Here is a 144,179-nt window from a genome sequence, read left to right on the forward strand (position 1 = left end):
AGGTTCAGAAAACAGGCTTTAAGTGCGCTTTTAAAGTGCACCTAAAGCCTATTTTCTGTATAATAACTTGTATAGCACTTCAATCTAATATATAAAAATCTCATGTCACGGTGTTTGTGTTCGAACTCCTCCGAAACGGCTCGACCGATTTTCATGAAAATTTTTTATGTGTATTTGGTAGGTATGAGAATAGGTCATAAAGTATATTTCACAACGCTGGGTAATTAGGGTGTTCCTATCCACGTTCACCATACGATGAGGAGATCAACGCTTGCTTGAAATCATCGCCACTGTGGCGTAATGTTGAAAAAGTCCAGCTAAAAATAAACATGCGCGTCCAAATGCTACAAGATCCATCTGCTGACATATTCTCGAACCATTTGTTAGATATCGGTGATGGAAAAGTTGCTGTCTATAAAAATACTGGATGCATAAAATTGCCCACTCATTTCTGCATTATCATTGATTTGCAAAATGATCGCATATTTCCCGATGTAGGCATATAATACATAAATCATGCGTGGCTGGCAGAAAGAGCCATTTTGGCAGCAAAAAATGTGAACGTCGACGATTTAAACTTCAAGATACAGCAGTCGTTGCCAGGCGACTTGGTATCATACAAATGGATCGATACAGTTTGCAATGCTAACCAAGCTGTAAATTATCCAACAGAGTGTTTCAACTCACTGGATTTGCCAGGCATGTCACCACACCTTCTACGACTGAAAGCTGGATCTCCGGTTGTTTTACTTCGGAATTTGAACCCACCATGGCTGTGCAATGACACGCGATTGATCATTAAAAAATTGATGAAAAACGTTATCGAAGCCACCGTTTTGAATGGTAAATTCCGAGCCGAAAATGTTTGGCTGTCACGAATTCCAGTGATTCTCACAGACGTGCCAATCGAATTCAAACGCGTTCAATTTCCTATTAGATTTGCATTCGCAGTGACAATCAATAAGTCGCAAGGCCAAACGATGTCTGTTTGCGGCTTAGATTTGGGCACACCATGTTTTTCACACGTGGCACGTTCTCACGTGGGCAAACTATCGAGCTTATTTGTGTTGGCTAAAGACGGACTGAGAAAAAATATCGTACACTCAATTGCTCTTCGAAATGAATATTGATTTTTTTTTTATTTCATTTTTATACTTTAGGACAAAAGATATACTTTTTCACTTTACGTTTAACTTTTAAGAGATCAAAAATTGTATATGTTTGTTACGTTAATGAAATACATTGTATTGAGAAAATGAATGGTTGGTGTTTTTTTTGTTTTTTATCGGCGATCATCGTCTACAGTGCTCCATTCCTCTTTCTGTCATAGATCCCATCCCTACACACTTACAATACATTCGTTAATAACCAAAATATTCAATAGAAATAATTTATAAGGCAGAACAACGTTTGCAAGATCAGCTAATAATATATATATATATATGAAAAGATATTTTTTATAAAAAGACAAATGATATCTTCATTTCAGAAATCATTTTCATTGATGATTCTGATTGTTCATACTATCTACAAATGCTTTGTGAGTTAAATATCTACCAAGAATGGAATCGTTGATAAATTTTTGCAGAAATCTGGATAGCGGAAGATGAATATAGGGCGAGAAATCGCAAATAGAAACTTATGTGGTTTTCCCAAAGTTATCTGTTTCCTGAAGGGGGAAAAAAATCTTTTATTGAGTTTGCATGAAATTATGCAAGGAACGTGTAATGAAATATTTTTGTAGCTATTCATATGCATAGAGCTGATATATAAAGTTATATATTAAGTAAGCTGATATATAGTAGTTATTCATATGCATAGAGCTGATATATAGTAGTTATTCATATGCATAGAGCTGATATATCAGTATCTCTGCTCTATGTTCATATATATATGAAAAATTAAATAGTGATAGGAAGAAACAATGACAAGGGTTAATGAAAAGTGACGGAGAAGGAGGACAAAAAAAAAAAAAAAAAAAAAAAAACAGTAATATTGATAATTATTTTTTTACCATGTTTGACTTTGTATGCTTTAATTTAAATTAGTATCTGGTTGTATTTTTATACAGCATATAATTCTTTAACGTGAATCAAAACATGTCTGAATGACTACATGACGACGACTGTACTATGTTCAAATCAAGTTATTATACCAATATAATTTATCTCCATTATATTTCTTTCTCTCTTTCTTCTTCTGTTTTTCTTTTTTTCCCCCTTACTTTTCTTTACCTTTTTTTTTTTTTTTTTTGTGATTCATTTTCTCAGAATGCAACCGAATTCTGTAACCTTCTGACTTTTAATTTATTTTCTTTAAAACAAAATTATATTGAACCAACTTAAATTCTTTCGCTGGTTTCAAATTATAAGTTGATGTGGACCACAAAAATCAAAAACTTGGATTTTCATAAAATTTAAGTTCATTTGAAAAAAAATAGAATAAAAAAGAACAAGTACAATGGTTAAATTAATATTTAGTCCCACAACTTGGTATCAAGTATTTTTCCTATCCTTCCTGATGAAGAGAAGGGGAAGGAAAATAGTGGTTTGACTTTAATAATTAATATTATTAGGACTTTCAAAAATTCAGCTATGAATTTTTTATTAGATTATTACTGGTTTACTTTGGTGCCCAGCTAATTGACGTTGGTTATATTTAATTTCATTTAAACACTTTAAATAAATCTTAATGTTCATGATTCCATCAAAATGTAAGACAAAAAAAGCCATGTTGTTTCAATGGTCTTACATATGTTCTTCTCATTGTGTCCATGAATCTTACCTGAAGAGACTAGTAGCAAGAATCGTAGCCTATTAAAACTTAATTTTGCAGATGCGTGATCCGAAAAGAAACGTTTGGAATTAACTTCGATTTATTTCACACGGTAGCATTCACAGGAAGATGTGATAAGAGAATGCATCAGTTTACATCGTGACACAAACGCAAAAGACAGAAAAATTTGTTCCCTCAGTGACTTTTACAAAGAAATTCTGAAAGAGATTTCTTTGCCACGCTTGTCGACTTAGGCAAACAAATCTTCGAAAACTTTGTAAAATATGTGTAGGTGCTAGAAATTTTTATCCCTTTGCTCGGAGCTCGAGAAAAGGCAATAACCATCAGTTTCCTAGAGTGCGTGTTAGAAATAATGAAATAAAAATGTGGGAATTGGATCAGTAAATGAGAGAGCATTTTAGAATTTATAACATCTGCCTAACTGTCGGAATATAAGGTGAATAGAATAATTACAAAGCATAGACAGTTAGATAGATAAAATTTGATTCATACATTTAGTAGCTAAATTGTAGATATATAGCAAATGTGGAATCAAATTTGGCAAAGAATTCTAATCTATCAGTTTTGGTCTATCAGTAATTTATTTGCATGTTACTGTGATAAAACAAAAATATAATGACAAATAAATGAAATTTTATATACGCTCTTGTTATTAAAATTGTAGTTTTTCTTTACTATACTGCGAAGTACAAAACGCTCATGTGTAGGACAGTGAAAATAATAATCCGAGCACTCATATTGTTGAAGACCTTGTACAAGATTTCCAATTTTATGCGGAGAGGGTGAGAGAGTAATTCTGTTAAAGAATATCTGACTACTCCCGCTGTTTTTCTTTTGTGATAACTTTCTCAGTTTAGCCTGTATTAAATAAAAGAATTTGTTTAGTTATTGTAAAGATTGATTAAAGATACGGAAGGGAGATTCTTTTTTAAAAGTTTTGCAAATACTGTTCTTCATTTGAAAATAGCAGATAAATAAATTCCATAATAGAAAGCTTAACATTTTTTCATTAGATAAAATTCTGTGCCAGCAAGAAAATTCTGGTTCATGTTACTCAAATACTTCATTCACTTTCTTCGAGAAGACTGATAAAGAAAAAAAATTCGTTGCTATTTAAATGATACGGATGTGCTATTGTTTAAAGATGACAGCTAGACGTGAGTCACGTAGATAGCTTATCTTTCAAAACATTGAAATGAAAAATAATAATAATAAATCTAAAAGAGAGAAGGTTTTTGAGTGTTTTTCATCTAACTGAGATCTGACAGGTTTTAAACAGCGATCGGGATTTCATCCTTCAAATTTTGACTGTCGATTTCTGCCAATCAATAAGGGAGATTTATTTCTTAAGTTTTTGAGCAGCAGGTTTTATTTTTTTAATACAATGTTCAAGAATAATTTTACTATCTTACTTTTCAATTATTTCTTTAGAATTCTTGAAAAGTCGCTATTTCGCGCATTTATTTTGTTCCAATTCATGAATTATTCAAAGTATTTAATTGAAAATTTTCAGGTGATCCAACATTAAAAATAATAATAGAAAGGAAAAACAGCTAGTAATACTAAAATCGATTAGTTTAGTTTTTTAATTTTAGTTTTAGTTATATTAACTTCCCTTTTTAATATAACATGAGGGCTATTTTGGGATGCTCGCAATTTTGAACAGCGGTCAAATGACGAGGGCGACACCTGAGCTGACACCCTCCCTCTCCAAATTTCCACACCACTCCAACGGGAGAAATTGATTGGAGTTAATGTGTAAGTTAAATTCATATAAAACACAATAATCTTTTTAAAAAATTCTATAAACTTTTAGAAGAAGCGGGGGGGGGGGGGGATAAATCTGTTCTATCATGGGAAAGATGGATAATTATTTATCGACAAATTAGTACGAAACTTTTGCAAATTCAACTAGCTCAAACTCCATATTTGCTCAGTTATTGAAATTCACTCACATGTATACACATTTTTTTCCCTTCCTATCACCTGATTCTTTTTTTTTATTGTTCATTGATTTTATATTATTCCTTATTTTACCTATCCTTATTCAATATTATTCCTTATAGAGAATTTTGAAAAAGAAAATTCACCATGCCGCTCTCAATTTATAGAAAGTAGCCAATTTATAAATATCGTCTACACTAAATTGTAAAATGAAAAATCTGCCTGATTTCTTTGTATTTAGGATTTCTTCAAATTGAATAAAATTTTAAAATGATTAACATAACAGACATAAAATTGCTGTTATATTTTTTTACTGGAAAAAACACAGGTCGATTGGACAATTTGGCATTCGTCGATTATTAGCCAATCATTATTACATTTTTGGTTGCTGATCAGAAACAAATTATGGAAGGGACTGCTGCGTGTAAGCTTAAGTGTTGCTTGAATATCAGTAAATTATTGAAATGAAATGATATTATCATCGAATTTCACAGTTGTTGACTGAAATAATCGATAGTATCGGATTATATCGAAGTGGGAGATTTCACACTGTCACACTGTTCTTATGACGGGAGGGGGGGGGGGGATAAATGGAGCATCTGGATTCAACATGGTTCTGTAACTCACAATATCGCACTAATATTGATATATTTTTCTAGAGCTCCAATTCTACCTTTAATTTGTGATGCAGCCGACAGTTTTAAAATTATTGACAATTTTTTTTCTTGTACAATAATCAGTATTTCTTACAAATAATAATGCTTATTTGTGCATATATATATATATATATATACTAGCCGCCTTTGGCGACCAGCCGGTTCGTCAGTATTACCGCTCGCTACAATTTTCAATTAAATATTTTAAGTAACTGATCGCTTAATAGATTCTCAAACAAAACCTTTTTAATCTTCAAATTTTGATAGTCATACCAAGTGGAAATGATGAAATTGCAATTAATATAAAGATATTTTTTAATAAAACCAAGCGTTTTATTTTATTTATCATCTTTATTGTTATTTATTTATTATTATTATTATTGAATATGAGTATTGCAAACAGAATCACTCGGTATTTAAGTCTTATGTGAACTATAAAATATTTTTTATAATTTATGTAATATCTCAAACAATAATTCAACAAAAAATTCTCAGATTCAGCATAAAATTTAGTTTTTAGTTTTGCTTTCAAAAGGATTGAAATGAAATCAATAATAATATTTTGTTTCAGCCTATAAATATATTTCAAAAATTATGAAGTCTAAATTTAATGCAGTAAGGTATCATATTCTGCGAAATATTCTGGACATACCAATTTTAAATAAATGAATGAATGTTTCTATTTTCCACGATCAACTAAGACTAATTTATGAAGTTTTGAATGTTAAAAATTTAGAAAAACTCAACATTTTCATAATCTTAGGCCAAATAATCTTGAGATATCTGCGCGCTGATTGGCGTATTTTCTTTGAAGCGATCGATGGAAAATCTAAAATTATCCTTTTTTTATTGAATAGTGATATTCAAATTTTCATAAATCAGTCAGTTTAAGTGATTGATTTAGTTGATTGGAAATTAACTCTTTTTATTTAAAATATTAGTGTTTCCAGAACATTTTGTTATTCGTGATTTCCACAGCAGAAGCTTTATGTAAAATCAAAAATTCGTTATTTATTAGAGCATTTATTGAATCAAGTTACATAAAATATAATCAATTTCCATTTAGACCATTTTAGCAGATCTGTGTCTTACTAAAGGTTTACAAATTAGCTGTGTGGCCCTGATTTGAATGGATATCTTGTTCGTATTAAATAAAACTTGCCTTAAAATAAAACTGATTTATTGGATTAATAATATAGAGAGTGTAAAAGATCATAAAATAATTTTTCTTGAATTTATTTTTTAGAAAAAATAATATTTCATATTTGTTTCATTTCCTACAGACACGTGCCGAAAATTATATTTTTGCAGATTTCATTTCCAAAAAGATTTAATTTATTTTTTATTGGAGCTTTAATCAATATGATGGCAACACTTTGAAAAAAGCTAATTTTTTCCCATGAATGCGAAACGTGCTCGTGCAGCTTAAATTTTATTTTTATTTTGTACAAAAAAAATTGTTGAAAAATATCGTTAAAATATTTATTTAAAAATTCATTAAAAATAGGAATTTAATTTTAAGGTTAAAACATTGGTATCATTTAAAAGATAAGTTTTTGATCTTTAACTTCATGTAAAAATCTTTTTTGTGCGGTAATATTTTCGGAAGTTATAGCAGAAACACGCCGAAATTTCGCTTAATTTTTAAATAAATAAAATTCTAATTAAAAATTCGAAAAAATAACTCCCAGGTGCACATTCCCGGCCTCCAAGGTATACACGTGCCAAATTTCGTAGCTGTAGGTTGAATGGTCTGGCCTGTAGAGAGCCAACACACACACACACACACACACACACATTGAGCTTTATTATAAGTATAGATATAGATATAGATATGAGTCCTTATATAGCATAAAAAAATATCTGCCCATATGCATATACAAAGAAAAAAAGAAAGAAAAGAAGGAAAGGGGAAAAAAATACTACTTAAAATTAAATTTGAAGTTAACTTTTTGAGCTAATTATTATACTTGAATTCATTTTCCGATAACGCTTGTGAAAACATCAGTAATTAATGCATTTCGAGAGTTAACCGCCACAAAATTATACTTTTTTTCTTTTTCCACATTTAATTTTTAGCCTTTTCCTCCCCCCCCCCCATTTTTTTTTTTTAAAGCGATTATTATGACACTATTTGAAATGGTGGAATAGCAATTCAATCTAGTAATTCTGATAGAAAAGTACTTAAAGACTATTTCGACGCCTCTTATTTCTTTATTTTCCCCCGAAAATAGCTTTTATTTTCAGAGTTTTTGAAAAAAATTTTGCAGATATAGATTTGACATTTTTAATTGGTTATTTACTTCTATGTAGCACATGATTACTTCTATGTAGCACAAGAAAATAATAATTTTCGGAATGCGCACATTTCTGAAATTTGCTCTGATTTTATTAAACTATCACAACATTTGACAACTCATTTCATAGATTTTTTTAAATACCTCCAATTTTTTTCTATTTAAATATTTGCTCTCAGATTAATAACTTTTTTATTTAAGTGCGAAAATTTGGTTCTCAAATTTTTTGCCTTATACAACAACATATCGGTGTGAAAATTTTCAGTCTTGTTTTAAATAGCAAATTGAATAACTTAAACCAAAATAATTGCTGTTATAAAATTTTTCCAGGAAAAAAATACAATTAATTTGGATAAAGGGTTAAAATTGTACTTTAAAAAATTCAAAATTCAGGGCTGCATCTTAATCCGAGAAGTTTAGTCATTTTACTTAACACCTTATATTAATCATAAATAAAATTTGGCTAATCAGGACAAAATTGGTTGAGAATTCGAATATCTTTAAATTTCCTATTAACATATTTAAAGTATCATGTATAATCTGAATTTATTTTACTTGATTTGAAATCAAAATTAAAAATTGTTTGTGTTTTTGAATTTGTATTAATTTAAGTAATTTCTATTCTCATTGATGGCAAGCGAAAAAATTTTAAAACCTTTATTTCACTAGAGAGCTTTGCTGTAGTGTAATGAAATAATCAATGTAAAAACTCCCCCTTTTCAACGAATTTTGAACTCACTGCATGTTATTTGAACAACTTATTTTCAAATTTTATTATACATTTGTGGTATTCAAAATGCTATATAGTATTTTTTTTTTATTAATATGGTATTTTAATTTAATATAAATATTTTTATATTGCAAATATTTTTCATTATTATGTTTTTATTAAAAATAATTATTGCTCCTTTATTACTAAGTGGTATAATTAATGACAGCTGCTTTGTTAGCAATTTCGGTTATATTTGTTTTTAATGAGACTTCTTGTGCGTTGCTAAATGTTCACAATTTGATCAAGAAAATAATTTTATGAATCAATTTGTACAAATATTAAAGCTACGGTAGTTTATAATTGCACAATTTAATTTATTAACGCCTGTTCTTTTCATTCGAGAATATGAAATATCTTTATAAAATGAGTCCTTATGAAGTAATAGCGCTTAAAAATGAAATTGTCTGGTTCATCTGTTTTTTTAACTTTTGCGAACTGTAACTTCACTTTCTTATTTCTCGTGTAAACTATAGAATTAGTAAACAGATACCGTTTTCTTGAGTTTTGAACAACAGAGGAAATCACAATCACAGGAATATAATCAACAATTGAATATTTGATAAAATAATGAAAACGATTTAAATTTCACGACAAAATGTAATTCATTTTTGAAAATTAGATAGATATATATATTAAAGAATTTGACAAAATCTAGGAAAAGTTTTGCACAATTAAATTGTGCAAAACAAATGATGAATCAAATATGAACAATATATGAAACAAAGGGAACTAATTTTTGAGCTAATATTTTCGAAAGTTATAGCGTGGAATGCCAACATTTCGAGTTATTTTTAATTAATTAAGTAAAATTTCAAAAAAAAAATTACTCCGAATTGCAAATTTCTACTCTCTAAAACATATCTGTGCCAAATTTGATAGTTCTAGATCTTTTAAAATGCCAACACACAAACAGACACATGCATTTGCATTTTTCTTTATTATTAATAGAGATATAGATTTATTTAAAGCATTAAATCTCTTCTAATAATAAAGATGAATATATGTGCTTTAGTACTCAATTGATTTAGAGCTACTAACATTGTCATACATATATACCTATGAAGGAAATGTGCACCTCAGTGCAATTTTTTGTAATTTTAATCAATTAAAAAGTAAGCTGTAATCTGAGTTTCTTCAGCAATAGCTTCCAAAATTATAAATGCACGAAAATGGTTTAAATCGTGTGATTTTTTTCCATCGTTAAAAATTACGGAAAAAGAATTCTGTTTAATACGATGCATAGTTTATAAAACAAATAGAAAATGAATCGCTCTATTGTGAAAGTCAGATGAATCGGACAGTTGCTTGTTTTAATAGAGCTGTAACACCATGGGACTGGTTTCCATTAAGAAAGTTCATGCAAGAAGTGAACCGAACTTATGTAGGATTACTAAAATAACATAGTTTTAATATCTGACAGTTTGACGAAATTATGGACTTGAAAATACACCCAAGCTATTTAATTGAAATCAAGTAAGTCTAATATTTTTGGCGAACCGGGAGATCGCCAAAGGTAGCTAGATTTAGAAATAAATTGTCGTCACCGTCTTCAATTTTTCAGTTCAGATTTTTCCTTGCAGTAATCAGTTTTAAACCTAAACTTTCTTAATTTGAGTCTTTATTGTGGTCTCATCATCTTCAAATTAGACTAATTCTTATTATAAGATATATATGATTCGGCCTAGACAGTCGGACAATTTTGTTGTAGAAAGTTGGACAGATCCCCCTTTGTAAAATATCCGCAATTCCAAGAACGCCCCATCAGTTACTTCTCTTACCCGCTGATTCCATCCAAAGAACCCCAAATGTGACAAAAGAGGTTAGAATTTTCCAATTCCACTCCGTGCCTTTCTCCCGCACAGACCGCCTCAAGGTAGAACATAATAAACAATCCTCGTGGGGGGGGAGAAAACGGGGGAGGGGACAAAGAAAACACGGCAGGACACATCGAGAAATTTATCTCAACGTCACCCGAAGGGGGAGGAGCCTAAACCAAGAGCGGGAGTCCCGTTTCATTCAGACTGGCCACACGCTAACAGAACGTACACCCGACACACACACTTGTTGATCTTTCCGCCAGCGGAGAGGAGAAAACTTGACTGTTCGAATCGTCTCCTTTCCTTTTTTTTTTTCTCTGCATGCATGTCGTAATACTAGTTCAGTGTAAATCTTTGGACTTCGAGGTGGAATATTCCTAAACTGTTGTGGGAAGTGGTTCAAATTATGGAAAGATCTTCCTTTTGTTTCCAGGATAACGTGTTCGAAGACGACCAAATAGTCCCCGACTGTTCACCAACTTTGAGGTATAATTCTTGTCCATCGTCTCAGGGGAACTGGACTACTAGCTGGAAAGTGAGTAATATTTAAATTTTGTTTTCTATTTGTCTTTTCATTTCCTTTTGTCTTTTAATTCATTCGTCTATAATTAATTGTTGCGATGCAGAACAAATAACATGCTTCAAAAATAAATTATCAGCAGTATATTTTATCAGACTGCCTTTAAGTTTGAAAACTTTTTTCCCCCCTTTTATCACATCATTTTTAAAGGTAATGATTTTTCCGGATTTATAATAAAAGGGATAATATTTTTCAAAAATAATCATTTGAAGATTATATATTTCTGAAGAACATTTCAGATATTGTTTTATATAATTTTTCTTTTTTGCTAACCAAATCGTTTCATAATAATGACCTTTCTTCAATAAGTTAAAGCCTAAAACCATATTCATTAAGAGAAAATTTTAATAACTAGAAACTGAAGCATGGGAGAGTTGAGTTATCAAGTGCCTGAATTATGTTTTACCTTTAAAAAAAATAATATAAACAAAACGAATATCCTTATTTTTTTCACAATGAACTCCGTATTGAAATTACTGTATTATTCCCAGCCTAAGAATTTGTCATACAAATTCTGTTAATGTAAACTGAGCATTTTGAGAAAAAAAAAGTTAAAATTTCAGTCCTCGTTTCTTTTATACTTGTTATTGACTTGCAGTTTTGCTCGTTTTGAGGTTAAAAACCTATTCAATTGCAATCCAAGTGTATTTTTAACAGTATTTAACACTTGTCTTAAGTAATTGATATATACTTATTGATTATACTTACAGTACTTCCATATATTTGTATGGATTTGTCTTATTAAGATACAAATTCATGTAAATATTCTATTTTTAATGGGTCATTATAACATGAGTATATTGTGGTTTATTAGATTCATAACATTATCAGCTATTACTTTCTTCTCTGATATATATATCATTTTCTATCAAAATGCAGCTGCACTGTGCTGTTTTATGTTTGCACCAAATTTTATGTAAATCTTAATTTATTTATGATATTTTTTATGTTAATACGTCCGAAAGAAACCTTACATATCTTCTCGAAGTGTAAATTAATATCATGGGCTATTTTCAATGCAGTATTTTGCTTCGATCAGTAAAAGTTTGTTAGATTAGAATTTTGAACTTTATGTAACAAATTAGTATCACTCTGCACCGCAAATACTATATCTATTGATAATTTTTTTGCCTTAGTTTTATTTTAGTATAATAGATAAACATTGAATATACAACCATGTATATATGGAATATGATGCAAGAAATTAATTTTATAGTCTTCAACGATCCGAGGATTTCAGAGTGATTTTATTTCGATAAAGATTGATGGCAGAGCTTAAATATCACTTGTATAGAAGTGAAACCAAATTTCTTGAGCAAAGACCGATGATTATATTTTTGCTGTTTTTAAAAAACAGAACTTTCGGCAAACATAAAACTTAAGCGAAAGATATGCACAGTCGTTCTTAAATGGAGGATATATATTCCGAAGTTGCATCACTTATCTTGATTTATAAAGATGATCACTGTAGATAGGTAGTGTTCATGAAGTAATGCGTTACTTTTGATTTCATGTATTTCAAAACTGTTAAATAAAAGTATTTTGCTTTCTTTCATTAATAAAATACTTTCAAACTGGATAGTGCATTTCTTATATGTCCGTATTATACAAATAATAAAGATTCACATTTTGATTACACAAACAGATTTCATGTGCTGTTGGTTTTACAGGGCGAAAAGTGGGGGAAAAAAAGACTTTCACAATAGATTATATTCTTTCATTCAATATGTTTCATTCATTTATTTTCAATGAATAAAGTAAGGACCAAGATCGTTCAAAAATGTCTTCAAATTTTTATCTTGGACACCTATTTTACGTTTGGAACGTTTTTATACGAATTATAAACGTTAAATACTATCAGATTTTTAATCACATTTGTATACTCGACCTTTGATTTAAAGCAAATACGTTTTATCCATTTATATTACGTTTTTATCACATGGCAATGTTTTCAATCATGCTGTTCCAAAAAAATTATAGATATTTAGCGTTGAAAAGTCATGTTCTTTTTGTTTTATAATTATATTCAATTTATTATATATTGCTTTAAAATTTATGACGTATTCATGATGGATTAATTTCACACATCACATGATTTGCAGCAATCATTTTGATTCGATTATGTAATTATTCAATTTTTCATTTGATTTGCAAAACACACGATTGATTATAACAACGTTAACAATATGGAACATATACTTTTAGTTTGGATCAGTCATAGATTTTGGACTAAACTTTAAATTAATAAACGAGGAAACATTTTCTTCAAGCCAAAATCGTGGATATTAAAATCAGAATTTCAAATTTCTATGTAACCAGTGAAGTACATCAAAACATACAAAACGCAACTCTTTCGTTCTTGAGGCTTTCTTGCTTTCTCTCGTAAAATATCATTCAAGTTCAAGAGCGTTAAACTTAAAAGAAAGTGAAATATTAATTATTTCCCAGTAGTTATTGGTATGTTATATGGCTGTGGAATTTCAGTTTCAGAATCAAGTTATCTTTACCTCCTTGAAAATCTTTAACATGATATGGGTTAATATTTCTCCTCGAGTCAAGCTTCATGTGGAATTGTGTAAGTTTAGTTATAAACTTCCCGTTCGAAAGCTACTTGATAGCCATTTTGAGATGAAATTTTTTATTCTGAATGCCGATAAGACTTTGGGAGCGATAGTCAAATCAATGTGCAAATCTGAGGCAAAAGTTTGGAGTCTGGGAGTCATATTGATTATCTTTTCGTTCTTTTCGCCAGCAAGCCTCGTCTTAATTAACCCATGGTAAGGCTTTCATCAAATTGCTTATCCACTATATTCTTTAAGAGTCTTTAAATTTTAAAACTAAAAGAAATATCTGGACTTCGTTCTTTTTAGTTTATTTTCTGTATACATATAACTACGGACTTTCATTTTTTCGAATATATACGGGTTTTCGTGTTGTGTTCGAATATATATGTGTGTGCTTACTTTAAGCATGAATCTCTAAAATAGTAGTAATCAGCAACCCTATATTTCCCTGAAAACACTAAATGTTATTGTGTTGCTTTAATCACCTAGGTGAGTTTAGAACCCCCCTTCCTTTTTTTTCAGCTTAGATAATTCAATCCCCTGTTCTTATGAATAGAATTAAGGAGAGTAATTTTATCTTAAGACTCCAACAATTTGTTAATTCATATAACTTTTGAATGGTTTAATCAAAGATTACTATTTTGAATGTTAGCAAATTATTCAATGATTCATTTTCATACTGAGAATTACCAATCCCTAATTACAGTAATAGAATAATTGAAATAAATAAATGTATATATAATTGAATAACACAATCAAAAAAGACATTTTGCAACAGAATTGTATGGAAGCAATTAGCAAAAGTATTAACTTCATTTCCGTATGAATCTTTTTAAATTTATATCCTTTTAGAAACCACTTTTCATAACTTTTTTTTTTAATTCTTTCATATTACATGGTTAAAATATTAATCTTTACACTCTCAATGAACAACTTCTTCCCACAATACTTAGACAAATAACATCACATACTGAAAGGGAGCGTCTAACAATGAAAAAAATAAATAAAACATTCTTAACCAACTAAAAATAGTATTACTCTATCAACAAGAAAGCAAAAAATATTTTGTTCTTAATATGGAAATATAAATATACAATATTCAGATTACTTTATAATGAGGGCTTTTATGCATTTGTCATGGAGATTAAGTAAATATTTTTTAAAAAAATACAACAATTAAAAGCATTGAGTCAGCCGGCCTTTAAGAAAATGAGAGCATGAAACATAGTAAATTTATCATCAGGTCTCGCAATCTTACAGATAGCGCTCATTACATCTATAATCTTCGATAAATAATATTAATAAAAATTTAAAAATATGTATGAAGTAGACATGATACAAATGATAATATTATGAAGCAGTTATACTTGCATCAAATTATCGCTTCTCAAGCTAATAATTTAATATTTAATCAATGAATTACATACAACCAATGATTTATGAATTATAATAAAGTATACGTAATCGGAAAGCACCAAGTGTCCATTGGATTCACGAGATGTAACAGAACAGGACGGAGATCTAAGTAAAACAGAACTAATAAAACTGTATATATATATATATATATATCTGATTATATAGCAGAAAAAACAGCAACTAAGCGATTAAAAAAATCTAGCATATTTCCAAATTAGCATTATTGCAACTTAAACAGAATAATTTAAAATTTTAAAAATCTCGAGAATCATTTTAAGCTAAAAAAAAATTAGAGTTAACGATAGTAAGGTTATTTCCAAATTTGTTGCAAGACTGCCTGTCCTAGCAATCTTTTCTACTGATCCCATTTTTTTTTTTTTTTTTTTTTTTCAAAAGCTGTATTCTTGTGTTAAACCACAACAATTCAAAAAAATAATTTTCGAGAAACATTATTTCCCTTTAAAAGAAATCTCTCCAGTTATTTTGGATTCAATTTGCCTTTAATAAGATAATTAAATGACTGTGTTATAAATCTGGAAAAAAAAAATACCCCCCATATTTGAAAACTAATCATAGTCATTGCTATTGTATTGATAGCTGATAATACTAAATTTTTTGAAATTTTTACGATCATTGGTAACTTGTGACATCAAGAAGCTAAACGCTTCAGATATCTTGGAAAGATTTCTGAATAATTCGGACAAAATTCTAGTTACATTAATGCATATAAAGGCAAATTAACAATGTCCTGCCCGTTTAATTCTATTTTATTTGATTAAAAGGTTTTCTACGGCGCAAATTTCATAATATTTTTGCGCCTCATCTGCTTTATATAAAAATGGTCATATATCAAATTAAGAAATAATCATGGATTGAAAATGCATTCTCGAAATAATCAGATTCCCCAAACGACCAGAGATACAACATGAATTTAGCATTTAAAGTTGAAATTCAAAAACAAGAAAAAGGAGAGAAAGAAAAGAAAAACTAGTTATTTTTGCATAATAATAAAACATTACAGTAGTTCTTGCCTAAACTGCATCTAAATCCACTCACTCAATTGATTAAATAACCTCCGTGTCCATTAGCTCACAATTCCCAACTGAAAATTCAACACCAGAATCTTTACTTGTGACAGCTTGACTTATATCCCTCTCTGTTGCAAAATAAACTGTCAACTTCTACTGTATTGTTTCCTGCTTAATCCACGGCAATGCTTTTAACCCCACGTTCGTGATTCGAATTTCTGTACGTTTTGATCGTAAAAGCAACAACTGTGGAAGCCCGTCGCAAGCGCGTGGGTGTGGTTTGGCGCCATTCTTCTGCGTAGTTCTTCGATGAACAAGCGAGATACGGACTTCGTCTTCGCGATTTTATTACTCCCCTCTGCTCTCTGTGTATGCTTATGTTGGGAAGGGGGTGGGCGCAACAACCACCTTGTACTGGTTTAGTTAGCTGCATCTGCTACCCCCTTCTTCCTTCCATCGGTCATTTGATCTAGCGACTGCTACCAAAAGTGCCTTTTTATCAGTCACTTTTTCTGTGGTGAGTCTTTTCTTATCCTTAGTGGAAATTGAGAAGGAAATAAAACAAATTACGCAGGCAAATCGAAATAGTCGGTTAGAAAAGACTCGTGGATATAGATTTTTTTTTCTTTTCTGATGTTCACAATGTACAGAATGTCGTTCGATTAACAATGCGCTATGTTACTATTTATAGAACTAACATTTAAAAAAAAAGATTTTTCTTTGAAAATAAGAGTTGTAAGAAGGGTAGATGTCTGAATAAGCAGAGGCTGACAGGGTCACTGGCTGGATAGATGGAGGCGAAGATGATTATCAGTTCAGAATATTATTAACCACATACTAAACAAATTTGTATCAATGTGAATTCTATGAAAATATTACGATAGCAATGCATATTTACATTTAATTATCAAAACTATTATTAAATAAATTAATCAAGCATTTTTACTGAATATTATGTTATTTAAGACGCCTTTTTTATGATTGACTGAAACCAAAATTTGACCTGGAACTACAGTTACAAAATTGCATACCGAATTGAATTGATTAAAGTCATTGCGTTTATGATATATTGTATTTACATGCATTCAAAGGTACAGACTGACGGACGGTCAACCCTGTGACAAATATGGCTCAACATTTGATCAGACATTAAATATGTGTACCAAATTTTATCTATCTAGCTTTTACGATTTGTAGTCATCTTATTCACTTGCATTCGGACAACCGGGCAAACATATTTCCTGTGAATGGATTTCGTTCAAAATTGGACAGAAATCTCTAAACTTGGCCTTAAGTACATGCAATTCAGGCGGCCATATGAAACATGGAAATTCGACAAAATCACGAGTTAGAATTTTCTTACGATTATAGTACTTTATATTTCGTTTACAAAAAAAAAAAAAAAAAAAAAAAATACAGATTTTTTTTTTGTTCGTCATTAGTGCAAATCCCAATAGCAATATAACTGTGTTAAATTTACAGTACTGGTTGTAATGCAGAATATTGTGAAATTTAATCCAAATTGAAATGAAGAAAGAAAAGGTAAAAATGCACGCCTAAATTGAACAAATTCAAAGAGACATTACAGGAAATTCCTCATTTTGATAATGAAATCAATACACGTGATCTTATGTAGTCAAAAGTAACTGAAAGTATCATCTACTTACACGTTGTCTTATGCAGCGATGGAATGTTTTGTCATTTTTCCTCCAGCAAATTGCGATGTCAATTCTTAATTAGTGGCCTCGTTTATAAGATTTACAACTTTGGACACACAAAACTGTAAATATTATTTCATAACTTAAAATGTGAAGTTGTATTTTCATATTCTCTGTCTTGATCATGCTAAATGTTTTAGTTTCTATTTGGATGGAATATTTCCCCGGAGCTAATTTACCATCCTAACATAGACTTACAGGGATGTATTAATCGCAATTACTATTCAGTTCTTTTACCATAAATATTAACTCAATAAACTGAGAAAAGAAATATGTTACCATAAATATCCGATGCAAAATTTTTGCAAGGAAAGGTAATAAATATTTTTTTAAAAAATATATTTTTCATCGAATGGAAGAATGAAAAGCAATTTCGGCATTGATTTCAATAAGTGGTAAAAGGTGTTAAACCATTCGCAACATCGATCTGCTTTTTGAACACCTGTAGATTCTCTCCAATACTCAGGATTATACTTTTCGCCCCTTATTCAATAGAGTTCTTCACGCTTAGACTACTAAAGAGAAAGATTAGAACTTATCCCCTCTCCTTACCTATGGGGAATTTTAGTCAAATATAAAAATAGTGCGTAAAAGAACTTTTTAATGCGTGAAGTTAGGAATTAAGAAATTTCAATTTCTTTTATATGTATGTGTGATCTAAAATCATTACGTTTTGGTAACTGAATAGGGTGAGTCAGTTATGAATTCTAAATTATTAAGTGCCATTAAATTGCCTTTCCTGTCATGGATTTGTATCATACAGCCCTTTTTAACAAATGACTACCTACTTGATTTTGTGGGTGAAAGAAAAAAGAATAAATGACCATTCTTCATACAAATCTAATTTTTTTCAAATCTTGAATTTTATTGAAACTTCATTTCTGCATCTCACACTGGTTCATTTCTTGTCTTCTTTCTTTGATTCTATTGTTTTTTTGCTTTCTTTTATACCAAGTTACAAAGAGAAAGTATTGTAATCGTCAGAAAATTCGAGCTCGAGTTTTTAATGAATCTCCACATTTTAAATGCCCCTGAATCCATAAAATTCATTTTTGGACTTACACATACCTATCGCTATCTTTGTATACACAGTTAATTCAAAGATACTTTGAGTTACATGGATGAAATTTGGTATATAGAATTTATATCACTTTTGTAGATTTTAGATGATATTTATTTATAGGAAGTCTTGTATGTCCGTCTGCCCGTGTATAAGTGAACGCAATAACTATAAAATGTAAAGAGCTAAATAAATAAAATTTGATACAGTCTTAGCATCTAAAAGATAGATATTTATGAAATTTTAAACCTAATCTTGTCAAAGGGTGGATCGCCCCTCGGTCAACACTTTCGCATACATATAGACACAAAAACACTTGACTTAAGTGAGATGTGTGTGTGTTCTTGTGACTACAATTGTAGTTCTATGTCAGAATTTGATTTATATCAATTGTAATAAAAGCGCCTAAAATATATTTTCGAACTTCGAGTACTTACGTAATATCCGCATACTTGTGATGAATCGCCAACAGTCACTATAAATTCAGTAAAAATTCTAGTTTCAAGCCAAAATGAATACATCTCCATTATTGTTTGCCAATACCATGCAAGGCATTCACTGTTTTCCTGAAACCCACAATTTTAAGTTAGGAAAAGGGGCTAATACCTTAATAAAAGAATGTGCGACAAAGTTTAGGAGAGGTCATTGCTACCAATTTTTTTTTTTCGTTGTTTATTGACCCTCAGTACGAATAAATAATGAAATAAGATTTATATTGAAAAAGGTTTCTGAAATAATATAATGTATAAGCTGCTACTGGTACTCCTTATAGGCTTTGAATAAAAGAAATATTTATGAAAGATAGTAAAATAAGTTGATCTGAGAACATTTTGAAGTTTGAAAGGTTTTTCGTCAAAATTTGTTCTTGTCCTTTTTATATAACTATATTTGTGTTAATAATCAAAAATTTTTAATGAAATTTAAACACAGGATGTTGGATTAGTTTTAATGGAGTCGATTCATACTCGCTTGATACATATCAAATACGTTGCGTCAATTTAATTCTAAAATTCTTCAGGAAAAACAAGATATGAGCATCACTGAGCAGCAAAATATAATCCTGTGCATGCACTCGGAATGGTAATTAGATGCATAATTGTTCACTTAATACATGGACCACGCCGGGATAGCTTAGTTGGTAGAGCGGTGGATTCGCATCCCTTGAGTTGTGAGTTCGAACCCCGCCGACCGAAGACTCACCGTGTGCGTGGTGGCTGGGGCACGTATAAAACTGTCGTGGTCACAAAGTCCTCCATGTCGAGAGTAATACCACTGGGGGTACTGGTTCAGAGGTGATCGTTCTCTGATTCAGGTCTAAATTCGATCTATGGATGAGTGAATGAAATGCATGAATGAAGTTGTGAAAACGGGATGTGATGAGTAGCTAAGACGTACTCTTGGCCCTAGATAGCGCTAATGAAAAACAGGAGACACTCTGTCGGCGTAAAATAGCTGACTTCGTCAGAGGGCTTGTCTATGACATTAGAAACAACAACAATACATGGACCTGTTTATCACACTGAAAAATAAATGTGCATCTTTTTAACATTCTGTGGGTATTTTTAACAATTAAAATTTTAAAAAATAAATGAATAACATGTCAAAATGAAGCACCGTCTTTATGGTGACTGAGAGAAGACATTCGAGTGCAAAGGGTTAAAATTAAATTAAATTTCAGATAAGATGCACAGCCATGTTTGTCATGTGACTGTGGGATCGCCTGAATTTACTTCATTTTTAAAATTAATTAATTTAAACTTTGAATTATAAAAATTATTCCATTATGCACTATATCCTTATTTTATTACGATCGAATATGTGTAAGGGAGGTGTATCTGTTTTAGAGCCAGTCTTAATGGATGCCATATAGATAAGATTTTAATGCCACTTTTTTATAGCCAAATAATGAGGGGGTGGATATAAAAATATTATGCCCCTGCTATAATTTGAGTTTGCAAGGCCATTACTAACAACAAGGGCGAAAAAAAATGAAATTATACCTCCTTCCTTCGCCACTGCGAAACGGTTCTCCCCTAAAATGAATTGGAAGATCTCATCAGACAAACAAAAAACATGGAGCAACGCCTCTTGCAGAAGAGGGCTCGTTTATTGTGGAAGATGCAAAGCCTCGGTCTAATCTTGGTGACAGAGGATCGGTTTTCAGATGGGTGGGACCTCTGGCTTCTGTTCCCGTGTGACAGAAGGCATACTTGGGGTGGAACAAAGTGCCGATTTATAAACTCTGAATCGCCATCTAATTAATCGCGTTGTGTGGCTGCATCTGCCGCCAGCCCCAAGACGGTGTCGGCTTGCATTCGGACAAATGAACCTCTTTCGTTACCATTTGGTATGAGGAAGATGAATTTCCAACAGCGTGCCAGGAATAGTCCAGCATTGAGGGGACCCATTGACCATTTTGTTTTTTGTATTGGGAGTTACGTCTGAGTCAGTGTTATCTTAGATGGTTGTCATTTGTTGATTTTTTTCCTCTTTAGTTTGCAGTCAAATGACTCATAGAAATGAAAACAATCATGTACAACTACTCTTTCTAAATTGTGGAAAGTTTTTGTCAAATTGAATATTTTACTTTTTTTCATGAGATGAATATTTTAATAATAAATTAAAAAAGATCTTAAATTTTTAGTATTTGATACGAAAGAACATAGAATTCTTTGATTTCTTTTCTAGTGAATTTGACTTTCTTTAGATAGATATTGTTTAAATCTCTCTCTATTTTTTATTTTTTTTTTTGTAACTGATTTATTATAAATTTTCATCGAGATACAAATGATCTTCTTCAAGCTTTCTCAAACTGTAATGCATGCATCACTTATTGGGTGTTATATCATATTTGGCGATTACAATTTTTACGTAAAAAGATTTAAATAAATTTTAACCTTTTATTTTAATCTTTATTATACAGCTTTTAACTATTTCATGATGGAAAATTTCATGAATGAGTTTAAAAAATATGATTTGTGTAGTTTTTGATATAAAGAAAGTGATGAATATATTCCAGATCAAGTATGCAATTCCTTTCAGTACATCAGATATTAAAAATATTGGATTTTCATCAATACTATTTATTGAAAACATAAAACTAAATAATAAATAATAAATCTTTACTATCATCTATTATCATTTATTTATTACAATATGTAATATATTTATATTTTATTATAATGGAGATCTTTATTTACTAATATAACTGAATAATACAAATTTCAAATACATTACTTGATTATAAACACTCCATTAAGATGTTTTCCTTTTCAATCTACGAATGTTTTTGAGTTCTTTATTTATCTGGTCCAACATTCTGAAAATTTGTGAATTCTTGATCTCAAATCCTAATCAACAGGGTAGCCACAAAGTCTTTTTTTGACGACTAAAAATAATAATAATAATAATAATAACGAACCATTGATGCAAAATTTTTACTCTGGAAAAATTGTATGCTTAATTTTTTTTAATACAACAGACAGTACACCTAATACAGAAATAATGAAATTATATTCAATTTTTATCAAAATGGCATAAACGTAAGATGAGTTTCAATGTTTTATTTGGTTCCATGAATTGAAATCAGCCATTACAATTCAATACCAGTTTTGGGTTACATAAAGATACAAAATGATGTTTACAACGACAATTGAAGATACTGATACACTTAAAGTTAGGATCGCAGATGCTGTGTCTAGTGTGGCAGCCGCAATGTATTGGATAATAATTGGCGAGAAATGAAATACCGCTTTGGTATTCCTCTAGTTACCAGGGTGCTGACATTAAAATTGACTTTTTTTTTTTTTTTTTTTTTTGCAATAATTTTTTCAATTTTAGAAAGGCTTTGTGACCACCCAGTATTTTCGTACATTTAAAAACAGAAACACTAAATTTCACTTTACGGAGCAGTCAAGAGGGAACTTTTAAAAATAAATTTAATGCTTAGTAAAAACCACGATAGAGAAAACTTCCGCAATAAGATTAAAATATTTTTATAAAAAAATGCATAATTCATCAAAATCTTTTTAATTTTAATGATCGACATACTATTGCCATAATGAGTTCAGAAATTACTTATTTATTTTAAATAAATATTATGTGTTCTTTTCATTCTTTAAAACAGTCGATTCTGAATAAATTCTTCTAAAATATCTAAGCAGGTCTCAAAAATATGAACGAATGGAGCTCGAGTTATCGAATCAGTGATATTTTTATAAGATTCCTAAGAAGAATAAAGTTACAAAATTTCTATTCTTCTCATAAATCACATTATGTCCATAGCAATAATATCTTGAGCGGAATCTGACTTATAATTATTTTTACTAAAGCATAAGTAATAATAAAATATACGTGTTAGCATTCACTTGCCCTTTCTTGTTCGATTTTATTTTAAATCCTTCAAAAGCGCTTTCATTGAAAGAGGGGCATATATCTCAGTAAAGGTTTTTCTATTGGAAATAGATTTTCCAAGAAGTTTAGTTTTTCTGGCTCCCGAAATAGGCATCTGAACCGGACCTTTTGCTTAAAAAAGGAAGTTCTTCGCCTTAATTACAGATATAAAACGGAGGAAAACATAAGCAGAAATATAATTACTAACACTAGCATGCTATTGCATGGAAATCAGCAGTTCCATTCAAAGGTTCAAAATTTCTGTAACCAATTATTTAGCGATTCCTAGATTTTATGACTTCCTCTTCCTTCTGAAATGTTGTGAAGAATATTTGCATTCCGACATGCGAATCCAGTGACCAGACAAGTACCATGTCATCGAGAAAATTCATTTTACCTCCCTTTATTTCGGCGTTTTTTCATTTCAGATTAGTTTCTGGGAAGAGATTTTTACCGTTCGTGACCAATGTAGTTAAGAACCTTTATTGAGATTTTTTAAAAAGGTTTATTGATTCTCGATGTAATTGACTAATTATTTATTTTTCTGTATTTGGGTAAGTTTTGGACTGCGTGCTGCATCATATTAATATAATGTAATAGAGAAGGGGGGGAAGCTTTCATCACGTAGTGGATGCTTTTGTGTTTGTGTGTGTTTATGCAGTGTTTTTGATTTCACATTTAACTTACGTGATTAAATGTTTCTTCATAAAAGAGGATATTTTATTGAAATACTTTGCATGAAAAATAAATTAAACAGTAAATGAAATGGACTGTAGATTCAACGCGAATTTTATATTTCCAGTGCAGTTTCATAATACTTATATTCATAGTTGTTTACATCAATATATGAAAATCAACACTATCGATTATCTAGGCATTTTAGTGAATTCCGAAAACTGACCGATAATGAACGCTTAAACATTTCGCACATTTCCCAGGCATTCTGTAGAATGCCAAATATGCAAGTGACAAAAGATGAAATCCATCTGCGATGCAAGAAAAGCAGCCACATTTGAAAAACATGAATGATATTACTTTCGATGGTGGATAAAACTAGCATAATGATATGTTTAACAAGGAGGTTTCAATTTCTGCTATGTGTTATGAATGTATAAAAAAAAATATCAGTGATGATTTTATACCCTTTGTATCTATGCTAGTAAAAATGAATATTTTGATATATTTGTTTCATTACTGAATAATAGTTTTATCGTTTAATTTATTTCATACTTTGCCTAAATAGCATTTATTATGCTGTATAATGCTATACATTGTCTAAAGAAAGTGCATGATATTTCTCATCATTCATGCTTTGTCTAAAAATATTCGGTATTCTATAGAATGCCGACACTTGTCTGTTAAAATATATATATATATATATATATATGCCAAATTTCTTTATCATGTTCTCTGCTATGATCTATTCCTGTGATTGAGTCCGTTAATCTTTGCTAACTGTAACTTTAATAGAAAAGGAGCCATCTAGTAGGTATGAACTGAGTCATACCTATAGGTATGAATTGAGTCAAGCGAATCGTGCTGTATCCAACGTGTTATAATATGTGTGTGTGTCCTTCTAAAACATATATTTGCAAAATAAAAAGAAAAGGAATGGAGTATTTTTAGAAAGATAACTTCAGTAACACGGAAGGAAAATCTTCAAAATTAGCATTTCGAAGATAGATGTACTGAAAATCATAAACCTGATGCTATCACAATACAGAATCTACTAATCTATCTTTTTCGTATAAATTTTTATTGTAAAATGTATAAAAAATATTCGAGAAATAATTGATGAATGAATGAAGCAGGAACAAGACATTTTCGCATGATTCTGTTCCAAAGTTGATGACTTAGGAAGAGAAGTTGGTAGAAAAAAAGTTTTGTAAAAAAATATTTTCGCCTCTTTTCGCAAGAAATCTTTGGAAATAGTACCAACGATGAATAATGCGCATTCAGCTCCAAATATTTTCTTATTAAACGGGAAGAAAGAATTAAGAAAATTCAGATTATTGAAATTGCAATTCGATTATGAAATACAAAAGCGAAATTCAACTTGCTCGAACTGAATGAAAACCTCAGGACATATATTCATACGAAGTTAATTAGATTCTAGTGTAATTATATTTTTGGTATCATTTCCATATCTTTCAAGTCGTTTCCAAGGATTCCAAGATTAAGTTGGTCCGATTCATTTGGCTCCAGAATCGGATAAAAATGAATTGCTACTTTTGAAGTATGTGTTCATGAGACTACTGAAAAAAATCTTCGCAAAATTTCTCTTTTTCTTTAAAAATGTTTGAGCCATTCAATATTTCCAGTTAATATATTTTTTGTCTCATTTTTTAAATCTCAAAACCGAATTGGAACCATTATAGCTCGGATATTTAATGTATTGGTAATATTTTAAATAAAAAAATAATATAATATTATTCATATCATATTTATTTTAATTTTATGCCCGAAACGCTATTGTATCTTGGAGTTCCCGCTATTTAGGGGGGAAAATATGTGTAGGATTTTTCATAATTCATGTTAGAAAGTTACAAGATAATAAAGCTCATGTAGGCGAAAGCAAATCACCACACAATATATACTCAGAACTCTGTCTATGAAGTAACAGAACACGCTTTACTTCAAACTATTCAATATTATCTTGTGAACTCGATAATGAGAGGGATTTTTATTCCATTTGAACCGCCGATTAATACAGAAAGGATGAAAATCTTGACCGACTTCGTAGATAAGCAATCTAGTTAAAAAAAATTTGGAAAAGCAGAAATTTTTGTTTTGCCATGCGTTCCTTATTGTTGAAGATAGAAAAGACAATTCAAGTGGAAATAATTATTGCCTCATCATAATGAATACCTTATTCGTCTGAAAGTTTCTGAAACTTACCTAGAAGTTAGGTATTCAAAAGCGATTTTCAGGTACTAATTTCGCAAGATTTTTTTTATCTTAAGCTGGAGAAATTTCTCCAGAAAGTTCTCATAAGTTTCATATTTTTTCTGTCTGTCTTATTTTCTCTGATCTAAAACTTTTATTAAATGACTGTTGTAATTAGCAGAGGGGCGAGAGGTGAATTTCCACATTTCTTCTATCACAGGAAACCTCTGTTTCTAACTTCTACGCAATTTCAGTATTGTGAAACTTTGAAATGAAAAGGTTCTTCGCTATAATGAGGCAATAATTGGTCCAAAATTGTTTTTCTGCCTCCATTAGTAAAGCAGCGAAAAATGAAAAACTCCACCTTCTTTGAGTTGGATGGCACAGCTAGAATTTCCATTTTTCTTACGATAGGTTCAAACTGAATAAGAATTTTATTAGCGAACTCAAAATCTAATATTGCACAGACTGCTGGAAAAGTAAACCCGTGTCTGTTCCTAGCATTCATTATATTTTTGTGTTTGTATAATTATGCTTTACCATCTTTTAGCGTAACTACCACAAATTTTTAAACACACTGTATTTATTAGCTTTACAAATATTAGGACATATTTTATATCAAGATTTAACCATATTTCTTATCAATAATTTAGGACCCAAGCTGCTGTTTGTATTTCTATGCATAACTTAAGTTATTTTTTGGAATGAATTCGACAAATGATCTGAATGCTGTTTTATTCTTTGAATAAAATTATGCATTGAAGCAACATCAGAATTATACATAGATTCGACATAGAAATTTGAAACATGGTAAGATAAAGAGGATGATTATTCAGCTGAAAACCATCTTTCTTATTCATACCTCCATAATTGTCTGCCATCTATTGACTGAAGACGTTATATGTGACGTGAACCACTCTGTATGCGACGATTCTTTTGTGAAATCTAGTTTTGAATATGGAACCTTCTTGTTTGAAAACCGAGATTTTACTATCAGAACATAACCACCCTCTAAAATATTTAATCCTCCAATTTTACTCGGACGTGGAATGTACGAACATTTTACGGTATCCGAAGCTTGAATTTCAGTGCATTTCTAAGTTTCGTGGACAAACTCTGACCAAGTTTTGTGTTTTCACTGTCTCAAGCTTTTTCAGTTTTAACATGGGGGCAGTTTTTAACTGAGAAGATTATAACGTGTACGAGAAATCTTGACAGATTGCAAAATTAGGCAAAACAAAAACTATAAGGTATAGAAATAAAAACATCTTTAAATATTTACTTATATTAGAATGACTGAAATGAATAAATCTCAATTTGGGATCCTTAGAACGTAATAGTATTTCCAAGCGATATTCAATTTCATTCTATGCATTCATAAGTACTTGAGAAACTATAGATTGAATAACAGTTGTTATATTCGATGCTCCTTAAATTCTGAAAATAAACAAATCAGATACATAAAATCTTTCCATAACTCACATTAAAAAAAAAAAAAATCAAAGTAATTTCATTTTGAAAATTTCATGATATGCCTGTTAAGTGAAATTTTCACTTTAAATCTTCATCAAGACATCCATGGCACCATCTATCAGATTCTGCGCAATAAAAGTATTGTGAAATAAATCTTAATGAGCCAAGTTAGTAATATATAGCATCGAAGAAATGCTATTATTCATAACTATCCCTTTTATATAATTTTGTTATGAGTTTAAGAATTCTAATACCCTGCATACTTAGACCAGAACTACTCATTTCCTCTATTTCCGCTTCATCTCGCATGTTGGCTAAAACACATGCACGTTACACGTCTTTTAATACATCGATGACCTTACAAAACAAATCCGATAATAGCTCAGAAATGCATCCCTTATTACAAGTCGCAATTTCAACAATAAAGTGAAGAGATAAAAAAAAAAGACCCACTTTAAAAATGAAAACGAAGATCGCGGAAGGATTAAAATTGCGCAAGGTATCCGCAACATTTCAGCGTGTTCATGGCATGATTCAGGTGCCAGTGTGGTTTGACCTTGAAGGAAGTCGGCAACTTCCAAGTCGGAGAAGATCTAGAAAGATAACAGAAAGCGTAATATGAGTATATTGCATCACAAAAAAATGGTGTTTTTCGAACTCATCGTGCTTTAGGGCACCTGATGGATTGTGTCTTTGCTACGTGTGGAATATCACGAGGAAAAGTTTGATGGAATATTTGTTTTTGGAAATAGATTGAGGTGCATTTTTATTATTAGGAGAGTGATAAGGGAACTACTTTTTCCTTTTAAAAATAGACTTTCGAAACAGTTATGCGTGTTATCTGATTTCTGTTTTTAGATGTTTTATATAGAATTGACCGAATATCAGTTTTTTGATATTATTTTGTTTATTTTCGATTTCGCTTTCTGGAAACGGCCAGATTATTGTATAGACAAAATAGACAATTGCCCAGGACCCCCACAGATTTATGGAACCGCCGAGATACTTTTTGATGCAGCTTGAATTTATATAAGGCCGTAAAAACCTAATATTTGAATTAAAATTAAGAATTGTTTGATTCATCAAAAATTATTCTAGTAACATTTTTAATTAATTGCTATTTTCACGTCTTATATTATGAGCAACTTAAATAAAAAAAAATAACTGAATACATTTTTTAAAGAAAGAATTTAGTATACATATATAGAAAAAAAAGGCTGATTCTATTATAAATATATTGCTTGCTTAAGAAAAGTTTTATCTTTTTTTACCATTTTGTTTAAAATTAGAAAAGGTTGAAAGTTGTAAATTAAAAATGTATTTTTTTTGTGTGTGAAATAAAAAAAAAAATTCATTTATCCATTTTTTTATGCTTGATATATTGAAACCAAATTTTTAGAAAGTGATCTGAAGTTAAGCCTTTTGCTATTTCAGTTTATCAAAGTATGCTGAATAAACTATTAATATAAAAATTAAATTAAAATCGATAGAAAAGTATTTGGTTTCAAATATTTGGAAGGGTAAAGCCTCCCCCCTCCCCGAAATTTGGGATGTCTGATACCCCTTGGAAAATATTGCGAAAATGTATAAGTACCCTTTTTTTCGATTTTTTTTTTTTAAATACAAATTATTGTGACAATGAATACTTACTTGTTTGCTTAAAAGAATCATTTACTTCTTCTCACACATCCTTTTCTTTTTAACGCAAAAAAGAAAGAAAAAGAAGAAGAAGAAGAAAAAATTAATATCTGGTGGAAAAAAAATTTTTAAAATATTTGATGGCTTATCAAATTTATTACATGTTCATTTCGTAAAAGGAGTTTACCGACTGGTTTCTATTTAAATTAGAATAGAATATAAAGGAGGAAATTATTAAGAATATCTTTAAAAGTTATGTTCTCTTAATATTTTAATCCAGTTTTTATACAAATGAATGCTGTAAAAAATTTCGGAAGTAGTTTTTTTCTTTCCCCAAAATAATTTCTGCTGCTTTTAAAACAATCAAATTAAAAGAAAAAAAACTAAAATTAAAATTTAAGAAAAAATTTTTTTTTTATTCCCTTTATCAAATATTTAAAAAAATGTACCATAATGCAAACATTATTATATTACCGGCTTATTTTTAATCTGAAAAATTGAACTGAATTTCTGAGAGCAACGTTTAAAACTTTCTTCTGCTCTGATGTATTTATTTGCATTTAATTTAATACATTGAAATTTTTAATACATTTGAATTATATTCAAGTATTTAACTAAGATATCCTTCTATTGATTTCAATTTCTGTATAGTTTTGAAAGAAATTAATCCTTTGGGTTTATTCGTAATTTAAATAACAGATTACTGAATGACACCTTTATAATTATCAGTTTAGTTATATTAACGTCCCGTTTTTAAAGTAACACTTGGGCTATTTTGGGACGAACCTCATCATTTTGAACCATGGTCAGATGATGAGCTTGAGCTAGCAACCCCCTCTAAAAGCTTCCCTGTCGCACCAGTAGGAGGGCGTCTGTCCCCGTCGGATGTAGCGTGCACGAGGCCCGCTTACACGACGGTTCGGTGGAATCGGTCTCGAACCTGCAACCCTCCGGTTCCGAGGCGGACGACTTACCACTAGGCCACCGCGGCCCCCATGTAGTTATTAGTTCGACATTTATTAGCTCTTGATATGAAACATGGTTTGTGTAAAATATCATTTAGTGTAAAATTTATACATTCATTTCAATTTCCATATCTATTAACGGAACCTACTAACTATACATTTTTAAATATTTACATGAAAACTGGGAAAAGCTGCAGAAGCAGCAGGGCTTATAAATTTCTGATTTCGCAAAGTATTTTTCCAGCATGTACGAAATGAATCTAATATGTAGTGTAATGATATACTATAATATATTTCATATTCTGTCTGTGAGAGACATAGAAGTCTATCATAAATATATTTATATAGTCACTAAGACTTTACAAAGCAGTCATTTCATGATGTGTAATTAAAATTAAACGCGCCATTTTCCTTTTGGAATCCTGTTGGAGTATATGAAACCATAGAGCAGAGCAAGACTATATAATTTTAGATGTTAATGACATGCACCGTAACGATTGCCATATATTTAGGACGTCATTTGAACTGATTACATTTTAAAACCATTAAGTCAGTAACGTTATGACTTAATGGTTATAACGTAATGGTTAAGGGTTATAACGTCAGAGACGTCATATTTCCTCAATTTATCTGTGGCAGAAATTTCTAATCAGAATATAATATTTTGGTTACTGTTTCTTTAAGTCGTCTCATGAATCAACAGTTTAAAATCTTATTTCCGCCTCCATCATGCAAACGTGACACATTAATTGCCATGCCCCTTTACTTGAATTAAAATAGACCTATCATCATTAGTTGCTTTTGAAGCGCTAACGGTAAAAAGATGGAAAACGAAAAGAAGACAGCATAATAAAGACGAAGAGAAGAAGAAAAAGAAGGGTAAGAGAAATAAAAAAATAAAAAAAATGAAGTAAAAGGGAGATAAGGGAAATGTGTGTGCCGGTTTCAAAACAACTTTGAAACCATTCCACTCCAGATTCGTAATGAGACAAGAAGAATACGCTCCAACAAAGACATCCTCTTTGTACTGAAGAAAAAAGAAGTCCGGTTGAAAAATGTATGAATGAATAATTTTCGGTGACCGTAGCCACTCCACGTGGAAAAGTTGTGCCAAGATAAAATTGTCATTGAGAGCGTCGGTTTTCCGAGAAGCAATTACAACCTAAAGTGGTGTTCATTGTCGGCTCATAAGACAGAGGACCGTGATTGTCCGGATATCCACCCTCAGGCAGCGGCGTGGGAGATTTCCTCGGGGCTGAGATTGCAGAGGAAATGGACGATAGAACTTTAATATAGGACGATGATTATTGTAATCGATGGGAATTAAAGGTCTTGGAGTGGCAGCAGGAAAAAATTATATTCAGGTTTTATTATGAAATATATCCTTGTTTATAGCATTATGTATATGTGTGTGTGTAAAACATGGATTGAAGCAGCAATTGTTGAGTTTTTTTAACACTACTTATTTTTTGCAATTTCAAATTTAATGGACAGAGTTCCATGAAAGAAGAGTAGCGAATAGAGTTGGTAAGCAGAAAGAATGAAAGAAAATGTCTGAAAGAATTTCGATTCTATATAGTTTTAGGAGGCCAGATGTTTTGATTCCATGGGAAAATGAAAGCCAACATAATTCCTAAATTAGATAGATTTAGAGCAATTAGAAGATTATTTTAAGATTGCAGTTAATTTGAAAGTATATATATATATATATATATATATATATATATATATATATATATATATATATACTATAATGCATGTATGTATGTTTGTGAAGATATATCTTCATTTAATTTATATTTTAATTGATTTCCTATTTTTTTAATCTTAAATTAGACCTTGTTATTTTATTCTCGAATTTGCTTTTATTTTCTTATCCATATCCCACCTTTTATTTAATTATTTCTGACACACGCTCTAAAAAGTTGATGACCATTTCAATTCTCACCCTGCCAGCAAAAGGATAAAAATAACTAACGCCCATTGTTTTTTTGTAAATATATCTAATATTCTCTTTCTCAAATAGACACGTGTCAAAAAAAGTCCCGAAAGAAATTTTTAGTAAAAGCACTAAGGGAAAAAATGTCTCACACTTTTCTCTTGTGTCGCGTTGTAAGCAGATGGTTTTCATTTGGATCTCTCGTGTACAAACCATGCCTTCCTGTGGAAAAATAAATTGAAGTTAATTCCAAATTTGTTTTCATTACGCACACACATGAGTTACTCAAAAAGAAGGAACAGATTTAAAATATTTATTTCTAATGAACGATTATTCAAAGTTTCATCCTATCCATTGAGCGTCAGTTTCGTTATTCGTTAAAAATATAATCTGAAAATCCCTTTCTTACCATATGTGACGAAATTGTTCCTGGTTATAGAACTGAGTGCTTCAAATTTCGAAATCTTGAAGCTTTATCTGTACTGTCTTTTATCTATGTTTGCTTCCTTACAAAATGCGAATCAAAAATACAGAACGCTCATAAAATCTTTTCTTGCTTACAAAAAATTATTACAAAAGAAAAATAAAGTGCTGTACAGTTTTTACTATGGAATAGTCGAGTTCTTATTTTATTTATTTATTTAGTTCCATAGATAGCACAACTAATGCAGACATAGAGATTTTGCTTTCGATTTTTATTATAATAATGGCAGCACAAAGAAGAAGCTCAGTATGTTATTTGGTTCTGCGATTTCAAATCGGCTAATTATCCAGTGTCAATTTTAGGGTTACATAAACTTCAAACACCAATTAAAGAAATTACTCTCAAAATGAGGATTATAGATGCTGTGTTTAGTGTGACAATCGAGATATTGGACACCACGTGATAAGAATTGAAATACCACTTTGACATTCTGTCAAGGGCTCCCACATTTAAATTTACTGATATAAATGATTTTATTAAGAAATGTATAAACGTCTTTATAAAACATAAAAACAACTATATGCCAAATTCTAATTTTTTTTTTTTTTTTTTTTTTTTTTTGTAATTAGAGAAGACTTTGACTACTTTGTCTCTCAATATATAATATAAAGTGTGAGATAGCAAGCTAAAGAAACCACTATGAACCAACCAAACCAATATAATTGAAAATAACCTCTATAAACCCAAACGCAAACACTTTCAAATGCAACAGATACGTCCAAGTATCGCGAAATATGTCTTAATCGAAATTATTTAAAATTCTAGAATTCTTTGAAAAAGGGCCAAAATCCAATAGCAATAGGAGTGGTAGAAATGCGTTCCAAACCATTATAGAAGATTGGGTCATCATACTTACCGAAATCAATGCACCCACATAATACTCTAAAATTTGCTGTTACCCATATCAGTTTTTGTTTTTATCATTATACTTATAAGAATTACTTATTAACATTATACTAAAAAGGTGTCTTGAACAGTTTTTATTAGATCTTTTTACTAAAAATTAATCGAATTTTTCTTGGCAAATTATTCCATAATAATAATTTTTATCTTATTTTTTAAAAATCAATTTTTCAGTGATACCAGTTTTATTTCCATATGATTTTCTCTCATTTCAATAATTTTTCAAAATATTTAGGCGTTTTATATTTCAATACTTTTTATTTTTCTAATTACTAAATTGCACTCATGCATGCATTATAGATGCTGTACAATTAAGAGTAAAATTGAAAAATTAAAAGGAAATCAGAAGAAGTGTGAAATATTATCATTCTGCTATATTTTGGATTAAATGTTCGAATCTTATCTCCTTGAAAAAAAGTTAAAGGAGATAAGAAAAAATAATCCTTTTTCTTGTCTTCTTTAAAATAAAGGACTCAAAATAGTCCTTTAAGAAAGTTAATAAATATTATTATTTCTCATGAGTTGAATTCCAACTCTGACATAGAACTCAAAATTAAGGTAAGGGAATTAAAAAAAAGATATTTGATTTCTGAATTAATATCCAAAGTAAAAAAAAAAAACATTTTTTTTTTTTTTTTTTTTTTTTGTATTACTTCTCTTCTCTGTCTCTGATGTTGCTTGAACTTTTCACGTCATTAATAACCTCCTTCCCAGACTGTACATATAAATTCATGTAGGTTGTAAATTTGTCTCATTTTTTATCGTCAGTCAGTTGTGCTGGTTTGACACTATTGTGTAATTTAATGTTATTCATTTCATTTTCTTTTATTTATTATATCGTGACAAAGAATTTCAGACGGCGCATTAATTTTTCTGCCCTTTTTTTCTCTTTTCAAATGTACTGTTCAATTCCTGTCCTTGATTTGATTTAAGTTATCCAACATGTAACCATTGTATTTTTTATACATTTTTTTTTTGTCCTTCAATGTATTTTCTTCACATAAATTATCTATTTATTGCTTTTTTATCTATTTTATTTCCTCGTTTATAATTTTCTTCAAAAGCTGCAAAAAAAAAAAAAAAAAATGCATTCTTAGATCATGTATATCAAAACCTGACTTAAAATATTTATTACATTAGAATAATTATAATAAAAATAAAAAAGTTCCGTGTTAAAAATTTGTTTGTATTTAAGAAAGAAATTTTCATAATAATGATGCAAGTATTTTAAATCATTAAATTATGACGTCATTAAAAAAAATAACTACTTATTTCTTTTGAATGAAGGCATTTTGTTAAGCCGTAATAAATTATATAGGAAGTTTTGAATATTTAGAATTTTAATTTTCCCGAGTAAAGAATTTAGTTCTTATGCTCACAATAATTTCGCTTCAAAATCATTCTACAAAATAAATAAAGGCATTTCTTTTCATTTTTGTGCTATAAATGTGAATATTTTTAGTTTAAAAAAAATTATTTAACAATAAGTACATTTTTCTAACATTGACATTTTCGCTTTGGTGTTTATGCTTAAAAAATGCGTAAAATTGATACTAGTTGAACTTACTTGTTCAGTGCAAACTTTTTTTTTCTAAACTTCTACAACATTTTATGAATATTAATACGGTGACTCCTTTTTAAAGCCATATAACTATCCTTTTAAAATGCACTTATAAAAATCAGTTTTGTAAGAATTTTATAATTGTAGATTTTTTCTTATCAACGATTGCTTATGTTGTCAATCAATATTCACCTGAAACACAATTAAACACTCACACTTATTTCATTTTGATTTTCATTATGCCTTTTGTAGAAATTAAAATTCGTATTAAATAGCATGTACAGTTATGTTTTTTAGTCACGTGACTGCGTCTTCTGATGTATTGACTGCATTTCACTTCTTTCCAGAGTGAGATACAATCGAACTTCATTTCCACAAAACGTCACCCCGATTTAATCGCATAAAATAAAAAAGAAGTTTTATATGCATTGAAATGTTTATGAATAAGAAAGAAGAAAGATGTAAAATAAAAATTAATAACAGCTACATTCTTTTTATGAACATCTCGCGGTTACACAGACCTCTACAACCTTGGCTACTTGAATTCATTAAGTTAACCCAATACTGCAACACACTTTTGATTGCATTCCTAAACTAATTTTTGTCTTTAAGTGTTATTTCCTGCTAGAGTAATTATGTAGATCGCATTTCAGAGATGAAATGCATATTCTGCCTCCCCTCCCCCACGTTCCCTCACACTGAGGTAGTCTCCTTCGAGTTATAAAAGTTTAAAAAATATTTCGCCGAAATTCTTTGTTAAATGAGAATATCCTTGCAGCTGGAATTAATTGCCTCGTGCATTCTGCCGCAGAATGACGATTTCTAAACTGATTGGTCATCAAATTTCCTCCCCTTCCTCCCCTCCTTCCCTGTTTTCGTTGCCTCTTTTCAAGTTATTCGAGTTCTTTTTTTTTTATTTGAGAGCAAGGAACTAATTTTAAATTCTAGATGGCACTCTCTTGTTGTTTGTGCTTAAAAGACAACTTAATAATTTTTATTAAGATTTGTAAAAGATTTTGAGCTCTGATGGAGTTTACCTAAAAAAACAATGAATAATTATTCATGGATTATGTATATTCGATATATAATGTATAGAAGTAAAAAGCAGTAAGCCGAAGTGCTTCATTTTGAATTCCAAACGACCTTTTTCATTTTCTTTTTGTAAAAGAAATTGTATATTCTTTTAACATTCGGTGGCAATGGAAGACTCGGTTATTGTCTCCTTTCAACAGTCATCCAGAATGGTTCGTTTTCTTTTGATCTGATTACCTCCCCCCCTTCTGCTAGTTTTTTTTAGATGATATTCTGATGGAATCTTGTGATCATATGACTTGCTTAGTTGTATATTCATAATCATGTGAATACACAATTAAGCATGCCATACAAGAAATGCACACTATCTTAAAGTTGTTTTGCGACGTTGAAATAAATTCTTTTGTTATTATTTATTTTCCTTTCTAATTCGAATCTATGTAATAAAGGAAATTGGTGTGTAAAATTTATATATAGGTTCCAGTGCCATAAGAAACCAAACTAAATCAAAATGCGTTAGAATATTTTAGATATCTTGATGCCTTGAATTTTTCACGGTTAATCATTATAGAATCGTTTAGAATAATTTTCAAACGGTACTTTTATTAATAATGATAATTCTAATTAGCAAGATAATAAACTTGCGCAAAATCATTGCATTTTTTTTTATTTATTTTCTTACTTAAAGTAATCGAGGTTACTGCGTATTGAAATTTTTTTTTAACTACTGGAAAAGACGAATGTTCTTTAGAGTGGAGTTAAAGAAAGAAGAGAAAAAAAAAAAAAAAAAAAATTCGATCAAATCAAAATGTGATGGAATATTTTAGGTATCTTGATGCATCGAATTTTTCGCGGTCAATCATTATAGAATCATTTAAAATTTTTTCAAGTGGTACTTTTATTAATAGTAATAATTCTGATTAACAAGATGATAAACTAAAATAAAATTATTACATTTTTTTAAACTACTGGAAAGTTTTTTATAGGGGTCTTGAAGGGGGAAAAAATTCTCCGATTAAATCAAATCGGAGATAAAGCGATGAAATCTGACAATTGAAATTTTAAGCAGCTATAAAATAATTCAAATTCCTCATCTGAAACAAAATTAAAATCTTAATTGTGAACATAGTATTATAAATGTTTTTAAACACTCGCATAACAGATTGTATTTCTAGAAATTGGATTGTTAAATACAAAGATTTAGAATTTTTTTTTTAATTATTTTGTTATCGTGATAGTATTTCGATATCGTTTTCATTTGGAGCATTCTTTATAAAAAAAAAAGTGCAACATATATATGGCCATTCCTAAACAACTGTTGCTTTTATTAGGACAAAAATTTCATGTAAATCATACCGAAAATATGTCCTTGATGCTCAGATTTTCTTCAAATCTGTCTCCGTTTCCAAGATTAATAGAAGGACTGCATTTTTTTTTCCTTTCTATTATTGTAATGACGTTGCCATTCGGCTGGACAGGAAGCTTTAAATCATAACGCACTGTAAATCAGAGACCAACTACGTAAATGGGCGTACAAAACACATTAACTCATCAGCGTTCAAGTGGAATACAGATAGAATGCCAAATCGGGTTCAATTTATTCTGTAGATTATGATCTTTTATAGTTCTGGTATTTGCTATATTTATGTAGTTTTCACTTTAACTCTGCCATATCAAATAGTTAATCTTTTGGCAAGGAATAAATTAAAAGTAGTTGTGTAAATTTAAAATTTTGTTTGCATTTTTAAAACTGGCTTAAACGTAATTTTCAGTCGTAGTTTTGGATGAACTTGTTTCAGAACTAGATGCTAAGGAGCACTATGATAATTATATTTTTTCGTTAATCTTGAATTTTGAATAGTAAGCCTATGGAAATTATTTCTAAATATAATAATACTTAAAGGGGAAAAAATTGAGTAAGTGTTTAAGAAAAATATTTCTTTACTTTGATTGATTTCTTTTGAAATTTGATACAGTTCGATTAAGTAGAGCATACACTCCTTGTGCAGTGTTTAATTTTAAATTATAAGCACCAGTTTTGGTTTAGTTTACCTTAATTGTGGGGTGTGTACTAGATATAATTTGCAGAAATTTTCAGTCAACATTTTATTCAAAATTGTTACAGTAGCTGAAGAATTTTTTTCTCTTCAGTAGGATGTTCAAATAATTCATGATTGGCATCAAAATTCATGCATTATTAAATATTTAAATTAAACTCGAATTATTTTTGGTTGCAACATCTTATATTAAATCAAAACTTTTCAGAAACTTTACATTTTGATTAGAAAATGATTCTTCTTTTAGATTTATATCAAAAAAATGAAATTAAATTTCATGGAATATTCCTAATTAAATTTTAAGTAAAAATTAATTTGATTTTTCGCAATTTTATATTTCAGACTGCAATTATGCTTATTTTTTTTTTATCAATCTACATATGAAAGAGAAAATCATTTTTTTAAATACTTTACTTATACTTGAAATTTCTTTTTAAAAGATTCTTTGTCAAAATTAATATATAAAGAAAGAAAAAGCAAAGTCTTATTATTCGTCTAAAAGAATATTTATTTTTCGTTATCACAACAAACATGCCCCCCCCCCCCCTAAAAAGCATTGTACGAATAAAATAATCAAATATTGCAAATTAAGAACCAAAAAAAAATTTTTTTTAGAATAAATGATATTCAAATTTATAAACGGAAATATTTTTGAAAAGGTTTCTCGAATTATTATTTCGTAAACTATTTTTTTCTTATTCGAAATTTAATAATAACAATTTTACTTATCGCTTGCCAAAACATAATTTTGTATTTTAAATAATATGTGAAATATTGATAAGTTCTTGGCTTCCAAAGGAAGCGTAACTGTAACTGAGGATGAGATTTTAAAATCCAGATACAATTCTTCTACTTAGTTGGGGAGAAGAGAAAAATCTAGAGCTATAAAAATTTATTGATTTGGCCTTTCCCACACTTTTTTAATATATCCCTCTGCAGTGATCGTAATAGATTTCTGTCCCCCATCTCCTTTCAAGGGACTGTTCTTCCCTTACCTCCAGGAAGTAACCCGCATTAAAACGGTTAGAATCGGTTCCGGATTAGAACTCCGCTGGTGTGATTCCGAATCGGAACCACGGCCGTTTGGATTCGAAAGTGGACCGAGAATCATAAAATTCGCGGACGAATCGTAAAATATCGAACATGCTCAATAAACTTCCTCTTGTGCAAAGAACACATTTTTTTACCATTCGTTTGAGAACAGTTAGATTTGACGAAGACACTTTCTCAAACTCATGCAAGAACTTTTAAGTTTCCGAATGTATTAAAACATTTCATTGCCGGATCTGCCTGACCTTTAATTCTGTCGAGGGTGAGAAATCGAAATTGACGAAAGAAAAAGTGAATGCCATGTTTTAGGGATATTTTCTCATTGCCTCATTCCCTCTCACATATTCGTTGCAAGAAATTTAGTTTGCATTCTCAAAACCTGTTCTTTTTAAATAGAAAAGGAAACCATAAAATTTTATTCTGATCAGAATATTCAAATTTGGGGGGGGGTATCGTTTGCTGATAACAAAATTTTCTTTCGATCTATTTCTATTGGAATGGAATTTTTGTTATTTAAAATTATCGAATCAAAATGACTAAAAGCTGCATTGTGTAATATATACTAATATACATCCCATATATATATATATATATATATATATATATATATATATATATATATATATATATATATATATATATATATATATATATATATATATATATATATATATATAGCAATCGTTTTTACACGCTTTCTGATAATCGCATTATAAAAAATTTATCGTTTATATTTTGAAAAATCTATTTTGATCTAATTAAAAAAATTAGTTATAACTAGATTTAAAAGCATCTTATTTGAGCAGAGATTAATATTTTCTTATTTTAAACTGTTAAAGTTTTTTAAAAGCATTTTCTAAGACGATGATTTGTGTGTGTGTGTGTGTAATATATAATGGTATTATCTTATTTTGTTAACATTAAACACGTGCTTTCATTTCACTTAATATTTGTGGGAAAAATGAATCAATTAATTAAAGTCATTTCGCGAGGAATTATTTAATTAAAAAGTTAGTTAAAGATTATCAAAGTTTTCATCTTAGGCAAGTTAATGATTTGTTTTAAACGACGAGATTCTTTGGTAGACTATTTTTATTATCTCTCTTAGTGAAAAGAGAGAGAGAGAGAGAGAAAAAAAAACCCTTAAAAAAGTATTAATTTGAAATTCACATTCACGACATTTCATTTGAGGGCTTCTCAACCAATGGAATTCAGTAGCAATCTAAAAGCTAAAATATATAAAAATCGTAAAAAAAAACAAAAAAAAAACATGTTTTCTAGTTTTTCTAGTAATAGTTTATTCCTAGCATTCAGTTTTAAAATACTTAGAGGACTACCAGGTATTTTTGATATTGCTTCAATATCGTTTATCAATATTAATAATTATTATTCATCGTTTTCAATATTTAATTTTTCCAATTTCGATATTGCTTCAAATATCGTTTTTCAATATCAATTCAAGCGTCAAATGATGCTTGACTTGATACTGTAAAGCGATATTTGAACTTTTATTTTCCCCTTTATATTGTTTACGGCATTTATTCTTTATAATAATCTAAAACGCGACAATCTCGATATAAATGAGCTGTTTTTTATTTTAGAATCAGTTTCTAATTTTTATGACGGGAAAACGTTTGACGATGTGTATTTACATGTACATGCAATGATATTTGATGCGAGATTTTGGCAACAAATGAATTGACTCCATTTTTTAAAGTCTTCTTAACAAAAGAATGATTTCAAGAACTTTTAAAATCTAAGATAAACGGTAATTAAAATTCTAATTGTCTAAAAGTAATCTTTTATTTTTTTAAAAGAACATTAAATATAAATACATTCTAGTTCATGCATATTTTGCTTACAAAGTAAATTAATTGAACCACTTATATTCCTTTCAGAAAAAAAAAAAAAAAAAAAAAAAGATAAGCTGATGCAAAGATCTAAAAAAAGGAAGAGAGAGACTTTTATAGAATTCTTTTTGAAAACCGTGATAAATAAAGATAAAATAAAGCATCATGAAAGTCAATTTATCAAATAAATGGGTTACAGAAAATCTCAAACTTCGTCGTGAAAAAGTTAATTTCACTCTTTGTATGTATCACAGTGTGATTCTGTATAAGCGTCGGAGACATTATTTTCGTCATATGCATTTCGAGATCTTTAACCTCAAACGTTTAGAGAGGATATGCGTTTACTTGATGATCCATCTCGATGGACCTCCCGCTAAAGAACTCCCATCTTTTTGAGTTGAATAGGGCTTCATGGAGAGTTTAAATGATGATGGGAAGATTTAAAGCTCAATATAGCGATAAAATGATATCCATTTGCTACATAATATCAAAAATATGCATTAATTTTGTTGTTGACACTGATTTTTTAAATTTTTTTTTTGGAAAGAGTAGCAGATAAATTTTATTTTGAAATTTTTATGTAATAAAAATTGAGGTTAGGTACATTGCTACTATCTCCCCTTCTTCGATAAGAATTTTTTAAGCGATGGTTTTTTGTAAATTTTTTAAGCGATGGTTTTTTGTAAATTTTTTAAGCGATGGTTTTTTTGTAAGTTTTTTTAAGCGATGGTTTTTTATTATAATTTTTTTTAATCGTGGGTTTTTAGACAAGATATTTTGAGACAGCTTCCAATTTTATTCATTATAGATCTGTGCAAATAAATACTTTCAGAAACTAAAATTTATTTTTTAAAAATTAATTTAATGAATTACTCTAAAAAAATTTATACGATTAATAGTACAATGTTGTATTTCTTCACTATTTCAAGAAACAAATAAATACGTCTTTGCCGATTATCTGATATTGCATTTTATTATAAGTTTTTTATAAAACCAGCTCAAAATTTTTTGACTTATTAATAGATCGTCCATAACATACAACCAGTTACTATTTTTATGATCTATAATTTGCATATTTTTTTTTTCCCGTTCTACATTTGTATTTAATTTTTATACAACATAACATATCCCAGAAGCATAAACATATTTTTATTGTTTTGCGCGTGATATCTGCAAATGTATTGACGACCATATAGTTGTCAGTAGTTCCTGTAACTATTTTTGTGTTAAGTTTTTTTATACTACAAATTTTGCTAGCAAAGAAAAAATTTAATAAATTATTTAATTAATTAAAATTATAACTTTTTTTAGTAATAAGACATGAAATTATTTCCATTCTATACTATACCTATTGTATTATTTAGTTTTCGACAGAACTGAAGCTAATTGAAATAGATCAGTTACCAATGTGAGTTTTGGATAGTAGTTATTTTAGTGTGAAATTATCATATTACACACAAATATTTAATTATTTAATTTTGATCATTGGAAATTTTCTCTCATGTTGATATTAATCAACCAATACAACAATCCCGTTTGTTTAAGCTGAAAATTCTGAATATAATGTAATGTATATAATACAATGTTTCTTTTTCCATGCTATTACTACTATTTTTTTTTAAATTTTGTTTATTGAAATGGCAAATTAGACAAATAATTTTTTTAAAATATTTTTTCATCGAACTCATTTCCTAACACATTTTCGTGTATGATACAAAATGTTTGAATATTTTTGAAAAAACAAAACAATAATAAATATTAACGAAAATGTTATTTTGGCATATTATGGTAAAATAATAATTATAACCTTATTACATTTTTGGTGTGAATTTAATTGCAAAAATTTTTAGCTAATTAATTTCATTTAAAAACTCAAGTCCGACGTTAATTTTTAAAAATTGTTACTTTCTTTGTTATTTATTTAACGTCATTCAAACTATCAAAACAATATCCAAATTTTACAGATAATGGAAATTTTTAAATGTTAATGGTTAAAAGGATTTTTTTTTTTTTTTTTAAATTTGTATAGTATAGAAATTTAGTTGACAGCCTATATCATTCAATCGCGAGTTACATCTCCAGAGATCGTTGCCTCCAAAAAAATGTATGAAAAAAAAAAGAGAGAAAGAAACGACGTAAAAAACGCATACGCAAGGGGGGGGGGCTGCCAATATGGTCACCTTCCTATCAGAAGGGAGTAGGAGGGAGGCAGACCCCTGCTCTATTTACGATGAGAAGAAAAAACTTTACCTGCTTCAGTAGCTTCATATAAACAAATAGGTTCCGTTCCCAGGGACACTCCCCCCCCCTCCCTAGGCGGCGCGATGCGATTTTTTATTTCTCTTGACTGTCCCCCGGTATTTTATCGCCGATTTTGAAGGAGAGGGGGGGGGGGTAAGAACGGTAAATGTGAATAGGACGAGCAGAAGGGAGGTCAAAATTAGCAGAACGGTTTTTATTCTTGCAAATAAAAAAAGTTTTTTTTTTTTAAAGGAAAAGGGGGAAAAAATTGGTCGCATGTCATTCTTCTCCCTAATGTATTCGTTGTTAGGTTTTAATGCTACATTTATGTACGGAGGCAAGTTTGTTTTGTTTTCACATTGGCTGAAAAATATTTTATCTTGATGTAACAGTAATAATAAATAGATAAGTAAACAATTCTTTCAAAATCATTTGCTTTGTTCTAAACTAGCTGCCTTTGGCGACCAGTCGATATTAAGGGTCGATAAAAGTTTCAGTTAAATATTTTATGGAACTTAGTGTTAAATCTTCCCCCGTAAATTTTCTTAACCTTCAAATTTTAGTAGACATAAAATTCAGATTATCTTAAAAGCCCTACACCATCTGTACATTTTAGTAGCACTTCCATTATTTTCTGTCAACTTCTTCTGTCAAAGTTGTAGACAAAAATATTATACACTCTGCTATTTGTAGTCTTTCAACAGTACAACCTAATTTCTAACTTATAATAATGTAAAGTTTAGCGTCTTTCTTCATGCTAATAATATTTTAAATATAAATTTAAATATTTTTAAAGATTCTTCTCAGATTAATTAAATATATCACTTGTTTTTCTGAAATCTGTTTGTGATGATTTGTGAATAATGATTTATAGAGGACTGAAGTTGAATCATACTATTTGGCATATTTCATTTTTTTTTTTCTTTCGGGTTGATATCGATATTAATTCGGATTATAAAACAAAAATATCTACCATTTTAATTGTGTTTTTATCAATAACTTTGATGTTCTTCCAGAATTCTTATGCTTTTATATTATCGTTCGTGATACGTTTTAATATTTTTTCAAAATTCTTACATATCTTGTAATGTTCTTATTTATTCTTACTGTAAAATAGGTTAAAATAATTTATAAAAATGGATTGAATATAGAAAAAAGTATGCTGCAAGATGATATAAAAATCATTTTTGTATTTTAATATTTTCTGAAATTTTCATGGAAAAATGCCAAAATTGTGCTTAATTTTTAATTAAAATTTTTTAAAACAATGCTTCGAGGTACGCATTTCTACCGTTCAAACTATCAATGTGCCAATTTTGGTAGCTCTAGGTCAAGTGATCTAGCCAGTATAGCGCACATTTCATCGTTATTATAAGTAAACATAAAGATGTTGCGTTTATAAATTCTTTAAATTAAGTAACAAAAATTCTGAAACGTGGATTTTTTTTTTTTTGATGTGGACAGTTGAAATCTTTTACTTATGTTTGGAGGAAAACTATATTTGTTATTAGATAATTAATGTTAAATTAAAACTGACCTTTATAGTTGTCAGTTTTTTCCTAATTATATTTTATTAGTTACCCAATTCTATAAATTAATGTTTTCAATACTTTTTGCTATATAAATCCATTTTAAGAAATATTTTTTCCAAAATTTCTGTGCAAAAAAAATATTGTATTCAAATATAAGTTTTTACACAATGTCACATTTGAGAATTGAAACAGCCATTCTACAATATAAAGTTGAATCATTGCCCAGTAAGAATATGCTATAATTATGAATAAAAAAATTTTCCTAAAATAAGAGCGAATTATTATACCAGGGAAGGATGACTGTAAAGTGAGATTCCTCAATTCCAAATTAAAATAGTTTTCATTAAATAATTTTAGATTATTTTGATATAATATATATATGTTTATAATATATATATTAATGTTTTTTTCTCCTGTAAATTGCACAATTCAAAATTCTTTGATTACAAGATGCAGTAACTGATGCAATAATTACATAATATTGTGCATTGTGGCTCAGTGCTGAAATTGGCTAATTTAATGTAATTTTGACTTCTGTATAATATTGAAAAAGGCTTCCTTTTAATTTATTTCATAACTGTATAACTGCATAAAATTGTAAATGCTACGTTGTTTTGTTCTTGGGATTCTATTTTTTTACTATAAAGACATCTTGTCACTATAATTTTATGAAAATGATCGAGATATAGCCTATAAGCATTTACATTTACCAATATAAAGTGTGACATCATAAATAGACTTCGCATAACTTATAATAAAAACTGACTGCAAAATTTTCTCTGCATCCATTAAAGGGATAGGACTGAAAATTATCTGTAAAACCCTATATGCATATAATATGATATAATATAATCATGAGTTTCTGCTAAATATTTTGTTATTTATTTTTTTCTGTTATCACACATATTTTCTTAATAGGAAAGTCTGAAAATTCGACGGATATTAAGAAAATAAATTTCATTTTTATGCGAAACTAATATATCATACAAGAACGAAGAAAATAAAAAGCACTTCCAATTTGTATTTTGATATCCGTCTATTAATTGACTTTTTTTTTTTTCAAAGCGAGTCTTGCACAACGCGCAGATGGACATAATGTGAGACGCGACAGTCAGCTAGTAAAAAGAGACACGCTTACGCATAATAGAAGAGGAGGATAAAAAAAAATTTTTTTTTCCCTCCGCTTTTTATTTATCTTCTGTCCGTGCACTTCCTGTCGATTTGTCGAAAAAAAAATCTCCCTTATCCCTGATAGTTCACTCCCCTCCCCTCTTTTGGGACATCCCCCTCCCCTCCTCAGTGGGTGAAAGTTCTTTGCTCTCCGACGATATCAACAGGTCCTCATAGAATAAGATGCTGTTCAGTAGTGAATTGGAGTAGAAAATATCTGTGTCCGTTTCTCTCCTGAATTGACGCGAAGTTTCTCATAACGGTGTTGTGTGCTTCACTTTCCTGTTGATGCCTCGCATGTTTGTGACGCGAGGTCAAAGGCACTGCAACCGCGGAAGTTTGGTAAACGCTGGTGTCGCAATCAAAACAAGTGTTGTTGCGAAGTATGGTGAGAAAACAGAATAAAATGTTTCGAAAAACAAATATCGTACAAAAAAAATGATGAACATAACTTGACGTGGTATGTTCTATTGTAAAAAATAGTGGCAGATTTCTGACTAAGCAGCCCCGAGGATCGCTAGGTTGAAAAGATAAATTTTACGCGACAGCAATTGTAAGATTCAAAGTGTCCCGAAAAATGAATAAACTGTGTCTTATATGGATAAATGCATTATCAGTTTTATTTTCGCGATCTTGCTACTTTCATACGAGATTCCGTTATGGTATTTTGGCATCTGAATGCAGATGTATACAGATAAATTTTATTGACTTGTATTGATTGACGACGTTTAACAACAATTTCTTACCTATATTATATATAACTCATACACGGCAGTTACGAATTTGTTTGAATTGCACTTGAATTGTAATATATCGAACACGGAAATTTCTGAGAAGTAATTCATACCGAAATCTGAGTATACAGAAATGCATGTTTTCCCTCACTTTCTTATTAAAAAAAATTAGGCATACTAAAATTTTTAGGTTTAAAAAGTTCTAAAAATTAAACCTTCAGAGAAATTTATTTTTAAAAAACGTACAAATATCCGTTTGCAAATCCGTTTAAAATGCAAAAAAGAAGAAACAACATTTATTTATGTTTCTACAATAATAAAACTAAATTTTTATTTGATTTTGGACAAAAAAATCAAAAACTGTATTCATATAAAATAAAAACCGCCTTTCAATTTAAGAAATTGGTAGGACAGAAGCTAAAAATAATGTAAGTAAACTTACATTTATTGCTTTTTCATAAACAAATTTTCATTTTCGTAGAATTTCTATTGCATTAAGAACAATTTAGAAACATTTTTTCGTATTTACTTTATATTCCTTCTTATGAACAAAATTAATATTGGCTTTTTGATTTTATATAGATGTTGGTATTTCTTATATGAAAACATCTGTTTCATAAATAGAAACTTTATTCAATTTAGGAATTGTGTTTTTGATTGACCCCCCCCCCCTTTTTTTTTAAATACATACACCAGTTTATGATATTCTTATGCCCGCCAGTTATTGTTCTAGTGCAATGCTCTCTCTCTCCATTAGGTTTCTAGTTTCAATGTTATAGTACAAGACTCTGCATTTAATTCCCTATTCATATAAACATGAATCATGGGGATGCCAGTACATAGTTGAATGTACCAGTTGCTACAAATACATAGGTGAATGTTCTTAGATATTATCCATAAAATGCCCCCCCCCAAAAAATTTCATTTAACTTTAACGTATTATCAAAATTCTTCTTCGAAAGTGTTTGGAAAGTAGATACAATTTTTTAATGCTTTGAACGCTGCATAACCAAAAAGAAGTATTTCACGTTACTTCTAATTTTTTTCACAATATTGTTACATGGCTGGATTTTTTCTTCAAATGAACCTAGAATTTGAAAAGTATCTATATAAGCAGTGACATATCTTTTTGCAATTCTTAATTTTCAAGGGTACAGAAACTTATATTTAATCATATAATAAAAAATAAACATAAACTTTTCCGCGTACCTTCCATTAAATATCCTATTCCTATCCCCACCACCCTCTCTCTGGGTTAAGCCGCGAATGCCTTCATATCGTTAGTGAACAATAGTTACGAAATATAGATCTTTGGCGTGATGCTCACAGTTTTTGACGGAATCGGTCGTGCGAATGTGTCGTTTGGACGCCCCTTCACTTACCGATTAAAATAGATATTTAACACATAACTACATTCGTTGTCACAAGATCACATTCTGAATTTCATTAACTCATTCTATTTATAAATTATTGCGTTTGCATGCATACGAAAGGAAGTTCGATAGACGGTCACTCCTTTGACAGATTTGCTCAAAATCTGTATTTTAGATACTAAGCCTTCGTAATAAATTTTATCTACCTAACTCTTTATGTTTGTAGTTATCCTGTTCGCTTGTATTCGAATAGCCAGACTATCTACGAATGAATTTTGTCCTGCATAATGGGTTTTGTTTTAGCAATCTGAAAATTTAGTGTTAAGTCCATGTACCAAATTTCATCCGTCTAGCTCGAAGCGGTTTTAAGTTATTGTTTTTCATTGATAGAGATGAACAATATAGATTTTGTCTTCAATAGAGAAACAGCAATAATTTTGTCGTTCGAATTGTGGAATGTTCGAAACGTGAAGATTCATTAAAATCTCGAGTTCGAATTTTTTGGCGATATTGTATATCGTACATTTATACGATAATTTTTTTGGCGATTACTATACGTTTCTCAATATAGGGGAGAATAAAAAGTTGTACAGTACTTAATCTATATAGTTTAATTGAATAATTTTGAGAACTCACCTTTCTCTTGTAACTAATTATTCCTTCAATTTAGACACAGTTTTTTCAAAGATGAGATGAACAGAGTCATTTTTGATTCATCGTGGACAAGAGAGCAAGTAGAAAAACCTCTGATAAAGGCCATAATACTTGCAACATCTCTTAGTTTTGACTGAAAAAAGAAAAGCATTATGTACCGGAACCGAATGCCAACTTTTAAGCAGTAATATGATTCTAATTTTGATTTAAAAAATGATCTCCTGGTAATGGATAATGTTAACATTACATTTAAGATGATAGAATATTGTTTCTTTAATTAAACTCCATTCTTCATTGGAAAGTCAACATCAAACTTATTATGTACTAACTTTCATGCAGTGTCTTTCCTGTGACCGAAATATTTTTATTATCAAGCCAAATATCGGAAAAGAATGGGGCCGCGGTGGCCTGGTGGTAAGATATCGACTTTGGAATCAGAAAATTTTAAGTTCGAGGCCCGACTCCACCGAAGCGGGTCCATCATGTAAGCGAGTTTGGTGCAAGTTAAATCCGTCGGGCTCAACGTTTTCCCGCTGTTGTGGGGCGGAAGCTTGGAGATGCAGGTGCCAGCTCAGATGTCGCCCTCGTCATCTGACCGCGGTTCAAATTTACAAGGTCCGTCCCGAAATAGCCCTAGTGTTTGTTGCTTTAAAATTGAGACGTTAATGTAACTAAACTAACTATCACAAAAGAACCTCAATTTACTACTGTTCTCTAAAGATTATTGAAAAAAAAAAAAAAAACTATGATTCAGTGATCAGTTACGATTTCATTAAGAATGAAGGAAGGGTTAGCAGTCTACTTATTAACCAATTTTAAGCTCTTTGTTTTGGTGAAATGAAAAAAAAAATTAAATGAGTTAAGAAATGTTTAACGTTAGGCACCTTCTATTCAGAGACTTACATTAAATTTTTTAAAAATCTTTTTGCTCTTTTTATAAAACCGCCTGAATCATTTTATGACTCTCTATTCCTGTGTCCTTCATCATGAAATTGATCCAAGGCTGTCTTCTCCATACTTCAAATAAAACAAAACAAGATTTTATATTTTTCGTGTAAACAGCGGGCTGATGTTTCTGTGCTTTAAGAAGATAGCGTTTTCCGTTTAAATCGGAACTTCCAGCCTCATCCGTGTGAAGATATCGGTCCGGAAGCGAAGACTTCCTGGTTTTCCTGAAATCGCTAAGAAAACCCTTCCTGCGGAGTTGCTTCTTTATCTTTACCGGATTCCGAGGCAAAGGAGATTTGGATACAAAACGTTATCACGATCGGGAATTAAAGATGGATGGCTGTTATGTTCAATCAAAGAAAATCAATAGAGATTTCTTGTTTTTTGAATTTTATCGTTTATCATTTTTACCAGCCATCTGGTTCTTTTTGTAGCAATAGAAGCGTAAAACTGCAAGATTTGAACATTTCAGAAATGACCTTAGAAGCTTTATATTTTTAAAACTGTGACTGATTCACGGCTTATAGTTGTATAAAGTGGTGAATTTTTTGAGACATTTGATTTTTAAATTTTCGGAGAACAAACTCATAATTGGATTTTTTTTTCTTCTGCTTTTTGGACAGATTTTAAGCTATTAATATGTCATATAGATTCAATCAATGAACCGATTAATCAAATAAGCGAATCAATCTTGATTTTCTAAAGTTATTCAATTTTATGCTTCCTGTTACACCAGTGTGATTATTAGATTCTTTAGAATGAGATTGTTTGAAATCCGTTCAGGTAACTAACATATTCAAAATTATGTATATTTCTTTAAAAGTTGCAAATATTTGCAATGATTTTTATTGTTATTTTTTTTTTTTTTTTAGGAAAATTCGCACAACCTGGATAAGCACGATCGAAATTATGACAGGGGTTTTTATTGCTCACAGCAACCCCGAAGGGCGAGTGCATCCGTCGTAGATGAATTCTTCGAGGACAGTAACAACATCTTTTCCTCGTTGCCTTCCTTCACGAAGCCGAGCCAGCCTCTAATGAATCATAACACCACTGTCCCAGCGGGGCAGTCTTATCTCAACCCATCGTCTTTCAACATCAACTCTTGCGTGAAAAAGCCTTGCCCGCCAACGAACGTGGTCAACCAGTCTGAAGAGGTGTACGCCATTGCATCACCTGCCATCATGAATTTTGTGGAAATTGGTGAGTCTTCCGACTTGCCAGGACTCTTTGACAGTATCACTCCGCCTCATCATAGTCCGGCTGCTTGCATCAAGACAGAGAAGATGCAACCGGACACTTGCTCATTCCCTCCGGGATCTCCAGAATTTGCATCGCTGCTGGATGTCAGCATGCCCGAACAGGTCATCGTGAAGCGAGAACCCAGTGTAGATAACAGTGGTATGCAACAGTATCCTCTTATGCCGGTGCCACAAGTGTCCCAGAGTACTTACTTGGGGCACTACGCCATGTCCAGGCTTATGATGCCATTAACGCCGCCCAGCTCTGAACCCGGGAGTGATTCTGTGGATTCAGTGAATGTAAGAACTACACCACCGCCCCCATACGTCTCCGCGTCCCAAAATAATTTGTTGTCAGCATTACTGGACATAAATGAGGACCAGGATACAAAGTCTACAACCTACAACAGGAGGAATAATCCTGAACTCGAAAGAAGGCGGACACATCGCTGCATGTATCCAGGTTAGTTATCGAGGTTCTATCCTAGTTATGCATTAACTAAAATGTCTTCCTTGTTATTTCGGTAAACATTTAAAACTATTTTTATTGCATATTGGAATACATAAACAAATACTTATTATTATTATTATTTTAATTATTTGTGTGTATGCGCGCGTGTGTGTGTGTGGTGATATTTATCTTGATTTTAAAATCTAGGGGAATCAAATGTCATGCAATTGCCAATTTGTAAAACGTGGAGAGAAAAAAAAGAAAGAAGAAAAGAAAAAAAAAAAGAAAAAAAGAAGCTAAATACGATTTTTTATAGCATAAATAATTTTAAAAGTTATTAGCATTATTGCTTAATTGCTTAAACATTAATTTTTTGAGATATTTGTATGAGATCTGAGGATTTCAAACAAATAAAAAGACACGTTTAATCCTTAAATGCATGATTATTTGTTTTGAATTTTTAAAAATTGTATATTTTAAGAAAATAATTATAGGTTACGTAAAAAAAAAAAAAAAAAAAAAAAAAAAATTTAAAAATTCAGATAACAATAAGGTATATTTATTTTGAAAAAAGTTGTATATAGTCTATATAGTATACAATATATACAGTAATTCCCAAAAATCTAGCTTGTATTGAATATAATTTTAAAATACAACAACAACATTGATAGCTTACTTGACAACAGATGAGGAGTAATTTTTTAATCGATTTAATTAGATCGATCTCTTCTTTATAGGGAATTCCACAATAGAAACTATCTCTTCGGTTAAAACACTAAACTTTATCACCCACCACATTCAAATAAATAAAAAATAAAAAAGCAATATAACTTACCCGCCAAAAGTAATGCCAACTTTTTTCTTTCACACATGATTTATTGTCTATGGTTATCAACGTGCGTTCGGAAACGGACACACTCAGGTTTTTGAATAAAATTAAGTGGAATGTGTATAGACAATTGGCAACAATATGCATCTAAGGTTAAAAATTTATAATAAGACATTTTAAACGAATATAAAAAAATAATTTATTAATAGAGTATTATTGGCAATGTGTTTTGGAATAATTAATAAATGTCATTTATAACTATTTAATTTTATTTAAAAAAATTCATTGTGGATTCATTTTGTTTTCTTTACAGGTTGCGTAAAAATCTATACAAAAAGTTCTCATCTAAAAGCTCATCAAAGGATTCATACTGGTAAGAATAAATTTAAAATTTTCTCCTTTTTTTTATTATTTTTATTTTGCATCAAATCTCATTCCAAAATTATCTTGTAATCGTCCCTCCTCTCAACAGTTCTTTTAATCATAAATTGCAATTGCAGGGTAAACAAAAGCAAAGATGCTAGCAGTTGAAAATAGAAAAAGAAAAAAAAAAAAAAAAAATTGTTCATTGCATTGCAACATTCGAACTATAATAGAATTAGAATGTTCTATTTATTATATTAATTAGATTGTAATTTTCTATCCACAGTATAGTGGAAAACAGCTGGATACACCTATTTCTGCGTTAGTTACTAATATGAAATAGATACCACCTGTTTTATTGCAGTGACTCTGAGGGAAGTTGCATGTTTCTTCCGTAAGCCATTCTTATAAAAGAAGATTGATAAGCCTTGTCACCGATGAAGGGCATTGTGTTCTTGGTCAAATCCGATGCTCCAACTCATTCCACAGGTGTTGCGGAGTTGGATTGCCTTCTCAATGGGCAGATCTGAATCCCATGCATTTTTAATGTTTGTGCAAAAATTGCGAATAACATATTTTTATTGTTAAAAATGCGGTATGAATTATGTACTTTACTTATAAGTACAGAATGGTACTTTGCATATTTTAAACTTTTACATTATAATATTTGGTTATTCAGGTATAAAAAAAAATATTAGTTTACGGAATTCCCTCATTATTAAAAAGATTATCTTAGAGACTTAAGATTTCTCTTAAAGAGCATTTGAAAATAATTTTGCTTCAATTTCAATATCTTTCTGAATCTTAACACAATTAAAAGATACTTTTATTGTAGTTGCTATGCAAAAAATTCAGAATTGTTATTTTTTGAAAAACTTGTATATTAATATTTTACCAAATAATATGCTCTTTTTATATCTGCACGCTGCAAATAAAACCTTTCCAAAAAAAACTGCAAGTCATTATCAACATTTTATGAAATCCTATTTTCGAAATCATTTTCTTTGTCGATTTCTGCAAATCTTAAATATCCTCATGACCGAAACCGAAAAAAAAAAAAAAAAAAAAAAAAGAGTTTATGTAAACAAATGTGAATTTCTTCTGTAGCATTTTGTAAGTCATGCGACATTTTCCTTTCCTTCTATTTAATCAATGATGATAGAATTTGAAATAAACTGTTTTATTGAAAACCGAAAATTAATTCTGCTGTAGAATTCGAATTTAATTTTGCTTGTGGCATTAACAAACTCTTTTAATGTAAAAAATATATAAAAAGTACACATGATCTCCCCCCCCCCAAAAAAAAAAACACCTTCATCCTGAAAGCGGCAGGCGTCTGTTAGACTCAACGTAGCAAATGATACCGAATTCTCCATCACTGTTCAACCGGAAAGACCCTCCGAGTCCAAAGAATTTCACTTTCACTCTTTGCGAACACGTGCTTGACCACCGTGCCGACATTTTAGTCCTAGTTTATTGCTGGCCGATTGTATCCTGGACATGAATAGGAACTGACAGGTGTGCAAACACTGATGCCTCCCCCTAAAAGAAATTCCAGAATTGTATCGGCTTTGCCCTTTTGTGTGAGCACTCGTGTAAGATCCAGTCGGACTTCATGCTGTGAGATGGACGACGGCGGTCAGTGAATAATTCGCCACTCGCTTTCATTCTGCGTGGCTGATTGGTGAAAGGGAAAATTCTTCACAATGCTGGAAATCTGGCGATGTGACCTTGACTATCGAATTTTCATTGCTACCCCGTAAATTCTGAACTATTCCTTTTACAGTGATGCCCAAAAATTTATATGCACTGTTATCTTTTTAAAATTCATTTTCTTTTTTATCATTTCCTCATTTAAAACTTAGTATTTGGATTCGAATATTATTACATAACTTTTTGGAGCTATGCGTGTCAATGTGAAGCATTTTCAGGCAGAGCAGATCTGTTATCTCATATGCCATAACTCCTAGTTTAAAAGTCGGAATTTGATGAAATTCGCTTTAAACATTTTTATAGAAATCTTTTTGTAATTTCCAAATAATTTTTTTTATAGATATGCTCTTTCTTTCCCCCAGAAAACAAGCAGCTTTTTATTATGTAATTTCTCAAAAAAATAAAAATTTTCTGTGTTTTACTATATTAATGACATATAAATTTTTATATGTTAAAGTATGAAATCCACTATTCCACAGAATATAATCAGTTATTTCATGAAATAATTGAATTATATTCTTCGATAGTAATATATGCATAAAAAGTTTTTTTTTTTTTTTAATTTAAATGTATTATCTCAGAACATATCGGCATAGATACACATTTCTGGGAAATCTATTCTATTACACAATTATTTTCAACCAGCATATGGAACAGTGATAATCCTTTTTGAAATAATGTCATGTTCGAACAGGATATTTTGATAATTAGCTGAGCTATTAATTAAAATTACAGTAAATTTCGCAAATATAAACTTTAATCAGCACGAATGAAAATTTTAATTCAAAATTGCTTATATATCATTCTCTGCATAGCCAAAATAGAAAAGTTTTTAGAAAATTGATTGATTGAAAAAATTTTTTTAATCTGAAGTAATACTTTATATATATGATATATATTCATTCTCTTTCCTACATTTAATCAGTATTTTCTTTTATTAATCGGATCTTTTTCACTAACGACTAAAAAAAAAAAAAATTTTTTTTTAAGCATAATTGTTCACGAGAAAAACTTTTAATTTTTATTTTTAAGAAGTAAGATATGCTCGGTTAGCACAAAAGATTCCATTTAAGCTCGATTTATCAAGATACACAACAGATGTGAAATTATGCTCGAACACAATATAAAATACCGTGCTGTTGATTTTTTGTGACAAACTCAAATACATTTATATATGATAATAATGCACTCGAATTAATTTCATTGTTTAGTAATAAAGGACTTTTTATTTTAAAATGATTATTATAACCGTCACTGTTATTTTTAAATTTGCTTTACATTTGAATAAAAATGCCACAACCTTTTTTCCCCCCTTCTTCTTCTTTTTTTCTTTTTTCTTTTTTTTTTCGGAAATTTAAAATTTATAAGTTGACTTTATATACGAAAATTAACTTTTTAAAATTTTATTTTATTCCGTATTTTTACATCCAATAAAAATTCACGCCAACCATTGCACGAACATATAATGCTTATATAATTAAAACTGTTTACTTGAAGATTTGATTCAAGGCAAACTTGTTTGGACTGTTAGTCGACTTTTAACTTTTTTAAAACTGTTTGTAATTTAGTTTCTAAATGCGTATAATTTTGATTATATAATTAAAACAGTTACTTTGGATTTGCCTGTCAAATTGAATTTAACATGAACAATTTTGAAAGGACTGCATTTTAATTAATGTAATGATTCTTCTCGGTATTCAGAGAATCTTTTTAATTGTACGTCAGACCGTCATCTACTTAAAGAGGATTTCAATTACTATTAACAATAAGTATAGTAGTATATTAGTAGAAAAAGATCGTATTTTTATCAACATTCTAGCATTTGCTCTCTTTAGAATTCATGTTAGGTTTTTGTCTTTATCTCTTGGACTGAATATAAATAAGAATATATTTGCTTTCAAATGTCAGTGTTTATGCCGAGCAATGTCAAGAAGATACATTGGTATATTTAGCAATTTAAGATTGTTTAGAAAGATCTCAGTATTTCCCATTTGTCTAATCTCATTATAATTATTATTACTATAAACTTAAACTATCGTTTTGAATTAAAGTGATGTGCGTTTTTTTAAAGTTTTTATTTAATGGGTATTTTTGTGCGTGCATGTGTAAGATGGGATTTGTAAAGATGGGATTTTTAATCTATTTGTCGTTTACTTCCAAATAGGTGGAAATTCTGAAATTTTGTCCAATTATGTTTTAACGATAACAATACAACATTTTGATATTTTCAGAACTTATAAACCGCATAATCGATGAATTGTAAATCAATTTTACGCCTATAATTCGATATGGTGTTGAATTTGAGAGAAAATTTATTAGGTGATTCCATACTAATTATGGAATATATTAGAATAAAGAAAAGCAAAAAATAATAAAGAAAAGATTTTTTTGAAGTAATTTTTATCAGAATATTCAAAAGTTAAAAATATAATTATTGAAAAAAAAATCGGGGGATAGAAATGAAAATTGGAAAAGAATGAATCAATCTGTGATGAATAGGATACGGAAGGCAATTCCCTTTCCCTTAGAGTATTTCCACCAGCGTCTCACTCTTTTATAATTTTTGTAAATTTTTGAATTCAGAAAATTATTTTCTATTTTATAACACGCTATTAATAGCTTGCTTTGTTAACAAAAATTCATCTCGATTTGGAATAATTATTATTTATTATGCTTAAAAAAATCCCTTTCTTGATAGTATTTATGATTTTTTTTTATTGCTTTTTACCCATTACTTTTACCCTCTATCTTTTTTTGTACTCGATTCAAGTGCAGGATTACATTGATTCTCAAGAAAAGGCCTGAAAAATGGCGGTGTTATTTCCTGGACCATTCCAAAAAGTGTTCCAACAGTCTATTTAGCCACCCAAACAAGACTGAGCATTTCCCAGGTGTCTAGACAATTTTCCCCTTCAAGGGACCGAAGGCCCACCCTTTTGCAGTAAGAAAGCGGAAGAAGAAATGGAACACAATGTCAAGTTGAAAAGGCAACCCTTTCGCATTTAGCTATTAGACGAAGTACCCATTGTTGCTAAAAAGGGGCGTAGAGCGTGTATTGGGGTCTTTCCTATAGTCGCATTCTTTTCAAGGGCTACCGAGAATCAAGGACAGTCTTACATCATCATGAGATCGTCCATCATGCCCACAATGGAAGGCCCATGCATCTCCCTTTTAAAGTCGTCCCAAGCCCTCCTGCCTTCCGCTTTCTTTCTGGAAAGTGCATCTGAGGCTCGTCCAGTCTATTTATTTCGCTTTTTAATATGCATGACAGCGATCACTAGAAAGCAAACAATAAGCGGTGAGATAATAGACGATACAGAAATTAAATTGACGGTTAGAAGAAGTGGAACAGTGTTCGTTTTGTATTATTATTTTGTGACATATATTGATCGTGTTCGAACGTAATTGGTTCCTTACAAATATTGTGCATGAAGTGAGGGAGAAAAAAAAGAGGAGAGACAGGAAAAAAAACACACACACAAAAAAAACAGGAAATGAGTGACAATTTTAAAATATATAATTTTTAAAGCAGTTTTGTGGCCGAAGAGAGAGGGCACTTTCAAGTTTTAAAACTTCGCTTTTATTCAATACCGGGAGGCATAATTTATGTACCAGAAGCGTGGACAAAACACGCCCATCCACAAGAGCAGAAGAGAGCGAAAAAAGAGGAAAAGCTAATGAAATATTTATTCCAGTGATTATATACTATGAGATTTTGATTACTATGAGATTTGATGAGATGAGATTTTCTTTACACGTGTCGATTTAGGTAAGGGAATTATAGGGATCTTTTAAAAGAATGTCTTGGATCTACAAATTTTTATTCCTTCACTCTGTGGAGATACTTGTCGATGTCCTGCAATTTTACCAAGCTTTTGTTCCATTAATGAAATAGAAAAAGTGGAATGGGATCAGAAAATAAGAGAATATTTTAGAATGAAGTTACTGTGGGCTGAATTAAGATAAAACTTCGGAAATTAATTAGAATTAAATTAAATTTTAAAATATCATTTTATATATATGTAATAATATTTTAACTCTAATTTCAATTTAATTAATTTTCAAGATTTTATCTTAATTTAGCCCATAGTAACTTCATTCTAAAATATTCTCTTATTTCGTGATCCAATCCCATTGTCTTTACTTAATTAATTCAAGAGAAGCTTTGTTAAATGGCTGAATCAGCTAAAAGCCTAACTTTCCCACACTCCGCGTGAAGAGACAAAATACCGCTGATCAGGCAAATTCTTTTTTAAAATCTTCCTGTGTTTCCCCTGCCTTGTCCACGCGTGTAACGAAAATCCCTTCGAAATCTCATAATATATTAGCACTGTAAAAAAATAATAAGTTTATTATTATAAGAAAAGAAGTAATTTTGGAGAAGCAGGCATATGTACAAGTGATGAGCACACACAGAACACAGAGAGGAATGAGGAAAAAGCTTTTGGACATTTTATTCCTGGTCTTATATAACCTGAGATTTTGATAGGGATAATATTTCTTTACAGTGATAATATATCATTAAGATTTCGATAGGGATTTTTGCTACATGCGCCGACAAGGTAAGGGAAAGCACAGGGATCTTTTAAAAAAGAATTTGTCTCGTCAGCGGTATTTTGTCCCTTCTCTCGGAGTGTGGGAAAGTTAGGCTTTTAGCCGATTCAGCAATTTTACAAAGCTACTCCTGAATTAATTAAGTAGAGAAAGTAGAATTGGATTACGAAATAAGAGAATATTTTTAAAATGAAGTTACTATGGGCTAAATTAAGATAAAATCTTGGAAATGGATTAAATTGAAAGTAGAATTAAAATATCATAACATATATTATGTAAAAATATTTGAGCCGTTGCGTGACCGAATAGAAGAAACTTTTGAGATTTTTAAACTTCGATTTATTTCATCACTGGAGGCATATTATGTACAAGAAACGATGATAAAACTGACAGCGTTTACATCTCCATACAAGAGCAAAAAGGACAGAAATTTTCCCCTTCAATCATTTCACAATGAAATTTTGATAAGGATTTCTTTGACACGTGAAGATTTAGGCAAGAGAATTTTAGGTAACATTAAAAAAATGTGGTAAGCATTAGAGATTTTTATCCCTTCACTCGGAGAGTGAGAAAATGCTGAAGTGTGCAGTTTTATAGAGCGCGTATTTAAAGTAATTAAATAAAAAAAAGTGGGAATTGGATTAAGAAATAAGAGAACACATTAGAATGAAGTTAATATGGATTAAATAAAGATAAAAGTTAGGAAATTAATGAAGATTTAAATTAGATTAAAAGATATCATTACATATATAATTTTGACTTTCGTTCATAAAATTATTTTTTATCAAATTAAATTCCAACTTTAAAACACTTTAGCTTCTCAAATGTGCAAATTTCTCCCAAGTTTACCCTTATCGATATGTGATAACGGTACTTTTAATTATCTTAAACTGATGCTCCAACAATTCTTTAATTTCGGTTCCAACGGTACTGTCGGAAACAGAAACCCCCTTTCTATACTATTAAAAGTATCGATTGTGTTTTTTCGTTCTCTTTTTGCTTCCTATTTGCATCTCCGAAATAACACAGCCATTTCGCTTCAGTGGTCATAGCTGGGATTTGTTGAAATAGTATCGAAAATCGCATTCAAATTTCCTTTTAATAAAGTTATCAATAAACGGATCTACTAGTATTTTTTAGATGTGCACAGGTTCTTTCATTACTTTATGGTAGAAAAACCTTTTATCTAACATTATAAGAGTTTTTTCATCCTTTCTGCTTACCTACTCTATTCGTGGTTTTGCTTTCGCTTTGGGATGGACAAAGAAATCTTGACAAAATCTAAAAATTGGACTATATCCATGAAATTCTAAAGAATAAAAAGAGTTAAAAAACGAAAACTACTTCAATCAAATTTTCAGCTTCGAATAATCTTGTGTGTCTCTGTGTTAAAGTTCTGCTAGTGTAAAAATTTCTATTTTTATTAAAAGTGGAGGTAATTAAGGGATTTATCCGAAAGGTGCTCGGATTAACAGAACGATACTATCTATAATAATAAACTTGTCTATAACATACTTCTCTTCGGCCCTGACGTCATTTATTTACTCAATGTTATCCGATCCTGTAAACAGTGGTAATTAATTTTAGGTGCACCTGTCTACAATAATAAGTTGTCCTCTTCAGAAATCTGGCAATACATATAGTCAGTCCCTCCGCCCTCCGACAAAAGACACCTCTTCATTCTTCATGCAGAATGTGGAATAACAAAAGTACGTCTTTGACTGAGACGCTTAACGACTCTTAACGACATTCTTAAGCCTTTCTTTTATGTATGTTGTTTATGTATTGTTAGTAAAACGTTCATTTAAAAGATAATAAAAAAAGGGAAATAATTTGAAAAGTACAATTTTTACGTGCCCCAATTGTACACAATGACAATTTGCTATTATCTGGCTCCCAACAATATCAGAATAGAAAGGTTTAATTTTATTGCTCCGTTTCCACATATTTCCCTGCAAGTTTCTTGCACAAATCTACTTATGATTATTCTAATAAGTAAATGGAATGAAGCTTTTTTTTTGTATATTTTTATTTCAGGTGGTTTAATACAGCAGGGCTTCTCAGATTTTTTTAAAACATGTTTTGTATTACATATATATGCATATATGATATGCCATAAAAATATTTTCCGGTTAAAAATCATCTCATTGTAAATGAGATGATTTTTAACCGGATATAACTGAATAACATAAATCATAGAATGAATTTATGTTATTCAGTTATATTTTCAAATGAAACTTTTACGCATCATAATAATATATGTAATGGTTAGTAATACAGCGAATGCTTCATTCTATTATTAATACTGTAATAATAAAGCGAATTTTAAGATGCATTATTAATGCAAAGACCGAGCCCCGTTTCATTTTAACCCATTTCTATGTCCACCATTTCATTTATTTTAAGAATAAGTAATGTTCAAGTTGTAACCGTGTTTTACATTTCTTTTTAATTAATAGCAAAATTGAAAACCCATTGTATTAAAAGGGATTATAAATTTAATCGCTTTTGTGGGAAATGTATTCATTTCATTTTCATATTACAAGTGTGCCTCGTTAAAGGAGGAAGTCATGAAGTGTGTGTGAATTTGTATTTGTATCTGAATAATAACGATTACAACGATTCAAACATTTCTGGTATATGTACCATGATTGAGAAACCCTTCAAGGGAGTATTAGCTATCGGTAGAAATCTTGCATGCTGCTGCATAATGATATGTGATTGAACATTGCTTCTCGCTCTCTCTTTTCCAAATAAAGTACAGATGATTCTTATATTTCTTAACAAATTAGAATATTCACTTTAAATTATAGGACATAAAGATTAAATGAGCATTGAGAAATGCAGGAAAATCATTTTTTTGTTTAAAAAAAAAGTTGACCTTTAAGCAGAAATTATCACTAAGATGCTCAAATGTTTAAATTCTTATTATTGTTGTTCTCTTTTCAGACGTTTCTTTATTAGATTTGTTTTCTCTATTTCGAATTTTAATTATTAATCTTTTAACTAGTTTATTTCCTCTGCTACCTAATTAAATGGTTTTATGCTTTTTTCCCCCTGTATTTTTTAAAATATTTTTCGTTTTGATTCACTTAGGATAACTGAAATAATGATCTATTCTACTATAGTAATTACTATAATGATTTTTATATTACATTATAACTTTTACGAACTGTTAATTTGCCTTTAAAGCTAAAAATGATATTTTTCAATGCACTTATGATGCATGGCCAAACTGGCTAAGTGGTTAAATCAGTAAAATTTCTGGTCTCATGTGCAGTATAATTCCACATATTTATCTTATGGGAATATAGCAAATGTAAAATCGTAATTTTTTTTAGTACGGAAAATGTAGTTTTGCCCTCTTGTAAATTTATACAAACTATCATCACTGAGAAAATATAGAGGTGCGCATGTTTTTTTTCACACAAAACGTACTTTTCCGTTATTAAATAAATTAATCGCTTTAGCATCCCTGTAGCTCGCGCCCCAAAACGGATTTTCCGTAAAAAATTCCGTTTCCAGATCTTTGTTTTGACGCTTCTCCGCTGAGCAGACAGAAAAACCGGAAGTTCTTCTCTGTTTGAAAAATCGTTTGGGGTTAAGATATACGGTTTTCCCCGCAAACCGCACCCTTAGAAAGAGATGATCTCTCCAGACGCGTGCCGCCGTTGCCAAGGGAACGCTGAGCCGTCTTTTCTTCCCAGATGCGAAAATAAAACTAGAAGAATAGGGCTTGGGAGGGTTTGCTATCTATCAATTTTTACCCGAAAAAGTCTACGTTAAAATTTCCACGATCTGAAAGTATAACGCTTCCGGTCTTTTTTTCGGGCACGGATCCCTTATTTTTTATGTATAATTTACCGCTGATATGCAAATTAAGGAACACTAGTCTGAAGTAACAACTATTTCATTCATTGAATGAGCTGCAATTTATCTCCATCAATTTCTAATAAAAGGAGGCTTTTTGGATTCCGTTTGTCTCCTACCTGTTACCATTTTAGCTTCCTGTTTCCTTCGAAGGATATACTAATGATGAGAATTCGACAGAACAAGAAAAGTAAAAAAACATTTGAAGTTGGCTGCATAGTAGAAGACTTTTTATTTTAATATTGTTTGTACCTCTGTATTTTAGAGAATTTACTGTAGTGACGGATTTAAGTACTTTGCAGCCTTAGGTGATTAAATTCAAAGTTTAGTTTCATATTTCAATTGATTTCTTATTTTAGTAACTTTGTAAAAGTGAATATGTTTTTATTTATTATACTTCTTAACTGCATACATTATAGTTTAGGCAAACGTTCGGTATTACCGAATATAGAATAACAAAAAGAAACAGGAGATAGCTAAACATGCTTGGAAAAGTGTTAATAGTATTCATGATTCATTGAATTCATATTCGTTTTATAATAATTGGTTAGTTTTATATGTCAAGTAGCATCTTTGTTAATCGACGGCTGCCTACCTTGATTCTAGGCATCTACCTAGTCGCCATTGTTTAAATTTCTGTCTGTTGCGAATCTAATTCAATCATTTTTTAAAAGATTTCATAATAAAATTTAAATAAACTAATAGATATATTAAAATAAAATTATTCAGAATTTTTTACAGTTTATTTGTTTTAATTACAAATGTTTATTTAAATTCCATTAGTTGTTAAATCTCAAAAAATAGTTTACAATCACAAATGATATATTGCTTTTTACAAAAGAAAGCAATGAAATAATTTTTGCGAAACTTTTTTAAAAAGATTTTTTTAATTAATAATTCGTTTTTACCACTCAGTTTTCGTGTTTCCTTTTGAAGATAATTTGTTTATTTTTTAATAAAATTCATTGATTTTAAAAGTATTATTTTTTTAATTTTCAGTATCTGTAATGTTGGTTTATGTTCTTCGTTTTAAACTAGTGCACGTGGGAAAAAAAAAATCTTAAAATATGTATACTAATCGTATTGTTCATAAATTATGCATTCATCAAATTAGTGCCATTTTTCTATTTTTTTTTATATAAATTTTCATGTTGGTTTAAATTTCATACATACATGCATTTTATATATTAAGACATATTGCAATTTTTAGAAGAGAAAATTTTTAACACGGAAAACGTTTTACTGCTTATTTCCATGTTTTTGGAATCTGAAAGCTAATAAAAATAAATTGAAAAAAAAAAATGTTTTTTTAGATACATTATAAGTAGTTATATATTTTTAAAATAATTGTCAACTGGGAAAAAATTTGTTGCGAATTAAATTATCATTTAAAAGTTAAATTTTTGAATTTTAAAAACGTAAAAATCATTTTGAGGCAATAATATTTATAGAAGTTATTGCAGAAAAATGTTAAGCTTTCGTTTAATTTTTAATTAAAAATTTAAAAAAAAAAATTCTCTTACAGATGCGAATTTCCATCTTTCAAAATACATGTGCCAAATTTTGTAGCTCTAGATCAAATGGTTTGGCCTGTAGAGCGCCAGTACAACGGACATGTTCTTTATTGTTACTAGAGATATAATATACGTTATATTATCACAAAATTAAATTAAAACATTTTTGACATTCCAACTATATTGCCAAATTATTAACTGAAAATTCTATGCGTTTAACTTGTAATAATTACATGATAGAATTTCCATCATTAGAATCAAAATACCCGATTAAGGACACAAAAAAATAAGTACAATGATTATAATAGTTAAACTTTGAAGGTTCTGCTTCATTTGAATAAATAATGAAAAAAAAAATTGAATTTAAGATATGTCTTAGCCAATGTTCAGTTTTGATTTTGCAGTAACTATAACTGGTTTTTTAAAATGTGAAAGCAGTAAAAATTTAAACTGCATATTAAAAATAAATCTGAAAGAACACATTGCTGTACTACTACTAATCTTTCAGTTGCGATTGATTATTTCAATGGGCAGCAGTTGAAACAAAAGAATAACAGGTTTGATTATAATTCTTTTACAAACGGACCTGTCATAGATGAATGATTACAGCTAAGAAAATTATCAAATTTATATATTTATTTATTTTTGTTGAAAACTGAATGAGAATAAAAATTCAATTGCCCAGAACAATTGACACTTCATTGAATTAATTAACCATCGATTTAGCTGTATCGATTATTTCAATTTAAATAAATTATGTATTAGTTAAATTTCGGTTAAAATATTTTCGTTAATGCATTCTTTAGTAAATTATTCCTTAAATAAAAATCGTTTGTCAGAATATACAAGTTATCATCTCTCTCTCTCTTTTTTGTTTTGCTTGGAAAAACATCTGCTTCGAAACGCGTGTTCGTGGAATTGCTTTTTTTAGATATCAAATTCTTGTGCTAATCGTAGATTGGACATTACCATGTATAGAGGAAAGATATGGCGTTGAGCGACTCCGAGGTCAACAATGAATCTACAGCATTCAATCCTCAAATCACGGATATGCGTCGTTGCCAGCCGTCGCATACTTAATAAGCATCATAACTTACTTAATGATGTTTTGTTTAGCAGTAAGTTCATTTGCGACCACACCTGAAATAAGACTCCATGACTTGAAATATTTATTCTTTTTTTCCTGATTACAGTCGGGGTCTGTATATCAGTTGGTTTTTTTAATTCCGCTGTTTCTAGAATATCAAATGAACGAAATGGACTGTTCCAACCTCGCCGTTTTTAGAATTTAAAAGTCATTCACCATAGTAGAACATACTGACAATTATTGCTACAGATCACATGTCCACCTCTTGTAGCATGTAAACCAGCTTCTGTTTTGACATTGATAGATAAGTAACGGGAAATTTAACAGTGCAGCGAATCAAGAATTTAAACCAGAGAATGTTGTTTTTTCAGCTATCTTGAGCCAATAGGAATGCACAATGCATAGACAGTGATTAAAGATCTGTTCTTTTCAATATTTATGTTACTTTATTGGGCGTTGCTAATATATATATATATATATATATATATATATATATATATATATATATATATATATATATATATATATATATATATATATTTAAGTATTCATTGCAGATTTATTTCGTAAATAGATAAAAGTTAAGATATTTTCATGTTTTAAAGCCCATATAAAGTAATTATAAGCTCATAATTTCTATTGATTTATTGAGGAGAATATCGCTTAGAATTGACTTGATAATTGAAGTAGCTTACACGATTTTTTTAATTCTTTATTTTTCAGAATTTTAAGTAAAATGTTCTCCATAGATATTATGAAATGGAACCAGATCCATCGAAACGAGTCTGGTGCTCATTCATTTCATTGGGGCTAAATATCCTCCACTGATGTGGTGTGGAAGTTTGGAGAAGAAGTGTCAATGCTGGTGTTATCTTTGTCATCTACCGCGGTTCATAGTTACGAGATTCTCTAACAATGGCAACTGAAGGCTTAAAAAAGAGCATTATGCCCCATTTATTATTTCTTCTCTGTATCCTCATTGCTAAACATTTTAGTAAAGCCATTGGACAGACTTTTAAATGCAAAAAATTGACATTTTTAAATAAAGATAAAAGTGTCGAATTACGAAATCAAAAACTTTGATACTCTTAAAGTCATTAATAGTTTTTTAATTAATTGGTTAAGACCTGGTAAGACATCTCCTTAACGTCATGAATATGTGCCTTATTAACTGTTCATTTGTATTAAACCGAATTAATTGCCTTTTGTAAAAGATTTCATATCATTCAAGGCCGTCTGAGCCATCGCATTGGTTATAAGCAAGATTCCTCCCTACCAAATAATAAATAGTTCTACAGATGTGTGTGTATGTAGACGAAAGGGGGAAAATAAAATAATAAAAAAATAAAAGGAAGCAAAAAAAATCTTTCTTCTAAAACGAGCATTCGAAATTCGATATCCCAATTCGTTCTGTAGCTTTCACATTCTTGACAAATGCACTGTTTATTTATTTATTGCCGCGTTTTTTTCCCCTCTTCCTCCAAACATTGGCCATATGTCTTTTGTTTTTACGCCCTTTGCAGATATGGCAAACGTCACAATAGAAAGCTTGCTTCGACCAGTCACGTAGATCAACTTTTTTCTTTCTTTCTTATTTTTCCACGTTGCAAGGTTGCAACTTTTCTTAATTAATGAAAGTCGTTCAAATCGGAGTCGTAGTCGTTTTCAAGTAGTTCAAGTCAGTTTTAACGGAATCAGGAATCAAGTCTATTAGCTCAACAGCTTTTGCTGAAAAAAATTTGAAAAATTAATTATTTCAAATGATTGAGAATCAAATTATTGTTGCTCATTATTTTAATCTTTATATTAAAAAAAAAACTCGCCGATCGCGGTCGTTAAATTATTATTATGAAAAATTATTTTTAAAGGAGAAATAAAATCTGTTAGAAAAAATCTAAATTAAGAAAGTAGTTATGAATTAAATATTGTTGTCAGTGGCGGATTTCCGACTAAGCAGTTCTTTATTATAATCTGACTAGTGGTAGTGGTGGGAGAGAGGGGGACGCAGGTCCGCAGTTCCTAAAAAAATGCATTGAGTTTTTTAAAATTCCTTTTGTAACTTTTAGCGGTATTTTTTTTTTTTTATATAAATAATTCTTCTGCACAAAATAATTCTTTATGTTCATTTAGAGCATTTTTACTACTGGAAGTCTGTTTAAAAATCAGACAGTGGAAGACAAACAGAATGTAATTGTATATGACGTTTTAATGCAAATTTTCTAGCCTAATGCAAATTGTAATATCATGAAATGAAAGGAAATGAAACACTAGCTAAAATGAAATCATACTTTAAACAGTTATTTCAAAATTAATTTTGGATTTACTTTCCACAGTTATCTTAGATGCCATGTTTAAGATTCATTAATGTTTCCATTTCATTCAAGAAACACTTTAAATGCTTGATTATCGAGATAGAGAAAAGAAAAAGGAATATGAATTATTCATCGTCATCACAAATTCGATTATTTGATCAGATTTCTTTTCCGTTTTGCAGTTACATTAAGATTATTTTGAAATGATCCTTTTAATTTAAAGGCCGTGTCATATGAGAACAAAGATACTTGAACCATAATCTAATAAATTCTCAATCCGAATTATCTATATACTTTTGGTGCGTGGTTTAACACGCATTGCCAAATTTACTTTAAATTAAAGTATTAAAGCATTTTACTTAATGAAAACTGCCAGCCATGTAAATAACAAAAATAAATTTTAATTGCAAATTAAATTAACAAATATAGAACATGATACATTGGCCGTAATTCCATCGACCAGCACGAGGCAGAAGTTCTAAGCAAAACCGGCGAAAGCAGGAAGTGAGTCACTCGTATTCGTTGGAGAGCAAAGTTCATCTCCAAAGGTATGATTGACGCTTATCGCCAACTGGCGAAACAAACAGTCATTTATCGCCTGTTTGGCCGCTGCACACTCCCTCCGCAGTCTCATTGGAAATGGACATAACGACGTGGGGGTCGAACTTGTCGGCCTGTGCGAGTTGTTTGTCTTGCTGGAACGACGATGGATGTCTCAGCTGGAAGTGTTTTGGTACACTTAGTAGTAGAACTTGCTTCTTGCTTGGCTGGTGGTATACTGGAACACTCAGGAGGAATTATAAAAGCAGGTTTCAGGCGGTCTATAGAAATGGTATGGGAAGTTCCCTTGATCTCAAGATCGAAAGTTTTCTGTCGCCTGACAAGAACTTTGTAAGGTCCATCATATGGTGCTTGTAGAGGTTTACGTACACCGTCGTGTCTCACAAATACATGTGAGCACTCGTTGAGGTGAGGATGCACAAAGACTGTTCTTTGTCCATGACAGGAAGTTGGAACTGGTCTCATCGTTGCAAAATGGCGTTTTAAGTCCTCCACGAGTTGCTTGGGCGATGCGTCTCCAGGTGTTGGATCGAAAAATTCTCCTGTTAATCGCAGAGACTTGCCATATACCAGCTCAGCTGTCGTCGCTTGTAGATCCTCTTTGAAGACGGACCGGAATCCGAGTAACAAGGTGGGCAGTGCTGCAGACCACTGATCTGTGTTGTAGGCTTTCAAAGCTGCCTTTAATGTTCGGTAGAACTCTTCGATCAGACCATTGGCTTGAGGATGATAAGGAGAAGATCTTATCCTTTTAATTCTTAGTAGTTGAGAGAGAGCACGGAACAAATCACCCTCAAATTGTCTGTCCTGGTCAGTAGTAATTAATTGCAGGACAACCAAATCTGGCTATCCAGTGCTTAAAAAAATTTTGTGCTACTGTCTGTGCTGTCATGTCTGGAATTGGTACGGCTTCTGGCCATCTCGTGAACCTATCTATCATTGTTAAACAATAATAGTTTCCTTGAGAAGGAGGTAGAGGGCCAACAAGGTCCAGGTGCACATGTTCGAACCTCTGTGATTGATCTACAAATTTTCCTACTGGGGTCTTAGTGTGGCGAATTACCTTCGATTTTTGACACGGGATGCAATATTTAGCCCAATTGTTACAATCTTTTCGAATGGAAGGCCAAATAAAACGCGATCGAATTAATTTTGAAGTGCTGCGAATGCTAGGATGAGATAAATTATGTAATGATGCAAAAATTTGTTGACGAAATGATTCAGGAATATAAGGTCGAGCTGTACCTGTTGATACATCACAATAAATGGGAGTTTCGCAATTTGGAAAAGCAATTCTTTTAAATTGTAATGTTGCAGAATTATCGATTAAATTTTTTAATTCAGAATCAATTTGTTGTGCTTGTGCAATTTCGTTATAATCTATGGGATTTGGCATGTTTATTGCATTTATCCTCGAAAGTGCATCTGCTAATATATTCTCAGAGCCTTTTATGTGGTGAATATCGGTGGTAAACTGAGATATAAAATCTAATTGCCTAGCCTGTCTCGGAGAGCATTTGTCCAAGCGTTGTTGGAAAGCGTAAGTTAAAGGCTTATGATCCGTAAACAAAGAGAAATTTCTAGCTTCAAGCATATGCCTAAAGTGTTTGATGGCAGCATAAGCTGCTAATAACTCTGTCGTAAGCGCTATAGTTTCTTTCTGCTGGGGAGAGTTTCCGAGAAAACAATGCGAGTGGTTGCAATTCTTTTCTCAATCAACTAATTGAGACAATGTCCCTCCGATTGCAAAGTCTGAAGCGTCGACTTGTAAAATTAATGTGGCATCTGGTTTTGGATGTGTCAATAAAACAGCATTTGCGATTAATTGTCTACAATTTTGAAATTCTTCTTCCGCTTTATCTGACCAGTCCAATTTCGTTTTATCATTCTTTTTCGCGCCTTTTAAATATGAAGTTAAGTGTACCTGATGTTTTGCTATGTTCGGTAAAAATCTACGGAAGAAATTTAAAAAACCTAAAAATCTTTGAAGATCTTTAACTGTTTTTGGTTGTGGATACTTAAGAATCCGTTCAACTTTATGGGGTAAAGGTTTAGTCCCCGAACTAGTAATTAAATGCCCTAAGAAAGGAATTTCTGAGACGCCAAATATGCATTTTGAAACATTTATGGTTAGTCCATATGTGTTTAATCTCTCCAGTACGATTCGTAAATGAGCATTATGCTCTTCTTCGCTGGAACTAAATATTAAAATATCATCCAAATAAACATAACAAAATTTAATATCTCCCAGGATTTCATTCATGAATCGCTGAAAAGTTTGTGCTGCCCCACATAGTCCAAAATTTATGAATGGGAATTCAAACAGTCCAAATGGTGTACAAACTGCGGTTTTTTGTATATGATCCGGATGCACTGGTATGTGAAAATAAGCACGGACTATATCAAGTTTCGAAAAAATATTTTTTCCGTGGAGTGCATTGGAAAAATCCTGGATATGGGGTATGGGGTAACGGTCCGGTACAGTACAGGCATTCAATCTCCTATAGTCACCAACAGGACGAATGCTAAATGAGCTTTTGGAAACGACATGAAGGGGAGATGACCAAGGTGATTTTGATGGCCGGAATATGCATTGATCCATCATGAACTGAAACTCTTTTTTGACGGCGTCATACATTTCTGGATTTAGCCTTCTAGGTTTACTATGGAAAGGCTGACCGGTTGTTTCGATAAAATGCACCGTATTATGTTTAACAGGTTTTAACCCAAATGTTAATTTTGTTAATTCTGGGAATTCTTCCAAAATTTTATGGTATATTGATTCACCAGAAATAAGTTTTAGAGACGCATAATTTGTTGATTTTGAAATTATTCCGGGTTGGGTAAATTTAGTTACATTATCAATAAGTCTGCGCCCTTTGAGATCTATTAATAGGTCAAAAGTTTGTAAAAAAATCCGCACCTATTATTGGAACAGGTACATTAGCAATTAAAAATTTCCGTGGGAAATTTCGCCTGAGACCTAAGTCTACATTTAATAATTTAGATCAATAAGTATAAATTTTGGAGTTGTTAGCTGCAAAAAGTTGCAGAGAATCGGGCTTTAGATTTTTTTGGTTTTTGTTGAGCGGTATGCACGAAACATCAGAGCCAGAATCGATCAAAAATTTGAAATGTGATCTCTTATCAAAAACATGCAAACGATACGATTGCGCAGCTGCCGCCGATGTAGGTTGTTCGACAGCCGCTATTGCGAGTTTTCCTGATCCGCTTTAGTTGAGTACGAACAAGGCGATACGCACTTCAGTGCCTTTTCTCCGAAACGCGCATGATAATAACAGAATTTTCTCCCGCGATCACCGGAACGCTCACGCGAAAAACTGCGCTGTCTGTTTTTCCGATGGAACGGGCCTCTGCTTCTGTCGCGGGAAAGCCGTTGTACCTGCTTACTTAAAGCGGCGATTTCGCTTCGGAGTGCAGTAAACTCATCCAGAGTGGAAGCTTTCCGCATGGCAGTACTTTCCGCGCCTCGGCTAACAGCAAAGACGCTGCTATCTGTTGAGGAAATACGGACCTCGGCAATTTTGTAAGCCATGTTGGCCAAATTATCCATGGGTTCAGAACTTATTGATAAAATTGCCTGCATTTCTGACGGTAGTCTTTGCAGCCATAAAGTTTTCAAGAAATAGTCTTTTATGCCTGTGCCACCACCGAGTTCGCGCATCTTTCGGAGTAACTGCGATGGTTTATCGGCGCCTAAATGTAGTTCAGAAAGCAGTCGACGGATCTGTTCATTTTCCGAAGCGGAAAATTCGTCTATAAGTCGAGTCTTTAATGCATCATATTTGTTGGTGTCGGGGGGTGCGAGTAAAATATCAGCAACCGCTGATAAAGTTTCCGGATCAATAGTTGCAATCAAATGATTGTATTTTGTAAGATCATTCGTTATTTTTGCTAGAGCGAAATTGCTTTCTACTTGGATGAACCACAATTTTATATTGTTCCTCCACAGCGGCGGTATTTTCACCGAAAGATGAGACACCTGCGACTCTGTCGGAGCGTCAGCATTGACAGTTTCGTTTTCAGTATTAAGCATTTTTGGTTTCTCGTTGTGGAAAACTAATAATTTTTACAATATTTACGAATATCAGAAAAATTTATGATTATTTAAATACACGTGTTTTTAAAAAAATTTGGGAGTTAAGAATCATAATAATAAACATAGTAGCCAAAACGAAAGTAATAAGAAATTAATACTTCGAATACAAACATAACACGAAAAATTAATACTGAATATAAATAATAAGATTTCTTCGCCAAAATAATGGGGAAATGAAATATTGACCAATCGCAGAGAAATGAACAGAAAATTCGAGCACCTACCTGGTCCTTGATGCATTACTTCTCGGCACAATAATCCAAAATAATCCATAATGGGTGGTATTACGAAAAATAATTGAAGAGCTCAGTTACTAAAATCTAATTTGAGCATATTTTAGAAATTTTGAGGCTGGACTTCGCAAATTTTAGAAAAGTAAAAAAGGAAGTACCGAGTCACCAGTTTGGTGCGTGGTTTAACACGCATTGCCAAATTTACTTTAAATTAAAGTATTAAAGCATTTTACTTAATGAAAACTGCCAGCCATGTAAATAATAAAAATAAATTTGAATTACAAATTAAATTAACAAATATAGAACATGATACATAGGCCGTAATTCCATCGACCAGCACGAGGCAGAAGTTCTAAGCAAAACCGGCGAAAGCAGGAAGTGAGTCACTCGTATTCGTTGGAGAGCAAAGTTCATCTCCGTAGGTATGATTGATGGTTATCGCCAACTGGCGAAACAAACAGTCATTTATCGCCTGTTTGGCCGCTGCATACTTATAATAAAGCTCAAAGTGTGTGTGTGTGTGTGTGTGTGTGTGTGTGTGTGTGTGTGTGTGTGTGTGTGTGTGTGTGTGTGTGTGTGTGTGTGTGTGTGTGTGTGTGTGTGTGTGTGTGTGTGTGTGTGTTGGCGCTCTACAGGCCAGGTCATTTGACATACAGCTACCAAATTTGGTACATGTATAACTTAGAGGTCAGGAATGTGCACCTGGGGTCCCTTTTTTTGAAATTTTAATTATTAATTAAAAACTAACTTTCCCGCCAAAAAAAATCTTCCATTTTCCCCACCGCTAACTTTTCCTCCAAAATAATCTTCCATTTTCCCCACCGCCAAATGAGTAAGGCTTCAGTTTTTTTCTCCCAACAGTAATGAGGCTAGGGTTAACATTTTTAGGCGGATTATTTAAAACGATTCTGTTTATTTTCTTAATGTTTTATGCATTTAAAATTAAACATTGTTAATTAATCCATGTTTCAGGTTCATTCTGAAGTATTTTTGAATTAAAATAACACAGAATAAAGGAAATTAAAAATGTATAATCTGCATAGCGTTACCCCAACTGGCGTAGAAAAATTCACGCATGCGCATTGTTCTGATTGTTGTCATGACAACCACTATCAACGGATGATTTAAATTATTTTTAGGTTAGTTGCGCTTTTGTAAGTAAATTGTATTTATGTTAGTTATATATTTTTTTGTATATGCTTATAGTTTTAAGTACATCGTTTTTTAAGTAGTTTTTTTAAACCTGTTTTAGACCGATTATTTTAAACGATTCATTTTATTTTCTTAGTGTTTGATGCATTTAAAATTAAACATTGTTAATGAATCGATCTGTTCATGATGAATCTGAGAAAATTTTGTTGACAAATTCTTGAGATATTACATAAATTAAGAAAGACATTCTTTAGTGCCCATAAAGTTTAAACGCTCAGTGACTCTATTATCAGTAATCATATTATTAAAAAAAATGCTTTGTTTCAGTAAAAAATATTATTATATTAATTGCAGATTAATCATTTACACTTTAATTTAAAGCATAAATTCTACGAGGGGTAACAGAAAATTAGAGAGATACATATCACGTTATGACTGAAGGCCTTTATAATATTATGAGTGAATTATACGACTATCAAAATTTGAAGTTTTAAAATATTCTGCTGAAGAATCTATTAAAGTTGGAATTGCATAAAATATTTAATTATTAAAATTTTAACGAACATTAAGATTGGCGAACCGGCTGGTCGCCAAAGGCGGCTAGTTTACTAATAAATGGAGGGTGCTGCAATCTAAGATTACTTATTAAAGGAGTTATATGAAATAAAATATCAGATTTGACTAATCATGGATGGGTCACCTATTATTTTATGATTTTTCCAACTATTATTAATCACTAATATATATATTAAACAAATTCTTTTAACATACACATGGTCCCCTTTCCTAAATAAAAATGTGTAAAGAAATCCCAATCTGAATCTCATAGTATATAATCACCGCGGGAAAAATATTTCTGGCTGTTTTGCTCGTGTTTGTACATAAATTATGCCTCCGGGGATGGAAGTTTAAAAATTCAAAGTGTCTCTCTTCGACACGAAACTTCTCAAAAATATATGTGTTTACATTATATATATAATTAATTCTGTAGTCACTCTTATTTTATTATCTGCAATTGAATGTTCCAGTTTATATAAGCATCCCCCTCTGAAACTCTGAAGAGCTGAAAAAGAACAAATAAGCGATATATGCATTACTATCAAGCATTTTCTCCTCTCAACCCCCAAATTTTATATGTTGAAAGTAAACTGCCAATATGCAATGGAGCCATAATGAATAATTTTTACCTTAGAAGACTTTTTAACTATCCTTATTCGGCTGTACCACACAAATCTTTAATATGCTCTCTTTATTTGTATTAAAAATCTGGAACTGATATGTATTTTCATGCATGTGTGGTGTGTTCTGATATTCTTGTTAACTCGAGTCTGCCCACAATAAGAATTCCATGTTGAATCAATTGAGTAATCAGTTGAATCATCTTAATATATATAAATTACATGTCACGTTGTTTGTCCGCGATGGACTCCTAAACTACGTAACCTATTTTAATCAAATTTGCACACCGTGTGCAGTTTGATCTAACTTAAAAGATAGGATAGCTTACATCTCAATTTATAGCCGCAATATTATTTTATTGCAAATTATTTGTTCATTATTTGACAGTTCCCGCCAAAAAAATCTTTTCCCTTTCCCCACCGCCAAATAAGAAAGGGTTCAGTTTTTTTTCCCAACAGTAATGAGGCTAGGCTAAAGATTTTTCGGCTGATTTTTTCAAACGATTCTGTTTATTTTCTTAATGTTTGATGCATTTAAAATATAACATTGTTAATGAATCGATCTTTCAGATTCATTCTGAAGTACTTTTGAATTAAAATAAAACAGAATAAAGGAAATTAAAAATTTCTAATCTGCATAGCGTTACCCCAACTGGCGTAGAAAAACTCACGCATTTGCGTTAGCGTAACTGGCGTTGAAAACTCACGCATGCGCATTGTGTTCTGATTGTTGACATGACAACCATTATCAACGGATGATTTAAATTATTTTTAGATTAGTTGAATGCTCTTGTAATTAAAGTGTATTTATGTTAGTTATATATCATTTGTATATGCTTATAGTTTTAAGTCCATCGTTTTTTAAATAGTTGTTTTTTAACCTGTTTTCAGCCGATTATTTTAAACTATTCATTGTATTTTCTTAGTGTTTGATGCATTTCTGAACGCTGGGATGACAGCCTTTGTAGCTAAAATTCCCTAAATCCCCCTCATTCAAACAAACAAACAAGATGCATTTCAAATTAAACATTGTTAAGGAATCGATCTGGTCATGATGAATCTGAGAAAATTTTGTTGACAAATTCTTGAAATATTGCATAAATTAAAAAAGATATTCTTTAGTGCCCATAAAGTTTAAACGCTCAGTGACTGTTTTCAGTAATCATATTACAAAAAAAAAAAAAAAAATTGTTTCAGTAAAAAATATTATTATATTAATTGCAGATTAATCCTTTCCACTTTAATTTAAAGTATAAATTCTACGGGAGCTAACAGAAAATTAGAGCGATACATATTACGTTATGACTTAAGGTGTTTATAATATTATGAATGAATTATATATCTATCAAAATTTGAATTTTTAAAATATTTTGATGAAGAAGCTATTAAAGTAGGAATTGCATAAAATATTTAATTATTAAAATTTTGACGAACATTAAGATTGGCAAACCGGCTGGTCACCAAAGGCGGCTAGTTTATATATAGAATTGCTCTGATGTTTGTAATTCATTTCTTAAATCACTGACATTTTCTTTCTTTCTTTACTTAGGTGAGAAACCTTACCACTGCTCATGGGATAAGTGCGACTGGCGCTTTGCTCGTTCTGACGAATTGACCCGCCATTACCGGAAGCACACAGGTGCCAAACCCTTCAAGTGCAAAGTGTGCGACAGATCCTTCGCCAGGTCTGATCACTTGGCCCTGCACATGAAGAGACATATGCCCAAAATCAAGTGAAGCAACAGTTGTAAGAACTCGTCAGTGATATAAAGAACATAAAAGGAAGTACTGGTGTGTGTGTGTGTGTGCTTTTTTTTTTTTTCATATCGTTCGCTATCAACAACTACTCAACGATGTCACCATCTGGCTGTACTGGTGTTAAAGACAGAATTCCAAGAATTAGGACTTGGCAACATGGTGAACTGTCTAAGGTTGTGGTGTGAAGGCAAGCTTCTTTGGTTTGGTTTAAGGTACGACGGGATTGTATGAATGAACGATGGACATCATTCTGTGACCCATTTTAGCATCTGCACCAACTGCTAGACTTAACTGATGATACGGGACTGCCACTATTTTTACACTTCCAGAAGATTTTTATTCATTTTATCCATTTCGCTCCTTGCAGTTATTTTTTCACGGACACAGACAAAACAACGGTTAACGAAATTCCTTTATTAAATAGGATAACATCTATTAAAATTATAATACCCATCATTAAATTTAAATATGATTTTTCAGCAGGATACGTGCATAAAAATATATAGATGTTATCTAATAAAAAAATTTCTATTTAAAAGAAGCACCACTGGCTGTTCAAACTATAAGACATTGTCTCCACGGTTAACAATGATGAAGGCTTCAGTGGGCTCATTTGGTAGATTAAATGAGGTAGAGGAAGATTATTAAATGAATGCATAACCACAAATAAATTGATTTATTTGTGTAATAATGAGGAGTTAAGATCTACATGAATATCTACTTTAAATCAATTCTGAGATTCATCCTTAATAAACAATATTATGTATCTTGTATATGGAATGACTTGTGACTAACGTGATGTCTACATATATTTTAAAAGGATATTTTTATCATTAAAGACTTTTACTCCAAAATTATATGTTAGAATATGAATTTTTTATGCTGCTTTAAAACATATTTTAATTTTTAATGGGCTTATTTACATTTTTGTAAAGAATACCATTTTATCTGTTAAAAGGAAAAATGCTAGAAATTTTTTTATTTAGTAATATAATTAGAAATGATGTATAATTTTACCTTATTTCTAATATTTTTCTGCCTCCATCTGCTGTTCGTTGTTGCTCTGAAGTTGCTTATTAAAAGATCTAATTCAAAGAAAAATTGTAAAATTATTAGATAAATATTATTAACTTATATAAATTTGTTTAAAGCTTGCATGTGAATGGTATTGTTTTATATGGAAAACAGTATCTAACTATCAAAGAATTATATTTTAAAGTGGGTGCTAAGTCTGAATTCCATCTGAATAAAAATATACTATTCCTCTACGCCTTCCTTTTGTCGTGTCACTGCTCTTTTCAATTAAAATTTTACTGTTTTTGTTCTTCTAAGTGTGAGTACTTGGCAAAAGCCTGGTATATTTGATCTCAAAGAGCGAAATGAGCAGCGACTGTGTTTCTGATTTGACAAAAATGGCACAAAGAAATTGAAACAAATATTTAATTTATTTTGAAGCCAAAAATTCAACCCCTCTTAAAAATTCAAAACCGCTATCTTGATCCATCCAGGAAAGTGTAGTCTATTTTTAACTTTTTCATTTTTTTATTATTATTATTATTATTATTATTCGAGAATTTCTACAAATGCTATCCAGCGGTTGTGTTGACCAGATAAGCATATGACTTTCGAGACCTTGCAGATTATTAAATAAGAGATACTAGTTAATCTGTATATTTTCAGAATATTTACTCCGAGTCTTTTTACCTTTGACGATCGTCGAAATTAAATAAAAATAAGATCACTTGTAGGGGCAAAAGTTTATGCTTAGTTATTTTTAACTTTTATTTTTATTTACTCAAACGAATTTCAATTCATAAACTGTACAATTATTAAAAAAAAAAAAAAATTAGAAAATTTTATATATTTCAATATTTTATAAATGACCTAAAATATATTTAATTAAACACAATGTAGACAAAGCCATTGGAATCGCTATTATATGCGAACAACAGTTTCGACAAGAAGTCAGACCCGGACGTTGGGAAAATGTAGATATTAATTTTCATTTCTGCATAGTATGCTGAAATATATTGATAAAAGATATTTTGTATTTTACCAGAGAATGTATTTCAGCTTTCAAAACACTAGATTAAAAAAAGTGTGGTGGAAGAATTTTTATTCTGCCCATTTTAGTCACTTGATTTCTGACTTGGTTGTATTGGTTCTGTATCTCTCTAAAAATTCGATTGAGAATGCATGCTTTTAGAACAACATTTTAACATCATTCATAAGCAGTTTAATGTTAAGTTGTAATAATTTTGCTATAAAGAAATTCTGTGCCTTATAGTTATTGTTTCTAATTTCTTTATTTGAAATTTTCATTATAATGTTTCCTCATGGGTTGTAATAACAATTTAAAAAAAAAAAAAAATTGTAACCCTTATTCTTTTTAATTCTTTAATTGTTTTGTGATGTTTAATATTTTTAGTGCCAAGTTTACTTATGTAAAATTAGTATGGAAAACTTTATTGATTGTTATATAAAGTATATGTCATACAAAGTGCGAGCTCTCTCTTTATATATATATATATATATATATATATATATATATATATATATATATATATATATATATATATATATATATATATATATATATAATGTAAAACACATTTTTGAGCAGTTTCATGGCCGGAAACACTTTGAATTTTAAAACTTCGTTTTATTCCATCCCAGGAGGAATAATTTATGTACAAGAAGAAGCGAAGAGGTATGTCAATCTACATCACATTACAAGAGAGAAAAGAGCGAACGAAATATTTATCCCTATGATTATATGCTATGAGATTCTGATAGGGATTTCTATACTTGTGTCGATTTAGACAAGGAAATTATAGGGATCTTTCAAAAGAATTTGTTTAGATCGCCAAATTTTTATCCCTTCACTCGGAGCGCTAATTTAAGCATTTTTACAGAGATGCTGTAGCATTAATTAAGCAAAGAAGGTGGAATTGTATCAAGAAATAAAAGAATATTTTGGAATGAAGTTAATTTGGGCTAAATTAAGATAAAAATTAGAAAATTAATTAGGTTTTAATTTAGATTTAAAACTAACATTACATATTATATATATATATAATAATAATATTGTTACATAATTTTGAATTCACTGTACATCTTTAAGGATTGGTATAGGAGGTACGTGGCACTGTAATAAATAGTATTGTATAAAAATATGTGGGCGCAAGTGACTGGTGAAGCGCCACTTTCACCTCAGTGTAGTGAATAAGAGATGAAAGCAAAGACAAACTCTTTATTGACAGCATCGTTGACAAGTGCAATGTTTACAATAACTTTTCGAAATTGCATCCACCAATAGTGATACATATTTGACAGCGACGCTGGAGTTAGAAATGAGTACTCGTTCAAAGATGCCAGATATCTCATGCACACGTGCAGCAGCTACGAATAAAGTCTGTACCATGAATTCGGGATCATGTATATGCATATATATAAACTGAGCTATCTACTTTTAAAGATAGTGTTTCATCTTGGGCTAGGATTCAAATAATGCTTTGCTAGATCGCACTTTGTATGATATATAGAGCAATTTTTATGAGAGCCAATTTTAGTGCCATAATTGCCATATTTTTTTTACATTATTATTATTACATGATACTAGAAATGATCACTTGAATTATTCAAAAGAGCAATTTTTTAAAAGTGATTTTAATTGGACCCCAACTTTATATTATTCTCTAGGTGTGAACACATTGCCGCATGTAATAGAAAAATGTTTTCAGTTATTATAATTACTTTTGTAAATAATTTATTTTTGTACATATTTTTATGCAATTTTATACTGTAAAAGTAGGAAGTACAACCATCGAAATCCGCCCACAGATGCTGAGTTAGAAGGTAAATATTATATATTTTAATATAAAATATATATGTAACATAATATATAAGGGAAAATGATAAAATTTAATTCACTTAAAATAATTAACTGATTGCTAGAAGCTGTTAACAAATTTCATTACGAATTTTGAATATCACTCTTCGTGACATAACTATATTTCAACTATTAAAAGCGCGCACAGTTGTCTCTGATTTCAGAAACTGAATATATTTCACATAATGAAATATATTTCATATTAATTTGAAATGAAACATACTATTTCCTTTTGATTTTTAATTGAAAAAAAATTAATTATATAGATATCTAATTGTGTACAGCTAAACACATTTGTTTGTTTTCTATCAGTATATATAGCAGTATTTCTATTTTTGAACTTTTTACAAATAAAAGGAGTCTATTCAAATCATTTTCACCCCAAGTTTTAAACATAAGATAAAGTGTTTTAATGTACAAAACATAAAAATTATATTGTTAAATAATGGATGGCAATATATTGCTGAATATTTTTATTATATTTATTTTTAATAAAGGGGATGAGTTTGCTTTCATAACTGTTAAAGCACTCATTGTGCTTGTAATTTCGCTATTGTGTGAAATGTTTCATTTTTCTGCCATTCTCAAATGCAGTACTTTGTACGTTGTCTATCGCGCGTCAAATCAGTTTGCACTTCTGGGGATATTTTTAAGAGAACAGGAATCCCTTGGTTGCTGTAGTGAAAAAAATAAATTATGAATTTTGCATGACATAAAAATTAAAACGTTATCCAAATTTTTAGGGGACATGCATCTACATATTCCGTTTTAGCTTCATTTATAATTTTACGAAAGAAATCGATTAAATATATAATTTTAATTTATTTGATTTGTAAACATTTGTGTTTTTACAACAATCTTTTTTTTTTTATTTCGTTGAGTTTATTTTTATTCTTCTCAGCCATGATCTCATGTAGGAAATATATCAGAATCAAGATAAACGCTTTTATTTTTTATAATATTTGTATTTAATTAATACAAATGCTTTTGTTTTCTAAGTTTTTCTAAATAATTCTTTGTCTTGGCTTTAACCGTGTATGTTTTTTATTTCGTCAGATTCTTTTTTTTTTTTTTTTCCCCTTTTCTTTTTTTCCCTTTTTTTTCGAATCCCACATCTTTTACCGGAAGTTACAGTCATTCAATGCTCTAATTTCAATCCTCATGGAGAAAACTTTCGTCATAGGTCTATCCGAGATATTTGGCGAGAAAGAATGTTCTCAACGGTTTCTGATTTTCTGTTCCATTGTTTTTTTTTTTTTTTTTTTTTGTTTTTTTTTGTAATTGTATCGTTAAAGCATACGATTTATTTTATTTCATTAATTATTTTATAATTAAATATATTTTTTATTCGATGCATGTACTTTTTATTTCTTACTAATTAATATACGCAAAGTTACTCGGAATTGCCCGTTTCTAACGCAACATTAGGGCTATTTTAGGACGGACTTCGTAATTTTGAACCGCGGTCAGATGACGAGGACGACACCTGATCTCGTATTTCAAACTTCCACACTACACCGCGAGAACATTTGGCGCCAGAGGATTTAACGTGCACCAGATCTGCTTACTTGACTGTTCTTCAGTAGAATCGGATCTCGAAGACTAGACTTTACTATCATCCATATATTACATATCATTTATATAAAATATTATAATGCACTAAACCCTTTTTAAAACATATGTAATGAAATAAACGAGAAATAAAAAAAAAAAAATTAGTAGAATTGATCAAAGTCTTAACGTTGCTCAGCAAAGAAATATATAAAAATTTCCTAATTTTGAAATTATTTGTGTTAAATTTTCTAAAGAAAATAACGATTGAAACAATAGAAAATGAACAAAAATGAAATTGGTATGATTGGAAAGGTAAAATTTTTAATTTTAGAATGGTTTTTCTTAATAATTAAACTTAAATTTCTATGACAGAAAAAAAAAGATAAAATATTTTTTAATTACTTATGTTCTGAAGCCGGTATTGTCGTCGAAAATATGTTTCATTTGCTTACAAAAGCTTTACTTTTCTTGTCTTCGTTTAGGCGATTGACACATCCCTGCTTTCAGACACTGTTTTAAATAATTTTTTGAAACAAATAAAAACCTGGTAAAGGAATGTTATAAAACAGTAATTAAAAAAAATAGTGATAGAGTATTTCAAAATTAGGATTATTTTTAATGCGTTTGTTTTACAAGATGGTTTAAAAATATTTCTACTGGGATAATTTCTCCTGAAATTTTTGTGGGAAAAAGGCGACATTTTGATTTTAAATGGATATTTGTTTGGAAGCTTTTAACTGAATTTGATAGTATTCTTTCTTTTGGCTTAAATATGAAAAAGTGCAAAATTTAACTGAATTCGATCCAGTTGCTTAGGAGGGGATGTGGAAGATACATTCATATATATAATATACAATACATACATATAAAATATGCATTCTTACATATAGAATATACATTCATATTTAGCTATAGTGACTTTTAAAACCATTTTATCTTAATATACAGTACACTCCCGATTATCGGCGGAATTGGGTGGCGCGGCCACCGCGGATAACAAAAATCGCGGATAATCCGAAAAAAGCTAAAAACGGGTATAGCAAAAGAGAAAACAGTCATTCCAACTTTGAAAAATCGTTTTATGTACAATAAAACGTAAAATAAACAGCAGAAAATGTTTAACTAACGCTTAATATTTTAGTATATCACTCAAAACTAACCTAAAATGCATTTTGTTAATGAAAACAGAAAAGTGCTTTGTACTTATGAGAGGCGTCAAGGATACACAGAAAAATAATACATATGTACTGTTTCAATACTGTACTGTAATATGTAATTACAAAAGCATAACTGTAAAACTACACCTTTTTGAAGAAATTAGTCATTTGTGTTTGCTTCTTGCTTTGGAAGCATTTTCTCTTTGCTTGGAAGCAAAAAAAAAAAAAAAAAAAAAACTTAGTGTGGCAGGCGCGGATAATCGGGAGTCTACTGTATATATGTATAAGTGACACACTATTTTTGGTGTAACGTCTTACATTGAACCTAGTGTCAAAAAGTTGCAATTAATTTATCGTATACTGTTGACATTGCCTTCTCCCAAAATTACAAATCAGCAGCAATAGTGTGCTTTGATGGCATTTATTTTCAAACATTTTGACACAGCTTAGCCACATCTGGTTATTGTGCCATAATTCGCTTTCCATGTTTTTCTAAACTAATTCACTAAAGTTCAGCCAGAGTTGAAACTTGATTCCTTTTATGCACCAAGGTAAATACTTTCTTTTTTTTACCAATTAAAATATTTAACCGCTCGCAATTTTTTGTACACTTATCGAAACTACATATATCAAGGGATGCCTGTACGGCTTACATCAGTGCTACATTTTAGAATAGGTCTGTGTGTTTTCTACTATATTTTTACTATGTAAGATAACTATATTTATTCATTTGATCAAATATATGGTGCTACGCAGTTTTCGTAATGATTTTCTACAGGATCTCCATATTTTCTCGGAGCATTTCTTTTGCGATGAACTTCTTGTAAATAAAAATTTAATTTTATTGAAAACTCTTCTACTTGAAGATGCATTCTGGTGTGATATACGTTCTATGGTTAACATTTCATTTTTGTATTTTATGTTTTTTTGGTTTTATAAAGCACATCGTAAAATGTGTTATTTAAAAATATTTTTTTTTTATATATTTTATTGTGTGATGTTTAATGTGAAAAGATTAATGCTGTACGCAGCGCTTTGGAAAAAAGAAAGTAAATACTAAAATTATTCTTAGTTTTTTTTAATTTTAAATTATTGCTTTTATGTTCATTTTTTGTTCTTTTAATTATGTGATGGGGAAAGAAAAATTCAAGAATATTTGTATATTTAAAATTCGTAATTGGTTTCCTTGAAAATAAAACCGAAGGGTTTGATTCAATAAAAGATTATGCTTTTCCTTGTATGTATGTTTCTGTATTTTTTCTTTCATTTCATTTATTTATTTTCGAATCTTTTATGAATTCAGTTATTTTATGAATTGAATTCCTAATCAGAAAAAATCGTATAAAAAGCATAATTATGAAAATGTATCACAAAAAAAAAATCTTTTACTATATTTATTCCTACAAATACAAATTCCAATGTTTGGCCATTATTTATAATATGTTCGTGAAAGCATTATCCATTGATTTAAATGCTCCCTATGTAACATAAAAACACAAATCAAAATAGATTTTTAAAAACGACAAAAAAAAAGAAAAAAAGATAGGATATTAGAAATGCATAAATGATTTTTTTTAAATTAATTTTTTCGAGTTGTGCATTTTATAATATTTTTTTTTTAAATTTTTGTATTTATGTATGATATATATTTCTGAATTTCCTTGCAATGCTTCAAGGAAAATTGTATCTTATTATAAACAATCAATAATAGAATCTAAATTACCTTTTGTATTTTGCGTTGCAGTGCAAATAAGACAGCTTTTTTTACTGAAAAATGAAAAAAAAAAAAAAAAAAAAAATCCTATTCACTTACAAGTAATGGTCAGTGAATAGGGGCTACCATATGTAATGTTAAATTTCAAACATGATGTTGATGTTAAAAAATAACGAAAGGCTTATGTGTCACTATAGAAAATCTTTCAAAATCTCTTTTTCAACAGTATTATTTGATCAATTTATGAATTTAAAAATCATCTATACGTTTTTATAGCAGACACTGTAAAACAAAATATATGCTTTGTGCTGTGTTATGTCTTTTTATTTTGAGAAATTGCCAAATTCAATTCCATTTAACATTTATTTGCAAACAATAAAAAAACAAGGTATCAAATGGTAATAAAAGTTTCTACATCCTCTGGGAACAATTGCAAGTAGGGATTGCAATACCGGACAAAAATTTCAATACCGGTATTCGGTATTTTTTAGATCTTAATACCGGTATTAGAAATTTTAGAAAAAGAAAGAAAACACAGGTATTTTTGTTTGTTTGCCAGTTTTATAAGAGAGTGTAAATACAGTAACGTATAAATTATAACACTATATAAAGAATCACAAAAAAGTAAAGGAAAAACTTATTTATTTAAATCACAAAAAAGTGTAAATATCACTATTCAGTCTGTGGTACTATTACAAATTTTTGAAATGTGATCAATTGTAACTGTCATTAAGCCTGAAAAGTAATTTTGTGTAAAAATTACCAGCTGTCGAAAACGCTCTTTCGGCATCTACGCTGGTTGGTGATACTGTTAGCAATGCGCGATATATATTTTTTAAGTATTTACCTCTAAATCCCTCATCTTAAAATAAATCAATTTCTCGTCGGATGGTTTTGGATATAGCTGATTTCTGTATTGTATTTTGGTTCGTTGAATTTTTTTTTAACTATCGCTAATTCTAATTTTTGTTTAAGAGTCAATTCCTTTTCATTATCGACATTAGTGTCATCATCATCTTCGATACCTGAACCGAATTCTTCTGAATGTGGATAGGTGTGTGTGTAAATAATTTTAAGAAAATTTACTCTAAACTTAATCAGATTTGAATTGGTTCTTTTCATTTTCATTTTTAAAATCATTAGAATTATCTAAATACCATAAGAAATTTTCTATTTCGGTATGCCTTTCTTCTGTGCGATTTTTCAATGTAATATATAATTCTTCAGATACTAATGTGTGCTGTTCTTTCAGAGACTGCAACATGAAATTTATTGTTGCATTAGCTGTTAATAAATTAGAATCTCTCCGACATAATGCCTCTATAGTCAGTTTTATTGGAAGTAGAGCTCATATAGTTCTGGATATTAAATCGAATTCACTATCTGAAAAATTAATTTACAGGTTTAAGTCGATTATTGCATTTTGGATTGGATTTCTAAATTTCAAAAATCGTTCCATCATTAGGAGTAAACTGTTCCAACGTGTCTTAGAATCTATTATTAACATATATTCTGTTTTATTTTCAGTTAGTATATATTTTTGTAATATGGCATTTTTTTGTAGGGGAACGTTTAATTATTTTAACAATTTTTCGAACTTTATAAATTATAGGAAGCAATTCTTGATGGGTTAATATTTCATCCTTATTCGCAATATCTTCTTCAACAATTACATTGTCATTATTTTCATTGTCAATATCACTCTCACTCTTACTCTCTTCAATGTCGGAATCCGAAGTTTCTACATCCACAGTATTTGGATTGTTCTGTTCTTTATTTTTTTGGTATAATACATCTATTACTCCTAATTGAATTCCATGAGCATTGTATGATTGCTTATTTGCACCAATCAACTTTTCAACTTTTTTCATAACTGTTACTCCATTAGTCGTTATGGATACAATATTTTCTTTCAGGGATAATCCATGTTTCGCTAATTTAGATTTAAGCAATTAATTAAATCATTAATTAGCTAATTAATTTCGCCAGTTAGGGAGACATAAAAACAAAAACGCATACTATTTTACTATGTTGGCGATCCCTGAACATATAGTGGAGACAATTTTAAAAATTTCTAGTAAATACCGAAAAACCGGTATTTAAACTTGTGAATACCGGTATTACAAAATTGTACAAATGGCTCAAAATACCGGTATTCGGTATACCGGTATTGCAATCCGTAATTGCAAGTGATTACTTGAATTTATTATTTTAAATAAACATAGTTTAAAGTTACAGATCACAATTGTATGTTTAAAAAAACGTCAATGAAATTTATTTTTAACATATCTATAAAATGGTTTTTGTATATTTCTTCAGAAGAAAAGTCAGGGTTAAAATGAAAACATTATACTGACAACTCATTGCCGGGCATTGTATAAAGTTTATAGTTATTTAAAGATTAATAAGGTAATCTTACAAGTAACCATTTTATTTTATTTTCTACTTAACAGTTCATTTTATTGAAATATGATGGACTTTCTTAGAATAAAATAATGCAGCATGAAAAAGGCTTTTAGCTTTAAAATTTCATTGAATTTTAGAAGCTGACTTCAATTAATGTATTTTAAAAATACGCAAAGATATATGAAATTACATAACGTTTTCGCGTCATGGAATAAATAAGGAATTTGTATACAAAATGTTAATATAGTTCACAATTTTTTTATCTTGTATACGTCTGGCATTTTTCTCATACCTTCTTTCTATATAGAATAGGATATGCTGAATTTCTCGCTGCTTATTATCGTTTTTGTTTTAATTAAATTTAACTTTTCCAAAAAGGCAATAAAAAGATATTTTTCAGGTAAGGGTTAGAAAATGAAAGAATTTGGATGGAATTTTATTTATTTTGGTTTAATGTACAACAGATTTCGAACATCATCAAATATTAATTTTCTTTTATAACCCTTTATCTATAAAAGCAGAAGTTTTCCTTAAGTACTGATTTAATCATACTCAACATACTAATGATTTCAGTCACAGGAATGTAAATGTTTATCCTAAATCAACCCGAAACTGAAGCTTCAGCTCTAATGTGCAAGTTACCAACAGCCTGAAGTTAAATGCCAAATAATCAATAGTGAGTCAAATCTCAAAATAATGGTAATGAAATTATTGTATATTAAAAAATGGCACAAAAATTTAATTTAATATCTTTTACGTAAAAACTTTGACAGATTTTCGCACTTGAATCCTTTTTATAAGGTTTGAAAATCCCATATTTCAATGAGAAAACATCAAAATTTTATAATATAGTAATGTTGAATTCACTTTAAACGAATTATTATTTATTCGCAGAAACTAAATTGAACCGAATAAGGTAAGAAATAAGCACAAGATGCATTTTTTCAATGGCACTCCTTATGAAGAATTTTATTATATATATTTTCTAATGAAAGCTATATATTGGCGCCATTTAACTTTTGCTCCACTAATGCAAGTAAAAATGTATAAATATTTTATGTCTGTTCGAAATGTTAATTAAAATGATAAATTTATTATTAAAATTTAATTAATAGTCATTAAATCAATAAGGACTAAGTAAAAAACGGAAATATCGTTTTACATTTCGTATCTAAATGAATCTGAGTGTTGCGAATTTTCTGATTGGCATACTCTGAATATTTATTAAATCTGTGAGTTTCAATAGTAATGTATAATAAAAATATTTTATGCCAAAAATGAAATATTCTAATTTATTTCTAGAGCAGCAATTCAATTCTTGCTCAATGAATTTTTCTGTATAAAGCGTAGTGGAAAAAGAAGATGAAAAATGACTTTAAAGTGATGTGCAGCAGATATTTTAATATTTTTCTTCAGCCAAAATTTCTTAACGAACTTTTACTAAAGAATATAAAGCCTCAGGCTTCAGTTTTTAGGGAGTACCGTAGAAAAAAAAATGTTTGCGCTTTTATATTAAAGTCAATGAGATGAGGGAGAGAGCAAATAATTCTACGCTCCGGACATCATTTTCACTTGGTAGATTAATGATAGTAATTGAAGAAAGGTGACTTATAAAGTCAAAGATAATTCAAGTTGACGGTATGTATAATATTAAAGGGTGTCCCAAATTTAATACAAGATTTCAATTTGCCACCATTTGAGCAGTAAAATGCTGGCAACTCTATTAAAAAAAAACAGTTGACAATTGATAGTTTAGGGTAAATAAAAATTGTAGCATTGCACGATAGAACAACATGTTAACGCAAGATCTGAATTAAATTAAAAACACATTTTTTTAAAATTGTTATTTTTTTATTGAATTGTAAAGTTCACAAGATAGCATTAGGAGGAATAGCATTATGAGGAAATTTTGCATAAATACAGCTGAATTTCGTTGATACTCCTCCTTCAATACATGCGTTGGCATAGAGCTTTGACTTCAAATAATCCCATAAAAAAGAAATCCAATGGTGCTAAATCGCACCATCTAGAGGGCCAATTCTCAGATTTTCGAATTGTGTCCGCCGGACTTTCATTATTTTTGAAATATTTTTCAACAATGAAAACACGTTTTTGTATCATAAAAACTCCATTTTTACTAACCCTAAACCTTGTCAAATGGTTTTTTAATAGGGTTGTCAACACTTTACTGCACGAATGGTGGCAAATTCAAATTTTGCATTCATTTTGGGACAGACACCCTTTACTATGACCTAATCAGAGTAAAGCGAGGAACTTTGTGTTTTTAGATACTAAAAGAAAATTTCATGGTAATTAATAAAAGTTCATTTTGGGTAGAAAAATTCTGCAAATGTCCAGTTCTCTTTGTATATAGTAGAATAGCAGGGCAGGTTTCTTAAACTGCCTCTCATAATAATCAAATATCCTCCCGCCTATATTGCCATTTTAAATTGGCTTTATTCAAAAATGCCCAAAAAGATCTTCTTTATTACCAATACTTAAAAATCAAAGAAGTGCAATTTTATGGAGAAATTATTATCATTACGTTATTAAATTAATGATAATTACGAAACGAACTGAAATCGGGTCGTTCAACTTGGTCTCTATCTATTCCAATCCATTGTCTTCTATTAAAAGTTATATAATTTTTTTTCTTTCTCTATTTTTATAAGAATTCCTGATTTAAATTTATTTCGTGTGTTCAGGAATTTCAAAAAATTAAGTTCGAAATCCCAGACCAATTCCAAATCTATTCTCTATCTAAAATAATCCTGATAATTTCTCCTACAACTAATAATTTGTAATTCCATTGTCTTTCCATATTGTGCCGAAAGCCGTTCTTTTAAAATTTGAACGAACAGTCATTTTCGAATTTTATTCGTATAATGAGTGTGAAGAAAACGAATGCTTGTTTTCTATTGAGTCACCTTAACAAGCAATTATGACTTGCCGAGAAATAATGAACACGGATATCGTAAGACGAAACGAATTGAAATGTGGTCATTCAACTTAGTCTTCGAAACGTTACGAACAGTGAAATAAGTGTGTGAACAAATAAATAATGCTATTAAGCGGAACTTGGCATGGCGATAATAATTCGTTTAGTGACCCTTTCTTGAATACGACCGAGAAGGATTAAATTAGTAAAATAATAATAAAATTGGAATTTTAAAGTGTAATGACAGATTTTAAATCTAATTATATTATTTATGTGAACTCTTTTCATAGAAGGCGAAAACAAAGGGAGGGTGCACTCCCTTATATAATGAGATATATAAGGGAGAATAGGAAGAAGTGAAATGAATATGCAATCGATCCTCTTTCCGTCAACCAACTGAGTATGGATGGCGTACTTTGGAGTGAAAATAAAATATTTGTAAATGTATTTCACATTTCAAATGCATGATGGCAGCGAAAAAATAACATTACAGCCTGGAGCTATTTATTGCTGTTACATCATTACTGCATTCATCAGAACTAGTTAATCTTTCAAGGCTTTTTTTAAACTTCTCCTTCTCTCCTTCTGGTTTGTTACTAAATGTAACTTGAAAGCAGAGAGGGAAAAAGAAACAAAAGAAAATAGAGAGCTAGATTTCTTTCATTTCGAAATTCGATTGGTAGCTGCCGCAGTCGACATCCGAAACCATTTTGGTGCCCTGTTTAGTGGACTTTAAAAGCGTGAGGGAAGGGGAAGAGGGAGGTTTTCTGGGGCCAAAATGTGACGAAGAGGGTCAGCCCCCCCGACATTCCAATGCAATTTCACCCTTTTCGATCAAGAAAGGCACGTGACTGTTTTCTGGAATGACGCATCATTCGACCGACAGCCTTTTAATGAGGTCCTGACCCCTGTCGCTTATTCCTTGAGGCAGGTGAACTCGCGTCGCTTCTAACACAATGCAGCCGCTGCCTTCGCTTAGCGAATAGGCTAAATAGAAAATCATCTGTTTGCCACGCTCTGGTATAAACAAAGTTGATATAAAATGTAAGGCCACTTATTCAATTAAGTTTGTAAATTGTTGGAGGAATTCTAAAATATTCGTAATATTATTGTTTGATGAAATGCTGGTTTAATTTAATAGGGTTTACTGGCGCACGAACCATTTGTGATTAGACTGCGCCAAGCATATTGTAAAGAGAGGCGCAGGGAGCTCGATGAAAGGATTCATAGTTAAAGAATGGAAATTACAATTAAATCATTTATTTAGAAGGTTGAAAATACGTTAAGAAGGGTTTCTTTAACATTTTTCTGTCGGTACATTTTCTGATGGGAAAAGCTTACAGTGATTCTCACTTTGAGAGGCAATCATTTAACTGATCTAGCGATTCCAAGTATACATTTATACCGAGAAATAAACAAGCATATAAATTTTGATTAGTGATTAATTTAAAACATTTTATACAATTATTTAACGATTATTAAACTAGTCAAAATGTTTTTTATTGAATAATTTTTAACAACTAATATAGAAATGTATGAAACTGAATTCAAAAATGAAACAAGAGATTGTAGCGTCACAATTTTCTCCTCACCAAAATAAAATTTCGTTGGGCCATTTGACCATCAATAGAAAACGCTTGCTAAAAGGAATGCCAATCATTAAGGAGCATTGTAATGTTAACGTTTCGCAATATATTTGAGATAATTGATATTTATAATGTAAGCAATTCATTTTTGTGGGAGATGTATTCGCAAGAATTTAAATTTTATATCCTATATGCATTTTGCTTTAGCAATATGTACACAATCGAAGGCAGAGGAAAAACATTCGAAAATGGGTATTTAAATACTAGAGGGCAAGCGTATATTCATTCAATTCCTACTATTAGTTCACACTCTTCCTATATATATTTATATCTCTTGTTCAAATTTTCAATCGTTAATAAAATCTTTTTTCTTCATCCTCTCAAGTTCAAATGCATTTTTTTAAACCTGTAGTGGATGACGATTTTAATACAGTTTTTTTCAAATTTTACTTCATTAATTATTAAATTTAATTAATTTTTTATACCTTAAATAGAGTTTTAGCAGTGTCTAATGAAAAGTGAAATCAACATGCAGTAGTTCAATCGGTAAAATGCAAGGTTTCAGTATTTTTTACGTGAAGGTGAAGAATGCGAGTTCAATTCTTGGAAAAGTAGGAATTTACTTAAATTTTTTTTATATATTACTTGTTTTTGTCATACGATTGAGAGGTTTCATGTAGTGAAGCAATGTGACTTCTCAAAATTTTTGTTTATTATAGAATTTCTTTGATTAAAACAAGATAAAAAGACTCGAAGAATTTTACCATTTAAGTTGAGAGTATTTAATTGGCAATTCCATAAAAAAAAATGAATTTGAAAAGATTAAGGTAACGGTTGATTAAATAAAAATTGTTTCCTTAATTCGATATCAAATATTCTATCTATACGAGATGAAAAGAAAAATCAAATATCTATTCTTCATCACACTTAGAAATTTTAGGAGCAATATTTTAACAGTAGTTCCAGGTCGCCATTCTATTTTACTTTTTATTGTTTATATAGTTACCCAAGTTTTCGTATGCGAACATCTAAAATCAATTTTTTTTTCAATTTAATATTCGAATTTTGATTCCTTAATAGATTTAAACAGGAATCATTTAAATTATTTAAATGTTAAACTATTAAATGACAACTTATATATCAAATTTTCAGGGGAAAAAAGCGGTTTAAATTTTAAATTTGGGACTCTCGAAAATTTTATACTTAGAATTAATACAAACTTTTCAAAACGCGTTCATGCGTTATTAAAAATGCATAATTCCATGAAAAATAGAAATTAGAATAAGTGAACAGCGTGAATATGATTTATAACCTCTGAAAAACATTATTAAGACACTGTAAATTTAACAATCACTTTCAGGCCTGCTTGCCACCTCTCATTTTGTGAGATAGACTTACAGAAATTTACCAAATTTACAAGGGGGGGGGGAAACTAGTGTTTCTCACCTTTTACAGAACATGCGAAATTACAACAATTTTATCGATTACAGCTGTGTGATATAATCAAAGAGAGATCTGTCTTGATCAAACATCAGCACTGGAAATCCGTTCTGGTAAACAGAAGTTTAGATGCAGGACTTATAAATCAGGTTGCTTTACTTCTCACTGCTTCTGTCCTCCCCGTTAATTAAAATGGGAGTAAAATAACAGTTTACTTCCATCTAAAATGATTGAAAGGCTGTTTCGACATTTTCTTACATGATCTGGGTAATAGATGAGCTATTTTATTGCAGTTGTTTACGTCGAAGTGGATAGCGCTGTTAGTGATGGAGAATTAAAAATAAGAAAAGGTTACAAAAATTCTTTTAAATGATATTGTATTCATTCGGTCCCATATAGTTTTAATCTTTTCACCAAGTTATAATAAAAGATGTAGTCAACAGATATAAGTTGTCTTACAAGACAGTGGCTGGATGTCGTTTTAAATTTTCTTTTCGAATATGCAGTTGAATATTTAAAAGGATATGAATAATCAACCGAAAATCGATGAGGTAGGAACGATTCTCCCATTTAGAAAAACAATTGCAAGTATTCTCCCAAATAAAAAAAACTATAAAGATTGATTCTCCCAATTAAAAATTGCAAGTTTCCTCCCAATTAAAAAATTGTAAAGATTCTCCCAATTAAAAAATTGTAAAGATTCTCCCAATTAAAAAATTGCAAGTATTACTCCAATTAAAAAAAATTTCAAATATTCTCTGAATTAAAAATTCGGAAGCATTCTCCCAATGAAAAAAGATTGTAAGCATTCGCTGAACTGAAAAATATTGCATGTATTCTCACAATTAAAACTTTTTTTTCTTTATTTTAATATCTTGCATGCAGATGCTTTTAATATTTTCCTGGAATGTAAAAAGAATGAAGTATTAAAAAGAATATAATACATGAGAATCAATACATGATAATACGTCCAATGGAAATGTTTTTCTCTCGTATACTCTCGACTGAACCAACACGGGACGTTTGGTATTTATCTTCATGATATAGTAATTTGAATCTAGTTTGTATTTTGGGTTTTCTTGATTGTGCGATTATGCTTAAAATTTATATATATATATACATATATGCTCAATTTCCCTAGTCAAACTTGTGTTTTAAGTATCATTGTGTTCTTACGCGTGAAAAGACAAAGCAAAAGAGAGAGAGAGTATAGTTGCTGTAGGATTCAGTTATAAATTAGATACAAATCTACGTACTCATCCAACTAGGTTCTTTTTTGATTGAATGTGTTTAAATGCACACAAAGGTGTAAACAGACAGATTTCTCTTCAATCAGATCTGATCCAAAATTTGATGCAGATTTTCATGCAAAACTGTACGTCGAATTTCATTAATATTGCTCTTTGTTAAATTATCTTGATCATGTGAAAGCAGATAAACGAATTTTCTCGTAAGCAAGTATGGTTAAAAATGTTAGATTTCTATTGCCAAGACTCCATAACAAATTTTATTGTCTTTTTCTTTAGATTTGTCTGTTGTTGTATTCGCAGACAGATGTATTTCTAAATATATATATATATATATATATATATATATATATATATATATTATTATTATTATTATTTTTATACTCAAGGAAATGTTTAAAATCATTGGAACAGGAAATAGAATTTTTTCTTCAAATGCAATATTTTCTTTTTGTATATGTCATAGAGAATAAGTGTATCGTGCCACTATCTTTAATTATAATGCGTGGTAATACAATCATTACTCAATACTCAGCATAGTAATGAACGTCGTGAATATGTTTCTGATGACTACTTCTCTTTTTGAAGAATCAAAACGAAAAGATTCATAAAAAATATCGCAGGAATAAAAATTATGATCTTATTTCTGAATCCATCTATAATTCGGATCCTTAAAAGGATGTGGCTCACATAAAAGGATTTTTGTCCCTTCACTTGGAGCGTGAGTACCTGCTGATTTCAACAGTTTTACAGAGCTTGTATTTAATTAATTGAATGAAAAAAATAGAATCGGGTCAAGAAATAAGAAAAATTTTTAGAATGAAGTTAATATGGGTTAAATTAAGTTAAAAATTAGGAAATTAATTGGGGATTTAAGTATATATATATATATATATATATATATATATACTGTATATTGTATGTATATATACTGTATATATATATAGTATATATATATATATACTGAAGCGAAATTGAGTACCCTACATTTATTTGAGGTGCATATAAAATACGCGATGGCTGAAAGGGGTCTCGTGTTATGCTGATGAAATCGCAATGAAACATCGACTCAAGCGAATTCTAGCAACAGAATAATGGTATGGAATCATAACAGTTTTCTTACTGTGTCGTAGCTGGAGTAGACTCTTCTAGCAAGAATTAGTTGGATATCAGTAACTTTTTACTATAAAACTATTTGTAGTTTCAATTAAGCTTTTATGCTTCTCTTATTTCTGACTTTTCTTGAACTGATTGCTTAACAGATTATTGAATTAGATTCAATGTTTTAATGATCAATCTTCACTTCATAAAGTAAAGTGCATCATTTAGTTCGGTAAATAATGAGTGTGTACATATCATTTAGGCAGTTTTATAAATGAATAATTTTCAAAACAGTAACTTCAAGATACTACTTTGATAGCATATCAGTAGTATTTTAATAGTTTTGCGGAATGATATTCTCAGATATTTAAGTCTATATCTGAATGATATAATATCCCTGGCATTCAGCATGCCTTTTATATTTTCTTAACCCTGCAAATGTATAAAAGTGCCAAAAAGATGAAATGCTCTCTGAAGTTCATTCCGTTGTAGAGGAAGTTATCTTCGTAAGTAACAGATAAATTACCTAAAATATAGATATTTATTAAACTGCTTTTGGTTTGATCAATATCAACACTCTCACAAATATATGGTAAAAACATGATTGGTCACAAATATATGGTATGATTAACGGATGAGGCATTTTCAATGCAGTTACACCGAGAGTTTAAGTATAAGATAACGTTTGTGTGTTATTGTTTTACGGTATAAATACTTTCTGGTTTAGCTGTACAATTAAGAATAACGAACCCTTTTTCTTTTTTTTTCCCATCTAATTGTATCTACCCTGTATAATTGCGTAAAGCATTTTCTACAATGAGATCTGTGTTAATAGACCTAAACAACAACAAAACGAGATGCTCATTTAGCCAAATTGACTTGTACATATTATTTTTGAAACATTCAATGAAAAAAAAAAGAATTCATCCTCGAAGGTCGATGCTAAAAGACCTCTTTGAGGAAGATTCTGCAATTTAGTGCTAAACGGATTTTCCGAAGCTCGTGGATCACCAAGAACATATTTGACCCTCTCTAATAAGATTTTTTATTCTTCATAAAGTCTCTGGCAATAATTAAGATATTTCGACCCCCGCAGACCCAAGTCTTTCAGAGCCGAGGCGTAACTCATTGAGAGGGTCAAGACACCCCAATCATGGAAATGAGTTCACTTCTGACCTCGAGTAAATTAATGAGGAATTGCCTGCAGAGAGCGTGACGTGTTGATTAATTAGTGCCATTATCATTATCCTCACAATAAAGTGCTCTGAAATCCTATTCATCACATCAATCTCTGCTAACAGCATGGAAGATTCGGTTGAAAAACACTGGCACTCGCTAAAACAAAGCTATGAATATCAAATGTCCCATCTTTCCTCTTTTTTACTTTTGGAATTTCAATCAGAAATGAATATTTAAACGTGCTGCAGTTGCCGGAAGCCATTTTTGCACGCCACGATTTAAATTTCCATCTTTGGTTATGAAAGTTGGCATCAACATTGAAAGAGATACCAGGATTTTAAAATAGAATCATCGAGAAAATGCAATGTCGAAGGTCAAAGTCAACATCAAGATGGATTAAGAGTAGGATTTTCAGATTTTTCGTGATATATATATTTTTTTCTTTTTAGTTTAAGAAGAAGTAAAATGAGGAAGGTTTATTTAGCTGCTTAAGAAGATTTAAAGTTATGAATTCACTATTTATCTCTCATGTAATCGATCTCTTTTCTAGTGGTGAAATGTTTCTTTTCTCTTTTCCCCCTTTTTCTTTTTTCCCCTTCTTCTCCTCTAATTTTTGAGTTGCCTGAAAATGAATAGTTTCTTATATGTTTACGGGAAAATAAAGTTTTCAAAAGCCAATCTTTATTACTTTTTTTCATTGTTTGTTTCCAAGAAAGTTCAAATGCCTCCCATAAACACATGTATACATAAAGTAAAAACGCTAAGGTCATGGTGATACGAATACAATTTTGAAACTATGCCTTCTACATTGCCAAAGAGGGAAAAATACGTCCTTTTGAACTGTGAACAAGTATTTTTTTATATACTCTTATCGCTTCCTAAATCTAAGCTGAACGATAAGCTCATATTATTTTTGACGAATTCTGGCGGAGATTTGGAATTTTTGGAAAACATTCCTAGGTTGTGATATTCAATGAATGAAGAAAGAAGTGTTTATTCACTGTTGCTAAAAACACTATAACGATAATTTCATTTACTATTTATAAAGCAGTGATAATTAACGATCAATAGTTGAATTATAATTATCCCTATTTGCAATTTTTGAATGAAATATTTCTTAGCATATTATTCTTTTTTCAATGCTTAAATTATATTTTGTTGATTAAAAAGAATTTTAAACTAATATTCACGGATGAAGTTTAACCAAGTTATTTTTCTCAAATCAAATTAGAAACAAATATTCAAACAAAAAGATATTTCTGATACTTCGTTAATGAATTAAAAAAATTATCATTGCCGTTTCACAAATGAGTAAAATGTTATTTCATCATTTGTCGATTACAGGTTGACTGCTTGAACTGGTGCAGTCAACTACTGATGAATGTTGTAAGTTAAATGACGTAAGTTGTATTAAATGAATGACAAAAAAATTGTCACACACAGGACGCTGCATATTAACATTAGAAAATTAAAGAATCAATCAAAATGGAACGAAATTGTGGCGTTTCTTTTAATGTTTATTTAAAATTCTGCTGATTTTATCAATCTTAATTGCTTTTTCAATATCATTATTTACTTTTGTTTTCTTTAAAGCAAATAAAAAAAAATATTGCGCATCTTCACAAGAAGTAAATTAAGAAAATAACTGATCCATTAATCCACAATCTACCTTCGTTAACATATAAGATAAAAGACAATAAAACATTTCCTGTAATAATTTGTATTCGCATGTCAGACATCCAGCTATATACAGACATTTTTTATTAAATATGCAGGTGAGTGGGCATTTAATGAACTCCTCAGCATTTTCTTGTGAAAATCCTTTTGATTTCTTAGATTTGTTGTAAGATAATAAAGAAGTTATTTAGAAAAAATATTTAATGTATATATTAATATTTTTAATTTTATAAAATTTTCTATTTTATTTTTTTGTTCTCTATTCTTAATATTCAAAATAATTGAAATATTAAAAACTGATTTATCACAATAATTTCGGTGTAGTCATAGCATTAAAAACATTCTTACTTCAATATTTAAATTTTTTTAAAAAATTAGATTTTCAATAATTTTTGTATAAATTTTTCAAAATATTTTTTAATATATTTTATAAAAAAATTTCATTGTTTAGTAGCTAATTTTATTCAGAAGGGCTTTGCCTTAAATCCTTTTTTTTTTTTTTGTATGTACGTTATTACTGCTGTTAATTTTTTAAAGCTAAATCAAATTAGCATCAACGTTGAAAGAAACACGTCCATTTCAAAACAGAATCACTGGAAAAAGTGTAATATCGATCAAAGTTAACGTCAAGATGGATTAAAAGTAGGACTTTCAGATTTTAAAGATCTTGTTTTTTAAAACGAAGTAAAATGATTGAAGCAATGTTTAATCACTAAAGCAATACACTCTCCTTATTTTAACCGATCAGTCCTTCATTTATAGTCATGCTATAGTCAGGTTTAATACAGACTGACAAATCAAGTCTAAATGATTTTCGCGTAACGATATTTTGGACTAGTGAGTAGAATCACTTTTTCACTATCTTCTTTATAAGTTGCCGGTTAATACTAGCATGATTTAATCTTAAATGCTTTGCTAACATGAACTAAAATCCTTCTCGACAAACAACAAACTAACTGATTGAAAATTCCCGAAATTAGCTTTCAAGTCTGAGCGATAGGCATTCCGTTGGTAATTCGAGCTATCTCTTTGGGTCCTTATCTCATCCATCGACTCAATTCAGAAGCCGAAATGACGGCTCTGAAGGCGATCGTTTAATTGTCGATCGTGCCTGCCTCTTGAAGAAAACGTGGGCAGCGTTGCGATCCTTTTCGTCGGTGCACGAAGGCCCACCTGAAGACAGCGGCAGCGAACAAGAAAATTGGTGTCGGACCCTATTTGCTGGAAAAGTAATAGCTACCGCACAACACTATCACGTTCTAATGAGATAGAGAGAGATTGGAAAGCTCAGCCTCGTGAGTCCTTCGGAGAAGACCGATCATTCGAACATTTCAATGGAGGTCAAGGCACTATAATTTGTGCGGACGTAACAGCTCATTTCGGTAATTCATTTACTGAGGTAGCCCTAAGATTCCAAATAAAAAGAATTATTTGCATCTGAGGAATCCGTCTAGTTTAGGATTTATGCATCTCAGGTCGCGACTTGAAATGGAAAAATGCAAAATCTAAATAGGTTAGCAAAACTTTTCACACCGCCTTCATCTTTCAGATTTTTGTAATATTTCTGTTGGTTTCAATAACATTGTTAGATTTGCCGAATAACTATTCTAAATTTAATTTCTTTATAATTTGTTTAATAAAGTCTCTATTATTTTATTTATTCTTCGATTCCGGAAAATAAGCTTTTTTTAAATAAAAATATATGATGAAATTTTTTTGCATCCAAAAATGAAGCTACAAGGAAAAACTTTAAGTAATGGTGATTGTTTGGTTCCTTGTATAAAAGATGAGAGTGAAACTGTGGCGAAACAAATAAAAATGTCAGAGCATTAGTTTTAAGTTTTCTATTAAATTTAGCCTTAAGTAGTGAAATCAATGCCATTTCAACGTCTAGCTACAGCTTCGTCCAATTATTCTCGGCGTATACCAAGATTGGCACGAAGAGCATTTATAAAAATCTCGTATCTTCCTCTTTACATCAATAGTATACTTTTGTACTCCACCCCACCCCAATCTTTTTTAAAAAAAATTTACTTATACAGTTTAAAAATATGTAAGCAATGCAAAATAATTCAAAACTTCTCTTATGCTTTATGAATGAATAAATGCAATTCTCGAGCATAGGTTATTTGTGAAGCTACGAATTAAATTTCCTGATAAGTAATTTCTATTTTTGTTTTGATGTTTCAAAACAAAGTGTTTTTAGTTTCAAAAACTAAACTTTTAAAGAACAATTTTGGGGATAGTATTTTGGTGTGTTCTTGAGAATACGTAATTATTAAAAACTATTTAAAAGTTAAAGATATTTAGTCATTAAAATAGCACGCTTTTCTTTACTTTGTCGAAATATTTAATTCAATAATCTTCCTTCGAAAATTGTACCCCAGTGGTATTTTTATTAAAAGAAGAATATGTTTGGATAAGAATGAAATAGTTTTCCCTAGTTAATAAGTTAATGTAATAAAGGGCGAAATCTCATATTTATAAAATTGTTCAGTACCTTTCTGTAAAATTTAAAAAAAAAGCCCGCCTCCTTTTTATTTATTTAAAGTTCTCTAGTATTTCAAAGTATGTAATTTTAATGGAAAAAAATAAATAAAATTAGTGAGAAACTTCTATTAAAACCAAATTAAAAAAAATCTGCACGAATATTAAACTAGTATCATTAAAAGGATAATTCTAAAAATTTTTAGGTGACATGAAAATCATTTTTGTATTCTAACATTTTTGGACGTTATAGTGATAAAACGTCGAAACTGCGTTTAGTTTTTAATGAAACTCTTATTACAATTTCATGAAAATTCTTCGAGATGCGCATTCTTATCCTCCAAAAGTTTGATAGCTCTATGTCAAGCAGTCTGAACTTTAGAGTGCTAATACATCCACTCACACATTATTCATTTTTCATATTAGTAGATATTAATAATGGATATTGAACTATGAATTTCTCATTTCTCATCCATGCATTTGTTAAATTAAGAGTATTATATTTTATTAAATTAATATCCCCAAAAATTACCAAAATTTTTTTGTTTAATAACGCTTGAATATTTCGTTCACATAGTTTATCAGAATTCAAAGAAATGAGGGGAAAAAAACACTCTTGCTGTTTGCACATGAAGCAATGAAAATGATATAAAGATATTAGCTAAAGTTCTTACAAATACCGCTTCTGATAACAGAAGGATTTTTGATAACCTTACTTTCATTCTTCTTTATCTAGAAGTCTATGAAGCAATAATTGTTCAACTATTTCTCTGAATGAAATTCTTTACTTCCTTATTGGCTAATGCTTCAGCTGTTCTTCCATTTATAAAACATTATTTATTTTAGACATATCCTACTTTTAATAATCCTATATTTTAAAAATATTTTATTCATTTCACTGTACATTAATGTTAGATACCCACTTCCGTTTGAAAAAAAAAATCTTTTGAATTATAAAGTTTTTAAAAATATAGCCCTAAATTATAGAAAACATTAAGAATTATTATTTTAATCAATTTCAAAAAAAAAAAAAAAAGAATATAAGAGCCATAATGTCGATACCCAAATTTTAATAAATCAATTAAAACTAAATCGACAGCTGTTTGTTTTAATTCTTTTTTTTTTAAACCGAAAAAAGCATCTACACAAAAATTAAACTCAAGTAAAGGAGAACTTCTGAAATCTTCTTTCTAAATTTCGGATGGGGAGAGGGGAAAGGCAAACATTCTCTTATTGCTTAGAGGATTTTTGTTGTTGTTGTTACTAAAACTTGACTTACTTTACTGAAACATTTCATGTCAAAAGAACACCTAGCGTAATTAAACAAAAGCTTTCTTTAAAAAGTTAGGAAAAAAAAAAAAAACGATATCGAAATCGTCCTGAGCCAGTAGCTCTTAAATTATCGGCTGGAAAAAACAATTAATCCTTCTGTAAGAGAAGCTACTATTTCTTCTTGCTTTCAAAATGAGATTAAACGTTAGATTGCTATCACGCATCGAAAAGTAATGTGAAGTTCTGTGTGTGTGTGGAACCAGTGATATATCTCTATCCAACGAAACAATAGACAGAAGTATGGTAACTCTGGTACAAGAACTTTGTGAAACTTGTTCTACAGCAAAGGGTGACATGTTGTCCACGACGATAAACTTAAGTATGGCAATCTATTAGACTCTGGTACGGACCAGCAGCAAATACACTGTTTTCAGACCACCAGTCTTTTCGACTGACCTCAGGCTGACTGGCACGAGACAGCAATTTGGCTGCTGGATTGACTTGGTGTCAGTTGAGGGTCCGTGAACTTTTCGGTTGTTGGAATTGAGATCCTCGAAATTTGACGTTTAGAGATAAAAGGAGACGATTAGAAAGAGAAGTTGAGGTGATTTATCACCTTTCAAAAATCTCCTGCCGTTTTTGAAAAGAAAGAATAAAAGGAAATTGCTAGTTTTGTTGAATTTTAAGTGGAAAAGAACAATTATGACTTCTTCGTCTTGTTTCGAAATAAATTACTCACTCTTCTCGAAAAATTAAGAAATTGTCAGTTTGAAAGAAAAGTAATGAGTAATAGAATAATTCTTTAAATGTTCAACAAAAAGGTTGACAAAAAAGGAAAACAAAGAGAGGTTTTGCGAGAATCTAGACAATTTTAGGCAAAAATTATTTTAAGACATGATGCCTAGAATATATAATTGACAAAACCTTAACATAATTTGACTATTTTTTATTTTATTTTGGAAATTTTTTCTGAATTATAAATCAATGATAATATGTACACTCACATACACACATACACAAAAACGTATTAAATATTATTGTTGCGTTTGGGTATAAATTTAGTACTAAAACTCGAAATCAAAAAGGTATAACTAAAAATTTCCTTTTTTATTTTAACATTGAGTAAAAATGTTTTTATGCAGCAATATAATTCGAATTTATTGAAGAAAAAGTTTAAATTTAATCTAACGTTTGCTAAATTTCCCAGATGTCTCAGATGAAAGAAAAAAATGCTGAAATTTTACAAAGTCAAATTTTTAATAAAAATTAATTAAGAATTTGAAAACTCTTTCCTAAGACACAAGTAGTAACTATGTCTCAAATTTATTGCTCTACGTCCAACGGTTTGCCATTTTTACAACTTCGAACACATTTTTTATAACTTGCATGCCATAATTTATAAAGGCTATTCGAATCTATAAACATTATCTTGTTAATATCTTAATTTTAATATTGCTTATTTCAAAAGATAATTGGAAAAATGTTTCACAAAGATGGCTTTTTTTAAATGTTAACTGAGTAATGGGGAGTTATCATTGCTGCGGATATATTTCAAGATATAATGCTTGTTGAAAATGTTTGTACTCCAGTTTTGGTTGTCTATTTTTGTTTATCGCTCCGTCCATTTTTTTGTTATTCGGTTAGACATTTTCTTCCGAATAAGGAAGGAGTATTAATTTCTGCTTTGTTAAAGAGTGTTCTGATGAAATGCTATGTAAGTGATGAAAGATAAACTCGAATTGACTCAGAAAATATGTCCCATTTGCCCAGGAACGTCCAACTTCCTTTAGCTATCAAAAGTAAAAGTGATCTACACTGCGACTCAAGACGGCCTTAAAAATCGATCAGATATAAACACACAATGTATCATCACCAATGCATTAAATTATAATTAAGATAATTATAGCTTAATTTATTGTATGCTCCCACTTCTCACCTCAAATATGAGGTTGCGACGCTTCCATTATGGTGGTTGGTTCTCGCCACACTGGTGGGTACTGAAAAGGTGGAGGTTGGCTACCTCCCATCGATGAAGGGACTCAATTTCTATGGGAAAGTTTGTACCGTGGCCAGTGATGACGCTTAAGACTCAATCACAGTTCCAGCCAGTGTTGCTGTCTCAGCTGCCCGGTCATTCAATTTTACCCGTGTGTCTTCGGGGGGATTGCAGTAGTCAGATGAAGATGATTAATATGCAATATAAGATAAATGAATTTGCATTTTGTGTGTTTTTATACATTTTGAAACAAATAAATGAATAGTAGATTCTTTTATTTGTTAAGCAGATTTCTAATTTAAGACAAGAAAAACAGCAAACAATCAACAACACTCTAGTTTAGAAAATTCAAGGTAGATGGAGGGAATATAAACAAATAATAGAATAAAATTCAAATTTTTTTTATTTTCAACCTTTTTCTATTAAATATATAGCAATCAACAAAGGAAAAATAACTTTTCTCGTCACTCTTCTTGCTTATTTCATTATTTATTTGTCTCAAGATAAGTATATTTTTTTACACTGTGATTCTACTTAATGCTCTTCGACATAAGGACAGAACGAAATGAATAACCAATTATCATAACCGTGACGTAATGTATATTTTAACATAAATATTTGTAATGAATTAAGCAATTCTGTCCATGAATGTTATTATTCCAAACGATTCTTCTAGGAAAAAATTTACAAAATACGGATAAAAAATTTGAATCAGTGATATATGAAGTTTATTAGGAATTAGAAATTTTCAAAAGCCTTTATGCGATTAAAATAAAACATAGAAATAAAAAAAAAAGTTACCAATCATTTCTTTTTACTTTATAATAACCGCGAAATATATAAATGGGGACAAGTTCTTAGCACTATCTCAAATATTTAAAAACTGTGACCTGTTTAAACAATCTTTATTCTCAATCTCTATGATTTGTCATCACATCGAAAAGCTTTAAACCCCATAATGTTTTTAAAGACCGACCTTCCGAATCTGGTATGCAAATCAAACTAGAAACTATTCTTGGTTTTACTTAATATGTACTTTGTCATAGTCTCTGCCGTCACTAGAGATTTGAAGAAACAAGAGCTGGCATTAGCGTCCATTTCCTGTTTCTGGCGACCGCCTCGCTCAACCTTTGGGGTACAAAGGTCGAAGGCACAGCCATATGAGAAAATATCACTACTAAATGCGCCAAAAAGGGATGGCATTTTGCTGGATTTCTTCAACATTGTGCTGTTTAGGAGACCCTGGTCCTTTCGATGCGTTTAATGCACCTTAAAATGCGAACGACCGGCATTATTTAACGAGGGATAATAACAGGTGTCCTCTAAGTGATCCAGGCGCAGGTTAAATGGAGGAATCTTGTTTTGTGGTTTATTGTACATGCGTCAAGAGGAAATGAGGATGTTGAAAGATGTTTCATGTGTATTGTGTTAGAAATTGTGGTATTGAACAAGTTATTAAAAGTGTTTGAATGCATTGCTGTGCGATATTTTGTAATTCTTTAAAATAGATTTGAATAGCGATCCTCTATTCATAAGTCAAGTGTTAAGCTAAAAAAATTACCACAACGAGCCAAAAAAAATTACGCTATTTTACTATTATCGTCTGCGACTATTTTTAAATGTTCGAAAATATTTTGAATCATTGACAGGTAATTGGTCTTTTCTGATAATTCCAGAAGAGGTTGAACTTGAATTTGACTTGCTTTGCGTAATAATAATAAACAATAATGCTATTTGCAAATATTAATTTCAAATAATTTGCTAATTGTTTAATAAAATCAGTTTTTAAAAAAATTATTTTTGATAATTAATAAAAAATTTGAAAATAAATTTTAAGTACAATATTAACACTTTTTATCTATTAATTAAAATCTTAATTTATCTATTATTTAAAATATTAAACATAGATTTTAATTTTTTTTAAATTATTTTTCCAGCATTTCTTTTTTATAAATTTATGGATCCTTTGTTGAAAAAAATATACCCAGTACGTTCTAAAAAGAAAAAATTAGTTTTCACATATCTTATCAGATTAGGATCTTGGCAAATATATATATATATATATATATATATATATATATATATATATATATATATATTAAATTGATTGGGAAAATGATATTGAATATAGGAAATGATGAATCAATCATATATATATATTTTTAAGATACTTAAATTGCATCTAAAAAAAATCAGTTTGTTAAATTTATGTTGAGAGTTATTAATGCGCAAAGTTATTGCATGGCAGAATAATCTAATAAAAGTAAGGCATTTTATAGAAAATGTTAGAGATACTATTTATTTGTAGCATAAAATTTAAAGATTTATTTATTCTGCCATTTTTATTTTGAAATGAAATGCTTTAATATTATTTTCTTAAAATAATGGCCCATTTTCTTTTTCAAACTGTTTTTAAACAAAGTTCAAATACATTATTCTTAAAATTGATTGAATTTTAATTTAAAAATAAAATTTCATCTCATCTCTATGATTTCAACAAATCAAGATAATACAAAAAGTGTTTTATGAGAAAAATTAAAAAAACTTAGAATATATGGAAAAATTGTAATTTAAACAATTTTCTTTCATCAAAATTTCATCCATAATTATAATTTCAGCATTTCTTATTCATATCATGATTTAAAGGCTTATTAAGAAATCAGGCATGAAACTGATAATCAAAATTTAAAAGTATCACAAATCTAAGATTTTTTTTTTAAATAAATTTTTTTTGATGTATGCTTAAGTAATGGTAGATAATAATTCACAGAATAAATGTGGGGTTCAGAAGCAATATAAATAGAATGAAGGAAAATTCTATTAATGAAAATGAATGAATGAATTCTATGAATGAAAATTCTATTAAAAGTATAAATGATTTCTGATGTTCAAGTCTGGAATCTTGATGATAATGGAGCAATAAAATGTCTGTTATTTTTTCAATATCGGATGTCCCCAAAAAATATGTTTAGAGTAATCATAATTCCTATGTTAAGAATCTATGATTCATATGAAATTCTTACAACTGAAATTAGTTGGTATAAACAAAGAATCTTGTCAATTGTTGGAAAGAGAAGATATGCTGACCGATGTTGTCAGTCGATGCTGATAATGCGGACAAACTTTATTGCAATCCTTATCATTTATTATTTAGATTCCTCTTTTCATAATGTATGTTACATAATTTTGACTAAACATCATGTTTCACTTATCTGCAGTAAATATTCCACCTGAAATGAATGCGAAAAACTTCTCTTAATCCTTCATCTTATTACAAATCAGCAGCTGAAAATGATCATCGTCAAATAGGCCTTCAATTAATTCCGACTCATTATATCTAAGATATTGAATTTGTTGGTATTTAATCTAATGAATTATGAAATAGTTGTTCACAGAGTGTATACATATTTGGAGTGTATACATATACTATAAATACATATTAGTTTACACACAATAAATTGAAATAAACTCAATAAGGTATTATAATTTTCATTATTAATGGACATATTGTCACAAGCCCAAAAAACAAAGTTAAAGATTTTATTAACAATAATAAAAAGTTCTTTAAGCCAAAATAATAATAAAAGAAATGATTCTTATTTTAATGCTTTTAAATTTACGGCGGGTACAACAGCCTTTCAATAATTTTATTACGCAGAACACCCACCTTCATTTTGCTTGTCAGACTGCGTTATGAATATCTAAATCTTAAGGTTAAAAGGGTTAAAAGGATAGGGTCGACAACGTAGGAAGCATTCAGAGGTGTTATTGAGGAAAAATATTAAAATAAAAACAAGAGATTCTTTTCAGATGATGGCGCGGCTAATTAAGAAAAGAGTTGAAAGACTTATCGAGTCTGCAATGAATGCGATAGAAAATGAAAAAGGTACTCTTTTTTTCAATGTAGTAAACATTTAACACTTTGCCCTTTTTGTTTAGCATTAAAGAATACCGCTTTTATATTATAAAATGGTCCAAAACATGCAAAAAGTATCATGTAACCTGAATCACTGTGATTCTTTCATAGGGTAAGCATACCAAGAGAAAATAAAATGCGTTAACAAGGTTCTAATTGTGTATAAATATGTTTAGTAATTATTTCGTACATTAAATGGATTTGAGTAATGCCCATGTTTTTATCTTTATGTGTTTAGCTTTAGGTAAAAGTTGCTTTTATAAACGTTATATCTTTTATAAAATTATCAATATGATTATTCTGAGCCATTTTGGATTCGGAAATAATAATAAATAAGCTTCAAACCACTCCGTACATGCTCTCACGTAAAAACATCATTGATTTGACATCGAAAATGAAAATTCTTTTGTGTTAATAACCAGATATAAATCATTTGACATCAATAAAAATCCTCTATATGTAGTCCTGACTTTTTTCAATAATAGTTTGCCATAGTTGTTTTTAAAATTCAAGATTAAAATTTTTTACTAGTAACTTGAGGGTATTTAATCCACGAATGCGATTTTGACTCTAAACAGTTGTCCACTACCTTTGATTGATTATGTCTTCCTACAATTTTTAAAATTTCTTGAAAATATATTTTTAGTTATATATATATATATTTACACTTAAAAATTTCTTAAGTTTTTAGATCCTTTTATTAAGATTTCATTGTACCCGTTTTATGAATTTCTTAAATATAAATAATTACTTTATACTGTGTTTATTTTTAACGGGTTCGATTCTTTTCTCCGTCATGGGTTTGGTATTATTGTTCTTTTCGTAATTTATCTATTTTAAATATAATTTTGTTGAAATTTCAAGATTTTATTGTAATATAAAATTATAAATTAAAATTTTTAATTATTCAAAACATTTCCATTTCACTTTCATAGATGGTAATCAGATATATCTACAGAAATTTCCCGATAATCTTACCTTCAATAATTTCTATGTTTTCAATTTCAATTCTTTATTTATAGGTATATTGCTTTTTTAATTCAGCAGGAGGAAGTCAAGGTGACGGAACCATCGTATGCAACTGTCACTTAGCTGAGGATATTATACATTTTTTTTTTGGGGGGGGGGATGAGGATTATGTAGGAGAAAAGGAAAATAATGGAGAGTCTCTTAAAAGCGTACATCAATATTTTGTATTTCAGGAATGAAATTAAATATTTATTATTTTATCGGTTTAATCACGATCGAGTTATTGATTTTAGAGGGTTTTTTTGTTTTATCCCTATTAAAATTTTTAATTTTCTTAAAACATCTAGTGTGTAATAAGGACATTAATTATAAGGTTTTTAAATAAAGTAAACAGATATGCTCTTTTGTTTTGAATGATAAAGCAAGTTCATTTAATTTGCTATACTGCATTTTTCAATAATCATATTCAGAAACACATTCAGTGAATTTTTCCCGCAATTTTTTCCTTATTTAGACAATTAGAAACATCTATTGTTATCAAAATTTCGGTACAATTTCTTTTTGAAGACTTACAATTTTTGTATAAGAGGAATTAAAGCTTAGTTTTTTTGAAATAATATTATAATTATAAATTAACAATATCATATAATTAAAAGATTTCTATGATACCCTTATTTACATTACTCAGAGAGATGTAATCCATAAAACATTTTCGGAGCAAATAATAATGAATGAATACAGTCTGTTGCACATGGATAAATTACAGATTCTAAAAAAAAAAATTATTTTTAGAAATAATATTTCCAATTGTACTAGAAGAATACAATAATATTTTTATGTAATATTTGATATTGAGCAATTATATATCTACAAACAATAAAATATATATCAAACGACGTCGGTTTTATGTTACCAATTGTCTAATCTCTTACCATAAGCACGCAAAAAAAATGTACAAATGCATTTATTGTCAAAATCTAAATTTCTTGGTTGCTTTATTATTACGCTAGCCGCCTTTGGCGACCAGCCGGTTCGCCCATCTTAATATTCGTTAACATTTTAATAATTAAATATATTTTATGTAATTTCTACTTTAATAGCTTCTTCATCAAAATATTTTAAAACTTCAAGTTTTGATAGTCATATAATTCACTCATAATATTATAAAGGCCTTCAGTCATAACGTAATATGCATCTCTCTAATTTTCTGTTAGCTTCCGTAGAATTTATGTTTTAAATTAAAGTGAAAATGATTAATCTGCAATTAATATAATAATATTTTTGACTGAAACAAAACATTTTTTTTATATAATATGATTACTAAAAACAATCACTGAGCGTTTAAACCTTATAGGCACTATAGAATATCTTTCTTAATTTATATAATATCTCAAGAATTTGTCAATAAAATTTTTTCAGATTCATCATGAGCAGATCGATTTATTAACAATGTTTAATTTTAAATGCATCAAACACTAAGAAAATAAAATGAATCGTTTAAAATAATCGGTCAAAAACAGGTTTAAAAAAACAACTTAAAAAACGATGTACTTAAAACTATAAGCATATACAAAAAAATATATAACTAACATAAATGCAATTTACTTACAAAAGCGCAACTAACCTAAAAATAATTTAAATCATCCGTTTATAGTGATAAGAAAATAAACAGAATCGTTTAAAATAATCTGTCGAAATCAGTTAAAAAAAAACTTCTTAAAAAACGACGCACTTAAAACTATAAGTATATACAAAAAATATATAACTAACATAAATACAATTCAATTACAAAAGCATGCAACTAACCTAAAAATAAATTAAATCAAGTCCGCATCCGTTGATAATGGTTGTCAACTATCAGAATACAATGCGCATGCGTGAATTTTCAACGCCAGTTACGGTAACGCAAATACGTGAATTTTTCTACGCCAGTTGGGGTAACGCTATGCAGATTAGAAATTTTTAGTTCCCTTTATTCTGTTTTATTTTAATCCAAAAGTATTTGAGAATGAATCTGAAAGATTGATTACTTAACAATATTTAACTTTCAATGCATCAAACATTGAAAATAAACAGAATCGTTTGAAATAATCGGTTGAAAAATGTTAAGCTTAATCCCATTAGCGTTGGAAAAAAACTGAAGCCTTACTCATTTGGAGTTGGGGAAAATGAAGATTTTTCTGGCGGGAAAGTTAGCTAATAATAGAAAGTTAGCTATATAATATTAATAATTAAAATTCCCCAGGGAAGGGACCCCAGGTTCATATTCTTGACCTCCAAGGTATACATATACCAAATTTGGTAGCTGTAGGTCAAACGGTCTGGCTTGTAGAGCACCAACACGCATACACACACACACACATTGAGCTTTATTATAAGTATAGATTATAATAAAAGATATTATTTTGGCAGTTTTTATCTATTTAAATTTAAAATGTATTATATACTCGTCCTTGTGTGCAACTCATGTTCTTATATTTTATAAAAAATATATATAATATAAACATAATGATAAAAATTATATAATATATAATACAAATAAATACTAATTATTTGCATTTGAAAAAAATGGAACTTAAAGATTATAATCTAAATTAAATTTTTAAAAATGTATAATTTTTTAACATACAATAATGCATTATACTATCTTTTCATTAAATATATGAGCACGCGTCATGATATTGATTGATTACGAATTTAAAATTAGGTTATTCATTGCAGTTATGAATAGTAATTGATGTACGATCATGATTGACACTAACAGGAATTCATTTTATCACGATTAAAAAACAATTATTAATCTGTCTATAAGGAAAATTTATCAAGATTTTAATTTGCGCACATCCAACCTGATTTCAAATGAAAATTTCCTGAGGGTTTTTTCTTTCTTCCAAATCGGATTTTAAAAAACAAAACAAAAATTCCTGACAGAAAAAAATTTATTGAATTTTTCATTATACCTGATATTCGAGGTGTTATATTGTATTTAAAAGTGAAATAGTTACAAAAATGGCAACATTATGGCAACATTAATGAATAGTTTTCAGGTTTGATTATCTTTTACAAGTAATGTGTATTTTTCGTTTCTTGGCTAGTAATCGTGCGAGTATCTAAGTAATGCATGTGTTAACCATGCATTGATTTAAAAATAGTAATGAAGAATCCAGTGAATCCAGTATTAGATAAAGAAAAAAAAAAAATGCGAAGCAATACCGAAATTTGAAAAGAAAAGCTGATTGTGAAGCTGCTAAGTTGGCGGTAAAATATGAAGAACTGATTCGATATTTAGATATTGGAGATAAAAGCAAAGGATGTTGTCACTGTGGAGCTTTAAGTTTTGAATCGGAAGTAGGCCGATAGGAAAATGTATATTGTCATCATTGAAAGATTAAGCTTCCAGCATTGAACAAATGGTCAATGGAGTTGAAAAAAAAAAAAAAACTGTTAACTGGAACTAACGAACATCGTGTGCAGTATCAGAAAACATCGGGAGAGAAAACGAGCAGAGGGCTTGTATGCATTTATACGATGAAGACATACATAAAGCATTCCACCCACCAAAAAAATTAGGAGGATGTCTATGAATATATAATAATCAAATCTGTCTCCTGAATTTGAATAAACATATTTATAACAATATTTATGTATTGTTTCATTGACAAAAAAAAAAGTTTTGAAAAAATTTATATTTAATACTAGCCTCCTTTCTGCCCAAATTGGTTCATAGAGAATTTTAATTGTGTTTATTTTCATTCAAATTTCTTATGCATACTTTAATGTTCATGATTCCTTCGATAAAATATTCTAAGCTTCAAAATGTAAAAGAAATTAAAGCATTGTTAGTTTAATAGACTAACACCTGTTATGTTCGTTGTGTATAAGAACTATCCAAATTCATGAATGAAGTCTCATAATATCATAATGCATAGAAACGTTCTATTAATGCATAGAAACGTTCATCTTCCTTCTCAATTTCGTAATAATGTAACTGCATTTTTTATTTGCCTTGTAAACCTCAGATATCAAATAAACTTGTTCTTTTATGGCTTTTAACAATGGAAAAAGAATCACTCGATTAAATATTTGATGAAAGAATCAAAACGATTTGAATTTCGAAGCAACAGTACAATCTCTTGTTCAAAATCAGACAAAAATAAATAAATAAATAATAATTTTAAAATTGCTAAAAGTCAAGAAAAATTTGTACGATTAGTAAAAGGGTATCATTACAAAACAATTCTTTGAATTTCAAGAAGTTATAGAAATCATCTTTTCTTGCAATATCTTGTAAAGTTATCAACCTTTGAACCTCCCTAATTTTAATATAATTTTTAGTTTACTGAAATTCTAATTAAAAATTTTAAAAAATTGTTCTAATGTGTACATTTTTACCAACCAAACTATACCTGTGCCCAATTTTGTGGCTTTAGGTCTAAAGGTCTGTTCTGTAGAGTACCAGCACACATTCACCTTTATTAGTAATAGAGATTTTATAATTTTAATTTTTTATACTGTTGTGTATTTTAAAAAAGATGCAAAACATCTTACGCTTATTCAGGAATCAGCTGCTTTTCGCCATGATCTAGCTCGCAGCGAATATTGATCATACTTTATTTCAGTATAATCAATATACTTCATTTTTAAATCACTTGCGACTCATTTCATCGTCATGATTTTGCCAAATTACCAAACAATAAAACCATGTTACTTTAATAGTCTTATGAATGTTTTCTCATTGTCTCTCATGAAATTTTCTAATCAGGTCAAGTCACATGATATTTACTTCGCAATTAGAAAACACAATTATCCGATTCGATTCTCTATCGTGGTACATCAAATTCAGTTTTATTCTTATTGTAAACTACACAAATAGTAAACCGAATTCTCCCTCATTGATTTTCAATAATAGAAGAAAATCACGCTATCAAATAATTGATGGAACAATGAACACGATTTGAATATTAGGTTTAGAAAGTAATCTATTGTTGGAAATTAGACAAAAAAAAATGTTTAAAAAATGATGAAAATCACGAAAACTTGGTAGAGTATTAAATTACTGTCATTAAAGGACAATTTTTTGAATTTTAAAAGCGTATAAAAATCAATTTTGGGCAATAATATTATCACAGAAAAAATCCTAAAATTCGGCTTTAAATTTAATTAACTAAATTTTTAATTATTCAAAAGAAAATCACTCCTAGTTTCACATTTTCACTTTTCAAGGTATATATATGTGCAAATTTTGTAATTGCGGATCAAAGGTCTGGCCTGTTGAAAACCAACACACGCACAAAGACACGCAGACACATATTCATTCGTTATTATTATTAGTAGCGATTAAGCGAGGTCTCACTATACGTAAAACTACTATATTAAATCAGTTGGCTCTCTTTAATGTTACACCCACAGTCTAAACAGTAGGTAAAATTTCATCGTGATGAAAATTATCTTCTACTAATTTTCTGGATTTCGAAAAAAAATAAATTATTCTTTTAGTTGCATTTTTAATACATTTAAACCATTGATAAATATAAAGAATTTCGTTCACATTGTGGTTTTTGTTTCTCTAAAATATTAATTGATTTTCGATAAAATTGTTTCTTATCTTTACTATCCTAATAAAGCTATGTTCAATGAATCAGTTACAAAATTCGATAGTTACAAATGTGAAATATACAAAGTTAAGAGTTACATTTAATAATAATAACACAGTAGAGTCCTAATCAACACCTTAACACATAGTTTTTATGTTGTATTAATTCGTTTCCACACGTAGAAAAAAGGACCATTATATTGACCTAAATGAATCTTTATGGTCCGAACCTTCTTTATAATCCAACAAGTGTCTTTTCCTATATGAGTTGGATTAGAAAGAGTTTATTATAATAGATTCAGGATTATTAAAATTAAAGGAAAAATTATGTTACGAAATGTATGCTAAAAATAAAGATGTGTGTATATGTGAGCACTTTGTCTCTTCAGGTTAGATCGTTTCACCTGAAGCTACAAATTTGGTGTACTTTGGAGACATTTTTTTAAAATTTTAATTCATTAAAAATTGTGCTGAATTTTAGCATTTTTTCCATGATAATTAAAAAATATTACTGCACAAAAAAGAATTTTGCGCCATTTTAAAATATTAAAACGGTCTTTTCAATTATACCAATTTGATAATCACCTTTAGAAAGGTTCATGTATACAATAAATAGAATTAAAGTAAGAAAAATAAAATAACACGACTTTAATAAGAACAGTATGGTGGGATCAAGGATATGAATTTCCATATAAACGACTTATATGAAAATATATTTAGCCAGTAATCCTGCCTAACCAGTTGATCACTTGAGACGCTTAATATAATAATAAAAGAAGAACCAACAAGTTTACACATTGTTACATTTCTTTGAAAGAGCAATAAGTAATGCGAATTTTTATCTTTCGTTCTTTTATTTTCGTCGTTTTGAGTAACTTATATTGAAAGACAGACTCGCAATGATATTCAAAACTGAGTAATTGTTTTACTGATCGCAGAATATTGATCCATCATTGTGAAATTCATTTTAAATCAGTATTTTTTGTAACATGTACCATAAAACAATACCTTTTATGTTTTTCAATTTTTGTAAAACAATAATTACACAAAGGATATATAAACAGTAGTTACTTAAAACTCTAAAATCCTTGTATGTGCAGGCAAATATCACTATAATAGGAAGCCAATTAAGCACAAAATGAGTAGCTGGGTTCCATACAGCAAAAATGAAAAATATCTACATATTAATTATATCTGCAAATGAACGGATATTTAATTCCATTTCATCTTGAAATCACTCTTGGCCAACAACTTTTCTGCACATTTGAGACAATCTGAACTTGTCTGACGAAAAAAACAAACACCCCACACTCCACAACTTGGTCATTTGTAATGTAAAGAAGACATACTCAAATATATGGCGCAGTAAAATGCCATCACCACAACAGAAAAAATGACAGCATAAATCTTCTTGAGTTCCTTTTCTGAAGTTATCGGCTCCAAACTTTGACCCGACACCAGCGTTGTTCTCAACTATTCAGTCTGAAAGAAGCCTTTTATCACCTGTGACAAAGTGTCCCTTCAGGTGACGTGATGGCATTCCAAGGATCGAGAAATGTTCCCGAATGTTTTTAACGACAAATCACCGACTATTGGTAATTTCCAGATTATTCATCCAAGTTCAGGCTTCCGTTGTGATTGATTGGAAGGTAAAAGACTTTAGGTGCCCTTTTGCCTCTCCTTAGAATACATTAACCAATGATGTCATTCTCAACTATGCAAGAGAGAGGTGCCTTCCAGTTGGTTGAAAGTTTCCTCCTTTTCTTGCTATTTGAAAGGAAGAGTGAATGACGGAATAACCGAAAATGACAGTTTAAAGTCTACCTTATTTAGAAAATAGAAGTGAAAATCTCAAATAACGTTATGAGATTTTCAAAGATGTAAATATCCCTTTATATATGTAGGCATATTTTCGTCAAATTGAAGTACTAAGTGTTACATTTGATAATTTCTTTATAGTTACGGAATCATTTGGATTGTTTCGTAATAAAAGCTTCATTTGAAGCAAACAGCAATCTTTATTACTGATTACGAAAATATTGCCTGCAGTCTAAATTTTATTTGTAAATATTATAAAATTTAACATGTATACCATAAGACTTCTTCCGATTCTTCTTCGTGATTAAGCATTTTGTAGCTTTAAAAAATTTTTTTGTTAAATTATTCTTTGACCAGGCAGTGCCATAACTAAGCAAGACAGAAAACAAGAAAAAGAGGCCGTATAAACGCATTCAAAGCTTGTATAGCTTGAAGAGGTAATTTTCCTAAAAGATAGCCGAGCAAAGATTTATTTTAGCCGCATGATTCTCACATATTTCAGCTTACCACTGGATAACTAAGGATAAGTTCTAGGAAGCACGCGGAGGCCAGATATCTGCACAACTTAGAAATTAAGGCGAGATTGGAAACTAAATGTTCAGAAAATAATTAATTCTGGGAATTCGGATGAATTGAATACAATGCACATCCACCCACATGTGAGTATTCTTCACAAATATATTGAAATCTAGTCTTATTCGTCTGCACTAAAATAAAAGCCACTCAGAAACAAAGATGGCTTACATAAAGAAACGGCAGTAGCTCTTTACCAATCAGGCTACTTTTATTTGCTCCCACTTGATACTTATGCCTGTTATTTTTCAGTGAGAATTATTACGCTCCTTATCAGAATATTCCTAATTACCTACTCATTTGGATTTGTAACGTTTTTACCACCGAAGGCTTTATCAACTGTTACTTGTTACGGCATTATATAAATTCGAAAATATTATTAATTGCATGTCTCAAATACGAAAATAAATTTTCCCCTTTATAGTTATGGTGAAAAGATGATAAACACACACTGACTATTCCAACCCACCCTGAGGCACATGGATATATCTAAAAGACATAACATGCGCGACAGCATTAGCGAGAACTAAAGTTGAGTCCTAAAGACCATCTCAGGCACGGTATAACTTTTCCCGTAGAAAGCACGTCCCGTCATCCGTAGGGGTAGTCGATCCCACATCATTTCTGTACTTACCCGGATGGAATCAACCACTATGCCGGAAGCTTCTGATCCTCAAATCTGAGATGCCCACGGTGGGAGTGATCAAATGGTATACAAATTTCTTTTTTGTGGCTTCTAACACCGAAGTCGAAACGTAAAATCAATTTCATTATTTTAAACTGATATTATTCATCAAGTAAATTTTTGGAACCCTTCTACGGCTGTTTGGGAAGTAGTTAAAATTTATCCAAGCATTATACTTGGAAATCACACATTTCTAAATGCAGCCAGAGATAGCAGAAGTTAGCAATATCTGCGATATCTCTGAACTACAGATCCAGTAAGTTGGATTTAAAGGTTGATCCCAGTCTCTTATATTGCATTTTTACTTATATCAAAAAGCCGTAATTTAAAATTTCACAAATCCAGGAAGCAAATTTCAGAACACCTTTAATGAGGAAATTTCTTCATCACGGTTAGTATATTAATTTGTCTTCAGGAATTTAGAACAATAATCAATATTTAAAAATCAGTTATTATTTCAGCTAAATAAAAAAGTCTTTATCATGCATTTAAACGTGTTGTTTAAGTGAAAAAAATAATTATGTAGCACAGAAATGCGTTTTTTTTTTTATCAATGCAATATTCAAGCAGATATGCTGACCAATTTTGTTAATGTATAGAAATGCTATATTAAACCGGATCTACTCAAAACTACAAATACATGTTGCTTAGTAAATCAATCAGACCATTTTATATTCTCCTTCATAATACACTGACATCTGACAGATATAATTTGTTGGAAAATATTTACCAAAATATCATTATTATTATTTTTTTAAATATCCAGATAGGATTAGTAATGTTGACTAGAATTTATTTTAGTGAAGTTTATTAAAATAATTTTGTCTGACTAAAAATTTTAAAATTTTAAAATTTTTTATGGATTTTGTACAATTATTGTAAATGATAAGACAAAACCTCGATAAGACACGAAAAAATTTATCTGGAACAATTCCTTGATTATTATGTTCCAATATTTGATGTATATTTCTATTACTGTGAAGGCAGTTATCATATTGTATGAGTCCACTTAAATATTTTTAAAAATCCACTATAATCTGAAATTTTCCAACGGCTGATAGTCATTTAATTTATCGAACTGTAAGTAATCTTTGCACGTCACCTTTCTTTAGACAATATCAAAATATTTTCAAATAGCTTTATTATATTCGATTCTAATGAATAGCAAATTATAACGTAACAAAACATATATAATAAAAGCTTCTAAAAATTATTTTTTAATTCAAAAATTAAGATTATTTTTATTAAAAAAAGATTATTTTCAATTTAAAAATTATTTTTACTTATCAATATTACATATTAAAACGTTTGTTTAAACCAATCAGAAGCCCTGTTTGAAATGAAGTTACAGGTGAACTACATAATTCTAAAAGAAATTTGTAAAATACATTAATTTATTATTTAACCTTGCATTCATTTCAAATGAAACATCAAGTGATAAAGCAGTTGAGACAAAAAGAGAGAACATAAATTTTTATTAAAGAATTTGCTTAACAATTCAATGGGTGCTAACATAAAAATATTTCTTATCTTATATCTTATTTGTAAATGAAACTCTCGTATAAATTCTTTAAGAGTTCCCCATTGATTTGTATTGATGCCATCACCTTTCCGTTTGAAATAAAATCATATTGGCATATGATAAAAAAGACAAATAATGTATCATAAATAATGTATCTACGTAGACAAAAAAATGTATCCTAAATTACTAAGTGAAAATATTCTATTGATATCTGTTAATTTCTAAAAAAAATTTCTAACGGTCAAATTCTAGAAATAAAGGTATTTACATTTAGACTTATACATTTCAAAACAACAAAATAGAAATATACCAAAATCGTTTATCGAATAAGGATTCTATTGAATAAAACAAAAACTCGAATTGTAAGCATCATTAATTAAAATGCCCTTTTAAAATTAAAAAAAATTTCATTCACAGACAATCATTAAAAATTACTTCAAATTCTAAAAATAAAGTGCAATTTTATATATTTAAATACAACTTAATTGAAGCATGCCAAAATCGTTAAACGAATAGGGACTCTACCGTATAAAGCAAAAACTCGAATCGTAAACATTGTTGATTAAAATGCTCCTTTAATGTTAAAAAAAAATTCATTTACAGAACAATCATTAAAAATTTCTTCAAATTCCAGAAATAAGGGGTATTCTAATGCATTTCAAGGCATTAAAATAAAAACATACCAAAATCGTTTAACTAATAAGGATTCTACGACATAAAGTAAAAACTCGAATCATAAACGTTGTAGATCAAAATGCTCATTTAAAGCAAAAAAAGTAATAATAATAATAATAATTTATTGATGCTTTCCCTTTTTAAAAAGCTTCTTGTGTGTATGTGTGTTTTGCAATTCATAAATATATTAGAATTTCCTAGATGACCGTTAACTCTTTCGCTTTTAATTTACTAAATCACCACTAATTTTAACAAATAGATTTAGATATTTTTTACTCACCTTATTAAGAAACAGCGAAAAAGATTGAATTTTCTTTGTAATTTCATAAATGATCAATTTTTCCCATTATTTATGCTATACTTTCTGCCAGAGATTAACTAGATTGGTATGAATGTTCTAATCCTTCTAATATAATAATCCACTTGGAATAAAACATTTTAATCGAACTATAATTTTGAAGCATAATCTACTTTCTTTATACTTCATTTGGAATTATTCATTTTTCATATAATATAAAAACAATCAACTATTCACTGCTAAATATAAAATTAAAGAATTTTCTTAAGAATAACAGAAATATTGCCATCAACAGCAATAAAAAAAATGCAGACGATATTTATAAAAATAATTTTCAAAAATAGATAAATAATCCAATAAAATTGAAATAAAATATTTAATTTATATATTCTGATTTTTTTATTGCTTCTTTTATATCCTTACATTAACTGATTATATTTTCACAAATTAGCTTCATAGGTACAATATTAAAATAATAATTCTCTCTTGTAACGATAAAATAAATTTCTAAATACAAAATTTTTAAATGAAACAATTTTTGATATGAAATAAAATTTAATCATTTTCTATTAAAAGTATTAAAACACGGAAAAAGACTTACTACAAAAAGACTACAAAGATAATTTATCGATACTTAAGTAAATAAAAAAAAAACTATAATTTTGAAATAAAATAATAGTTGATCTAATTATAACTTTAAATTTAACTTTGCCATTACAGCCACCACACTTTTCAGTGACAAATCATCTAAAAAATCGTGCAAGCATTTAAGAAAACTTGTCAAAGTCATATTTTTAAAGTTTGTGAAATATTTCTAAGCTAAATAATAATAATAATAATAATAATCATATTCCGATTTAGGATTTAAAAGAACGATAGAATTCATTCTTTGCAGGCGATAATTATGGAGCACTTATCATTTTTTTCTTTCAAAATATCGTATATTTGAAACTATACGCAGCGCAATATATGCAAAAACAAGAATAAAAATTATATATGATGATTATATTTATAAGCGAAAATTGAATTGTAGATACAATTAAACTGAGCAGATTTTTTTTTGCAAATATCATAAAAGAAGCATAAAAAAACTTTCCAAATAACTTTCAAATAAATAACTTTACAAACTATCTGAGGTATAATTTATCCCAACAATTTGTAACTTTATTTCAGTGTTCCAAAACCAATTATTTTAAGAAACATTTTCTGGAAGATATTGTCTTTCTAATTTGTTTGACTCAAAATTAAAAATTGAAATGAAAATGAGTTCGTGATGTTTATATAGACGAACTCTGATGCAGAACTGGTTGTTATATGCAGTCACGGTAATTAAAACTGAGAGATAGAAAAAAAAGATTCAGTTCGTTCAAATATAATTTTATGGCAATCAAAGCACTGAAAAAAAGTGTGTGTTTAACCAAAAAGAGATAAGATATTTTTACATTGTATTCAATAACTAGTGTTTCTAAAAGAATAATTATCTTTCAATGACACACACACACACACACTGAAAATAGACAATCAATTCGTTAAAATTAGCTTTTGCACTTTCAAATTTTTTTTTACTTGTAGCCAAACTCATAAGGCATTTTGGTTCGGCGAGGCTTTGTTTCTTGGATTCCAAAATCTCCTTGAATGCTTATTGTGTACGAAACTTTAAAGTATGATTTTTTTATTTCCAAATTACAGCCCTGAACGAAACCGAAATATGTTTTAAAAATCTAATTAAAAATAAAAGCTAATTAACGGTAATTTTATCAGTTATGTAGCTACAATTACAATAACTACGTTTTTCTTAATCAATAAATTCTTTTCAAGGATTTTATATCTATCTATCTATATATATATATATATATAACGAAAAACACTTTGCAAACTACGGTTTATAAAGTACTATAAACTATATATACAAAGTATATATGATATGTAAAAGTTTAATTATAAAGAACAATAAACTGTCGAATCAATTCTTTTCAAAACATTAAAAAATGTAAATAAGATTTTTTTAAAGTCTTAATATTGATATAAGAAATTACAGAAAGATTTTTTAAAAAATTCAAAATGAACGCAGTTTTTTTTTAAGCTACCCAAAACTTACGATGAAATAAATCAGAGCTGGAACAGAAGGTAAATGCCAAGATTTAAAAAAAAATTGGTTAAGTAAATATAATTGTAATAAGAACTGTGTTTAAAAGATAGATTTCAAATATATTTTTATAAGTAATTTTGTGAATACCTTTGCATAATAATCTAAAATATTATTAATTAGACTTAAGAATAGGAAATAATATTGAGTATAAAAAGAAATAAATTGAATCGCTGTAAATTAAGATAGATTTTAAAATACTAATGTTGCCACATATTTCAGATTCATTATTAAAATTTAGTGTCTCTTTATAATGTTTTAAAAGATTGGAATTTCTTTTGATTTGAATTAACATAGAATATTTATACGAATAATTTTAAAGAAGTTTTAGAAATGCTAGTTTAATTGCGTATCACAAATATTCCTAGACGTTATTTATCATCAAAAAATTTTCTTACTTTTTCGAATGCGCAGTGGATAAAACCAGTAAGTAAAACAGGACTACAATTAATACAATCATTGTAAATATCATACAGGTAAAAATTACTGTGTTCAGTTTTTAAAAGCGGTTGTTTATCAAAGTAAAATCATGAACTCTCGTAAAGTAGTAGTTCATACATTCTGAAATTGTAAGTTTGCTAATTAGTTTAATTTTATTTCTTTTCTGAGAGCATATAGAAATTTTTTGTCATTTATGATGTAAAAAAAAATTAGAAATTTTATAATATATATCAGTATATCAATCAATAAGCGCCGTTAAATAACAGTTCGTTAAAACATGCAACAAGCAGACAATTTATTGTATTGGCGAAAGATTGATTCAATTAAGCGTTTAAAGGTTTTGGAGGAAAAAGCGTTTAATTTTTTTTTAATCTACAAATTTTTCTATATGATGCTATTTGGAGTCTAAATGAGAATTTTCAGATAGCAAAAATAAATACTTATTAAATAGATGTTAGTATAAAGAAATAGTAAAAGTCGGTATTGATTTGAAATATTACAATTCTGCGAATATGATAACACAGCAATGTAAAAATTTCAACAAATGAAATTTAATATTTGATCTTAATGTCAAAATTGAAAACATCAATTTTATAATTAAATTAGTCGTCTTTGCCGACTAGCTTATTCTCTTAGATTATTGATTTTTGGAACTGTTAAATATTAACGTAAAATGCAAATTTTTTGAAAAAAATTTCATGATGTTATTAAAAAATTATTATTAAATAAAAGTGGAAATGAAAATATTACTTCGGAAAAAATGTCCTAAAGTAGCAATTTTTTAATGTTCATTTTAACGTTGGTACAAGCACGCGACTGTATGTTTCAATGGATGGGCTTGAATTTCCTTGGGTAATTCATAGAGATTACCATCTGGTAATAGAAAAGTCTATTTTCTCGACCGATTAAACGTATTTCTTGATTTCTTTTACACCTTATTTCCTCTAAGTGAATAGAGTAATTTTTGGTGAGCCTTATTCAGAACTTTTCAAATTGTATTTTTCGGTTTGATTTATTAGCGAAGCGTTAGTTAGAGAAGCTAGTTAAGTACCTCTGTAAACACATTCCTTGAATTTGTCTAAAATGTCCCCATAATGATTTGTGATTTTTTTACATTTGACTGTTGCCATTCAACAGTATACATTAAGAACGATTTTTATTCTACGCATGTTAGCTTTATAGTACACTCCCGATTATCCGCGGAATTGGGTGGCGCGGCCGCCGCGGATAACAAAAATCGCAGATAATCCGAAAAAAGCTAAAAACGGGTATAGCAAAAGAGAAAACAGTCATTCCAACTTTGAAAAATCGTTAATTTACAATAAAACGTAAAATAAACAGCAGGAAATGTTTAACTAACGCTTAATATTTTAGTTTATCACTCAAAACTAACCTAAAATGCATTTTGTTAATGAAAACAGAAAAATGCTTTGTACTTACGAGAGGCGTCAAGGATACACAGAAAAATGAATACATATGTACTGTTTTAATACTGTAATGTATTATGTAATTACAGAAGCATAACTGTAAAACTACACCTTTTTGAAGAAATCAGTCATTTGTGTTTGCTTCTTGCTTTGGAAGCATTTTCTCTTTGCTTGGAAGCTAAAAAAAAAAAAAAAAAAAAAATCTTTGTGCGTCAGGCGCGGATAACCCGCCCGCGGATAATCGGGAGTCTACTGTATATATATATATACAGGGTGTCTCAAAAACCTTGACCGAGGCTTTTATTCCTTAAATATTGATCATAGGCATATACTGTAAATTACAAAGTTGTGTAAAAAAAAAAGGTGCCAAATGTTATGAAATTGATTAAAATTTTTTAGGGAATTAGACTTAAAAAAATACAAAATTTAAATTTTTTTAAGGACCCCGTACAAAAAATTCACAGTGAGTAAAATATGCCCTATCCTTTAATAAGGTGATATACAAAATTTCAGGATTTTATCATGAAAACTCTCAATGATATGTTAAAACAAAGTTGGTGAAGGATCAATCACATATTAAAATACAAATGTTTACAGCTTCAGTGCAGATGACATTACGCAGGAAGGCATCATAAGGATATAAATATGCTTCATACCTTTAGTTTTAAATACAAATTTTAAAATATATGCTTCCTGAAAAATACTTTAAAATTTTATATCATGAGTTACAGAATATAACTTAAAAATAGTCAATAGCACAGTCAATGAACTTGTAAAAACACTTATATAGTCTTTCCTTTAAATTATTATTTATACAAGTTTTTAATACTTTTGAACCAATAAATAGTAAAATTATTACTTATTATTCAATCACTACTTTCTTTGTTAATCTGTGTACGACCTCTAAAACACGAACATCCGACATGATTTTTCCTCTTTACGAACTCATAAATAGGCATCGAAAAGTGGTTTAAGTCAGCATTTATGTAGTTTCGTATCTTTGAGATTTTTTGTGATAAATTGCTGAAACTTTGTACATGACCTTATTAGAGGATGGGGCATATTTTACTCACTAAGAATTTTTTTGTACGGGGGTCCGTATAAAATTAAAATTTTGTATTTTTTGAAGTTTGATTCCCTGAAAATTTAAATCGCAACTTTTTTTTACGCTACTTTGTAATTTAAAGTATATGTCTATGATCATTATTTAAGGAATAAAAGCCGCGGTCAAGGCTTTTGAGACACCGTGTCTATATATAGAAAGAGAGAGAAATTTTCAATTCTATCAAAGATCTATCTGCACATTCATAATCACATAACTCAAAAAGCACAAATGCTGTAACATATCAGAATTCGACAAATAATAACATCAGTAAACTCAATTCTCTTAGTTATCTGATGAAACTTAACACAAAATGGGCCATCTTGTGAAAGTTTACGAAAAATTCCAGGGCAAAGTTCTCCAGGCAATGATCAATGTATTTATACACTTGAGATAACGAAAGAGTTTTTTTAATAAAAAAAACGATGCAATGAGTATACAAAAGATGATAGGTTCTAAATTGGTTTATGCTCATTATGTAGACTGAGATTCTTTTAGAAGTTATCTATCAAAATGGGTCTTTAAAGAACATGACTTTGTTTTGTCGATATACTTTCAAGAGTCAAAATATTAACACAAAAATGATAATTTAAATCTGGTTTTTCAAATTTTTCTTGTTAATTGGGAAACACATATTAAACAAAAAAGAAGGGGGAAAAATAATAAGATTTATCATCTGCAGGGGGGGGAGGCGGTAGTTCTCGTTGTCGCTTCGTGATGGACAAATTCCTTCCCAACAACGTGAGCGTGCCTCACGCACACACACCGCTAAACGCACGGAAATCGGCATGCGTTACGGTTTAGCTGATAAAAAACATTACGCTCAGCCGGCTAATAAGTCACGATTCCTTTGATTGCCAGAATACCTTCACGCTGAATCTCTCAGGAGCTACTGTTTTTGCGGAATTTTTCTTAATGGTCGCCGCTCCTGCAAGTTTTTCTTCATTTTTAATATCAGATTTTAAAAGACTTCATCAACTCTGCAGCGTCAATTATGAGCGATACATGCCATTTACATATTAAATCCTACGCCGGCGTTGCTTATGGTGTCGGATTTTCTGGAAGAAAAATTGGAAATCCGGTGGGATAATTTAGATGAAGGCATCTCTACGTGATGGATCATGATAAATAGCTTTCGGTATCAATAACATCCCTGAGATGATGAAAACAATAAAGGAGAATTGTTATTTCTCTCCCACGGAAATTTAATTTCTTGGTGTAATTTATGTTTTCGAAATTATGCTGGATATGAAGGATTTCATATCTATTATCCCCCCCCCCTCTAAATATGCAAAATTCTGCAATAGCACTGCTTTTGGTACTCGTATAAAGTGCGGTTAATACATTTTTTTGTATACTTTTAAAATTGCAACACCTACACAGATTTTGAGGTTTCACTTATTAAGAAATGTACAACCTTGGATGGATATCTTGAAAATGATATGGAAATTGCCTTTTATTGAGCTAATGAAATATAATAATTAACGTGGAGTTCAGCCTCCTCCCCACACGACGATGGACGATGACCTCTTTATGTTTTAGGCGTAAATGATTTAATTGATGTAAAATTTCGATTTTGAGCTAATTATAAAGCTAATGTCTTTTTATCATGTATACTAGTGCGCGTGTGTAGTTTAGTGTTTTCAGAAATGGAACGATCGAGAGGTATGAATAGGATGAAGATTATAGAATCTCTGGCCGTAATTTTTCCTAGATTTTTTTAAAAAAATCTATTAAATGCTTTAGTGCTTTCGAAATGAATTGCTCAATGTCCACCGATCTGGATGCTGAAAATTTTCCAGGTGTTTCTTCCAAATAAAACATAAATACGTCTTGGTTTCCTTAAAAAGTACGTTAAGAAGATAGTCTACCCTCCATAATAGAGCTAGATTTTAATGAAAGACTTTTAATCCAGGACCTATTTAGGTCTCCGATGTCGCTTTGATCAGCATTCCCTTCATCATGCACACACTTGCAGACAAACTGGCGACTTGGCGATAAAATAAAGGATACAGAAATTTAGCTAATCTTGGCGATGATAGCGCTTTGTGCTATTACTAGGAAACCATAATAACGTTTTTTTTTTCTATTACAGTTGTTTATTATTAATTTTCTGTTTGTGTATTGCTGTTAACTAACTGCAAGTACTGTTCTTGTGTATTCTTCGGTTGTTTTGCTACCAATACTTCGTGTAGCATCAAGTATCGTTATCCTTTTTCTGGACTTTGTCATTGTACAACCTAAGAACAGAATTTAATTTATTTTCCGTGACACTATCTATCTATACAAGCAATGTATACTAAATTCTAATTCAATGTATACTATACTAATACTAATTCTAAGTATTAGAAATTAGTATTAGAATTTAAATTCTAATACTTTAAGTTTATGTATACTGAATTCTAATACTTTTTACAGACTAATGACATTAAAAACATTTAATGTCATTAGTCTAAATGTACTCTTTTGAAAGCATCCACATAAAACTTTTTTTTTTCTAATGATTACTGAAATCCTTAATTCAAAGTTATTTTGACTTTTCATATTCATGCATAGATAGAGTGACAGATAGACATACTTCCAACAATGTAATATTTTTTGGTTCTTTACATCTGAAATTTAAGATTTGCCAAAATTTCGAGTTCGATTTTTTTTTTTGATGATGATAGTAATACTTTCTTAATATGTACTTCATCTGCATCTGTACTAATAATAAGGATGAATATGTGTGTGTGCATTGATGCTCTACAGGCCAGACCGTTCGACTTATAGTTACCAAATATGGCCCATGTATAAGTTCTAGTTTGGAAATGTGCACGTACCATGGACCATTTTTTTAAAATTTTAATTACTTAAAAATTATCTGAAATTTGCCATTTTCTCACGATATTTTCCGAAAATATAATAGCAAGAAAGAAAATTTTACACCTTTCCAAAATTTAAGAATTATCTTTTTTTGATAGCAATTTAAAAGTCGTGGAAATTTTAGCTGAATTTTGTCAATTTTTAAAACTAATTGTTAGAAATAACAATAGAATACTTTATTGTCCTGAAGTTCAAATCATTTTTGTTGTTCTGACTGCGTAATTTTTTTCCCCATTATTGAAAGCTAAACAACAAGGTTTCTGTTTAATATCTGTATTTTTTAAGAGACTTATAAACTAGATATAATATAATATAATAAAAATATAATATAATAATAATATAATATAATAATAATATAATAAATATAAACTAGATAACTATATTTTTAATAGCGCCTTGATGACATGTAACTGATCTTCATTAGAAAGTTTTATGTACACTATAAGCAGAATATATATATATATATATATATATATATATATATATATATATATATATATATATATATATATATATATATATATATATATATATATATATATATATATATATATATATAAAAGAAACAATTAATACGATTTTAATATCTAATAATTGGGCAGAATCATGAACATGAAGTTATATCTTAACGATTTATTCGATTTATTTCAAATTAAACATGAGCAATATTCCCAGTGAATCAATCTGATGTCAAAAGCTATTTATTTTTTAATAAAAGGAAAGATATACTCTATAGCGACTGAAACAGAGTGAGTTACGAAAAATTTGAATATTACCATTTTATAAAAACGCGGATTTTAGACAACTGCATGGACTGACACAAAGAAGATACGCCAGTCAGCACATTCCGAGTTTTCCCAAGGTCTAATTGATTCCTAAGATTATGAAAATGATGATTGTTCTAAAATTTTAATATTCAAAACTTCATAGTTCGGTCAGATTTGATCACAAAAGGTAGAAACGTTTATTATTATTAATTTTTATTTTAGAGCAGAATTGTCAAGAATATATCGCAAATATCGTATGATTTCTTAGGACTGTATAAAATTTAAACAGCATATTTTTTTGAATTTCATTTACTGACAGAAACAAAATTTTATTGTTTATGTCATTTAAATCCTTTTAAAAGTAAGACTAAGAAGTGAATTTTATGACAAATCTGAGAAATTTTTATTAATAATTCTTTGAGATATTGCATAATCATGAAAATTATTTTATAGTGCACATAAGACTTCAGTACTTGAATGCTGGAAACTACGATGTTTTCTGCAGTCATATTAAAAAAAAAAATTGAAGTTTAATCACTTACACTTTAATTTAAAGTTCAGATTTTACAACAACTAGCAGAAAATTAGCGAGATACTTAAAACAATGAGATAGAATAATACTCATCAAACGATTCGAACTGATATAATTCTAAATTTCTTTTTCGAATTTGGGGTGGTGGTGTATATAAAAGTCAAAATTTATCAATTTTTCTTAAAAAACGATTTCAATATTTTCTCTGTATGTTTTTCGCATGTCAAAAATTGAAAATGAACTATTTCGAATAAACTGAAATATTTAGAATTTTTTTTGTTCGTTTTCCTGTTTTCTTAAAAATTAATGTTTCACCCACGAAACAAGAATTGCACCTCATTTTCATTTCGACTCCAAATTGTTGTCTCAGAAAAACTAAACTCCCAAGAGAACAGCTGATTACCAACACAGCCTGAATGCGGGAAAGTTCTCTCTAACGTCGTCAAGATTAGATAAGCTGGTTAATTCATGAACAAAGGTGTGCTTCCCGACTTCAACAGAATAAATAATCTTGCATCGTGCAACGGAAAATGCAAATCAGAAGCCCGCTTTGGAGATAAATTCATTGAGCCACTTTCCAACTCAATTACAAAATGTGCTTTCCAGCGTGTTTTTGTTGCGTCTACAGCGTAGGAGTCTATTTTGACGCTCTCTGAAACTGTTTTGCTACAGTGGGGAATTGGTTACGCATTCATCAATTTCCACTTTGAGACGGCGTTTTGTTTAATATGAATTTCATATTTTAAATAGAACTCTTTTGATAACTTACCTCGATAGAGTCTCAAGGTATAGATCTTAGTTTAAAAAAAATGATTATCTGCATTGCACCATACCTTATATGGACAGATTCCATTTACAAATTTCATTGTTTGCATGGTATGATCATTCATTACAGCTGTATTGTACAGCTAATTATCATAAACTGTTTATTCCGAAAGACAGATGAATTTTAAATTTCTTTCTTAAATTCTGTTTCCGGAGGACGTTCTGATTTTCCTTAGCTGGAAATTGAAGAAGTGAAACTAAAAAGTGTAGCCAACAAAATTTATTTTAAATACAGTGCCAGAGTTTCTGTATTCCTACACGTTCTTTATTTTAAGTTTTATCGATTTATTATTTTGCCTATGCCGTCCATTTTTAGTTACTACTTTTTGCGCATCGAAATAAGTTTTGCTGAATACAACTTCGAGTAGGAAAATATTTCACTCCTTTTTTCCTACTCATTTTGTATGACCTTATTCTAATTGTAATAAAAATTAAGAGGAAAAGTTTCCAGCCTCTATCATAAAAATATATTTTCTAATCTTTAATATGAACTGCACTTGAAACGCGTATATCGATCTTCCCTATTTCGAACATTTCCATATATAGAACTTTTTCTGAACTCATGGATTTTTTAGAAAAACAGTTTTAAAAATTGTGTAAACAATTATTATTGCTATCTAAACACACCAAGGATTTCGTTCATATGAAGGAAGATAAATAAAATAAGCGGGAGTGATCTCTCCGCTGATTAGCTGTCAACATAACTAATACTCAGAATTTTATTTTCAGAGCATCCACACCTTGAGAGCTGTAGGCTTTGTGTTTTAATTGCATGACACTGATGAACAATAGTTATGAAATATCAATCAGGAAAATTTAGAATGCTATCTTTGCATTTCTTCTTTTTTTGCGTCTCATCTTCTTGCTGTTTCTACAATTACTAGAGAATTGAATATGTATTTTGAATGCCTCTTTTTACTGAGAAATTGAAAATAAAAATTGGTGAAGAAATGCACAGAATCACATACCAAATTTGATTTATTTGAATAATTGCGTACACATGCACGCAAAAGTACAGACTGATAGACAGCTCTTTGACAGATTTGATTCAAAATTTGATAAAAAATCTTTTCTTTAAATACTAAAATTGTAAAGGAGTTTCCATCTACCTCAGTAGTTATGTTTTTGTCATAAGTGTGGTTACATGCATGCGAAAGTGCAATCCGAGTGACAGTCAGATTCTCAACGGATTTGGATCTAAATCGGATGCATATCTACATTTTAGATTTGAAACCTGTGAGCTACATTTTATAAATCTAGCCTCTTTGTGTTTAATACTTATAATGTTCGATTATATTGGGTGTGTCAGACAGGCAAACTTCCTTTGAATAAATTTTGTTCAAAATTTGATTAAAAATCTTTTTTTGAAATACTAAAATTGTAAAGGAGTTTCCATCTACCTCAGTAGTTATGTTTTTGTCATAAGTGTGGTTACATGCATGCGAAAGTGCAGTCCGAGTGACAGTCAGATTCTCAACGGATTTGGATCTAAATCGGATGCATATCTACATTTTAGATTTGAAACCTGTGAGCTACATTTTATAAATCTAGCCTCTTTGTGTTTAATACTTATAATGTTCGATTATATTGGGTGTGTCAGACAGGCAAACTTCCTTTGAATAAATTTTGTTCAAAATTTGATTAAAAATCTTTTTTTGAAATACTAAAATTGTAAAGGAGTTTCCATCTACCTCAGTAGTTATGTTTTTGTCATAAGTGTGGTTACATGCATGCGAAAGTGCAGTCCGAGTGACAGTCAGATTCTCAACGGATTTGGATCTAAATCGGATGCATATCTACATTTTAGATTTGAAACCTGTGAGCTACATTTTATAAATCTAGCCTCTTTGTGTTTAATACTTATAATGTTCGATTATATTGGGTGTGTCAGACAGGCAAACTTCCTTTGAATAAATTTTGTTCAAAATTTGATTAAAAATCTTTTTTTGAAATACTAAAATTGTAAAGGAGTTTCCATTTACCTCAGTAGTCATGTTTTTGTCATAAGTGTGGTTACATGCATACGAAAGTGCAGTCCGAGTGATAGTCAGATTCTCAACGGATTTGGATCTAAATCGGATGCATATCTACATTTTAGATTTGAAACCTGTGAGCTACATTTTATAAATCTAGCCTCTTTGTGTTTAATACTTATAATGTTCGATTATATTGGGTGTGTCAGACAGGCAAACTTCCTTTGAATAAATTTTGTTCAAAATTTGATTAAAAATCTTTTTTTGAAATACTAAAATTGTAAAGGAGTTTCCATCTACCTCAGTAGTTATGTTTTTGTCATAAGTGTGGTTACATGCATGCGAAAGTGCAGTCCGAGTGACAGTCAGATTCTCAACGGATTTGGATCTAAATCGGATGCATATCTACATTTTAGATTTGAAACCTGTGAGCTACATTTTATAAATCTAGCCTCTTTGTGTTTAATACTTATAATGTTCGATTATATTGGGTGTGTCAGACAGGCAAACTTCCTTTGAATAAATTTTGTTCAAAATTTGATTAAAAATCTTTTTTTGAAATACTAAAATTGTAAAGGAGTTTCCATCTACCTCAGTAGTTATGTTTTTGTCATAAGTGTGGTTACATGCATGCGAAAGTGCAGTCCGAGTGACAGTCAGATTCTCAACGGATTTGGATCTAAATCGGATGCATATCTACATTTTAGATTTGAAACCTGTGAGCTACATTTTATAAATCTAGCCTCTTTGTGTTTAATACTTATAATGTTCGATTATATTGGGTGTGTCAGACAGGCAAACTTCCTTTGAATAAATTTTGTTCAAAATTTGATTAAAAATCTTTTTTTGAAATACTAAAATTGTAAAGGAGTTTCCATTTACCTCAGTAGTCATGTTTTTGTCATAAGTGTGGTTACATGCATACGAAAGTGCAGTCCGAGTGATAGTCAGATTCTCAACGGATTTGGATCTAAATCGGATGCATATCTACATTTTAGATTTGAAACCTGTGAGCTACATTTTATAAATCTAGCCTCTTTGTGTTTAATACTTATAATGTTCGATTATATTGGGTGTGTCAGACAGGCAAACTTCCTTTGAATAAATTTTGTTCAAAATTTGATTAAAAATCTTTTTTTGAAATACTAAAATTGTAAAGGAGTTTCCATTTACCTCAGTAGTCATGTTTTTGTCATAAGTGTGGTTACATGCATACGAAAGTGCAGTCCGAGTGATAGTCAGATTCTCAACGGATTTGGATCTAAATCGGATGCATATCTACATTTTAGATTTGAAACCTGTGAGCTACATTTTATAAATCTAGCCTCTTTGTGTTTAATACTTATAATGTTCGATTATATTGGGTGTGTCAGACAGGCAAACTTCCTTTGAATAAATTTTGTTCAAAATTTGATTTAAAAAAAAACTAAAAATATATAATGCTAAGTCTATAACCCAAATTTTATCTTCTTTGATCTTGGCAATTTTGTATTACCGAGTTCACAGACAAACAAATGGATATCATTCCAAAAATGTTCTTTTCGGATCCCGGGATTCGTTGAAATCTTGAGTTTGAATCTATTGATGATGACAATACTTTCGTTTTGTATTCCTCGTAAGTAAAAGAAAAAAATTAGTTCATTGAAGTTTGCAGCAGCATAAATTTGAGAAGCAGCAGAAATCGTTTATGTAAAAATATTACATTGGTGAATGCTTACTGTTGAATTATCCTTAGCTTCTTTTCTACTAATCCTTTTCCTAACTATGAACGATAAATACATAGATTTTTTAAAACTCACTTTAATTTTATATTTATCATACAGTTACATCTTTTAATAATTTACATTTCTCATACCTTGCACATATTTACTTATACCTAAATAGAAATCTTTAAGTTTGGAAGAGAAATGTAAAAAAAATTAAAAATAAAAATATAGAAATCAAAGAAAAATAAAAATAATGAAAAAAGATTACGAACTTTCGACAGCTATAGCATCAACAATTGTCAAAAATCGTGATTCTTTTAGTTAAAACTTTGAAAATATTAGATGATATCAAAAACAACTTAAACTCTTAAAATTTGGCAAAATCAATGTATCAGAATTAAGAGAGTAAAAATAATTTCAGACAGAAATATACTTGTGACTGAGAAATTCATTAAGAGTAAAGGGAATTTGGGAACTTCCATCATTTAAGCCAACTTTGGATGGTTCTGTACAAGATGGTCAAAAGGTTCAAGTACAAGGTTACAAAGCAACCAGGTAGCCATGAAAAGGACACTCTTAATGAATGACGTTTCTGAAAACGATTTTAAATGGAAAGAGCCCGATAATATGTTTAATGGCTCTTAAACTGTTTTTTTAAAAGTATTTTTCAAGTAAAAAACTCGTACTTTCAAAGAAGATAGAAGGTTTTGTGGGAAAAAAAAACAATAACATCGAATCGCAGTTATCATTTATACAAAAATGATCAGAAAGCAAAAATTTAAATTTTTTACGATAGAAAAAAAAAATTAAACAATCGCATTGCTTCAAAGACTTGAAATTGTCTATGGCTTAAAAAAATTGACTTGAAAAAGACTTGAAATTGTCTATGGCTTAAAAATTGTCTATGGCTGAGTTGGCAGACTAATTTTAATAAATGGATATTCAAACAAGAAAAGAAAAGTGCTTCTTTTCTACCCATTTACCAATCCATTTTTGGTCATTTGAACCAAAATTGAATTTTTTTTTTCATTTGATATGATTGTTAAATTACAAGTCACGGAGCAAAGAATATTTAGAGATTTGAAATTTCATAACCGAAAACAGGCCATCAAATGCTTGTATTTTGAATTTAAAACTGACAAATCTACTGGAAAATTGGTACATCGATTATGTTTTTAGCCAATATTACATTATTATAAATAAGAGAAAATGATGTCTTACGTCCATTTCGAAAAAAAAAAAAAATGCTTTGCCCAAGATGGTTTTATAGAAGAATTTCAAAAAATAAATAGAAGGTTCGGGCAGAACCAAAAATTTTTTATCAGGAAAATTAAATGGTGTTATTGAATTTGAATAGTTTTTACGCATGTATGATCCCAATAGTAGCTGTTTATTGCAAGATGATGATGATGATAACAAATATGAATTAATTTTAGTAAAGAATCTAGAAAACAAGTAATGGAAGTGTTTCAAATTGTCCGACTTCAGTTAAATTTTATTTCTAATTTTTTTCTATTAACTTCCTTAAGAAAACATTATCTTACTGAATAAAAGTTCAAAAGTTATTTTAAAAAAGCATCGGGGAAAATATTATGTTCAAAAAGTCACTAAGGATATCTTTGTACAAAACTGATTTTCTTTTTATATTTGAATGTGCATGAATATGCATATATTTAAAAAAATAAATTTTTTTGAATGTTTACCCTTTCTTCTTCAGACCTAAAAATTGAGCTTTGCATAGGGGTTTTCAATAAGAAAATGTTAAAAACCTTATATAATCTTTATCGAAATTTCTAAATACGTTTTTTATATTCAATTTTAATATAATGACTGTATTACATATAAGTTTAAAAAAATGAGCCAATGTGGGTTAAACAATCAACAGTTGGAAGTTTCCCCTCAAATGTAAGACATTTGTCATTTTATGGCGTTGCGACATTTATTTTTTTATTTAATATAACAAGAAAAACTTTTCAAATTGATGAATTTTGTAAATTTTCTAAAAATACGTTTTGAAAATTTTAAATTCATGAGAAATTTATGACGTTGTCAACAAATCGATAACATGAAATCATCTAGGATTTTAAATTATGAACTAAAAATAAATAAAAATATTATTAAATGTCAAAGAGTACTAGCATATAATTTGTAATTTCCGCTTATATTTAAAATAGTTTTCATTTTTTAAAAACAAGATAACAATAATTAGATATTTTATTTAATTTCTGTATAATTTCAAATAATAATTTGAAATGAATTATGAATTTTTGCAATATGAAGGCATTTGAAAATGCACAAAAAGATCCAAAATTCAATTTTTTAAAAGAAATTTGAATAATTCTCTTTTTATTTCATAACATCATGTTAATACTCAAGTCTCGAAATAAATAAACTTATTAAGCATTAATTGATGACGAAAAATATCGTATTAAGTCATATAATTTGCAATTTTAGTGAGTTATCTTAAATTTCAAATTTTTGATAAATATGGAATGTAAAGAAAAAAATTTCTTTGCCATGTACTATTATGTAATCCTGAAAATAACTCGTATTTAACATGAAAGTAATTCGCATTCATCTAACTTTAAGCAAATCTTAATGTATTTCCAGCTTTTATAACACGGGGTATCTTTTTATATAATATTAAAACATGTGTTACATTAATTCTTATAGAAAACTGCTTTGTATATTTTCAAAATCTTTTCACGAGATATAATTCGCAATTTAATAGCAAATTAAAGATCACAAATAAAATGCTGGTTTTCGAATGTAGAGTTTATTTTGCATATCGCAGTAGTTTTTTTCCTTGATAAATGCTTTTAATTACAAAAAAAATCGGAAAATTATATGATTTTAGAAAGAATATTCTGAAATTTTAGTAGAATTTAGTTAATAGACATTGTTCTCTTTAATTTCATTTATCTCGACATTTGTCAAAAATGTGAAGTTGCATTAAATTAATTTCCTGGCAAGAATTTAATTTTGATGTGGAAACTATAGAGAGAAATAATTTTATAGAAATTAGTCTATTTGCCAGATAAAAATTTTATATATTTTATATTTATATATTTTGTGTAGTTTTCTTCTATTAATCCAAAAAGTTTTATACAATGGATAAAAAAAGGCCTCTATACGTTGAAAAAAATTTGAGGTAAATTTTTACTTGAATATTTTTGATATTTTGATTGCCTATGTATAGAGTATTTGAGTTGTCTATGTATAGCATATTTACTCTAAAAATTATCTAATAATTATACAATTATTTTAAAAATCAATAGTGCGTCAAAAATGTCTATGTAATGTAACTTCATTTAAATGTAATAAAAAATTATACAGAGTTTAAATTCGCTTGTGAACTTTGCATGTTCTCATTAAAGATTGATTTAATTATAATTTGAGCATTAGGTGATTTTTCAATTATTCTTGAAATTAAAATCTGTAAAGCAATATTTGAAAACAATATACCAGCAAAGCAACGATGGGGTAAAGTTTCGTAACTGTGTCAATAAATAACTATAGAAATCTGAAAAAATATATATATATTCTAAATGATGTGGTAAAAGTTCAGAGTTGGTTTACAGTCATGAATCAAATATAACGGGAGCTGTGGAAACTAAATTATCGGTGTTTATTTATTGAAATAAAAAGACAACTAATATAAAAAATTCCTTCTCAGAATGTTAAAAATAAATAAATGAAATAGATATAAAAGCTATATAGGTAAGAAGCCTCAGTTAGTGAAGGCAGCAGAAACAAAATTAGAAGAGGCAATTTGCTAGATTATTTTTATAATTCCTTTATGTAAATAACTTCTCCACTATGAAAGCTGTTTTCTTTCCAAACTTCGATAGGCCATAAAAAAAAGACAAACGTAGAGTACAAAATGAATTTATTGTCAAAAATTACATACAATCATAGTTACTTTTTGACAAAATTGCTGTGAAGAATCGGCATTTGTCATATCAATAGATCCGGTTTGCTATATTTTCTCTAAAAAAGTTGCTATTTGTAATGAAAGTCAGGTCTTAACGTTCCATTGAAGCTCCTCATAATTGTGAATTAAATTTCTTTTAAAGAAAGAATATGAAGCAAGAATGTCTAAATATTAATTCTCCAAAGTCACCATTTTACATGCTTCGAATTCCAACATTCTTCGTTTTCTTTCAACTGAATTGATTAATCTTTGATCCTTCATTGCGAAAGCCTCGTGCCCTAGTCTCTCTTCATGGAGAATGCGGCTTAGAGCCGACTGATTTTCATCTGTTGCCTGAATTGTATAGCTGGCTAAGATGCCAAAATAATATTTCCAGACAAATGAAAAGCTTTAAAAAAACGTTAAGGCCATCGCACACCACTGGGAGCAGTTACTCGAAGAGGATAAATTAATCCAATTATTTGACAAATGTCTGGATCTTCGCTGAAATTATGTTGGAAAGTAACCATGATAGTGCATAATTTTCATCATAAATTCATTTTATTCTTTATGCTTGTATTTTTTTTATAGTCATCCTGAGCTTTTAAAAAAACGACCTTCATATATGATCAATCATCGTGTTCTTATTTGTTATTCGATGCTTTTACTTTTGTGTCAAGACAGTGTGAAGGAATATTCATCCTGAAATTGCTTTAAAATATTATTTTCTCTTTAACTTTTCATATAATATCAGACAAAAATTATTCTTATTTAATGGGTAAATATTAAAAAAATTTTTTAACTTTAATTTTTATTCACATCTTAAAATATCCTTAATTTTAATTAAAAAAGCTACATTTACCAAAAAGATAAAAATGACAACATAGTTTATTACTCACAAAAATAAAACTGTCAAGTTATAAAATGGCATGTACTCTTAAATTTTTAATGAGACTGCCACGGATAAACTAAAAGATACATATTTGGTAATGTAATTCATCACGCGAATTCTACATTATATCTGCTTCAGATCAGATGGTTGTAGTAATTTTAACTCTAATTTTCGAACGCTCATTCGGCAGCGTTGGAGAAAAGCCTGGATTTTCTATCCTCTTAGAAAAAGGAATTGATCAGGGCTTCTATGAGGCAAAGTTATGTTGCTGCGAGGTCAAATAATCGAAAGTAATTATTATTGCTCGAAGAATTTTATGAACAACGGGTTTTTCGAATAGATGATAGCCGAAAAAAATATCCTTTTCGCACAATTTTCAAAAAAGCCCTTACGATTCGCCCCTCCACATAAAATTACGGACTTTGGATTATGCCGCAAATACCTTGCACCGTTGGCATGAATCAAGTACTTTTACAGAATCTAGATATTGAATATGTATTTGGGACGTCTTTCTTTTCCGAACGCTTGAAATCAAAATTTGACACGGAACTATAATTATAGTAACAAAATCAGATACCGAATTTCATTGATTTCAGTTATTAAGTTTCAGTTCATTAAGTTTTTAAGTTTTTTCTATATTCAAATATTCCTATATTCAAGTATATTCAAACAAAAGTACAGACCGATATGTTTGATAGATATTTGATTTGACATTTTTGACAGATATGTTCAAAATTTGATAAGAATCTGTATTTTAAATGTATCAAATGTATCAAAGAATGGGTTTTAATGTGTATCAAATTTTTTTCTATCAAGTTTTAAAGTTATCGAGCTTACTTGTACTTGAATAGAGACAGGCAGAATTCCTATTAATGGATTTTACTCAAAATTTGATAAAAAAAGGAGATATTTGAAGTCCATATACCAGATTCCCTTCATCTAGCTTAAAGCGTTTTTGAGTTATCGTGTTTATAGATCATTCAAAATTATTCCACTGAATGTGGAAATTCATCACAATCTCGAGTTTGAAATTTTTTGATGATTATAATACAACAATTTTGTCTACGAAAGGTAAAGAAAAAAATGAGGCGGGAACTTGTATTTAAACACAACAGACAGAAATTCAGAATGTGCGCTTCACAATGATTCCTAAAATAAAGATATAGCACAGCAAAGTTTTATTCTTACTTGGTAATTAAACAATCCCAAAACTTCAAATTCTTGAAAATTTTAGAACTCGTAATTAAATATCTGTAATTTTTAAAACAGAATATAAATTGTTAAATTCAGAAATTATATTATATTACATAATATTAAATATAACTATAATCACTTGAAAATGATGGAAATAGAAAGTTTCAGCAGTCATTTTTGATAAAGGAAACTGTTTCTGGAAGTGTTATCTTTTATGAAAAAGTCAAACAGATATAAATTGAAAATAGTCACTTTTATCAGTTGAATCTTTGGATTTCACATATTGCAATAGATATATGAAATTATGTTATCATGGATTGTGGCTTTATATTATTAAATTTGTTTAGTTAAAAAAAATCAAATATATTTTCGTTTTCTTCCAAAAATGGTAATTTGTTATGTTTCATTCAAAAATGCTTTTTAAAGTGAAGTATTTGTTGTTATTAATTGCGTTTTACAGAAATATTACCTTGAAAGTATTTAAAAAAAAGTTATTCAAATTCAATGGTTTTACTTTAAGTAAGAATGAAATAATTTATTCGTTGCAAAAAATCCTCAATATTTGGTTGAGAATAGTTCTAAAACCGTTTCTAGAATTCGGAACTGTTGTACGAAAGTTGAAAGTTGTAACAATTCGTTAAAAATCTGGAATAATTTTTTAATTCCTTTTATATGATTCACAACACTCAATTATTCGGATGACAAAGACGATAAACTGCATCGGCAATATCTTCTACTGTCATCTGTGTCACACCAAGCATTAGATATGCGATATTCAACGTTATGAATAATAGGAAATTAAATTAAATATTTCGGGAATTATTACGCATTACTTATTACTTGAAAGCATAATAATTTCCGAAATATGAGTAAAAGTCTGAAATTTAATTTATTTGAACATCTAACAATATTAAAAATGTTTCCTTAGATAGTCAAAATATGTCAGAAAAAAATATAGGCAGAAAAAAATTATATTGTTTGCATCAACAGACTGATTATTTTCATTTTGTTATTGCTACTGTATAATGTTATGGCTAAAATATGAATGTACATAAAACTGCCACTTTTCATTCACTTTGAAGCTTAACTACTCGATATTTTAAATTTAGGAATACAATCTGTTTATTAAAGAACCCTGGAAACACATTCAAATTCTTAATTCAACTAATATTGTATTCAATGAAAATTTATTTAAAGTTTCTTTTAATAAAGAGGAGAGATAAAATATTAATCTATTAATAAGACTGTATTTAAAAAAAATCACGTTAGGGTGTATATAAGTTGTGTGTCATTCAATAAAATAAGTTAAGTTTAATAAGAAGCAATTTTTTTAGAAAAGATATCTTAATAATTTAAAATTAATTTATACTGGTATAGATATTCTGGTATAAATATAATACTTAGAGATAGATTCTTTGGTATAAAGTAATACTGAATATCTATAAACTCTAGAATATCGTTGCATTTACGTGCAGACATCGTGAGATTATAGTTGTCTAACATACACAAACAAAAATTCAGCTTTAAAAATTCTCTCATACTTTAAAGATTAAAATAAAAAATATTTAAATAAAGTAAATGCCTTGCAATTAAATTAATAAAATGTTTCTTAGCACTCTTTGTTTTTGTAATGTTTACAAAAACATTATTTGTTTGAACATAAAATAAACTGTTGTGTTTAAACGAAACATCATAATATTTTCAGAATAAAATATGTTAAAATATGCCTTCTCTTTAACACATAATAATGATACGAGTTCCAAAGAAAAAAATATGGAATAATTTTACGACAATTATTCTTGTTATTTCACTCAGACGCGTTGATTTTACACACTTAATATTTCGCATCTTTAGTAACTATTTATCGTATTATAAATCCATATTGATGAGTTCCTTGTTTTTGAAATCTGTGCTATATGGGACATGACGAAGAGTTTAATAGAACGTATTATAATTGAAAATTTCTGATCATTCATGTCGCGACTTAATAACAGCTGTATAATTTGTGCCTGAGCCATACTTAAAGTAATAAATAATACGAGTTACATTTAATTATACGTTTAAAGCAAAGCAACGCCATTTTGCATACTAAATGAAGTGTTAAGATATGTTTTCTGCACTCATTTATCGGGAAATGAATGATTTAAACCCTTATTTCGCATTCATGCTTCAATTAAAATGATACAACAGAAACAGCATTCTAATTTTCATACATATTTATAACCAAACGAATAAGTGATTTCAATAAAGACTGAATGCGACTGAAATATTAAATATTAAGACGATTTCTAGTTAGCTAGATTCTTTGAAATTGAATCTTAGAATGGACATTCATCAATATTCTTGACTTGCCCAATGATTTTGACCGCCTGAAGTTCCTTCAGAAATCGCTTAAATGTTTTTCCCCACTTAAATATTTGACCCCCTCGCCTACATGCACGGCATAAGAAATCATACTAAAAATTAACCAAAAGCCTCGTTAACTTGTGATGGGAAAAAATTCGGTACAGTTCACACATTTCCCATAACCTGCTGGAAAACGTGAGTTAGGTTTCCTCATGTGAGCTATGGCTGCTAATTATGGACCAGCGCGTATTCTGGTAACATGACTACTGTCCTACGCCTCTTTGCCATGATGAAGAAAAAATGATAATAGACTTGAAGTTGCTGGTGCTTTACCGATGATAGGCTACCGCCATAAGTTTTAACGCGTTTTGTATTCACGCCATAGACTAATTGCTGAGTTGATGTTATTAAGGTGCCGACCTTGCTTGGTCGTCGTAAATGGGGTGTAGGTTCGATGCACTGACACGCGTGTGCGCTATATGGCAACTCGTGAGAAACTTTTTAAACGAAAAATGCATTAAGAAGAAGGTTAGATTGTTTCTGTAAATGTAAAGACCGTTTTTAACAGGATTTTGTCCACTTACTGCTCAATATCGTGTGGCGCATTTTACAAGGAAGTGATGGAGTTGAATAACATTGCTTTCGTATTTTTAATGTTTTAAAACAGCTTTCTTGTGTAATAATACATATTTATCACTGTACAGGCAGAAAGTTATTGTTTTTTTTTATGTTTAATTGAAAAAAAATATCTAATGTTAGATAAGGAAATATCACGATGTGAATATGGATTGACAATTCATTTGTCTTTTTCAATTAATTTATAAGAATGTATATATTTTGTGGCTTTATTATTTTTAGTGCTGCTTTATTTTTTTGCTTCTATTTTATCTCTTTCGATTTTCATTTTTTGTAATCTCCTAATCAAGTCCAGTATATATTTTATCTTTATATTGTATAATCCTTTTTTTTTTTTTCTTTTCAAAATACTTAGCTAATTTTTGGAAAAGCTGAATAAGATGATTAAAGTTTATAATAGGCTTTCAACTCGATTCAATAGCTAATTATTCTGTGACACAATTAGTTATACCATACAATACTCTGAATAAATAAATTATTATTATTATTGGTTTGTGGGTTTTGTTTTGATAAAATGAAAGGAATTGTTTGATCATTTTACCTGTTCAACTGATGTCAATTTTTTGAATGAGAAAATTAGTTCGGTGAAAGGAAATTAGAGAAACAAATCATTGCACTTTAACAATTCGGAATATGGTAATGTACACATTACCTAAGTAAAGAAAAAAAAAAAAAGTTTATTCTTCACTTAAACCGAAAAACAAAATTAGTTCATTTGCTGATTACTTAGATAACGAGTACATTAAAAAATTTCTAACTTCAATGAAAACTTATAAATTACTTTATGATTTGAAAGTTACATGAACTGATAAAGAATGCTCATAAAAACCTGTTTATTGTCATTCAATATGTTGTGATATTTTCTTTATAAAAACACAAAGGTGAAAATTAATTCCTTCACCTTTTAATAAGACCCAGTTCGCTTTCTTAAACAGTAAGGAATATTTTCGCCATCTTTAACCGGCAATCGTTAATTTTTTTATATCCCATGCTACTTTTTTTTTGTGTAACACTTTGCAGCAATAATTAAACCAAAATACTAGGATTAAAATATATGTTGCCAAAGGGTTGCAAACTGCTATGCTAAATTAATTTAAATTTAAATTTATTATGTTGATTAAAAGCATTTTTTATAAAAATTAGGCATGATAAATTTTGTTGTCTACGTATCATTTATTCTTACACCTTTTATGGTTAATCAGAAATTGCTATTTATTGCCAACATATGCATTTTTTTTATATTTCATTGTTCA

General features: G+C 29.6%; 1 protein-coding gene across 2 annotated transcripts; it reads left to right on the forward strand.

Annotated features, from left to right (window-relative positions):
* Positions 1-10,507: 10,507 nt before the first annotated feature.
* Positions 10,508-78,737, forward strand: LOC129962098 (Krueppel-like factor 5). Of its 2 annotated transcripts, none has more exons than XM_056075822.1 (4): positions 10,508-10,817; positions 50,403-51,234; positions 52,365-52,424; positions 76,258-78,737. In XM_056075822.1, the coding sequence occupies exons 1-4, from the start codon at positions 10,689-10,691 to the stop codon at positions 76,443-76,445; spliced, it is 1,209 nt and encodes a 402-aa protein (XP_055931797.1). In that variant the 5' UTR covers positions 10,508-10,688; the 3' UTR covers positions 76,446-78,737. The 2 variants fall into 2 exon arrangements, with proteins under 2 accessions (XP_055931797.1, XP_055931798.1); XM_056075823.1 differs by lacking the exon at positions 10,508-10,817 and adding an exon at positions 50,169-50,313.
* Positions 78,738-144,179: the final 65,442 nt, after the last annotated feature.

Source organism: Argiope bruennichi, chromosome 2 (genome assembly GCF_947563725.1).
Source record: "Argiope bruennichi chromosome 2, qqArgBrue1.1, whole genome shotgun sequence".
Lineage (NCBI taxonomy): Eukaryota > Metazoa > Arthropoda > Arachnida > Araneae > Araneidae > Argiope > Argiope bruennichi.

Bases quoted from the DNA above. Each gene is read 5' to 3' on its own strand.
- LOC129962098 (XM_056075822.1), top strand. From the start codon at position 10,689: ATGGAAAGATCTTCCTTTTGTTTCCAGGATAACGTGTTCGAAGACGAC. The intron at 51,235-52,364 runs GTTAGTTATCGA...TTTTCTTTACAG, and splicing joins ACATCGCTGCATGTATCCAG to GTTGCGTAAAAATCTATACA. The intron at 52,425-76,257 runs GTAAGAATAAAT...TTCTTTACTTAG, and splicing joins TCATCAAAGGATTCATACTG to GTGAGAAACCTTACCACTGC.